General features: G+C 40.5%; 1 protein-coding gene and 1 long non-coding RNA gene across 3 annotated transcripts; one reads left to right on the plus strand and one right to left on the minus strand.

Annotated features, from left to right (window-relative positions):
* Window positions 1–16900: 16900 nt before the first annotated feature.
* LOC308318314 lies at window positions 16901–18542 on the plus strand. The gene is made up of 3 exons (XR_013964345.1): window positions 16901–17375; window positions 17464–17486; window positions 17538–18542. It is a non-coding gene; the product is annotated as an uncharacterized lncRNA (long non-coding RNA).
* A 1910-nt stretch (window positions 18543–20452) lies between these two features.
* On the minus strand, window positions 20453–121452 carry kmt2bb (lysine (K)-specific methyltransferase 2Bb). 2 transcript variants are annotated; one of them, XM_080767192.1, is made up of 48 exons: window positions 120917–121452; window positions 115873–115921; window positions 111366–114708; window positions 110161–110341; window positions 106920–107198; window positions 105751–105837; window positions 103232–103447; window positions 101348–101628; window positions 97658–97953; window positions 95738–96445; window positions 95252–95397; window positions 94120–94251; window positions 72241–72427; window positions 70026–70257; window positions 66547–66614; window positions 65328–65573; window positions 64584–64690; window positions 64145–64258; window positions 63696–63815; window positions 62628–62774; window positions 60480–60572; window positions 59948–60065; window positions 59027–59140; window positions 57864–58048; window positions 57078–57179; window positions 56382–56492; window positions 54569–54645; window positions 54049–54320; window positions 53504–53607; window positions 52623–52760; window positions 52200–52358; window positions 51914–52031; window positions 51336–51414; window positions 48498–48655; window positions 47444–47608; window positions 45810–46138; window positions 44896–45001; window positions 43707–44653; window positions 42721–43661; window positions 41404–41803; window positions 38720–39522; window positions 38025–38119; window positions 35332–35469; window positions 34917–35172; window positions 33209–33316; window positions 31619–31702; window positions 23436–23565; window positions 20453–20881 (listed from the first exon to the last, which is right to left on the minus strand). In XM_080767192.1, exons 1-48 carry the CDS (start codon window positions 121376–121378, stop codon window positions 20606–20608), a joined length of 14007 nt encoding a protein of 4668 aa, XP_080623318.1. In that variant the 5' UTR covers window positions 121379–121452; the 3' UTR covers window positions 20453–20605. The 2 variants fall into 2 exon arrangements, with proteins under 2 accessions (XP_080623318.1, XP_080623317.1); XM_080767191.1 differs by having other exon boundaries at window positions 42721–44653.
* Between the last annotated feature and the right edge of the window lie 869 nt (window positions 121453–122321).

Here is a 122321-nt window from a genome sequence, read left to right on the forward strand (position 1 = left end):
TAGCGCGCAGTTTTTCATCATTTTTGAGGATTTGAAAAAAATGACGAAATGACAAAAACGATGGGTTATAGCCCATGTTTTTTGAAATTTTGAAAAAAGAAGTTAGCCTCGTTTCTCATCATTTTGGACCGTGGGCTATAGCCCATATCGTACGGCATACTATAGCGCGCAGTTTTTCATCATTTTTGAGGATTTGAAAAAAATGACGAAATGACAAAAACGATGGGTTATAGCCCATGTTTTTTGAAATTTTGAAAAAAAAAGTTAGCCTCGTTTCTCATCATTTTGGACCGTGGGCTATAGCCCATATCGTACGGCATACTATAGCGCGCAGTTTTTCATCATTTTTGAGGATTTGAAAAAAATGACGAAATGACAAAAACGATGGGTTATAGCCCATGTTTTTTGAAATTTTGAAAAAAAAAGTTAGCCTCGTTTCTCATCATTTTGGACCGTGGGCTATAGCCCATATCGTACGGCATACTATAGCGCGCAGTTTTTCATCATTTTTGAGGATTTGAAAAAAATGACGAAATGACAAAAACGATGGGTTATAGCCCATGTTTTTTGAAATTTTGAAAAAAAAAGTTAGCCTCGTTTTTCATCATTTTGGACCGTGGGCTATAGCCCATATCGTACGGCATACTATAGCGCGCAGTTTTTCATCATTTTTGAGGATTTGAAAAAAATGACGAAATGACAAAAACGATGGGTTATAGCCCATGTTTTTTTAAATTTTGAAAAAAAAAGTTAGCCTCGTTTCTCATCATTTTGGACCCTGGGCTATAGCCCATATCGTACGGCATACTATAGCGCGCAGTTTTTCATCATTTTTGAAGATTTGAAAAAAATGACGAAATGACAAAAACGATGGGTTATAGCCCATGTTTTTTTAAATTTTGAAAAAAAAAGTTAGCCTCGTTTCTCATCATTTTGGACCGTGGGCTATAGCCCATATCGTACGGCATACTATAGCGCGCAGTTTTTCATCATTTTTGAGGATTTGAAAAAAATGACGAAATGACAAAAACGATGGGTTATAGCCCATGTTTTTTGAAATTTTGAAAAAAAAAGTTAGCCTCGTTTCTTATCATTTTGGACCGTGGGCTTTAGCCCATATCGTACGGCATACTATAGCGCGCAGTTTTTCATCATTTTTGAGGATTTGAAAAAAATGACGAAATGACAAAAACGATGGGTTATAGCCCATGTTTTTTGAAATTTTGGAAAAAAAAGTTAGCCTCGTTTCTCATCATTTTGGACCGTGGGCTATAGCCCATATCGTACGGCATACTATAGCGCGCAGTTTTTCATCATTTTTGAGGATTTGAAAAAAATGACGAAATGACAAAAACGATGGGTTATAGCCCATGTTTTTTGAAATTTTGGAAAAAAAAGTTAGCCTCGTTTCTCATCATTTTGGACCGTGGGCTATAGCCCATATCGTACGGCATACTATAGCGCGCAGTTTTTCATCATTTTTGAGGATTTGAAAAAAATGACGAAATGACAAAAACGATGGGTTATAGCCCATGTTTTTTGAAATTAAAAAAAAAAAAGTTAGCCTCGTTTCTTATCATTTTGGACCGTGGGCTTTAGCCCATATCGTACGGCATACTATAGCGCGCAGTTTTTCATCATTTTTGAGGATTTGAAAAAAATGACGAAATGACAAAAACGATGGGTTATAGCCCATGTTTTTTGAAATTTTGGAAAAAAAAGTTAGCCTCGTTTCTCATCATTTTGGACCGTGGGCTATAGCCCATATCGTACGGCATACTATAGCGCGCAGTTTTTCATCATTTTTGAGGATTTGAAAAAAATGACGAAATGACAAAAACGATGGGTTATAGCCCATGTTTTTTGAAATTTTGAAAAAAAAAGTTAGCCTCGTTTCTCATCATTTTGGACCGTGGGCTATAGCCCATATCGTACGGCATACTATAGCGCGCAGTTTTTCATCATTTTTGAGGATTTGAAAAAAATGACGAAATGACAAAAACGATGGGTTATAGCCCATGTTTTTTGAAATTTTGAAAAAAAAAGTTAGCCTCGTTTCTCATCATTTTGGACCGTGGGCTATAGCCCATATCGTACGGCATACTATAGCGCGCAGTTTTTCATCATTTTTGAGGATTTGAAAAAAATGACGAAATGACAAAAACGATGGGTTATAGCCCATGTTTTTTGAAATTTTGAAAAAAAAAGTTAGCCTCGTTTTTCATCATTTTGGACCGTGGGCTATAGCCCATATCGTACGGCATACTATAGCGCGCAGTTTTTCATCATTTTTGAGGATTTGAAAAAAATGACGAAATGACAAAAACGATGGGTTATAGCCCATGTTTTTTTAAATTTTGAAAAAAAAAGTTAGCCTCGTTTCTCATCATTTTGGACCCTGGGCTATAGCCCATATCGTACGGCATACTATAGCGCGCAGTTTTTCATCATTTTTGAAGATTTGAAAAAAATGACGAAATGACAAAAACGATGGGTTATAGCCCATGTTTTTTTAAATTTTGAAAAAAAAAGTTAGCCTCGTTTCTCATCATTTTGGACCGTGGGCTATAGCCCATATCGTACGGCATACTATAGCGCGCAGTTTTTCATCATTTTTGAGGATTTGAAAAAAATGACGAAATGACAAAAACGATGGGTTATAGCCCATGTTTTTTGAAATTTTGAAAAAAAAAGTTAGCCTCGTTTCTTATCATTTTGGACCGTGGGCTTTAGCCCATATCGTACGGCATACTATAGCGCGCAGTTTTTCATCATTTTTGAGGATTTGAAAAAAATGACGAAATGACAAAAACGATGGGTTATAGCCCATGTTTTTTGAAATTTTGGAAAAAAAAGTTAGCCTCGTTTCTCATCATTTTGGACCGTGGGCTATAGCCCATATCGTACGGCATACTATAGCGCGCAGTTTTTCATCATTTTTGAGGATTTGAAAAAAATGACGAAATGACAAAAACGATGGGTTATAGCCCATGTTTTTTGAAATTTTGAAAAAAAAAGTTAGCCTCGTTTCTCATCATTTTGGACCGTGGGCTATAGCCCATATCGTACGGCATACTATAGCGCGCAGTTTTTCATCATTTTTGAGGATTTGAAAAAAATGACGAAATTACAAAAACGATGGGTTATAGCCCATGTTTTTTGAAATTTTGAAAAAAAAAGTTAGCCTCGTTTCTCATCATTTTGGACCGTGGGCTATGGCCCATATCGTACGGCATACTATAGCGCGCAGTTTTTCATCATTTTTGAGGATTTGAAAAAAATGACGAAATGACAAAAACGATGGGTTATAGCCCATGTTTTTTGAAATTTTGAAAAAAAAAGTTAGCCTCGTTTCTCATCATTTTGGACCGTGGGCTATAGCCCATATCGTACGGCATACTATAGCGCGCAGTTTTTCATCATTTTTGAGGATTTGAAAAAAATGACGAAATGACAAAAACGATGGGTTATAGCCCATGTTTTTTGAAATTTTGAAAAAAAAAGTTAGCCTCGTTTCTCATCATTTTGGACCGTGGGCTATAGCCCATATCGTACGGCATACTATAGCGCGCAGTTTTTCATCATTTTTTAGGATTTGAAAAAAATGACGAAATGACAAAAACGATGGGTTATAGCCCATGTTTTTTGAAATTTTGGAAAAAAAAGTTAGCCTCTTTTCTCATCATTTTGGACCGTGGGCTATAGCCCATATCGTACGGCATACTATAGCGCGCAGTTTTTCATCATTTTTGAGGATTTGAAAAAAATGACGAAATGACAAAAACGATGGGTTATAGCCCATGTTTTTTGAAATTTTGAAAAAAAAAGTTATCCTCGTTTCTCATCATTTTGGACCGTGGGCTATAGCCCATATCGTACGGCATACTATAGCGCGCAGTTTTTCATCATTTTTTAGGATTTAAAAAAAATGACGAAATGACAAAAACGATGGGTTATAGCCCATGTTTTTTGAAATTTTGAAAAAAAAAGTTAGCCTCGTTTCTCATCATTTTGGACCGTGGGCTATAGCCCATATCGTACGGCATACTATAGCGCGCAGTTTTTCATCATTTTTGAGGATTTGAAAAAAATGACGAAATGCCAAAAACGATGGGTTATAGCCCATGTTTTTTGAAATTTTGAAAAAAAAAGTTAGCCTCGTTTCTCATCATTTTGGACCGTGGGCTATAGCCCATATCGTACGGCATACTATAGCGCGCAGTTTTTCATCATTTTTGAGGATTTGAAAAAAATGACGAAATGACAAAAACGATGGGTTATAGCCCATGTTTTTTGAAAATTTGGAAAAAAAAGTTAGCCTCTTTTCTCATCATTTTGGACCGTGGGCTATAGCCCATATCGTACGGCATACTATAGCGCGCAGTTTTTCATCATTTTTGAGGATTTGAAAAAAATGACGAAATGACAAAAACGATGGGTTATAGCCCATGTTTTTTTAAATTTTGAAAAAAAAAGTTAGCCTCGTTTCTCATCATTTTGGACCGTGGGCTATAGCCCATATCGTACGGCATACTATAGCGCGCAGTTTTTCATCATTTTTGAGGATTTGAAAAAAATGACGAAATGACAAAAACGATGGGTTATAGCCCATGTTTTTTTAAATTTTGAAAAAAAAAGTTAGCCTCGTTTCTCATCATTTTGGACCGTGGGCTATAGCCCATATCGTACGGCATACTATAGCGCGCAGTTTTTCATCATTTTTTAGGATTTGAAAAAAATGACGAAATGACAAAAACGATGGGTTATAGCCCATGTTTTTTGAAATTTTGAAAAAAAAAGTTAGCCTCGTTTCTCATCATTGTGGACCGTGGGCTATAGCCCATATCGTACGGCATACTATAGCGCGCAGTTTTTCATCATTTTTGAGGATTTGAAAAAAATGACGAAATGACAAAAACGATGGGTTATAGCCCATGTTTTTTTAAATTTTGAAAAAAAAAGTTAGCCTCGTTTCTCTTCATTTTGGACCGTGGGCTATAGCCCATATCGTACGGCATACTATAGCGCGCCGTTTTTCATAATTTTTGAGGATTTGAAAAAAATGATGAAATGACAAAAACGATGGGTTATAGCCCATGTTTTTTGAAATTTTGAAAAAAAAAGTTAGCCTTGTTTCTCATCATTTTGGACCGTGGGCTATAGCCCATATCGTACGGCATACTATAGCGCGCAGTTTTTATTCATTTTTGAGGATTTGAAAAAAATGACGAAATGACAAAAACGATGGGTTATAGCCCATGTTTTTTGAAATTTTGAAAAAAAAAGTTAGCCTCGTTTCTCATCATTTTGGTCCGTGGGCTATAGCCCATATCGTACGGCATACTATAGCGCGCAGTTTTTCATCATTTTTTAGGATTTGAAAAAAATGACGAAATGACAAAAACGATGGGTTATAGCCCATGTTTTTTGAAATTTTGAAAAAAAAAGTTAGCCTCGTTTCTCATCATTTTGGACCGTGGGCTATAGCCCATATCGTACGGCATACTATAGCGTGCAGTTTTTCATCATTTTTGAGGATTTGAAAAAAATGACGAAATGACAAAAACGATGGGTTATAGCCCATGTTTTTTGAAATTTTGAAAAAAAAAGTTATCCTCGTTTCTCATCATTTTGGACCGTGGGTTATAGCCCATATCGTACGGCATACTATAGCGCGCAGTTTTTCATCATTTTTGAGGATTTGAAAAAAATGACGAAATGACAAAAACGATGGGTTATAGCCCATGTTTTTTGAAATTTTGAAAAAAAAAGTTATCCTCGTTTCTCATCATTTTGGACCGTGGGCTATAGCCCATATCGTACGGCATACTATAGCGCGCAGTTTTTCATCATTTTTTAGGATTTAAAAAAAATGACGAAATGACAAAAACGATGGGTTATAGCCCATGTTTTTTGAAATTTTGAAAAAAAAAGTTAGCCTCGTTTCTCATCATTTTGGACCGTGGGCTATAGCCCATATCGTACGGCATACTATAGTGCGCAGTTTTTCATCATTTTTGAGGATTTGAAAAAAATGACGAAATGCCAAAAACGATGGGTTATAGCCCATGTTTTTTGAAATTTTGAAAAAAAAAGTTAGCCTCGTTTCTCATCATTTTGGACCGTGGGCTATAGCCCATATCGTACGGCATACTATAGCGCGCAGTTTTTCATCATTTTTGAGGATTTGAAAAAAATGACGAAATGACAAAAACGATGGGTTATAGCCCATGTTTTTTGAAAATTTGGAAAAAAAAGTTAGCCTCTTTTCTCATCATTTTGGACCGTGGGCTATAGCCCATATCGTACGGCATACTATAGCGCGCAGTTTTTCATCATTTTTGAGGATTTGAAAAAAATGACGAAATGACAAAAACGATGGGTTACAGCCCATGTTTTTTTAAATTTTGAAAAAAAAAGTTAGCCTCGTTTCTCATCATTTTGGACCGTGGGCTATAGCCCATATCGTACGGCATACTATAGCGCGCAGTTTTTCATCATTTTTGAGGATTTGAAAAAAATGACGAAATGACAAAAACGATGGGTTATAGCCCATGTTTTTTTAAATTTTGAAAAAAAAAGTTAGCCTCGTTTCTCATCATTTTGGACCGTGGGCTATAGCCCATATCGTACGGCATACTATAGCGCGCAGTTTTTCATCATTTTTTAGGATTTGAAAAAAATGACGAAATGACAAAAACGATGGGTTATAGCCCATGTTTTTTGAAATTTTGAAAAAAAAAGTTAGCCTCGTTTCTCATCATTGTGGACCGTGGGCTATAGCCCATATCGTACGGCATACTATAGCGCGCAGTTTTTCATCATTTTTGAGGATTTGAAAAAAATGACGAAATGACAAAAACGATGGGTTATAGCCCATGTTTTTTGAAATTTTGAAAAAAAAAGTTATCCTCGTTTCTCATCATTTTGGACCGTGGGCTATAGCCCATATCGTACGGCATACTATAGCGCGCAGTTTTTCATCATTTTTGAGGATTTGAAAAAAATGATGAAATGACAAAAACGATGGGTTATAGCCCATGTTTTTTGAAATTTTGAAAAAAAAAGTTAGCCTCGTTTCTCATCATTTTGGACCGTGGGCTATAGCCCATATCGTACGGCATACTATAGCGCGCCGTTTTTCATCATTTTTGAGGATTTGAAAAAAATGATGAAATGACAAAAACGATGGGTTATAGCCCATGTTTTTTGAAATTTTGAAAAAAAAAGTTAGCCTTGTTTCTCATCATTTTGGACCGTGGGCTATAGCCCATATCGTACGGCATACTATAGCGCGCAGTTTTTATTCATTTTTGAGGATTTGAAAAAAATGACGAAATGACAAAAACGATGGGTTATAGCCCATGTTTTTTGAAATTTTGAAAAAAAAAGTTAGCCTCGTTTCTCATCATTTTGGTCCGTGGGCTATAGCCCATATCGTACGGCATACTATAGCGCGCAGTTTTTCATCATTTTTTAGGATTTGAAAAAAATGACGAAATGACAAAAACGATGGGTTATAGCCCATGTTTTTTGAAATTTTGAAAAAAAAAGTTAGCCTCGTTTCTCATCATTTTGGACCGTGGGCTATAGCCCATATCGTACGGCATACTATAGCGTGCAGTTTTTCATCATTTTTGAGGATTTGAAAAAAATGACGAAATGACAAAAACGATGGGTTATAGCCCATGTTTTTTGAAATTTTGAAAAAAAAAGTTAGCCTCGTTTCTCATCATTTTGGACCGTGGGCTATAGCCCATATCGTACGGCATACTATAGCGCGCAGTTTTTCATCATTTTTGAGGATTTGAAAAAAATGACGAAATGACAAAAACGATGGGTTATAGCCCATGTTTTTTGAAATTTTGAAAATAAAAGTTAGCCTCGTTTCTCATCATTTTGGACCGTGGGCTATAGCCCATATCGTACGGCATACTATAGCGCGCAGTTTTTCATCATTTTTTAGGATTTGAAAAAAATGACGAAATGACAAAAACGATGGGTTATAGCCCATGTTTTTTGAAATTTTGAAAAAAAAAGTTAGCCTCGTTTCTCATCATTTTGGACCGTGGGCTATAGCCCATATCGTACGGCATACTATAGCGCGCAGTTTTTCATCATTTTTTAGGATTTGAAAAAAATGACGAAATGACAAAAACGATGGGTTATAGCCCATGTTTTTTGAAATTTTGAAAAAAAAAGTTAGCCTCGTTTCTCATCATTTTGGACCGTGGGCTATAGCCCATATCGTACGGCATACTATAGCGCGCAGTTTTTCATCATTTTTGAGGATTTGAAAAAAATGACGAAATGACAAAAACGATGGGTTATAGCCCATGTTTTTTGAAATTTTGAAAAAAAAGAGTTAGCCTCGTTTCTCATCATTTTGGACCGTGGGCTATAGCCCATATCGTACGGCATACTATAGCGCGCAGTTTTTCATCATTTTTGAGGATTTGAAAAAAATGACGAAATGACAAAAACGATGGGTTATAGCCCATGTTTTTTGAAATTTTGGAAAAAAAAGTTAGCCTCGTTTCTCATCATTTTGGACCGTGGGCTATAGCCCATATCGTACGGCATACTATAGCGCGCAGTTTTTCATCATTTTTGAGGATTTGAAAAAAATGACGAAATGACAAAAACGATGGGTTATAGCCCATGTTTTTTGAAATTTTGGAAAAAAAAGTTAGCCTCGTTTCTCATCATTTTGGACTGTGGGCTATAGCCCATATCGTACGGCATACTATAGCGCGCAGTTTTTCATCATTTTTGAGGATTTGAAAAAAATGACGAAATGACAAAAACGATGGGTTATAGCCCATGTTTTTTGAAATTTTGAAAAAAAAAGTTAGCCTCGTTTCTCATCATTTTGGACCGTGGGCTATAGCCCATATCGTACGGCATACTATAGCGCGCAGTTTTTCATCATTTTTGAGGATTTGAAAAAAATGACGAAATTACAAAATCGATGGGTTATAGCCCATGTTTTTTGAAATTTTGAAAAAAAAAGTTAGCCTCGTTTCTCATCATTTTGGACCGTGGGCTATAGCCCATATCGTACGGCATACTATAGCGCGCAGTTTTTCATCATTTTTGAGGATTTGAAAAAAATGACGAAATGACAAAAACGATGGGTTATAGCCCATGTTTTTTGAAATTTTGAAAAAAAAAGTTAGCCTCGTTTCTCATCATTTTGGACCGTGGGCTATAGCCCATATCGTACGGCATACTATAGCGCGCAGTTTTTCATCATTTTTGAGGATTTGAAAAAAATGACGAAATGACAAAAACGATGGGTTATAGCCCATGTTTTTTGAAATTTTGAAAAAAAAAGTTAGCCTCGTTTCTCATCATTTTGGACCGTGGGCTATAGCCCATATTGTACGGCATACTATAGCGCGCAGTTTTTCATCATTTTTGAGGATTTGAAAAAAATGACGAAATGACAAAAACGATGGGTTATAGCCCATGTTTTTTGAAATTTTGAAAAAAAAAGTTAGCCTCGTTTCTCATCATTTTGGACCGTGGGCTATAGCCCATATCGTACGGCATACTATAGCGCGCAGTTTTTCATCATTTTTTAGGATTTGAAAAAAATTACGAAATGACAAAAACGATGGGTTATAGCCCATGTTTTTTTAAATTTTGGAAAAAAAAGTTAGCCTCGTTTCTCATCATTTTGGACCGTGGGCTATAGCCCATATCGTACGGCATACTATAGCGCGCAGTTTTTCATCATTTTTGAGGATTTGAAAAAAATGACGAAATGACAAAAACGATGGGTTATAGCCCATGTTTTTTGAAATTTTGAAAAAAAAAGTTAGCCTCGTTTCTCATCATTTTGGACCGTGGGCTATAGCCCATATCGTACGGCATACTATAGCGCGCAGTTTTTCATCATTTTTTAGGATTTGAAAAAAATGACGAAATGACAAAAACGATGGGTTATAGCCCATGTTTTTTGAAATTTTGAAAAAAAAAGTTAGCCTCGTTTCTCATCATTTTGGACCGTGGGCTATAGCCCATATCGTACGGCATACTATAGCGCGCAGTTTTTCATCATTTTTGAGGATTTGAAAAAAATGACGAAATGACAAAAACGATGGGTTATAGCCCATGTTTTTTGAAATTTTGAAAAAAAAAGTTAGCCTCGTTTCTCATCATTTTGGACCGTGGGCTATAGCCCATATCGTACGGCATAATCATTTTTGAGGATTTGAAAAAAATGACGAAATGACAAAAACGATGGGTTATAGCCCATGTTTTTTGAAATTTTGAAAAAAAAAGTTAGCCTCGTTTCTCATCATTTTGGACCGTGGGCTATAGCCCATATCGTACGGCATACTATAGCGCGCAGTTTTTCATAATTTTTTAGGATTTGAAAAAAATGACGAAATGACAAAAACGATGGGTTATAGCCCATGTTTTTTGAAATTTTGAAAAAAAAAGTTAGCCTCGTTTCTCATCATTTTGGACCGTGGGCTATAGCCCATATCGTACGGCATACTATAGCGCGCAGTTTTTCATCATTTTTGAGGATTTGAAAAAAATGACGAAATGACAAAAACGATGGGTTATAGCCCATGTTTTTTGAAATTTTGAAAAAAAAAGTTAGCCTCGTTTCTCATCATTTTGGACCGTGGGCTATAGCCCATATCGTACGGCATACTATAGCGCGCAGTTTTTCATCATTTTTTAGGATTTGAAAAAAATGACGAAATGACAAAAACGATGGGTTATAGCTCATGTTTTTTGAAATTTTGAAAAAAAAAGTTAGCCTCGTTTCTCATCATTTTGGACCGTGGGCTATAGCCCATATCGTACGGCATACTATAGCGCGCAGTTTTTCATCATTTTTGAGGATTTGAAAAAAATGACGAAATGACAAAAACGATGGGTTATAGCCCATGTTTTTTGAAATTTTGAAAAAAAAAGTTAGCCTCGTTTCTCATCATTTTGGACCGTGGGCTATAGCCCATATCGTACGGCATACTATAGCGCGCAGTTTTTCATCATTTTTTAGGATTTGAAAAAAATGACGAAATGACAAAAACGATGGGTTATAGCCCATGTTTTTTGAAATTTTGGAAAAAAAAGTTAGCCTCGTTTCTCATCATTTTGGACCGTGGGCTATAGCCCATATCGTACGGCATACTATAGCGCGCAGTTTTTCATCATTTTTGAGGATTTGAAAAAAATGACGAAATGACAAAAACGATGGGTTATAGCCCATGTTTTTTGAAATTTTGAAAAAAAAAGTTAGCCTCGTTTCTCATCATTTTGGACCGTGGGCTATAGCCCATATCGTACGGCATACTATAGCGCGCAGTTTTTCATCATTTTTGAGGATTTGAAAAAAATGACGAAATGACAAAAACGATGGGTTATAGCCCATGTTTTTTGAAATTTTGAAAAAAAAAGTTAGCCTCGTTTCTCATCATTTTGGACCATGGGCTATAGCCCATATCGTACGGCATACTATAGCGCGCAGTTTTTCATCATTTTTTAGGATTTGAAAAAAATGACGAAATGACAAAAACGATGGGTTATAGCCCATGTTTTTTGAAATTTTGAAAAAAAAAGTTAGCCTCGTTTCTCATCATTTTGGACCGTGGGCTATAGCCCATATCGTACGGCATACTATAGCGCGCAGTTTTTCATCATTTTTGAGGATTTGAAAAAAATGACGAAATGACAAAAACGATGGGTTATAGCCCATGTTTTTTGAAATTTTGAAAAAAAAAGTTAGCCTCGTTTCTCATCATTTTGGACCGTGGGCTATAGCCCATATCGTACGGCATACTATAGCGCGCAGTTTTTCATCATTTTTGAGGATTTGAAAAAAATGATGAAATGACAAAAACGATGGGTTATAGCCCATGTTTTTTGAAAATTTGGAAAAAAAAGTTAGCCTCTTTTCTCATCATTTTGGACCGTGGGCTATAGCCCATATCGTACGGCATACTATAGCGCGCAGTTTTTCATCATTTTTGAGGATTTGAAAAAAATGACGAAATGACAAAAACGATGGGTTATAGCCCATGTTTTTTTAAATTTTGAAAAAAAAAGTTAGCCTCGTTTCTCATCATTTTGGACCGTGGGCTATAGCCCATATCGTACGGCATACTATAGCGCGCAGTTTTTCATCATTTTTGAGGATTTGAAAAAAATGACGAAATGACAAAAACGATGGGTTATAGCCCATGTTTTTTGAAATTTTGAAAAAAAAAGTTAGCCTCGTTTCTCATCATTTTGGACCGTGGGCTATAGCCCATATCGTACGGCATACTATAGCGCGCAGTTTTTCATCATTTTTTAGGATTTGAAAAAAATGACGAAATGACAAAAACGATGGGTTATAGCCCATGTTTTTTGAAATTTTGAAAAAAAAAGTTAGCCTCGTTTCTCATCATTTTGGACCGTGGGCTATAGCCCATATCGTACGGCATACTATAGCGCGCAGTTTTTCATCATTTTTGAGGATTTGAAAAAAATGACGAAATGACAAAAACGATGGGTTATAGCCCATGTTTTTTGAAATTTTGAAAAAAAAAGTTATCCTCGTTTCTCATCATTTTGGACCGTGGGCTATAGCCCATATCGTACGGCATACTATAGCGCGCAGTTTTTCATCATTTTTGAGGATTTGAAAAAAATGATGAAATGACAAAAACGATGGGTTATAGCCCATGTTTTTTGAAATTTTGAAAAAAAAAGTTAGCCTCGTTTCTCATCATTTTGGACCGTGGGCTATAGCCCATATCGTACGGCATACTATAGCGCGCCGTTTTTCATCATTTTTGAGGATTTGAAAAAAAATGACGAAATGACAAAAACGATGGGTTATAGCCCATGTTTTTTTAAATTTTGAAAAAAAAAAGTTAGCCTTGTTTCTCATCATTTTGGACCGTGGGCTATAGCCCATATCGTACGGCATACTATAGCGCGCAGTTTTTCATCATTTTTGAGGATTTGAAAAAAATGACGAAATGACAAAAACGATGGGTTATAGCCCATGTTTTTTGAAATTTTGAAAAAAAAAGTTAGCCTCGTTTCTCATCATTTTGGTCCGTGGGCTATAGCCCATATCGTACGGCATACTATAGCGCGCAGTTTTTCATCATTTTTTAGGATTTGAAAAAAATGACGAAATGACAAAAACGATGGGTTATAGCCCATGTTTTTTGAAATTTTGAAAAAAAAAGTTAGCCTCGTTTCTCATCATTTTGGACCGTGGGCTATAGCCCATATCGTACGGCATACTATAGCGTGCAGTTTTTCATCATTTTTGAGGATTTGAAAAAAATGACGAAATGACAAAAACGATGGGTTATAGCCCATGTTTTTTGAAATTTTGAAAAAAAAAGTTAGCCTCGTTTCTCATCATTTTGGACCGTGGGCTATAGCCCATATCGTACGGCATACTATAGCGCGCAGTTTTTCATCAATTTTTAGGATTTGAAAAAAATGACGAAATGACAAAAACGATGGGTTATAGCCCATGTTTTTTGAAATTTTGAAAAAAAAAGTTAGCCTCGTTTCTCATCATTTTGGACCGTGGGCTATAGCCCATATCGTACGGCATACTATAGCGCGCAGTTTTTCATCATTTTTTAGGATTTGAAAAAATGACGAAATGACAAAAACGATGGGTTATAGCCCATGTTTTTTGAAATTTTGAAAAAAAAAGTTAGCCTCGTTTCTCATCATTTTGGACCGTGGGCTATAGCCCATATCGTACGGCATACTATAGCGCGCAGTTTTTCATCATTTTTGAGGATTTGAAAAAAATGACGAAATGACAAAAACGATGGGTTATAGCCCATGTTTTTTGAAATTTTGAAAAAAAAAGTTAGCCTCGTTTCTCATCATTTTGGACCGTGGGCTATAGCCCATATCGTACGGCATACTATAGCGCGCAGTTTTTCATCATTTTTGAGGATTTGAAAAAAATGACGAAATGACAAAAACGATGGGTTATAGCCCATGTTTTTTGAAATTTTGGAAAAAAAAGTTAGCCTCGTTTCTCATCATTTTGGACCGTGGGCTATAGCCCATATCGTACGGCATACTATAGCGCGCAGTTTTTCATCATTTTTGAGGATTTGAAAAAAATGACGAAATGACAAAAACGATGGGTTATAGCCCATGTTTTTTTAAATTTTGAAAAAAAAAGTTAGCCTCGTTTCTCATCATTTTGGACCGTGGGCTATAGCCCATATCGTACGGCATACTATAGCGCGCAGTTTTTCATCATTTTTGAGGATTTGAAAAAAATGACGAAATGACAAAAACGATGGGTTATAGCCCATGTTTTTCGAAATTTTGAAAAAAAAAGTTAGCCTCGTTTCTCATCATTTTGGACCGTGGGCTATAGCCCATATCGTACGGCATACTATAGCGCGCAGTTTTTCATCATTTTTTAGGATTGAAAAAAATGACGAAATGACAAAAACGATGGGTTATAGCCCATGTTTTTTGAAATTTTGAAAAAAAAAGTTAGCCTCGTTTCTCATCATTTTGGACCGTGGGCTATAGCCCATATCGTACGGCATACTATAGCGCGCAGTTTTTCATCATTTTTGAGGATTTGAAAAAAATGACGAAATGACAAAAACGATGGGTTATAGCCCATGTTTTTTGAAATTTTGAAAAAAAAAGTTAGCCTCGTTTCTCATCATTTTGGACCGTGGGCTATAGCCCATATCGTACGGCATACTATAGCGCGCAGTTTTTCATCAATTTTTAGGATTTGAAAAAAATGACGAAATGACAAAAACGATGGGTTATAGCCCATGTTTTTTGAAATTTTGAAAAAAAAAGTTAGCCTCGTTTCTCATCATTTTGGACCGTGGGCTATAGCCCATATCGTACGGCATACTATAGCGCGCAGTTTTTCATCATTTTTTAGGATTTGAAAAAATGACGAAATGACAAAAACGATGGGTTATAGCCCATGTTTTTTGAAATTTTGAAAAAAAAAGTTAGCCTCGTTTCTCATCATTTTGGACCGTGGGCTATAGCCCATATCGTACGGCATACTATAGCGCGCAGTTTTTCATCATTTTTGAGGATTTGAAAAAAATGACGAAATGACAAAAACGATGGGTTATAGCCCATGTTTTTTGAAATTTTGAAAAAAAAAGTTAGCCTCGTTTCTCATCATTTTGGACCGTGGGCTATAGCCCATATCGTACGGCATACTATAGCGCGCAGTTTTTCATCATTTTTGAGGATTTGAAAAAAATGACGAAATGACAAAAACGATGGGTTATAGCCCATGTTTTTTGAAATTTTGGAAAAAAAAGTTAGCCTCGTTTCTCATCATTTTGGACCGTGGGCTATAGCCCATATCGTACGGCATACTATAGCGCGCAGTTTTTCATCATTTTTGAGGATTTGAAAAAAATGACGAAATGACAAAAACGATGGGTTATAGCCCATGTTTTTTTAAATTTTGAAAAAAAAAGTTAGCCTCGTTTCTCATCATTTTGGACCGTGGGCTATAGCCCATATCGTACGGCATACTATAGCGCGCAGTTTTTCATCATTTTTGAGGATTTGAAAAAAATGACGAAATGACAAAAACGATGGGTTATAGCCCATGTTTTTCGAAATTTTGAAAAAAAAAGTTAGCCTCGTTTCTCATCATTTTGGACCGTGGGCTATAGCCCATATCGTACGGCATACTATAGCGCGCAGTTTTTCATCATTTTTTAGGATTGAAAAAAATGACGAAATGACAAAAACGATGGGTTATAGCCCATGTTTTTTGAAATTTTGAAAAAAAAAGTTAGCCTCGTTTCTCATCATTTTGGACCGTGGGCTATAGCCCATATCGTACGGCATACTATAGCGTGCAGTTTTTCATCATTTTTGAGGATTTGAAAAAAATGACGAAATGACAAAAACGATGGGTTATAGCCCATGTTTTTTGAAATTTTGAAAAAAAAAGTTAGCCTCGTTTCTCATCATTTTGGACCGTGGGCTATAGCCCATATCGTACGGCATACTATAGCGCGCAGTTTTTCATCATTTTTGAGGATTTGAAAAAAAATGACGAAATGACAAAAACGATGGGTTATAGCCCATGTTTTTTGAAATTTTGAAAAAAAAAAGTTAGCCTCGTTTCTCATCATTTTGGACCGTGGGCTATAGCCCATATCGTACGGCATACTATAGCGCGCAGTTTTTCATCATTTTTGAGGATTTGAAAAAAATGACGAAATGACAAAAACGATGGGTTATAGCCCATGTTTTTTTAAATTTTGAAAAAAAAAGTTATCCTCGTTTCTCATCATTTTGGACCGTGGGCTATAGCCCATATCGTACGGCATACTATAGCGCGCCGTTTTTCATAATTTTTGAGGATTTGAAAAAAATGACGAAATGACAAAAACGATGGGTTATAGCCCATGTTTTTTGAAATTTTGAAAAAAAAAGTTATCCTCGTTTCTCATCATTTTGGACCGTGGGCTATAGCCCATATCGTACGGCATACTATAGCGCGCCGTTTTTTAAGCTTTTAAAGGATTTGAAAAAAAAAAAAAAATGAAAGAAAATTCCAAAGCACTATATTAGAAGGTCCTGGGTTCGATTCCCGCTCGGGACGCTGTGGGTGCTGGCGGCGTGTTTCCTCCTCCGCGTCATCAGTGCCCATACCCGAAGGCGGGGTTGGCGAAAGGGCCTTTCTGTGTGGAGTTTGCATGTTCTCCCCGTGTAGCCTAGGGTAGGTACAAAAAACATGCAGTAAGTATGGTTACTAAACTAAAATCGTGAAAATGCGGCATATATATATATTGTTTCAGGTCTAAATGGGTTAAGTTGCTCGACATAAGACCGGCTGCTAAAATGGAAAATTGTTGTTCAAATGTGATTCCAAGAGACCGTTGTGATTTGTTCAAACATCTTAACATTTTTATTAAGCAAATAACATTATAAATAAAAAAGTGCATAGAAAAATTAAACAGGTTTAGAAATATGTATACAATTATTTACAAACTCAGGCCTTTTATTTGTACAAGGTAACAAAGACACATATTTAAAGTTCACACGTATTTTCTCATTTTTATGCCTTTTACAACTTTTTTATACTTTAAAATAACCCCACTATATATATAATATAATATATATATATTTAACATACAGCTTTCTGAACAGGATTCTGGGAGAGAAGATGGTCACATGGTGTAGGCTAACACTAGTGTTTTACATCCTTCATTACATACACACGCACGCACGCGCTAACACACACATACACACGGACAGGCTAACACACGCACACAGGACAGTACAGCCTGCAACATACTTAGTTGTATAACAGAGCTGAAACCAGGTGAGTGAAACCAGGTATAACGCAGAGCTGAAACCAGGTGAGTGAAACCAGGTATAACGCAGAGCTGAAACCAGGTGAGTGAAACCAGGTGTAACGCGGAGCTGAAACCAGGTGAGTGAAACCAGGTGTAACGCAGAGCTGAAACCAGGTGAGTGAAACCAGGTGTAACGCAGAGCTGAAACCAGGTGAGTGAAACCAGGTGTAACGCAGAGCTGAAACCAGGTGAGTGAAACCAGGTATAACGCAGAGCTGAAACCAGGTGAGTGAAACCAGGTAAAACGCAGAGCTGAAACCAGGTGAGTGAAAGGGTTCTTTCTTAACTATTCTCTCTGTTTTTGCATTTATAGGATTATTTATTTATTCCCCGAACATTCTGAGGTAGACTCATTGACCAGGAAGTGGGAACTCATTGACCAGGAAGTGGGAGTGACTCTGTTCTCTCTCTCTCTCGTTTTAATTGGATAAGCATGACGATGATGATTGATTGATTGATTGATTGACACGTGTCAATAATACCGGGGCTTACGTCCACTCCATTGGACGAGAAGGGAGGAGGGTGGGCGGGAGTACTAAGCTCTGTGATCACGTTGATTGGACGAGAAGGGAGGAGGGTGGGCGGGAGTACTAAGCTCTGCGTTGATTGGCCAACGACTAGATTTCTTTAGGGAGGAGAGACCATGGCGTGTTGGAGCTCCTCCAGCAGGGGGAGCTGTGGATAATAACGACAAAGATGAAAGAGGAACAAAAAGAAAAATGATAAAATAAAATAAAACTATATATAAAAAAAGACCTGCTTTAGAGTAACGTCTCAAATAAAGGCTTACATTTACAAACAAACGACTCAAAAAATAGGATTCAAGTAAAAAGAGTGAAAATAAGGAAATCGAGTGTAAACAAAAAAAATTACATAAAAATAACAGGTGTGTGTGTGTGGGGGGGGCGTCTCCCAAATATATTAAACCGTCACCATTTTGTACAAAATAATAATAATACTACTAATATTATTATTATAACAAGAACTTCCAAACAACGTTTTGCAGAAACATGAATAAATACAAACTACGCCTGGATCTGGTGTGATTAGAACTACTATGTGTTTCACATGAACGATCAGCGTTCCTTTATATGAACGATCAGCGTTCCTTCATCCTTTTAGTTTAAAATCAACGCTAATCAACGACTCCCACAGTGTGAGCGACGACCTCGTTCGCTAAATGAGAACCCCCCCCCCCGCCCCGCTAGACTCCCAGCGCAGAGGGACCCCCGAGGAATCTAGCCGTTTGGGAGAAGTTTCGGTTTATTCTGTTAGCACGTTAGCAGTGCCATTAGCAGTGCGGTTAGCATGTTAGCACTGCGATCTCCCCCCCCCCCCCCCCCCCCGACGTGAGTCGAGTTTCAGGGAACGATTCGGGAGAAATGTCAAGACGAACTATTTGGACTTGGGTTTTTGTTTTTGTAAATGGTGGAACCCTCCTACAGCAAACAGGAGGAGAACCGGCATTTTTCTTGTGTTTTCGTGTTGCTAGGACAGTAAAAAATAAAACACAAAGTTGAACTAAACTCTTCTTGGATAGTGTTCGCTACATAAAACTGTACAACCACAAAAACTTAAAAACTTAAGTCGGTTCAAAACCTCCTTCACTGGGTTAGTGTTAGGGTTAACCCTAAACCTGGTGGGTTAGGGTTAACCCTAAACCTTGTGGGTTAGGGTTAACCCTAAACCTTGTGGGTTAGGGTTAACCCTGACCCTAACCTCCTTCACTGGGTTAGTGTTAGGGTTAACCCTAAACCTCGTGGGTTAGGGTTAACCCTAAACCTCGTGGGTTAGGGTTAACCCTAAACCTCGTGGGTTAGGGTTAACCCTAAACCTCGTGGGTTAGGGTTAACCCTAAACCTTGTGGGTTAGGGTTAACCCTAACCTTTAACCCTAACCTGACTGCCAACATTTAGGATTCAGAAACAGTTTAACTTAAATACAAAAATCTCCCTTTCCAGTGTGTCACGCCCCCGAGCTACATCCCATTACCAACTCACCGTGTGAGCTTTAGATCGGATATTCTCAGACGGACGCTTGAGAAGGAAGGAGACCAAAAAGGAAAACAAAAGGACAGATGTATTATATATATATATATATATATATATATATATGTATATAATGACGTCACTTATTGTAATTAAATAACTTATATTGTAATGCACGTCACTTAAGACACCTGATTCAAGTGTCTCTTTAAAAGTACAGTGTGTTTTAATGAGCATACATTAATTTACATACACGCTTATTATTATAATGAATTACCGGATTTGCATGTTGAACCTCAACGAAACAAGACAAAAAAAAAAAACCTTAAAATGAAGAGCTTCTAAAAGAGCCGTCCTCATGTTAGCACCATGTTGATAAAATAACTACAGTTTTTCTACAAAGAAATGTCGAAGGTGAACAAACGTAAAAAAATAATAAAAATAAACACACATTAAGGTTGAAACAGGTCCTGGCGATCTTATTGGCTCCAGAGTTTAAACAAGCTCCTCCTCCTCCTCCTCCCTGGAAACGACATGATTATTTAGACGTGTCCAAAAAAAAAAAGAAAATCATTAATCAGAAAAATAAAATAAATCTCTTAAATAATAAGAAAACAAATCAACAGGAACTGAAGCCTAGCGTTGATTGGTTGGTGATAAAACGGATAAGGCTGTGACACGTTAAGGTGTCATAAATACCAACAGGAGAACGTTAGCTATGCTAACGCTGCACCGCTAGCGCTAGGCTAACGCTGCTCTGCTAACGCTAGGCTAACGCTGCTCCACTAGCGCTACGCTGTGCACACACGCACTTCTCTATTGGTTATAGGCTGTCGCGCGAAAAGTAAAGCAGGAAAGACATGTATTGATAGTTAGTCTGTTAGCCCGTATAGGCCAGGGCCCTTCCCCCAACCGGCCAGGGCCCTTCCCCCTCACCCCAACCCCGTACAGGCCAGGGCCCTTCCCCCCAACGGGGCAGGGCCCTTCCCCCTCACCCCAACGGGGCAGGGCCCTTCCCCCCAACAGGGCAGGGCAGTTCCCCTTCCCCCCAACGGGGCAGGGCAGTTCCCCTTCCCCCCCAACAGGGCAGGGCAGTTCCCCTTCCCCCCCAACGGGGCAGGGCAGTTCCCAGCTCCTCTCCCGTCTCCTAGTGGCTTAAATCCCGCGGGCCGGCGAGCGGTCCAGTGGAACACCTTAATGTAAGGCTTAATAATAACCAGACCCTCCTGGTTCAGTTTAACGTTCTCAGTTGAGGAAGCGGCGGCAGCGTCGCGCTCCACAGTTGCAGTTGAGCTTGTTGCTGGCGTCCTCGATGGGGAACTTGTAGTCGTAGGTGAGCTCCTCTCCGCGGTAGATCTTCCTCAGGGCGAAGATGACGATGTGTTTCTGCCCCTCCACGTTGATGACGCGCGAGTAGCAGTTGGGCTCGCACGAGTGGTTGATGAAGCGCGCCGCGTTGCCGTGCATGGTGGCGTCCACCACGTCGAAGTCGTCGATGCGGAACATGTAGCAGCCGATGCCCTGGGGACACATTAATACATGTTTATAACATGTTAATAACACATTAAACATGTTTATAACACATTATAACATGTTTCTAACAACCACAGGTCTGCTCTGTTCTGAGCGGTGAGCGCTCTTCTCTTCTCGTGAAGAAAGCAGGACAGAGTTGTCAAATAAATCGCGCCGTCATTCATACTGTATTTATTCCCCGACCCGACATTAAAATACGGAACAACGTGCGTCCCGTATCAGTTCATTACGGGACTCGTGACAGGCTGCAGACACTTGAGAGTTGGGACTAGCGGCTAGCCGATAGCGCCGCTGCTCCTTCAGTTTTGTTGTTTACAAAATAAAGTTTATTTTTTATTAATGGGATTTGATCAGATGCAAATTCTAAACATATGGATGCAGCTGCAGAAGTTGTGTTGCTTAAAGGAATGCATAGTTGCGTTCTCCTCAACTGCTGCGCAGCAACAACAAAAATATAAAAAATAGGGAAAAAAATCTATCGACACGTCGATTGGCCAAATAGGAGTCGTTTGGCATCCCTAATTAAAACATGTTTCTAAAACGGGTAGTCCCAATACTTCATTCTGATTGGCTGGTTACCGTCACGTGACTAGGGTTGGGATTCGTTAGGATTTTAACGGTTCCGGATCCTTCCCGGATCCCTCTTAACGGTTCCGGTTCCGGTTCCCTTAATGGATCCTAATATTATTTATTTCCCCTTTTTTCTGACATAGATTATGCTTATATTATAACTAACCTAACCAAGTACATAATAAACACAAATTCATTCATTCAAATTATTGAAAATGCACTTTACGATTATGAGGTGGCACTATTATTTAAACTTCACCACCAGCAGCAGCTAGCCACCACAACAATATCATTGTTGCAATTTGTACTGTATATTGCAATTTGTACTGTATATTAAATATACAGTACACATTAATGATATTGTTGTAGTGAAAAATGTTGTCTTTAATGTTCAAATTAATTTAATAATATATAATAATAATAATATAATAATAATATAAGGACCCCTTACCTTACCTTAATGGAAACAAGCCATAGTGCTTTATTGGATTATAAAATCCTCAAGCAGACCTTGTATTGAACTGTATGCTACGTTCCTGTGCTTTTTTCTGCAATTGTTTATAAAGTAATCAATCTATGGAGGTATATGCACCTCCTAAACGCTGGGCTCTCAACAGCCACGCGATTAATTTAGAGCCAAATCAAAAGCAATTGATCGAGTCGCATATAAGTTGTAAAAGTAAGTGCAGACAGATTGATTTGGCTCTATAGTTAACGTGATTCATAAAATACAGTTGTACAATACGCCTAATGAAAAGCTCTGTAGACGTTAGTAGTTTTTATTTTCCATTACGTTACTAGCATGGGGAAAGTAAACCAGCCTTGCATCAGATCGTCCCCCGCCGGCTGTGGTGGAGCTGCGGGGAGAGAGGGCACGGCTTTCCGCATGGCTCACAAACGCGATGTGTAGGCATATTGATTTTGAGATGTTTCCTCAATGTGGTACAAGTTGCAACAACCTTTGCTGGCAACTATCACATTTATTGCACTTTGCGTGCTCAGCCTCAGTCGTTTCCCTCTCTGTTAACCACACTTTGGAGATCTCTTCGACATACTGTCCCACTCGCTCCGCGGCGGTCGCTGAATGCACAGAACAGTGGGCGTATCCTCCCCCCCGACCCCACTCTCTCATGTAGGTGGGGTGACGTCAACACAGGCTCTGCTTGCATGCATGCACAGACACAGCGGAGCTAAATGACAACTGATGAGATCCGTTTGGGGAACCGTTAATAAAAAAACGATGGAACCGGCTCCGGATCCGCAATGTCGGAACCGGGTCTGAAATGGACCCGGTTCCGAATCCCAACCCTACACGTGACCGGTGTAAATTTCACCGATAACCCACTCCTTCAATCACTTTGTATCATCTTGCAGCCTTGTAGCTGAACTGGGGAAGGAGAGCCTTGTAGCTGAACTGGGGAAGGAGAGCCTTGTAGCTGAACTGGGGAAGGAGAGCCTTGTAGTTGAACTGGGGAAGGAGAGCCTTGTAGCTGAACTGGGGAAGGAGAGCCTTGTAGCTGAACTGGGGAAGGAGAGCCTTGTAGCTGAACTGGGGAAGGAGAGCCTTGTAGCTGAACTGGGGAAGGAGAGCCTTGTAGCTGAACTGGGGAAGGAGAGCGCTTGATTGATTTACAAACACATGCCGTGCGGGTAGAAGCCCCTCGGCTGCGCCTCGGGTCTGCCTACGCCCCCAGCCAGTGTAAAATACCCGGTAACCTGAGACCTCTCGTGGCTTATTGCTTAATTATAACACATTAAAACATGTTTATAAGACATTAAAACATGTTAATAACACATAACATGTTTATAACACCATGTCAAAGTCATCGATATGGAACATGTAGCAGCCAGTGTCCTGGGGACACATTATTAACCGTTATAACATGTTTATAAGACCATGTCAAGGACATAGAACACGGTGTTATAACATGTTTTGTTACATGTTTAGAACATGTAGATAACGGTCTCTCACCTTCCCGTCGTAGTACTTCTCTCTCTTGTCGGTGAGGACAGAACGGATGACGTTTCCTGCGTATTCGATCACCATCTCCCCCGCCTCGATGTTCCGCTTACAGAACAGACCTCTACCGTGGATGGCAGACCTGAAACAATACAATACAGTATAATACAGAACAGACCTCTACCGTGGATGGCAGACCTGAAACAATACAATACAGTATATTACACACCTATACACAGTATAATACAGAACAGACCTCTACCGTGGATGGCAGACCTGAAACAATACAATACAGTATGAATATTACACAGTATAACACACCTATACACAGTATAATACAGAACAGACCTCTACCGTGGATGGCAGACCTGAAACAATACAATACAGTATGAATATTACACAGTATAACACACCTATACACAGTATAATACACCTATACACAGTATATTACACCTATATACAGTATAATACACCTATACACAGTATAATACACCTATACACAGTATAATACACCTATATACAGTATAATACAGAACAGACCTCTACCGTGGATGGCAGACCTGAAACAATACAATACAGTATATTACACCTATACACAGTATATTACAGAACAGACCTCTACCGTGGATGGCAGACCTGAAACAATACAATACAGTATGAATATTACACAGTATAATACACCTATACACAGTATAATACACCTATACACAGTATATTACAGAACAGACCTCGGCTGTGGATGGCAGACCTGAAAAACAATAAATATTAACAAACTATCCTTACACCTGGGAAAAACTGAATCCATTCTCTTCGGATCAATTAGTAATCTCAGCAAGGCAGATGACTTCTTGGTTAGAGTGGGTGACAATATTATCACACGTAAAGATGAAATTACCTACCTAGGATACATCCTGGAGGCTAATCTATCCGGTTATAAAATGGCCACCAACGTAATCAAAAAGGTCAATCAAAGAACAAGATTCCTTTACAGGATCTCCTCACTGGTCACCAAAAACACCTTGAAGACCTTAACAGGAGCCCTCGTACAAGGTTTCTTTGACTAGGAATGGTACCACAGCACCTCAAAGGCCCTTAAAACAAGGCTCCAGACCTCCCAAAACAAACTGCTCAAGCTCCTACTTGGCCTCACACCCCGAACCCACCTCACCCCTGCCCACTTTGACAGGCTGGGATGGCTTAGGGTCGACGACAGAGTACAGCATCTTGCAATGGGTCTGGTCCACAAGATTCGATACACCACCATGATACCCATGTACCTGTCTAAATACTTCCTTAATGTAAACGAAGTCCACACCCACAACACCAGAGGGAGTGCAACGAACCATGTACAACCCAGATTCGGCACAAACAAGGGACTAAATTATTTTCGCTCCTATGCCACCAAAAATGTGGAACGCCCTATCAACAGTCATTAAGACATGTGAATCCCTTGACTCCTTCAAAACCGCTCTCAAAGGCCACCTACGGACGGCTGCAATTCGAAACTGGCCTCTGTAAAATCTGAATCCCCCCCACCGCCTTCCCCCCCTTTCCCCTCACTGTATGTTTATTTTCCCTTTTTGCTTCCTTTATGACGAATTCCTGTTCTGTTCTTTAAAGGAGAATTCCATGCTAGAAGGCTTTCTTACCTTTCTTTGTAGTCGTTACGTCCCCATCAAAGAGGTCAAGGTGTTTTTTTGTGCAAAAACTCCTTATTGGCTATTTCCCCTACCATGAGCCCTCAATTAATTGCATTGAATTGAATTGGGGCTATGGGGTGTTGTGCTAAATCTCTTATTTCCATCGAAATAAGTAGTAAAGTGTGCCTCTTGGGATATTATTTACATTATGAAGAGAGGATATATACAAAAAAATACTAATGTTGAGCGATGGAAATAAGTGAATTAGCACAACACCCCATAGCCCCATTCAATTCAATGCAATTCATTTAGGGCTTATGTTAGGGGAAATAGCCAATAAGGAGCTTTTGCACAAAATAACACCTGGACATCTTTGGTGGGGACGTAACAACTACAAAGAAAGGTAAGAAAGCCTTTTAGTATGGAATTCTCCTTTAACACTAGCACGTCGGAGCAGTCTTTCTGACCGATTTTGAGAAGTTGATTTTCTTTGCCCATGAAGTCCTGAGAAAGTTCCCCTTGCATGACTTTGTCTAAATATTCGATTGAAATCATCTCTGTTTTTTTCCCCATCTGAAACGTTTTGTAAATATGATTTTAGGCATAGTTAAACCCTACTAGGTCAAGTCTTTTTTGGCCAAACTGACCGCTGTCACTCTTTCTCCCCCGCAAGCAGTGAAGTTCACACCTCCCTCCCGGCTGCAGACAGGCATTGTTGTTCAAGCTAATGGACCATTTGCATTCCAAGTACTTCCACATGTAGGCAAACTTACATTACGAATGTACTCACAGCATCAACATGTAGACTAAATGTTGTTTTTAGAAGTTATATTTGTTGTATGCGATTTGCAGAAATAACAATGTCTGGTGGTGATGATGAAATACGAATAAAATTATCCTGATGGTTCGGAACTAAAACCGGCATTATAGCCTGCATGCTGCTGTGGATTAATTTGTTCCACAGCCTATTCCAGCTCTTTGTCAGTCAAAAGAGTTCTGTCCGTCCTTCGTTGTCTGTAAACCTTTCTGCAAGCGACCAGACCCGTGGAACGCACGCACGGCTTTCCTTCTTCTCTCTCCCTCTCAGGGAGGCACGTAAATGTTCATGAATTCAAGTAACTGACGGTGAGGTAGGCGGAAGTGCATTTTAGATAACGCTGTAGCACTATTTGTGGCGGTGATGCGTCACATGACTTGATCTATCCTATGGTCAGGGCTCGAAATTAACTTTTTTACTTGGTAGCACTGGTGCTCCCAAATTCAGAATGAAGGAGCACCAGAAAAAAATTAGGAGCACCCACCAAAATTTTACGAGCACCAATATGTAATCGATTTTTTACATTCATTATTATTACACTTGTAGCCTACAGCAGTGGTTCCCAACATTTTTCATGTCAAGCACCCTCAAATTGACACTCATTAGCCCACGGACCCCCATTTGAAAATATATGCCAGGGACCCCCATATGAGAAGATTTTTACGGCTCTGATTTTCCATAAGGGTCCATTTGGTTCCTAACTATCATTTAACCGAGGACCCCTAGGGATCCCCGGACCCCACTTTGGGAACCACTGGCCTACAAGCCAGTTGGTATGAGATGCTATTTTTGTGGCAATAAACCAGTTGAAAATATAATTAAATTCTAAATACTGTCTCTGCTATAATTTCTGAATTTGTAAATGGCTACAAAACCCTTTGTTTTATGTAGGCCTGCTTTTTGATTGAAGTAAAAAAATATATATATATATATATATATATATATAGGCCTACTGTATATATTTATGAGAAGTTATTTTCACAACGTCATCATAAATGTGTGTGTGTGACTCCACACATTCCATTCAATTGAGCCCTTTTGCTGTCTCTCACAGCTGAGGACCTCAGGTCCAGCTGATGTTGATCACCCAATCAGTCCACGGACTGACGGGAGGTTAGAGGAAGTAGAAGAAGCCAAGGAGATATTTCTTTAAACAATCATAACTCTGGACAGGAATGGACTAGGAACTTACTTTTTTTTGACATGCTCAGATCTTTATGCTCTACAAGTTTAAATCATCTCGCGGGAGGGAACCGGCCCGCGACACTTTCGGTCGCGATCGTTTTGGTCGCACTACAGTAATTATATGCAGTAGCACTGGTGCGCCCAGTTATATTTTGAGATCGCACAGATTAAAATTCAGGCGCATTTGCGACCAAAATGGTCGCTATTTCGAGCCCTGCCTATGGTGTATATATATAAACCGTGCTGCGCTTTATAATACCCTTCTGAAATCATTACAACGCGATAAGACCTCCCGAACGTCTAAATGTTTTGGGCCTGGCTCTGGGTTAGGGTTAGTTAGTAGGGTTAATATGTGCCTGGCTCTGGGTTAGGGTTAATATGTGCCTGGCTCTGGGTTAGGGTTAATATGTGCCTGGCTCTGGGTTAGGGTTAATATGTGCCTGACTCTGGGTTAGGGTTAATATGTGCCTGGCTCTGGCTGTTATACAATAACGTGTGGTAGCCTATTTTATTGGCTCAATACGGACAGTGTTTGCTGCGCAAGGGTATTCAATATAGCGCTCAAACTGAAATGAAAAAAACACTTGAGTCGTCCTGTAGACATAGGCGGCGGGTGTGTAAGGCTAGGGAAGGCTTAGCCTTCACAAAACATATGCTGGGTATTTCTTTAAATATATATAATATATGTGTGCAGCATTATATAGAAGGCTATTGTGTGTGTGTGTGTGTGTGTGTGTGTGTGTGTTGTCGCTGCCCCCTGGTGGTCGCTGATCGGGTAGGCTATACACTATACAGCAACTGGCCTAATCAGCATATGATTGGCTACTACATATGCTTTTATATCTTCCAGGTTAGACTACTGCAATTCACTTTTCACCTGCCTCAACAAAACATCCATTGACAAACTGCAACTGGTTTACAACGCAGCCGCCAGATTACTCACCAGGTCAAAAAAGTCATGTCACATTACACCCATTCTAGCCTCACTGCATTGGCTCCCGGTACAATACAGAATACATTTCAAAATCCTCACTTTCACCCACAAAGCACTCCACGGCCAAGCCCCTGCCTACATCACTGAACTGATTCAACCTTACACAACCACACGCTCACTCCGTTCAGCCGATCAGCACCTCCTCGTGGTCCCCAGGACCAGATTAAAAACAAAGGGTGACCGAGCTTTTGAAGTGACAGCCCCTAGGCTGTGGAACGCCCTCCCCCTGGACCTAAGAACTGTCCTTTCTGAGGCCTCTTTTAAAAAACAATTAAAAACACTCATGTTTAGACAGGCATTTGGTCACATATAATCACTGTTTTTCTACTGTTTGTGTTTTTATTTTTGTTGCTATGTTGTTTTTCACTGTTGACCCTGTGAAAATGGCTGCTGCTGTTTTTATAGTTTTAATTTTGTACTATTGTAAAGCACCCTGTGCACTCGTGCTGAGAAGGGTGCTATATAAATAAAGGTCATTCATTCATTCATTCTATTGGTATGTCTGTAAACCTCTTGCTTTGTAGCAAACAGTAGCGCGCTGGTTTATTTTGGAAAACAGCAAAAACGCAAAATGGATATTATAGCCTACTACGTCCTACGGTCTTTTTCAAGGCAAAGATAAAGTAATTCAGAACTAAAGGCTCATACATAGTCTGCATGGGTTTTCGGTGGTGAGGTGACCACCGAACTACAACATGACGTCACTGAGGTGACCACCGAACTACAACATGACGTCACTGAGGTGACCACCGAACTACAACATGACGTCACTGAGGTGACCACCGAACTACAACATGACGTCACTGAGGTGACCACCGAACTACAACATGACGTCACGAGCCGCGGTGAAGAGCAAACCACCGCCACCGCTCCAGCCCTTCTCTCTGTTTTAACTCACCACCGCTCAACGTTATTTCAGCTCCGGTGGTCAGCTCACCACCGGAGCGGTGGTGAGCTGACCACCGAAAAACCAGACTATGAATAGGCCTTAAGAAGAAGCTGTGAGTCGGCTCGGCTGTCAGAACTCAGCACCACCAGTGACCGTCCACACGGTTCACAGTCCACACGGTTCACAGTCCACACCACTGCAGCAACACTGACACGTTCAGCGGAGAGGCTGCTGTCTCTGTGCCGTCTGTGAAGAGCCATGAGCCGGGAGGGGCAGCAACACCGCCGGGTAATCTCCACACTGACTGACTCGAGAAAAATACCCATATCGGCCCAAAACAATGCTCTGGGAACTTTAACCCATTCTGACCTCAGATCAGATTCATACGAGGTTTCCACTGGACACACACTAGTCTGATTAACCCATTCTGACCTGAGATCAGATTCTAAAAATGTCAGTCGTTCTTCGATTTTTCTAAAATAGCAGACCTACCAGATTGTAGCGCGCCACTACGAGCTTGTAGATCTGCTATTTTTCAATAGCTAAAGCATAACATGATGCTAACACCAACATGGGTTCCCGTTCAGAATGGGTTAATTAAAAGCTATAATATGCAGTGGCTATAATTGGGTCAAGGGTGTTGCTTTCGTGAGAAGATTTTGGTCAAAGTAACTCATTTTTAGACCATCTGGGGGAAATGAATACATAAATAAATTTGCACGCAATTCTATCCTACCCAAAGGTGAAACCCCCCCCCCCCAGCCCCCCCGCCGCGGGGGGAGAGGTGTGAAGAGATGCAGGGAGAGAGTAGCCAATGGAATTGCACGAAAAACACGGTCATCTTGACCCTTAGCAGTCTTATTATTAGTAGTGATTTTATTTCAGACATGCTAGTGTTAACTATATTAGAAGTGTCTATTTGTACGTCCCTAAATGTTCTGATGAATTGAACAAAGTGGACCCTGTTGTAAACAAGTGTAACGCTTAATTGGGTCGTCCACTCACAGTTAACAGTCTTTGTATTGAGTTTGTGCTTGAAATGTACTGTAATTCTGCAAACTGTTAATACATATTTCAATCAATCAATCAAAAACTAGACTTAGAAGACATGTGTCCAGTGCATAGCCTACTGCAGGCCTGGTAGACTAGATTTAGAAGACATGTGTCCAGTGCATGGCCTACTGCAGGCCTGGTTGACTAGCTTTAGAAGACATGTGTCCAGTGCATAGCCTACTGCAGGCCTGGTAGACTAGCTTTAGAAGACATGTGTCCAGTGCATGGCCTACTGCAGGCCTGGTTGACTAGCTTTAGAAGACATGTGTCCAGTGCATGGCCTACTGCAGGCCTGGTTGACTAGCTTTAGAAGACATGTGTCCAGTGCATGGCCTACTGCAGGCCTGGTTGACTAGCTTTAGAAGACATGTGTCCAGTGCATAGCCTACTGCAGGCCTGGTAGACTAGATTTAGAAGACATGTGTCCAGTGCATAGCCTACTGCAGGCCTGGTTGACTAGATTTAGAAGACATGTGTCCAGTGCATAGCCTACTGCAGGCCTGGTAGACTAGATTTAGAAGACATGTGTCCAGTGCATAGCCTACTGCAGGCCTGGTTGAATAGATTTAGAAGACATGTGTCCAGCGCATAGCCTACTGCAGGCCTGGTTGACTAGATTTAGAAGACATGTGTCCAGTGCATAGCCTACTGCAGACCTGGTTGACTAGCTTTAGAAGACATGTGTCCAGTGCATGGCCTACTGCAGACCTGGTTGACTAGCTTTAGAAGACATGTGTCCAGTGCATAGCCTACTGCAGACCTGGTTGACTAGCTTTAGAAGACATGTGTCCAGTGCATAGCCTACTGCAGGCCTGGTAGACTAGATTTAGAAGACATGTGTCCAGTGCATAGCCTACTGCAGGCCTGGTTGACTAGATTTAGAAGACATGTGTCCAGTGCATGGCCTACTGCAGGCCTGGTTGACTAGCTTTAGAAGACATGTGTCCAGTGCATAGCCTACTGCAGGCCTGGTTGACTAGATTTAGAAGACATGTGTCCAGTGCATGGCCTACTGCAGGCCTGGTTGACTAGCTTTAGAAGACATGTGTCCAGTGCATAGCCTACTGCAGGCCTGGTTGACTAGATTTAGAAGACATGTGTCCAGTGCATGGCCTACTGCAGGCCTGGTTGACTAGCTTTAGAAGACATGTGTCCAGTGCATAGCCTACTGCAGGCCTGGTTGACTAGATCTAGAAGACATGTGTCCAGTGCATAGCCTACTGCAGGCCTGGTTGACTAGCTTTAGAAGACATGTGTCCAGTGCATGGCCTACTGCAGGCCTGGTTGACTAGCTTTAGAAGACATGTGTCCAGTGCATGGCCTACTGCAGGCCTGGTAGACTAGATTTAGAAGACATGTGTCCAGTGCATAGCCAGGCCTGTGTGAGGAAGGCCTGAGTCCACTCCAGCCATGCTGTACTAGTTGTTTTGCTACAGCTGTAGCGTTTCTAATCTTCGCCTAGCCATGCTGAAATAAAGGCCTTTCTTTCTTTCTTTCTTGAACAAAGTATCCTATATTCATGTAAAAAGAAAAACAACCTTGTGAGTTCTGGAGTATTGGACAGACGTCCATCATAAGATGTTGGTTGACCTTTGACCTGTTGACCTTTCCACTGACCTGTAAACCCCCACAGCCTCCTTGGACGTCCTCTCCAGATGTCTGAACCTCATGGCCATGGGCAGCTCCAAGGATGTGGCCCGCCTGTTAACATACAACATATAACACGTTAACAACATGGGCAGCTCCAAGCTAGTGGCCCGCCTGTTAACATACAACATATAACACGTTAACAATAACATGTTAACAACATCTCATGGCCATGGGCAGTGTTCGCCCTAACGTGCAACCGTGGAACGTCCCGCGCAGAACAGAACGGTGTAGCGCACAGAGCGCACAGTCATTATTTTATTGCCATCTACGCTTATGAATGTAGCTAGGCTATCGGGAGCCATCTATGCCAGCTACGCGTACGAGAATTGATTTTAAAGTCCTTTTATTTACTTTTAAATGTTTAAATGGGCTGGCCCCCGAATACCTCTCCGGGCTCGTAAAACCCTACACCCCGGCTAGAGCTCTGCGCTCTGCGGATCAGGTACTGCTAGAGGGCCGAACAACTAGAAAAAGCACCAGGGGGCGCACGCTCTTTCGCGGCTGCAGCTCCCAGACTCTGGAAGAGCTTGCCCCTTCATATTCGCTCTGCCCCCTCCATTGGTGTTTTTAAGACTCACCTTAAGACTCATCTTTTCTCCCTGGCTTTTAATCCCTCCTGAGTCAAATTTTTGCTTTCATGCCTACATTTGTGTCATTTTTATTATTGTGTTTTCTCGTTTATATTCTGTGTTTCCTCCTGCCTGTTCTCTGTTCTGCCACTGATGTGCAGCACTTTGGTCAACCTTGGTTGTTTTAAAATGTGCTCTATAAATAAAGTTTGATTTGATTTGATTTGATTTGAAATCTGGCAGAACGTATCTGGAACTGTCATCGGCAAGGATTAATCAGGCCCAAGAGGGCACAATTTCAATGTGGACTGACCTAATATTAGACCTGAAAGACTTACTGACCCGGTGATATTGTAATTGAGGTGTTGTGGGTTGATTGTTCTGTGAATAGGATGGGGAGGGGGAGGGAGGGGTTTCTGTGTGTGTGTGTGTGTGTGTGTGTACGTGCGCGCGCGCGTGGGTGCACACGAGTATGCATGTGAGAGTGAATGTTTTGAGTTCAATTTTATACACTGTATAATGACTATGCTATGTTTTTTGTTTAAAAACTAATAAAAATTGAATGAGAAAAAAAGAAATCTGGCAGAACGTGCAACACATCAATGCCTGCCAGGCTGCCAAGTCTCAACAATATAATCACTGGTTGGCTTGTTATTGTGTTTTCAGAACGTCGTTGTTTAATGGTTGTGAGTGACTCAACAGTGCTCATCTCACGCTGATAGTAAGCAGTGCGCCATGTGGGTTGTGAAAGTGGCACCATCAGTATCCCTATAGTCATGTGTTCAAGACGGATCTGTCCCATATTTCATCCCGATTGGCTAACATTGGCTTTCAAAATTTGAGGGATTCACCTGTTTTTAACAAATAGACTCGAATCATGAACCCCCTTTCATCATTGCATCGCGCACACACACTCACACACACACACACACACACACACACACACACACACACACACACACACACACACACACACACACGGCCCCACCTGGTGGACTTGAGGAGAACTTCGTCCTCCTCATCGTCATAAGGCATGATGTCAGGAAGTTGTCTGTGTTGAGACGCCAGGAAGTTGAACATGTCAAAGGTCGACTTCCTGTGAAGACAGACAGGAAGGGGAACATTGATTAATTAAGAAGTTTGAAAATACGACCCTCACAAAAATAATAATCCCACACCTGGTAGTGGGCACACAGAGTGGGCACTGCCCACACAGAGTGGGCACACAGAGTGGGCACTGCCCACACAGAGTGGGCAGTGCTTAGGGCCGATTCATACTCCAATCTTACCGCTGTTTCGGCGCTGTAGTGCCGAAATGATTTCGGCTCGTCAGAAATTTTCATTAGCACCAAAGAGCCGACTTTAGGACGGTACCCGCCCCCCCCCCGAACCTCAAATGACGTCACATTGTAGGCTCTACAGCGCCGAACAGACTTTTATTCGGCTCTAAAATAGGAGTATGAATCGGCCCTTACACAGAGTGCTCACACAGACAGTACCTCTGAGCACACAGACAGTACCTCTGAGCACACAGACAGTACCTCTGAGCACACAGACAGTACCTCTGAGCACACAGACAGTACCTCTGAGCACACAGACAGTACCTCTGAGCGGACACACAGACAGTACCTCTGAGCACACAGACATTACCTCTGAGCACACAGACAGTATCTCTGAGCACACAGACAGTACCTCTGAGCACACAGACAGTACCTCTGAGCGGACACACAGACAGTACCTCTGAGCACACAGACAGTACCTCTGAGCGGGCACACAGACAGTACCTCTGAGCGGACACACAGACAGTACCTCTGAGCACACAGACAGTACCTCTGAGCACACAGACAGTACCTCTGAGCACACAGACAGTACCTCTGAGCGGACACACAGACATTACCTCTGAGCACACAGACAGTACCTCTGAGCACACAGACAGTACCTCTGAGCACACAGACAGTACCTCTGAGCGGACACACAGACAGTACCTCTGAGCACACAGACAGTACCTCTGAGCACACAGACAGTACCTCTGAGCACACAGACAGTACCTCTGAGCGGGCACACAGACAGTACCTCTGAGCGGGCACACAGACAGTACCTCTGAGCGGACACACAGACAGTACCTCTGAGCACACAGACAGTACCTCTGAGCACACAGACAGTACCTCTGAGCACACAGACATTACCTCTGAGCACACAGACAGTACCTCTGGGCACACAGACATTACCTCTGAGCGGACACACAGACAGTACCTCTGAGCGGACACACAGACAGTACCTCTGAGCGGACACACAGACAGTACCTCTGAGCGGACACACAGACAGTACCTCTGAGCGGACACACAGACAGTACCTCTGAGCGGACACACAGACAGTACCTCTGAGCGGACACACAGACAGTACCTCTGAGCGGACACACAGACAGTACCTCTGAGCACACAGACAGTACCTCTGAGCACACAGACAGTACCTCTGAGCACACAGACAGTACCTCTGAGCACACAGACAGTACCTCTGAGCGGACACACAGACAGTACCTCTGAGCACACAGACAGTACCTCTGAGCGGACACACAGACAGTACCTCTGAGCACACAGACAGTACCTCTGAGCACACAGACAGTACCTCTGAGCGGACACACAGACAGTACCTCTGAGCACACAGACAGTACCTCTGAGCGGACACACAGACAGTACCTGAGGTAGAGCTCGGAGCGGGCAGCCCCGCTGGCGTTGACGGGCAGGTCCTCCTCGGTGCTGAGCTGCTTGAAGAAGCGGAAGGCGTAGGGCTGGCATCGCTGCGCCCCCGCCAGCTGCTCCAACAGGAAGGTGACGGCGTCGTGGAGCAGACCCAGCATCCTGCTGCCCGTCATGATGCCCACCAGAGACAGCTGTCTGAGGCGGGCGAGGGCCCGCGCCTCCTGCACGGCGTCCAGGACGGTACGCCAGGCCACTGGGGGAGACACACACACACACACACACACACACACACACACACACACATTACTACAACTATCTAGGGCCGTACGCCACGCCACTGGGGGAGAGACACACTTACACACACACCATGCCACAGACAGACAGACAGACAGGCAGACAGACAGACAGGTACCTTCTATGCTGTCTGCCTCTACACTGAAGCCGTCGTCGCTGCTGATGTGGAAGCGAAGGTGAGGATGTTCTTTATTAGGACACTCCTCCTCCTCCTCTGATTGGTCAGGATCAGGATCCTCCTCTGAGGAGGCAGCACCTGGAACACATTATTATTATTATTATTAATATTATGGTAGAGTCTACTCGGCAGAGGAAGCAGCACCTAAAAAAAACATATTAATCATTTAAATATGACATATTGCATATTATATTTACACACAATGGCCCTCATTTATCAATCGAGTGTAAAATCTGCCACAGATTGGAGTGTAGGTTTCGTAGTCCACCCACGTCGCCACGGCATTTATAAAGTGATCGCAAACAGCTGATCCTTCCTTAATTTCGTTCTGACGTTAATAAATGTGACGGCTGAAATCTATCGGGCACGCGCTCGTTTTTGAGACATGAACGTCCTGGAATGCGTCCTGAAACCATGGTTACATGGACTTGCTGCCCCAGCTCTCTCATACACACACAGACGCACGCACGCACACGCAATTAACTTGCAACTTGTTGTATCTTAAATAAATAAACCTGCATGAATTAAATAAAGCTGTAGGTCTGTTTCTCCTCTCGCTTCGCTTCCCCCTTGCTGCCCGCCTCACCCCCCCCGCACGCACACACGCACATATCGCAATTTGCAAGCAACTGTCACTGTGTGTTGTTAGTTGTACAGTTATATTAAATTATTAAAGTATTTTTAATTTAATATACAACAAGATATATTAGTGAACGAAAACCTGAACCTGTGAACCATGAATTAAATAATAAATAGGTGCACGCGCACACACACACACACACACACACACACACACACACACACACACACACACACACACACACACACACACACACACACACACACACACACACACACACACACACACACACACACACACTCGGTCATTTTGGCGTGCACCCATATTTTGGCGTACGCACGGTTGATAAATGAGGGCCAATGATTGATGGCAGAGCTGGAAGCAGCACCTTTTATAGTGTGATAAAACAATAGTATTATATGAAAGCTACTCAACACCATGTATGTCATACTTATCTTTTATATATATATATTTATTTTTTAATTTGTAAACCAGTTTTTCTTTTCACCCAGTGCCAATTATCTAATGTAATCCTGGGCGCTACACTTCCTCTGCCAACCTGGGGGGGGCAGTGGACTGACCTCATGCCTCCTTCTATGCATGAGGAGTCCAAGCTGCTTCTTTTCACCTGACAGAGGGGAATTTCCCCGGCCGGACGTAGTTCCTTTCCCCTCCATCAGGCGCCCCGGCTGGCCAGGGGGAGGTAGTTTTAGAGACCAGGATTACGGCATGTTTTTGTGAGGGTACCTACCCTAGGGGACACGGGGAGAACATGCAAACTCCACACAGAAAGGCCCTTTCGCCAACCCCCGCCTCGGGTATGGGCACTGATGACGCGGAGGAGGAAACACGCCGCCAGTGCCCACAGCGTCCCCAGCGGGAATCGAACCCAGGACCTTCTAGCTGTGAGGCGACAGCACTACCAACTGTGCCACCGTGCCCCATACTAGAAGTTCTCATAATCGGTTCTAGTGAGCAGAAAGAATCAATAATAAGCAGACTTGGTAACCTGACTGTAGAAAGTAACAGTAAAGTAAAGAACCTGGGGGTTATTATTGATTCTGAATTGAATTTTAATTCACACATTAATCATGTTACCAAGATTGCCTTTTTTCACCTTAGAAATATTGCACGAATTTGTCCTTGGACGATGCAAAAACGCTAATCCACGCCTTTGTTTTTTCTCGGCTTGATTTATACTGCAATGCACTTTTTTCAGGACTGCCTAAGAAAACAACTGACAGATTACAACTTGTCCAAAATGCAGCAGCCAGAGTTTTAACTAGAACTAAGATGAGAGAACATATTACTCCAGTTTTGGCATCACTGCACTGGCTTCCGGTTGTTTTTAGGATTTATTTTAAAATTATTTTACTTGTCTATAAAGCTCTCAATGGTCTCGCACCTTCCTACCTACATGACTGCCTGCCTAAATATGTCCCAAACCCCCCCCTAAGGTCTTCCACTGCTGGCCTGCTCGCTTTGCCAAAAAAAAAGGCAACTAAAAAATACGGGGAAGCAGCTTTTTGCTTCTACGGGCCGTCGGCATGGAACAAGCTCCCACTGTACCTTCGTCAGGCAGCCTCTGTAGACATTTTTAAAGCTCAGCTCAAGACCCACTTCTACAACATTGCTTTTAATTGATCTTTTATTTTTTGTCCTCACTGTATTGCATTACTGCTTGTTTTTAATGTTGTTGCCTTGCTTTTCTTTTATTCTCCATTTTTCTGTAAAGCACTTTGAGCTGCATTTCATGTCATGAAAGGTGCTATACAAATAAAGTTTTATTATTATTATTATACTTATCTTTTATAGTGTGATAAAACAATAGTATTATATGAAAGCTACTCAACACCATGTATGTCATACTTATCTTTTATAGTGTGATAAAACAGTAAACATTGTACCTACTCATTACTCATCAAGTAATGAGTACAAAGTACAAACAAACTAACAGTACAGTTGACAGTACACTGTCAACTGTTACTGTCAACTGTACTCGAGTACATGAGTACTCACTGTCAACTGTACTTGAGTACATGAGTATTATTACCTGAGTACTTGTTCCAGTCTGTCAGAGTTCCAGGCTGTCCCACGGTGTCCCAGCCTGATGACATCACTGGGTCTGCTCTGTCCCACGATGATGACCTGTTTGATGACATCACAGTGTTACAACCAAATATTGTGTATACTGTATATGAAGATGGACTACACCCCCCCCCCCTCTCTCTATCTCCCAGGCTGACAGAGTCATGAGCATTGTTAGGATGCTGTGTTTTAGTATTCATAGAGGTACATTAGTTTTAGGGTGAGGTGTGTTTATTTGTTTATTTGTATCCCCATTAGCTACTATCTTAGTAGCAGCTACTCTTCCTGGGGTCCACACATAAAATACATTACATCATATGAAATACATTTTACAAGACGGTTAGTTTCAGGGTGTTTTTTAGGGTGAGGTGTGTTAGTTTTAGGGTGAGGTGTGGTAGTTTCAGGGTGAGGTGTGGTAGTTTCAGGGTGAGGTGTGTTAGTTTCAGGGTGTTTTTTGGGGTGTTTTGGTAGAATTCACCCAGAGCTGTGTGTTAGGGTGAGGTGTGGTAGTTTTAGGGTGAGGTGTGGTAGTTTCAGGGTGAGGTGTGGTAGTTTCAGGGTGAGGTGTGGTAGTTTCAGGGTGTTTTTTAGGGTGAGGTGTGGTAGTTTCAGGGTGTTTTTTAGGGTGAGGTGTGTTAGGGGTGTTTTGGTAGGACTCACCCAGAGCTGTCGGAGTCGCTGTGAGGCTCCTCCTTCAGCGCGAGGCCACAGGGCTCCTGCTTCAGGTCCAGGTCCAGAACTCCTTTGACGGTGGGGGTCTTGATGCGGACCCCCGAGGCCCGCGACGACACCGCCATGCTGGCGAACACGCCCCCCCCGGGGGGCCCCGGGGGGGCGGCGGGGGGGCCGCGGGGGAGGGGCTCCGGCTCCAGGAAGTCCACCTTGGCCTTCTTGGAGACGTAGCGGTCGGACAGCGAGGACACCCGCTTCATGCGGACATGCGTTCGGGGGGCGCGGTGAGGAGGGGGAGGGGCCGGGTGGTGGTGGTGGTGGTGGTGGGGGGGGGCCGTGGGGGGGAGCGGGGCGGGCGGCGGGGGGAGGGGGAGGGGCCGGGGCGGGAGGACCGGCGCGTCGGGGTCGATCAGCAGGTCGGGGGGCAGGACGAGGGAGGAGGGGCTGAGGGTCCGCAGCGAGGGACCGCCGCTCCACTTGGGGGTGTAGTGGCTGGCCATGGCCTCGTTGATGATGGCCTGGGCGCTCTCCGCCGGGGTGGCGAGGGGGAGGGGCTTGGGGAGCTCCGAGGCCTTCCTATTGGTCGACTTGTTGGACTTCCTGGCGGAGGCGGAGCCGGGCTCCTTCTTCTTCCTGGGTTTCTTGGGCTCGGGAGCGTGGAGGCCGTCGGCTAGCGGAACGGACCGCGCCGACTTCTTGCTCTTCTTGTTGTTGTTGTGTGTGAGCAGCTGGGTGATGGAGGGGGAGGGGCCATGGGGGGAGGGGGAGGGGCCATGGACGATGGGCGTCACCTGGAGAGAGAGAGAGAGAGAGATACAGAGAGAGAGAGAGAGAGAGAGATAAAGAGAGACACAGAGAGAGAGACACGTTTTTTAAGCATATATATTTTTCAGACAAATGTGTTTAGTCAGACACACCATGAGTCGGATATAAACACAGACACACCATGAAAGATATAAACAGACAACAGACTAAAGGTCGTTACACACTGGCGAATTAGCGACGCGATGCGAATAAGCGATCTGAAAATGCGAAATATTTGCCCGGCGAATTTATTCGCGTTTGCCTATACACTGTACACATCTATGCGACGCGTATTGTGGGATTATAGCTCCTCTCCTCTCCCTCCTCCTCTCCTCTCCTCTCCTCTCCTCTCCTCCCCCTCCCGCTTTGCTTTGGTATCCTTTCTTTAATAACCCCGTATCCAGTACTTCACAGATGGAGGGGTCCAATTCGTACCGGCCCACATATGGTACAATTGGTACCGGCCGCGCCCATGCATGTGGGCATATATTCCGGTTATAAAGTCTTTATTTTCAGGTCTGCACAGCAGAAATAGCCTAGTGCAAATCTTACCTTTTTGATGAGCCTGTTCACTGGTCATTTTAACTTTTTTCAATATTGGCATATTGCCTATGGTAAATACCATAATAACATCAACACGTCAATTTAACTTGAACAACCAATGTAAATTTGAAGCTATGATTCCCTGCTGAGAGAGAGAGAGAGAGAGAGGGGGGCGCGTTTGCATCAAGCTAAGCGTACGTTCGTTCAATATAAATTACTAGCCCTGGACGGGCTTACAGCGAGAGACACATTAGCCAGGTCAGATTGGTCAGAGGTGTTGCAGTTCGCCTGCGAATATCTGCAAAATTCGACACCAGAGCGAACAAATAAAGAGCGAAAACTGTCGCATTTGCGCACATTCGCCACTGATGTGGAAGCTTTCATTGACTTCAACTGGTTTAAAAAAAATGCAAATTATTCGCACGAATAAATTGCGTCGCTAATTCGCCAGTGTGTAATGACCTTAAGGCTGTACCCTAGACCTTTTTTTAGGACTCGAACTTCGGCAGGAATTTTCGAGCGAACATCCAGACCATTTGTTTCTAATTAATAAAAACAATAACCATTGAGATATCCGTCTCGATCAGAGCGCAGCGAGTCTCCCCCGCTCTTTATCAATCTCTCTCGTCTCTCCCAACACACACACACACACACACCACGAAAACAGCTGATCTGCGCGCTGACAGCTGACATTAATGTGCACAGCAGAACAAGGAGATTTCTTTAAAAAATCATAACTTCTGACAGGAATGCACTAGAAACTTTTTTTTACATGCCCATATCACATTCTCGCCGTGATATATTTTCAAGTTAATAAAAAAGGAAAAAAAATATATTTTTTAAAATAAAAATAATATTAAAAAAACCAATGGTTCTAGCCCATTAATTAAGATTCGAGTGCCAACCCTAACGAGCGAACATTCGAACCTTGAATGTTTAAAATATAAACACAGACACACCATGAGTCAGATATAAACACAGACACACCAACAGACCGATATAAACACAGACACACCAACAGACAGATATAAACACAGACACACCAACAGACCGATATAAACACAGACACACTAACAGACAGATATAAACACAGACACACCAACAGACAGATATAAACACAGACACACCAACAGACAGATATAAACACAGACACACCAACAGACCGATATAAACACAGACACACCAACAGACAGATATAAACACAGACACACCAACAGACCGATATAAACACAGACACACCAACAGAGGAAGAAGGTGACTTCTTGCCATGTTTAGCAAACGGTTGATAAAAGTATTTATCTATTAGCGTTAGTCCTCCTCCTGACCTGTAGGGGCAGCGCGTGCGTCACAGGGTTGCCACAGGGTGGCATGAGGAGCGCGGGGGGGGCGGGGGAGCCCGCGGCGGCCGCCTGCAGCGTGGCGCTCAGCGCGTTGCTCTGCAGCAGGCTGGCGATCTGCGCCACGCAGCCGTAGGACGCCGAGGCCGGGGAGGGCAGCTGGAAGGTGTTGCTGTCGGGGTTCTTCACGAAGATCTGGCCCAGCCGGTTGACCAATAGCACGTGGGGGGTGGGGTCCACGTTGGGACCGCCCACTTCCTTCACCGTCAGGATGGCGTGGCCGGGAAGCCCCGCCGCCGCCGCCTGGTTGGAGGAGAACAGCGACGACGACGGCTGCTGATTGGAGGAGACCAACGACGAGGGCTGCTGCTGCTGCTCCAGGGCCGGCCTGGGCGTGGGATGTTAACCGCTCGTTAATGTCAGAATAACGATAGTGTTCATTTCAGCTTCAATTACTTCATTACTAGAATTACAATGTAATTGTCTTATCCGATGTAGTTCATTAGGTTAACATAACTATAACTAAATGCATTTGAAATTCAATAAAAAGGATACTTTTCAGGATTCCAATTCAAAAATAGCAAAAGATTATTCAGGTTTTCAATTCAAATATAGCAGAAATAGCCGATCTACAAGCTCAAAGCGCGTCGCATTGCGACGTGTTTTGAGCTTATAGATCGGCTATTTTTGCTACGACAGTAATATGTAGCCCTCTGGAGTGAGTGTGGAACTATAGTATTCCTCTGGAGTGAGTGTGGAACTATAGTGGCCCTCTGGAGTGAGTCAGTGTGGAACTATAGCGGCCCTCTGGAGTGAGTGTGGAACTATAGTGGCCCTCTGGAGTGAGTGTGGAACTATAGTGGCCCTCTAGAGTGAGTGTGGAACTATAGTGGTCCTCTGGAGTGAGTGTGGAACTATAGTGGACCTCTGGAGTGAGTGTGGAACTATAGTGGCCCTCTGGAGTGAGTGAGGAACTATAGTGTCCCTCTGGAGTGAGTGTGGAACTATAGTGGACCTCTGGAGTGAGTGTGGAACTATAGCGGCCCTCTGGAGTGAGTGAGGAACTATAGTGTCCCTCTGGAGTGAGTGTGGAACTATAGTGGACCTCTGGAGTGAGTGTGGAACTATAGCGGCCCTCTGGAGTGAGTGAGGAACTATAGTGTCCCTCTGGAGTGAGTGTGGAACTATAGTGGTCCTCTGGAGTGAGTGTGGAACTATAGTGGCCCTCTGGAGTGAGTGTGGAACCATAGTGACCCTCGCCATCATAAAAGTTGCACACCACTGCTCCAGGGTGTACTTTACTACCTGGGCGTAGAGAAGTTGATGGAGATGGTGTGACCCGAGGGCATGGCTTCCTTCTGCAGCGAGGACGACAAAGAGGTGTAGCCGTTGATGGTCAGGGGGGCGGAGCCGGGCAGGACAGACGGACAGTGGCCGGACAGCGAGACAGACGGACAGTGGCCGGAGAGCGAGACAGGCACAGAGGAAGACAGGATGGTTATTGCTGCGGAACCCAGCGGCTGCGGGGTCAAAGGAGGCACCGCGGTTCCGTACGGCGCCACCGGGAGGCCGCTGGACGTAGCGGACAGCAGCGGGTCGCTCTGAGGGAGCCGAGGAGGAACGAAGGGTTCGGAGGTCAGTTTGGTGCACAGACAGTCCAACGAGTCCTGGGGGGACTGGAGGGTGATGCTGGTCAGAGCGGTTCGGTGGTCCTTCGAGCCGGATAGGGAGGTGTGCATGTGTAAAGAGGGGTCAGGCTGCAGCGTGATGCCGGTCAGAGCGGTCAGGGAGGAAGAGGGCTGCTCAGGGTCGGGCATCATGAGGGACGAGGGCTGCAGCAGGTCCAACAGGGACCCCTCCAACGAGGAGGGGTCCCCGGGGCCGTCTGGGTGGTGGTCCTCCTCCAGCAGGGGCCCCACCATCAGCTCGGTGAGGTGGGCGCTGGGGGAGGGGGGGTCGCACCTCTCCAGCACCAGAGGGGCTTCCGTCGTTCCGAACTCCAGCCCGGGGCCGTGGAACAGGTCCTCCGCTCCTGCGGGGTACGACGACGACAAGGGTTCGCTTTCAGGAACGTTCGTACCGTTGTTCAGGGAGGCTTCCCGAGGGGGCGGGGAGAGGCGAGCGCTAGGGAGAGGAGGGGGAGGAGGGGAGGAGAGGGGAGCAGCGGGGAGAGTCTGTGGAGGAACCAAGGCTCCGTCGGTCTGGTCTAAATGATTAGGGTCAGTTTGGTCTAACTGACGACCAACCTTAGCCTGGTCTAACCGTCCAGGGTCAAGAGCTAAGGGACCAACCTTAGCCTGGTCTAACCGTCCAGGGTCAAGAGCTAAGGGACTAGGGTTAAGGTCAGGGTGAGGAGCTAAGGGACTAGTGTTAAGGTCAGGGTGAGGAGGGTCATGAGCTGTGGGACCGTTAGCCAGGCTGTCACCGGCAGAACCAGCGGTCAGCTGGTCAGCGGAGGAGGACGACGGTGTTCTCGGACCGTTGCTGGAAGCCTCCGGTTCGGACGGAGCGACGTGAGCATTCTGAGACGCTCTCTGAGCCGTCGGACCTCCCCTGGAGCCCTTGGCCTTCTGGGCGGCGGCGGCGTTGTTGACCTTTGCCTTCTGGGCGGAGTTGACCTTGACCTTCTGCTGCGTGGCGGCCACGCCGCTGGCGTCGCTCTCCGTGCCGTCGTCGACTCCGTCCAGCTGAGGGATGGTCGCCCGCGCCGCCGCGCTCGGGTTGGGGGAGGGCGGGTCGGAGAGGGGCGTGGCCTCCCTGGCGCCGCCGCCCACGACGGGACGGCTCACGATGGTGCGCGAGAAGTCGAAGTAGTGCTCCATGTCCTCGTCCGAGGAGCTGTCGGCGGCGGCCATCTTGTCCCTGGCGGCGGCCATCTTGTCCCGGGCGGCGGCCATCTTGTCCCGGGCGGCGGCCATCTTGTCCCGGGCGGCGGCGGCGGGTGCCGCGCGCGGCAGAGACTTCCTCTTCCTCTTGACGTGAGCGTCGCGGGCGGACCGGCCCCAGAACTCCTCGTCCTCCTCCTGCGTCGTCCCGTCTCCCTCCACCACGATCTGGGCCTCGCAGTTCATGGCCACGCCCACCATGGCCCCGCCCCCCTCCTCCTCGTCCTCGATCTCCAGCTCCGTCTTCACCAGGTCCGAGTCCGCCGTCATCTCGTCGCGGTCGTCATCGTCGTCGTACGGGTCCAGGGAGTCCCGCAGCGGCGAGGTTCCGCCGTTGGGAGCGCCACCTAGGGCTGCACGACGACACGGACAACAACCACGTCATTTTCAAATGATGGGAATCGGAATCGAATGTTCATGAACCTCGATAACGATATACAGTAGCGTGTCAGTCTAACAGAACAGTAACGATATGCTAACAATGTAGCGTGTCAGTCTAACAGAACAGTAACGATATGCTAACAAAGTAGCGTGTCAGTCTAACAGAACAGTAACGGTATGCTAACGATGCAGCGTACTAGCGTGTCAGTCTTACCACAGACGTCGTCGGGTTCGGGCGACGCCAGGAAGTTGTGCGGCACTTCCACCGAGTCCGACTGGACGCTCAGGTCGAACGACAGCCGGGTCGGACGGGGAGAATGCTGGAAAAAACATTTTCGTTAAACTGAAACTAGACAAAGAAAAAGGATAACTAACTGAAACTGTAGTGTGTGTTTACAACACTAACAGAAACATATATACACATTATAGGAGACAAAATGCCTTCAGTTTTAGTCCATTCATTTATAAGATTAATTTGTAATCTGGCTCTTTTCAATCCTTCACCTTGACTTATCCGCCCGGTGTAGGATAGAAACTAAACTGAAACTAAGTGTATATTATATGAAATAAAAACTAGCAAACCTGCTCTAAAAACTAAAACTAAAGGCTCATACATAGTCTGGATTTTCAGTGGTGAGGTGACCACGGAACTACAACATGACGTCACTGAGGTGACCACGGAACTACAACATGACGTCACTGAGGTGACCACCGAACTACAACATGACGTCACTGAGCCGCGGTGAAGAGCAAACCACCGCCACCGCTCCAGCCCTTCTCTCTGTTTTTACTCACCACCACTCAACGTTATTTCAGCTCCGGTGGTCACCTCACCACCGGAGCGGTGGTCACCTCACCACCGGAGCGGTGGTCACCTCACCACCGGAGTGGTGGTCACCTCACCACCGGAGCGGTGGTCAGCTCACCACCAGAGCGGTGGTCACCTCACCACCTGAGCGGTGGTCAGCTCACCACCAGAGCGGTGGTCAGCTCACCACCGGAGGTGGTCAGCTCACCACCGGAGCGGTGGTCACCTCACCACCGAAAATCCAGACTATGAATAGGCCTTAAGTGAATTAGAATAAAAAAAGTCTAAAACTATAATGAAGAATCAAACTATATTCTAACCTTGGGCGAGAAGGCTCCGGCTCCGTCCTGCCAGGGCGGGTAGGGAAACATGGGACCGGATCCGGGGCCACGGCCGGAGGAGGAAGCCATTCGTCCTCCCGGTCCGACGGGCCGCGGCGAGGGGCCGTCGCCCGCTGCAGGGCCCCCCAGGGGGAAGAGAGGGGAGGTGGGCAGGGACGACTTGTTGGCACGGAGCGTGATGGGCCCCTGGGGGCCGGCGTGGGGGCCCCCGGGGGGAGGGGGCCCGTGGGGGCTGTGGCGGCGTGGGCGGCGTGTCTCCTCCAGGTCACTGATGGTCAGGATGTGGTGAGGCTTGGACTGGCTGGCCACTGGAACACAACCACCCAAACAACACACTATGACTGGCTGGCCACTGGAACACAACCACCCATACAACACATTAAGACTGGAATACAACCACCCAAACAACACACTATGACTGGCTGGCCACTGGAACACAACCACCCAAACAACACACTATGACTGGCTGGCCACTAGAACACAACCACCCAAACAACACACTATGACTGGCTGGCCACTGGAACACAACCACCCATACAACACATTAAGACTGGAGTACAACCACCCAAACAACACACTATGACTGGCTGGCCACTGGAACACAACCACCCAAACAACACATTAAGACTGGAACACAACCACCCAAACAACACACTATGACTGGCTGGCCACTGGAACACAACCACCCAAACAACACATTAAGACTGGAACACAACCACCCAAACAACACACTATGACTGGCTGGCCACTGGAACATCCCCCCAGCTGGTCTGTATCCTTATAATAATTCAGCGAATCTCTGAATGTCTGAATGAATGTGTGTCACTGACAGCGAATTATCTCATCATTACTGCACGAATCACTCCCACTTTTCACACAGGCATGGACCATAATCATATGGAGGTCTTAACGGAGCCCTTTTTCCCATTTGACACATTAATGATTAATAATGAATTTATTAGTGAATTAACCTCGCACCTACGTCCCTTAGCGACACCTGCATCACAGGCCACCGTTATCACCGTTACCCCACTGGCATGCTTCCTCTAGCTACCGCTGCAACACAACAAAATGTGCCCTATACAATTTGGCGCCGCGTGTGTGTGTGTCTCCTAATACATAACACAGCACAGCCGTTCTCCGAACGAGCCACACTATTGGCGCACATTTCTCCATGCAAAACTAAATCTGCACGCTCCCAGAATGAACCTAGCCTACTTTTTACCGATTTTACCGATGTATTTCACTGCAAGCAACCAGGTCTATGAAAATGTTAACAGGCCAGATTAAGTCAGAAAATCCCAAAATAAATCTACAATAAGCAACAATATAGCTGACTGTCAAACATCATTGTCCAATGTTCTTTCAGAGCAGTGGTTCTCAAACATTTTCATGTCATGGACCACTAATATTCTATATATATATATATATATAGATTTACTATATATATATTTGCTGTTCATATATTCAGAACGGGTAAGGACTAGTTATAATAATTCACCTGGTTTGGGCAGACGGCAAACATCCCCCCAGCTGGTCTGTATTATAATAATTCACCTGGTTTGGGCAGAGGGTGAACATCCCCCCAGCTGGTCTGTATTATAATAATTCACCTGGTTTGGGCAGAGGGCGGAACATCCCCCCAGCTGGTCTGCGGGGCAGCTTGGGTTTGGCTCCTGGTTCAGCTCTGGAGGAGGAGGAGGAGGCTGGGAGGGTGGAGGAGGAGTCACATGATGGAGGCTGATGGGACTCAGGCAGGACTACCTCTGGTTCACACTCTGGGGGAGGAAAACAAGGCTGTAGTCAATGTTCCCCCTAACGTGCGCCCGTGCGCGCGCACACACACACACACGGCCAAATGCTCTCGCGCACAACTGAAATCTGTCGCGCACAGACACCGACGCTGGTGTAAAAATAAAGAAAAAGTTTTCTTTAAAAGAAAAAGGTGTTATATAACTGAATATTCCTAGCCTTGATATAAAATAACAATGTTGTAACTTGCGTTTAAACCTTATGTAACTATTCATTGATTCACTCATAGGCCTATACCAAAATCCATTTGTAAAAAAGATGTCTGCTCAGGAGGTTTGAGTGTTTGCTCAGAGCATAGACTGTAAAAAATATGGACAAAGCGTTCCCCGGGTCTAACATGAACGTAAAATGAAGCCTGTCAGTCCTTGCAATGGAAGTCGCCATCTTTCTAGATCCGTTTTGGTCCAGCTGGCCATTGGCTGGCCCAGACAACGAGGCGGGACTTCCCCCCTTCTTCTCCGTTGGTTTTTATTTTGACTCGAGTGGGAGGGGAATCCCTATCATAGACTGTAACGGTAGCCACGCCCCTCAGAACATACGCGACTTTATGGTCATTTTTTAAATTAATGGGACCATAATTTTCCAAAAAGAATATTATGACATTAGAAATGAGACTTTAAACTAGTGACTGGAAGCAGAAAGTATTCATGACCATGTTTATTAAGGTAATACAGTCTAGGTGAAGTTGGGCCCAAATACATGGACTTCTATGGGGCTATGGGTTTTTCTGGGTCCAGTGACAGCGCCTCAACAGGCCATTATATGAACTTTCATTTCCTTAGTGGCTTCACAAAATATCTGTCTGACTGCCCCCCTGGCTCAGAGGGAACATTGGTTGTAGTATCATAGTCTCACCAGAGGGGGCAGCACTGTGCACCGTGGTGTGGTTGTCCCCCTGGTCAGGCAGATCCTCCAGGGTGTTTTCGGGGAGTGGCGGTCGGACCTCGCGGACCGTACAGGTGTATTTACAGCGGCGGGTCGGGTTCACTGTGCTCCAGTACCACCGAGAGCACCTGGAATATAGAAACATACACAAACACAAGTTAATAGTGTTGGGTTCATATCGCTAAGGAGTCCTTCTAACCAAATGGACCAGAGCTATAGTAACATAGTGTTAACACTATGGACCAGAGCTATAGAGCGTCGCAGTCCCTCCCCCTTTCAGAGCGGCGAGTGGCCCAGGAAATTAAAAGCAATGCATTTTTCCCCATAGCCGTTTCTGAAAGTATTTATTTAAAGACGGTTACGCCGCGGACAAAGCCAACTCGGATCGTGACAAATCATGACAATGAACACAATATTTTGGGCCGATCAAATCACTAGAAAGAAGAAAATAAAGGCAGGAGACAACACTATTTGTTTTGTTTTTCTTCTTATAAATTATTTGATCGGCCCAAAACATTGTGTTCAAAATTGCCGATCAAAATGCCCGATCAAAACAGACAGTGGGACAGTGCCAAGTCTCCTTTAAGGTGAGAACTAGCCTAGGCCTCGTGTGTGTGTGTGTGTGTGTGTGTGTGTGTGTGTGTGTGTGTGTGTGTGTGTGTGTGTGTGTGAGTATATTTTTATTAGTTTGATATATGGGGCTATGCTTAATTAAAGATAACTGTTAACATTACAATAGTGTTGTGGCTATACTGTAGTGTAGGATGGTTTGCATCTCCCTCATTTTCGATTTGAAAATGTACAGTTAATAATAGAAACTAGAATAAAAAGTAAAAATACATTTGGAATTTTGGATTATGCTAGTATGAGGCCAGGCAAGCCCATGACTAATCAAAACCTATGAAATGAATCCATCATGAATGAATTAATGTTTATTTATTTCTATTGTTCTCTTCTAATATAAAGGTATGAAGACAGACTTTTCAACGCCGCACTCAAGCTACAGATACGTGGGCTGTTCTCTGACATCCTGGGCCCCACATGACACCGGGGCCGGGCCCCTGCAGCGCTGCAACAGGTTGGTGAGGACAGTTCTGCAGCAAGCAGCTCTGAGCCCCCACAGAAGGTACCATGGACTGGCTTGCATGCTATGTATGATGAACTGTTGGCTGAGGGTGGGCAAAATGAAGCTGACGGCAACGACGCAATATCATCACAGATTGGTCTTTACCTATCAGAGGCAGTTGTAAAAATAGATAAAACAACCAAACAACCCACAATCAAGCCACTTGATTATTGGAAGGCCAATGAAGGTCGCTTTCCTGCTCTCGCACAAGCAGCACGAGCCTATCTCAGTGCACCTTGCACAAGCGTAGATAGCGAGCGCCTTTTCAGTACAGCAGGGCTTATTATTGATGAGAAGAGGAACAGGTTAACTGCAAAAAATGCTGAGATGCTTATATTTTGCAAGGCAAACCTGCCATTCATGCTGCTTAATCAGAAGCAAGCTGACCCCCCCGCCCGCCCCATCTTCCTAAAAGTCTACAGTAATGCCTCAGCTGAAATGATGACAGGAGATATAGCCAGGCCTACAGATTGAGCTGCAATGTTGTTGTTTTTTTTTACTTTTGTATTTAATGTGCACTTTACTTTATTGCTCACGGCTCTCTCCCTACTCCTCTAAAGGCCACAGACACCTCAGCTGAAATAGATAGGCCTACTTAAGATTGTTGCATTCATGTTTTTTTATTTTCCATTTTATTTTGGCTGCCTGTAATCTGTTGCAATTTTTGACAGGAAAGCTGCCTACAGTATAATTAAATATAAGCTCAAAGCTGTACTGTCTCCAAGACAGTGTCTCTAGAGAGCACTAGTAGAGACTACTAGAGAGAATGTTGTACTGTAATGTTGTACATGTGACAGCTAGTGTACAGTTATTTTTGTTATTCTGTGTACTTATTCTCATTGGGTTTTGATTTTGTTTATTGCTAATGCTGTGAACTTTGCATACTTATCCTGTCTGATCCTACATGCAGATAAATAACCTTGAAACTATTTTATTGTGCCTGTAACCTGTTGCAGTAATGCAGTTTGAGACTGAGTTTATTTTTCACAGGAAAGCTACAGTATAATTAAATATAAGCTCCAAGTTGTCTCTAGTGTCGCTAGAGAGAATGTTGCACTAGTAGAGACAACTAGTTGCACATGTGACAGTCACAGTATACACAGTTCTTATTCTAGTTGTTGTTTATTGCTAATGCTGTGAACTTTGCATACTTAGATTGTCTCTAGAGAAAATGTTGCACTAGTAGAGAGAATGTTGCAGTTGCACATGTGACAGTGTACAGTTCTTATTCTCATTGTTGTTCTGAGTATGACTTTATTTTTTCCATACAAAAGCTTGTAGCTAAACTACAAATTGTCTCTAGAGAGTCTAGAGTGAAATATTGCATGTTGCCCCAGCCTGCAATAAACGGTTGTCAATTCATGATACTTTCTCATCTCCTAATTTTTATACTTAACAGTGTCAATGATGTGTAAGAAGAGTCATTCATTAAATACAGTAAGTATATATGCTACACAATGGAAACATTTATGGATTTCACGACGCTGTGATCGGCATCGGCAATATCGGTATCGGCCTGCCCTATACTGTTTCCGGTGATCGGCCCCAAAAAACCTGATGGGAGCATCTCTAATAGTAACATAGTGTTAACCAAATGGACCAGGGCTATAGTAACAGCGTTAGGAACACTATGGACCAGACTAGGCTTCATGTGGTTTTAAACATAATAAAGATGGACTTACTGAAAGCCCACAGGAAACAGCTTCCTCTTGCTGGCTGAGAGCTCCGTGAGAACTCCTAGCTGGTCAATCTGCAACGAACCTGACCGACAAGAGACACGTTGATGTTTTAACTCTAATATCATTACATGCTTTTAAGGAACTTTACAAATATCATTTTATGTTCAACTATAAACAGTCTGTAAGAAACCTTACAAATATCATTTTATGTTAAACTATAAACAGTCTGTAAGAAACCTTACAAATATCATTTTATGTTCAACTATAAACAGTCTGTAAGAAACCTTACAAATATCATTTTATGTTCAACTATAAACAGTCTGTAAGAAACCTTACAAATATCATTTTATGTTCAACTATAAACAGTCTGTAAGAAACCTTACAAATATAATTTTACGTTCAAACAGTCCAACACCCACAGTCTCAGCCACTCACTCACTTACGGTGAAATTGGTGACCTGATGAAATATGTGACAATCGTGTAGACATCACATAATGTGATAATGTGATCATGTGATGTGTAATGTGATAACCATCATAGTCACATAATGACTTGATGGTTTCTGTTAGGTTAAACTTACCGATCATCAACTTGATGGTTTCTGGTTCCAGCTCCGTCAGGAACTTCCTGCGGAGGCTGATGGCCTCGAAGTCCACGTAGACCCTGCGATTCACCTCGAACCCGTGGCCGCTGACCACCTGGAATACAGATAAACACATGGAATACAGATAAACAACACCCTGTGATTCACCTGGGACCCTAACCTGCTGACCACCTGTACAGAAACACATGGAATAGAGATAAAGAACACCTGGAACCCTAACCTGCTGACCACCTGTTAATGTAGTTTTACAGTAGTTACATACCTTTCCACTCAGCAGGTGTCTGTGCTTGTAGCAGTACACCTTCTTGTCGTCTTGGAACACACAGTGTCGCGAGCGAGCACACATGAAGTGGTAGTTACTCTGACAGGACGTCAGACAGCATCCCACGGTGGCGCCACTCTGGTTACAGCGCTCACACCTCTGTAGAAACACCACAATGCTAGGTTAACATCACACCTCTGTAGAAACACCACAATGCTAGGTTAACATCACACCTCTGTATAGAAACACCACAATGCTAGGTTAACATCACACCTCTGTAGAAACATCACAATGCTAGGTTAACATCACACCTCTGTAGAGACACCTCAATGCTAGGTTAACATCACACCTCTGTAGAAACACCACAATGCTAGGTTAACATCACACCTCTAGAACATGTATTAATTAGAGTGACAAACTGACCATCAGGCGCCCCCTGGTGACAGCACTGTGGACGTGCAGCAGGGATCCGTTGTCCTCTTCAAAGACCTCCGCCGACCACAGGCAGCAGTTCACATGAGCCCACTCGTTCTGCCCCAGATACAGCAGCCTGCCGGCCTCCTGGAACACACCCACACCCACCACACCCCACACACACCACACCCCACACACCACACACCCACCACACCCCACACACACACACCACACCACACCACACCCCACACACACACACACCCACACCCACCACACCCCGCACACACCACACCACAACCCACACACACACACACACACACACACACACACACACACACACACCACACCACCCCCCACACACACACACACACACCTTGTAATAATAATAATATTAACCCTTACGTTGGGTTTGGCGTCTCCATATTGTAATAATAATATACATAGTATAGCATAGTATAGTATATATGTATAGTTTATGTATGTATAGTTTCATTATATAGATATTCCACTGTTACTTTCTTAGCTTATGCATGTTTCATGATAACTGCTTTTTATGTGATGTATTCCCATGCTTTTTTGTTCTTGCTTAATGTAAATCGCTCTGGATTAAGAGCGTCTGATAAATGCCTAAATTGTAGAATTGTAAATTGTAATAATAATATTAACCCTTACGTTGGGCTTGGCGTCTCCATATTGTAATAATAATATTAACCCTTACGTTGGGTTTGACGTCTCCATATTGTAATATAATAATAATAATAATAATAATAATATTAACCCTTACGTTGGGCTTGGCGTCTCCATATTGTAATAATAATAATAACAATAACCCTTACGTTGGGTTTGGCATCTCCATATTGTAATATAATTATAATAATAATAACCCTTACGTTGGGTTTGGCGTCTCCATACTTCTGACACAGAGAACACTGTCTCTCGTCATCTTTGGTCCATCCAGTGTCCAGATCTGCTTTGGACAGCTTGCCCCGTTTACCTAAAAACACACGGTCAACGATGAGTTAATAATGTTTACCTACAACCACACAGTCAACGATGAGTTAATAAGGGTTAAAACACAGAATGACGTCACTCATTCAAACACAGAATGACGTCACTCATTCAAACACAGAATGACGTCACTCATTCAAACACAGAATGACGTCACTCATTCAAACACAGAATGACGTCACTCATTCAAACACAGAATGACGTCACTCATTCAAACACAGAATGACGTCACTCATTCAAACACAGAATGACGTCACTCATTCCGTTTGAAGGAATGAGTGAAGGAGGCTGTACTGTTGAGTAACTTGAAAAAGAACCATAAAGAAATATCTAATATATGAAATATGGTAATAATATCGTGTGCCGAACGCTAACCTCGTTACTTAGTCACTAGTTGTTAAATGAGTTTTCACTTTATTTTGTTGACCTTTGAACTTAAGCCTGAGAGCTCTGCTGCTGTTCTTCAAGGGGTTCCTATTGGCCGGTTGGCTGGACAGTGGAGACGACACCTCTTCCTGTTTGATCTCTATCAGCGGCACTTTGTTCCCCCCCAGAGGGACCCCTAGTGGGACCCCCAGGGGGGCCCCCAGACCCAGGGGGCCCGGCGGGACCCTCTGGGCTCTCTGCTCCTCGCGCTCACGCCACTGGGCGTACACGTGCTCCGTGGTCGGGGGCTGAACGGCCTGGGACAGTGCCCCCCTGTGGAGAGGAGGAGGAAAGGTTATTTAAGGTTATGCAAGGGAAGTCAAGGGTAGTGTTTTCTCCTGTGTATGTGTGGTCTGCGTTTGTGTGCGCGCACACGCCTGTGTGTGTGCGCACACGCCTGTGTGTGTGCGCACACGCCTGTGTGCTATGCGCACACGCCTGTGTGCTATGCTTGACGTGCGACCCCGTCGTATGACGCAAGTCCCTGAAATAAAAACATCTGGGTTTCCGAGGCTACTTACGTGGTGATATCTTTGGTGCGAGGATCCCAGACCTTTGGATCTTGACTGTTGAACCAGTTGAAGACTTCTTCTAGAAGCTGAACAAACATTTAATTAATGTCTTCTAGAAGCTGAACACACATTTAATTAATGTCTTCTAGAAGCTGAACACACATTTAATTAATGTCTTCTAGAAGCTGAACAAACATTTAATTAATGTCTTCTAGAAGCTGAACAAACATTTAATTAATGTCTTCTAGAAGCTGAACAAACATTTAATTAATGTCTTCTAGAAGCTGAAAAAACACATTTAATTAATGTCTTCTAGAAGCTGAAGCACTGAGAAAACTGTTGCGCCTTTCTTCGTCCTGTTTTTCTTCAAACTTGACTACGGCAGCGGTGGTCTCAAAAACATAAGGGAAACTTTGACAGGAAAAGACTCGCTCACCGTATAGAAAAATAAGTAAAACTTCTAGACTGAGACTTAGAAAAATATATTTTCTTTTATTTTACGATGCTGTGCTCATGGTGCTCTGTGCTCTGGTGCAATTAAAAAGCAAACGTTTCGGTCCTCAGACCTTCGTCGGTGCTATGCTTCTAGAAGACATTAATTAAGAAGCTGAACAAACATTTAATTAATGTCTTCTAGAAGCTGAACAAACACATTTAATTAATGTCTTCTAGAAGCTGAACAAATATTGAATTAATGTCTTCTAGAAGCTGAACAAACATTTAATTAATGTCTTCTAGAAGCTGAACACACATTTAATTAATGTCTTCTAGAAGCTGAATAAACATTTAATTAATGTCTTCTAGAAGCTGAAAAAACACATTTAATTAATGTCTTCTAGAAGCTGAACACACATTTAATTAATGTCTTCTAGAAGCTGAACAAACATTTAATTAATGTCTTCTAGAAGCTGAACACACATTTAATTAATGTCTTCTAGAAGCTGAACAAACATTTAATTAATGTCTTCTAGAAGCTGAACAAACATTTAATTAATGTCTTCTAGAAGCTGAACAAACATTTAATTAATGTATTCTAGAAGCTGAACAAACACATTTAATTAATGTCTTCTAGAAGCTGAACAAACATTTAATTAATGTATTCTAGAAGCTGAACAAACATTTAATTAATGTCTTCTAGAAGCTGAACAAACATTTAATTAATGTCTTCTAGAAGCTGAACAAACATTTAATTAATGTCTTCTAGAAGCTGAACAAACACATTTAATTAATGTCTTCTAGAAGCTGAACAAACACATTTAATTAATGTATTCTAGAAGCTGAAAAAACACATTTAATTAATGTCTTCTAGAAGCTGAAAAAACACATTTAATTAATGTCTTCTAGAAGCTGAACAAACACATTTAATTAATGTCTTCTAGAAGCTGAACAAACATTTAATTAATGTCTTCTAGAAGCTGAAAAAAAACATTTAATTAATGTCTTCTAGAAGCTGAAAAAAAAACACATTCAGCTGATTAACTAACACTCATTTGTAGAACGTGTTTAAACACCTTCCAGACTTGCTAAACTGAACTGGAGTTGATGTGGACTTGGTACAACAACACCAAACCTCTCACCAAAAATAGCCAACCTACAAGCTCAGAGCGCGGTGTGTTGCAACGCGTTGCGAGCTTGTAGAGCGGCTATTTTTGGCTAACGTAGTACCTTCAGATAGTAGAGCTGTAGGTATATATTTATATATATATTTAAGGTAGTACCTTCAGATAGTAGGACCGGGCCAGGGCTGTATGTATATATTTAAGGTAGTACCTTCAGATAGTAGGACCGGGCCAGGGCTGTAGGTATATATTTAAGGTAGTACCTTCAGATAGTAGGACCGGGCCAGGGCTGTAGGTCTCTCCTCTTCGGGTAAATGCTCTTCCTGTTCCAGCCTCCTCCTCACAACCTGGACCACGTCCTCATGGAAGGTTTTCTGTTAAATACAATAAATAAATATATGTAATATAATATATATATAATATATGTAATAAATGCTTCCGTCGTACAGTCTGGAGCAACGGAAGCTCTGATCACGAGTAAAATATAAATGCTTCTGTCGTACAGTCTGGAGCAACGGAAGCTCTGATCACGAGTAAAATATAAATGCTTCCGTCGTACAGTCTGGAGCAACGGAAGCTCTGATCATGAGTCAAATATAAATGCTTCCGTCATACAGTCTGGAGCAACGGAAGCTCTGATCATGAGTAAAATATAAATGCTTCCGTCGTACAGTCTGGAGCAACGGAAGCTCTGATCATGAGTAAAATATAAATGCTTCCGTCGTACAGTCTGGAGCAACGGAAGTTCTGATCACGAGTAAAATATAAATGCAATATAAATGCTTCCGTCATACAGTCTGGAGCAACGGAAGCTCTGATCACGAGTAAAATATAAATGCAATATAAATGCTTCCGTCATACAGTCTGGAGCAACGGAAGCTCTGATCATGAGTAAAATATAAATGCTTCTGTTAACCCCATAGACTCACCAGGGTGGTGTTTTAACCCTATAGACTCACCAGGGTGGTGTAAACTCCCTTGTCAAACTTCTTCCCCACCGCTCTGAGGTCACAGGCCGGGTGACCTTCCAGTCCGCTGTCAGGATCCACCTGTCCTTCACACTGAGAGAATACAGAGTACACATTAACATTAGGAAAGGTTTTCACACTGAGAGAATACAGAGTACACTTTAACATTAGGAAAGGTTTTTACACTATATAATACAGAGTACACTTTAACATTAGGAAAGGTTTTCACACTATAGAATACAGAGTACACTTTAACATTAGGAAAGGTTTTCACACTATAGAATACAGAGTACACTTTAACATTAGGAAAGGTTTTCACACTATAGAATACAGAGTACACTTTAACATTAGGAAAGGTTTTCACACTAGAGAATACAACTCTGTATATCACACTGAGAGAATAGATTTCAGATTGTATTGTGAACAGGTGACCAGGTGTTGGGTCATATGTACCTGTGAACAGGTGACCAGGTGTTGAGTCATATTTAACTGTGAACAGGTGACCAGGTGTAGGGTCATATGTACCTGTGAACAGGTGACCAGGTGTTGGGTCATATGTACCTGTGAACAGGTGACCAGGTGTAGGGTCATATGTACCTGTGAACAGGTGACCAGGTGTTGGGTCATATGTACCTGTGAACAGGTGACCAGGTGTTGGGTCATATGTACCTGTGAACAGGTGACCAGGTGTTGGGTCATATGTACCTGTGAACAGGTGACCAGGTGTTGGGTCATATGTACCTGTGAACAGGTGACCAGGTGTTGGGTCATATGTACCTGTGAACAGGTGACCAGGTGTTGGGTCAGTGTGGAGGACAGCAGGCAGGCCAGAACCTTCTCCACTCCGGCTCTCAGCTCGATGTAGAGCAGCTCTCTCCAGGCGCTGGGCGTTGTCAAACTGCAGGGTCTACAGGAGTACACCACGCTCTCTGGGAGACTGGACAGGATCTCATAGAGGTCATCTGGAATGAGAGAGAGAGAGAGAGAGAGAGAGAGAGAGAGAGAGGTTTAGTTAGAGTAGAGAGAGAGAGAGAGAGACCTGGGGGTGGTCAGACTCTGGGAGACTGGACAGGATCTCATAGAGGTCATCTGGAATGAGAGAGAGAGAGAGAGAGAGAGAGAGAGAGAGAGAGGTTTAGTTAGAGTAGAGAGAGAGAGACCTGGGGGTGGTCAGACTGCAGGAGACTGGACAGGATCTCATTGGGTTCCAACTTCCTACACATTTGGAATTTCCATACTTTTTCCCAGACTCTAATTTGGGGCCTGTGGGTTGCTCTCTGGGCACTGTAGCCGATGGAGCATGGATATCCCCCGGGCCCGGGCGGTTGCTCTAGCTTGTGCTATCGTCTTAGGTGCCTGGGCTGTCTGTAATGCGGTGCGAGCGAGTGGGAGGAGTGAGCGAGTGGGAGGAGTGAGCGAGTGGGAGGAGTGAGCGAGTGGGAGGAGTGAGCGAGTGGGAGGAGTGAGCGAGTGGGAGGAGTGAGCGAGTGGCCGAAATTTGGGGTGTTGTAATTTGGCATTAGGTTTAGCTGTCAGGTCCTCGCACCGTGCGTGCACCCAGTGGTTACAGGTCCCACACTGCATCATCTGACCATCAGGGTGGGTAGGGGTTAGGGTAGGGGTTTAGGGTAGGGGTTAGGGTAGGGGTTTAGGGGCGGCGGTGGCTCAGGGGTAGAGTGCCTGGATGGGAACCGCAAGGTTGCCAGTTCGAACCCGGGCTCCCCCAGAGTTACTGTCGAAGTGTCCTTGAGCAAGACACTGAACCCCTAATTGCTCCCGATGTGCTAGTTGGTGCCTTGCATGGTTTCCGCTGCCATCGGTGTATGAATGGGTGAATGTAATGCACAATCTATGTAAAGCGCCTTGGATAAAGGCGCTATATAAATGCACCATTTACCATTTACCATTTAGGGTAGGGGTTAGGGTAGGTTGTTGTGTACCTGTCAGGTCCTCGCACCGTGCGTGCACCCAGTGGTTACAGGTCCCACACTGCATCATCTGACTGTCATAGTCGTTGTCTTCGTAGCACTTGAAGCAGATCGGACAGTAGTTACCTGGAGAGGAGAAGAGAAGGACAATTAGTACACTATAAATACAGTATAATAGTACAGTCTGGAGCAACGGAAGCTCTGATCACGAGTACAATATAAATGCTTCCGTCATACAGTCTGGAGCAACGGAAGCTCTGATCACGAGTACAATATAAATGCTTCCGTCATACAGTCTGGAGCAACGGAAGCTCTGATCACGAGTACAATATAAATGCTTCCGTCGTACAGTCTGGAGCAACGGAAGCTCTGATCACGAGTACAATATAAATGCTTCCGTCGTACAGTCTGGAGCAACGGAAGCTCTAATCACGAGTACAATATAAATGCTTCCGTCATACAGTCTGGAGCAACGGAAGCTCTGATCACGAGTAAAATATAAATGCTTCCGTCATACAGTCTGGAGCAACAGAAGCTCTGATCACGAGTAAAATATAAACGCTTCCGTCATACAGTCTGGAGCAACGGAAGCTCTGATCATGAGTAAAATATAAATGCTTCCGTCATACAGTCTGGAGCAACGGAAGCTCTGATCACGAGTACAATATAAATGCTTCCGTCATACAGTCTGGAGCAACAGAAGCTCTGATCACGAATAAAATATAAATGCTTCCGTCATACAGTCTGGAGCAACGGAAGCTCTGATCATGAGTACAATATAAATGCTTCCGTCGTACAGTCTGGAGCAACGGAAGCTGGTTAGGGTTAGGGTAGGGGGCTAGGTTTAGGGGTTAGGGTAGGGGGCTAGGTTTAGGGGTTAGGGTAGGGGGCTAGGTTTAGGGTTAGTGTTTAGTGTTTAGGGGCTACACATACCCTGGTCATACAGTTTGGTGCAGTCAGGACAGATTCCCTTCTCGTGGTTCCAGTCAGTGTCCCAACTCTTCCCTGGAGTCACCCCACAGCTCTTACACCTGACGCACGTCATGCACACCTACACACACACACACACACACACACACAGTCACACAGTCACACAGTCACACACACACACACACACACACACACACACACACACACACACACACACAGAGTGTTTGTTTAAAGACAAAGTTACTCTCACATATTCTCACTGTGGCAGGTATATATGGCATCAGGAATGGTTCTTAAAGCAGTATTCTCACACAGGCTTTCCTGACAGATGGAACTAGACACAGATAGCTCACACTGTAATAATAATAATGATAATATTAATAATGGACTACAGGATTAACAGTATTCTCACCCAGACTTTCCTGACAGATGGAACTAGACTACAGAGTGATAGAGCACACTGTAATAATGATAATATTAATAATGGACTACAGGTCACACTGTATTAATAATAATGGATTAACAGTATTCTCACCCAGGCTTTCCTCTTCTTGTTGTGTTTGGGGTAGTTTGGTCCAAGACAGGAAGTATGGTAGCAGTTCTGACAGCGCTCGCATTCCAACAGAGGCTGAGAAAGAAATAAAATAATGTTTTACTGAATGACTAAAATAAACAACACTGTTTTACTGAATGACTAAAATAAATAACACTGTTTTACTGAATGAGTATTTAACGACATCCTCATAGCTAATGATGCAGGCGACTATGTCATTCTGGTCCTGCTGGACCTGTCGGCTGCGTTCGACACAGTCGACCACAGCGTCCTGCTCTGGCGCTTGCAGCACCTAGTGGGTATCTGTGGAACGGCGCTGGAGTGGTTCAGGTCCTACCTGACGGGCAGAACCATGTCTGTCAGCGCTGCTGGCTCTGAATCGTCCCCAGCGCCGTTGTCGTATGGTGTTCCACAGGGCTCTATTTTAGCCGCAGTGCTCTTCTCCCTATATCTCCTGCCGCTTGGGTCCATCCTCAGAAAACATGGCATTTCGTTCCATTTCTATGCTGATGACAGTCAGATCTATGTTCCCCTAAAGAAGAAAGACGCTGACCCTAAAGCTCTTCTCTCTTGCCTGGATGACATTAAAGCCTGGATGGCCCTAAGCTTTCTAAGCTTCAATGAGAAGAAAACTGAGGTGGTAGTGTTTGCCCCAAATGGTTCTGGTAACCCCCCTCCTCTTGATCTAGGCCCCCTGGCTCAGTTTGTGAAGCCAACAGTCTCCAACCTAGGCTTTAAAATGGACAACGATTTTAAGCTAGATCGCCAAATTAGCTCAGTGGTGAAGTCTAGCTTTTTTCATTTGCGACAACTGGCAAAAGTAAAACCCTTCTTAACCACTCAGCACCTTGAGACAGTAATCCATGCCTTTATTACATCTCGGCTGGATTACTGTAACGCCCTCTACCTTGGAGCCAGTCAGTCCTCCCTTGCTCGGCTCCAGCTAATTCAGAACGCGGCTGCCCGACTTCTTACTGGCACGCGTAAGAGAGAGCATATAACGCCCATCCTCGCCTCTCTCCACTGGCTGCCAGTGAATCTTAGAATTAAGTTCAAGGTTCTGCTTTTTACTTTTAAAGCTCTAAGTGGTCTCGCCCCTCCATACCTCTCCGAGCTCCTCCACCCCTACTCTCCTGCCCGCTCCCTCAGGTCAGCTGACCTGATGCTGCTAGAGGTCCCGAGGGCGAAGCGGAAGCTTAGAGGGGACAGAGCCTTTTCAGTCGCTGCCCCCAAGCTCTGGAACGACCTTCCCCTGCAAATTAGGCAGGCCCCCTCTCTGGCCATTTTTAAAACCTTGCTTAAAACGCACTTTTATTCTTTGGCTTTTAACACAGCATGAGACCTCTGTTTCCTGAACGAGGCTCCCCCACCCTCCTTCCCCTGTTTTGTGTTTTGTTATGTGGGTTGTCTTTGTTTTCTGTGTTTTTAGTCTATGCGTTTACTTACTGTTTTACCTTTGTACTGTACAGCACTTTGTGGCAGCTATGGTTGTTTTAAATGTGCTTTATAAATAAAGTTGAGTTGAGTTGAGTTGAGTTGAATGACTAAAATTAATAAAACTGTTTTACTGAATGACTAAAATAAACAACACTGTTTTACTGAATGACTAAAATAAATAAAACTGTTTTACTGAATGACTCAAATAAATAAAACTAAATAAATATATAAAACTGAGGGGGTAACCCTAACTCCTTCCTCCCCCCCTGAAGACAGCGCAACGCCAAACATGAACGACGGCAACGATTCCTGTGGAGGTTAGAACATTCCGACAAGAGGAGACTCTGACCTCTGACCCCGTCTATGACTGAGATACAGTGAAGGGTTTCCCAATGGATGAGGTTGAAAACAGGGTCGGGAAAAAACTAAAATGGCTGCGCTCTCAATGAACGACTCCTTGGCCGTCTTCCCAGGAGGGAAAGAAAGGTGTGAACTGTTAGAAACAGCCTCAAGAAGGACGTGAACAACATAAGAATATTCAACGTAGCCGAGGGCAGCGAGTCTGGAGACACGGTGAAATGGGGAGAAAAGTTTATCAAACGGCTTCTGCATTTACCCAGCGAGACTGAGGTACACCTGAACGCACTCTAATATAACTCACCCTGGAACTCTTGGTTCTCTAATATAACTCACCCTGGAACTCTTGGTTCTTCTGCCACACACGTGGCAGAACTTGCATCGACGGCAGCACCAGTTCTCCTTGTTCTCCTCCGAGGGGCGCTCTGAAGGCTCCAAGCAGAACCGGTGGAACGGTTCACAGCACACCTGGCAATACAGCATCTGGAAACACACAAAACACACCTGGTCACACCTGGCAATACAGCATCTGGAAACACACAAAACACACACCTGGTCACACCTGGCAATACAGCATCTGGAAACACACAAAACACACACCTGGTCACACCTGGCAATACAGCATCTGGAAACACACAACACACACCTGGTCACACATTAATCATACCTCCCGTTGTCGTCGATCGCCTCGGGAGTGTTTTGGCTACATTTAGCTACTTCAGCCACATCCGGGATAACATCCGGTCCGTCGCTAAATGTGCTCCGCTGCTATAAATCACTGGGCTCTGATTTAATGGATTAAATAACCTCTGATTTAATGGATTAAATAACCTCTGATTTAATGGATTAAATAACCTCTGATTTAATGGATTAAATAACCTCTGATTTAATGGATTAAATAACCTCTGATTTAATGGATTAAATAAAATCTGATTTAATGGATTAAATAACCTCTGATTTAATGGATTAAATAACCTCTGATTTAATGGATTAAATAACCTCTGATTTAATGGATTAAATAACCTCTGATTTAATGGGTTAAATAACCCTGGGCCCTCAAGGAGGTAATAAAGGTCTGCCCTTTTAGAAAAATCATGAAATGTGTGCAAATGTTTGAATATATACATAATCCTATATACATAAGTGTTTTTAACTCATGTCTTTGCTTCTGGGGTCCCTGGAACTAAACATGTTCAGATGGAGGTCCCTGGAACTAAACATGTTCAGATGGAGGTCCCTGGAACTAAACATGTTCAGATGGAGGGGTCCCTGGAACTTCAGATGGAGGTCGGCAGCCAAATGCATCATAATTCTGGGGGTTCTTCACATGGAATAGTTTGAGAACGACTGACATAAAAACAGACTTTAGAAGACATTTACGCAGGGGGGGGGGGGGGGCATTACCTCATGTTGACCTTTGCTGGCACACAGCAGACAGACGCAGGGGGGCATGGGGGGCAGGGACACCGACGTCAGGATGCTGAGACCACCCATCATCCACACGTTGTCCAGAGTACAGTCCTCCTGCAACACACACACACACACACACACACACACACACTTAATGAATTGCCCAGATACATACTGTAAACGTTTACAGTACATTAAAACTTTATCCAGGCTGAAACAGGGTGCAGTACTTAGTTTAGACAGTTTTTGGTTTAGACTAGTCATTGGTTAGACCGGTCATTAGTCCTACAACTACAACCTACCTCAAACCCTCACCCTAAACCTAACCTCCCACGGGGGCAGCACACCTACCTTAACCCATGTCTAACCAATGACTAGTCTAAACTAAGTATGCACCCCGCTGAAACAGGCCCGAGGTGAAAGAGGAGCCTGACTGAAGCTACCTTGAAGTCGACTCTGATCTTGTGCGTGGGTTCGTTGGACTGTTCTCTGTCCCTCTGTTCAAACCCATGAGCCAGAGCAGCCAGGACACTGGGTGGAGTCTCCTCCAGTGGACCCTGAGAGCGAAAGAGAGAGAGAGAGAGAGAGAGAGAGAGAGAGAGAGAGAGAGAGAGAGAGAGAGAGAGAGAGAGAGAGAGAGAGAGAGAGAGAGAGAGAGAGAGAGAGAGAGAGAGAGAGAGAGGGAGAGGGAGAGGGAGAGGGAGAGGGAGAGGGAGAGGGAGAGGGAGAGGGAGAGGGAGAGGGAGAGGGAGAGGGAGAGGGAGAGAGGGAGAGGGAGAGGGAGAGAGACAGGAATTAAAAAGTGGTCATCATATCAGACGATGTTGGTCAAAAAATGCAACATCATCTCCATTATTTTTTTGCCGATATTTTATTTCTCACCTTTTCTATTTTCCGTCTCCCGTGCGGCACACGGTGCGGCGTCGACCTGCGATGTCGGACCTCCTCGTCTGAAATGTCTCCTAAGAACCCATCCAACGAAACGAAGTCTGAGCAGAGAATCAGAGACACATTACATTATAGAACCCATCCAACGAAACGAAGTCTGAGTGGAGAATCAGAGACACATTACATTATAGAACCCATCCAACGAAACGAAGTCTGAGCAGAGAATCAGAGACACATTACATTATAGAATCCATCCAACGAAACACAGTCTGAGTGGAGAATCAGAGACACATTACATTATAGAACCCATCCAACGAAACACAGTCTGAGTGGGGAGTCTAGAGACTTTACATTAGTAGGAATAATTATAGAACCCATCCAAAGTCTGAGTGGGGAGTCTAGAGACTTTATATTAGATACATCTGATGAAACACAGTCTGAGTGGGGAGTCTAGCTATATGAGCACATTTAGCGCCGTGATAGAGTGATAGTTTTATATTTATAAATATTATAAATACCTTGTTTAAAGCGTGGTCCGGGCCCTCTATAGTTATAAATATGATAAACACCTTGGTTAAAGCGTGGTCCGGGGCCTCTATAGTTATAAATACCTTGGTTAAAGCGTGGTCCGGGCCCTCTATAGTCATAAATACCTTGGTTAAAGCGTGGCCCAGGGCCCTCTATAGTTATAAATACCTTGGTTAAAGCGTGGTCTGGGCCCTCTATAGTTATAAATACCTTGGTTAAAGCGTGGCCCGGGGCCTCTCCTCCGCCCGGGGGAGGTGTTGCTGGCCACAGTCTTGACGTCCAGGTCAGAGTCGTAGTCCAGCAGGTCAAAGTAGATGCGCGGCTTAACGATGCGTTTGGGCTGCTTCCTGACGGACGGACTCTGGGAGTCTCCGTCCGGCAGGGCGGAGGGGAACTCCTCCTCCTCGTTACTGGACACTCCCAGACCCATGGAGGAGCGCCGCCGCTTCCCGTGGCCTGAAGAGGAACGATACAAGTTAAATAATGACCCTGACGTTACCGTGGCCTAGGGAGGAACGATACAAGTTAAATAACGACCCTAAGGTTACCGTGGCCTGGGGAGGAATGATACAAGTTAAATAATGACCCTAACGTTACCGACGTGACTAGGCCTGGCCAAATGGAGACATGTTATTAACTCATTCATCGCTTTTAAGAAGTGCCAAAAAGTCCCTAAGCGCCAGTCTCTATACATTTTTTTATTTAATTTAAATTTTCATTTTTTCGTTTTTTTTGGTCCAATGTTATACCCGTCTGAAAAAGACGATAAAGACGTCGTTGGCGCTGTGGGAGTTGCTAAAAAAGAGGTCAATTAGGTCGTTGGCAGACATTGAGTTAAGCGGTTACCGTCAGGCCTTGCCAGCTGTTAAGGATAAAAATGTGCTATTTTTTTTATCCTTTTTCTAACATTGATTTGACTAAAATAAATGGAGGGTCCCACAGATAGAAATAGAATAGAATAGAGACTAATGCAGGTCAAACTGGGGGTCCTTGAATTTAAACGGGTTGAGAATCACTGCTAGAGCCGTAACAATCTTCTCTCATGGGGGTCCCTATGTCTTCAAACGGGGGTCCCTGGCGGTATGTCTTCAAACGGGGGTCCCTGGCGGTATGTCTTCAAATGGGGGTCCCTGGCATTATGTCTTCAAACGGGGGTCCGCGGGGCTGATTTGTGTCAGTTTGGTGGTCCTTGAGGTGAAACGGTTTGGGTCTAAAGGTGTTTCCAGACCACATGTGTCCCAGCATCAGTAACTATGATATAGCAAAAGTCAATGCACATTAACAGCCAGGAGAGGGCACTGTTACTCCACACATGAAGTAGGTTTCCAACACAGTGTGGTGCCTCAGTCTAACGTCTCCCTTTGGCTGAGTGGTTGAGATGTTGGAATCCCGGGTGTTACGCGAGCACAGATAAATGAAACGGACTCACCTTTAGGGACAATCCTTCCGCTGAGACGCCGTGCTTTCCTCTCCTCGATCTGATCACACCTCTTATACCTTAAATACAATATAGGATACATATACTGTAAATATAATATAGGATAATTATACCTTAAATAGAATATAGGATAAATATACCTTAAATAGAATAGAGGATATTTATACCTTAAATACAATATAGGATACATATACTGTAAATATAATATAGGATACATATACCTTAAATAGAATATAGGAGAAATTGTGCATCTGTTTGTTTAACTGTATGTAATGTGTTTTATTTTTTAGTTTTGTCGTTATTATTTATTTATTTTTGTTCTGTATTTATGGTTGTCAAAATAATTCGTGATAAGATTTTGTTTGTATTTGTGCTGCCATGGGGATGTGGCAAATATATGAAATGACTTCTTTGTACTGTAAAGAAAATCAATAAACATATGTTTAAAAAGAAATATATATATATAGGATAATTATACCTTAAATAGAATATAGGATAAATATACCTTAAATAGAATAGAGGATAATTATACCTTAAATATAATATAGGATAATATAGCAGCCTACCACCAAAGTTGTATAAGCTATTGTAATCACTATTCACCAAAATAACAAAATCCATTTGAAAATGAATATCACTGTTCTCAGGTCGAATATTGATATGCGGTTAAAATGTGATTAATTTAGATTAATTCATTGCAAAGCCTCAGATTCGATTAACATTTTTTAAACCAGCCCCTATTTTTTCATCTGGGAGCATTTTGACTAAATCAGTGTATTTTCTCTACAGAAGAAACATGAAGCCAAACAAATAATGTACTGCGTGTATCTAATTTAACATTTGTGGAGTTGGTCACCTGACCAAAAGCGGTTGACAGAAACTGGTCGACATGTTCTGTTGCCCCAACAGGGGCAGAAACAAGGCCACAACCACGCTATTTACACACACTACAACTCGCTTACAATTCGCAAACCTGGCAACACTGCCCTGTGTTCATGCTGTTGTCAGAGGCCCGCCCCCGGCTCACACGTCACTATTTTCTCCGTCTCTCAGCTCGGGAGAGAGAGAGAAAAGAGAGAGAGAGCGAGAAAGAGCACGCACGTCTTCACCCCAGCGAGGGAGGGACACGGAGAGAAAGGGAGAGAGCTCATAATCTCCAGTCCAGTAGTTAGCAAAGGGAGCTAAGTGCTAACTATAATCCAAATTGTTAGACAAGTAGTGTGCCCTGGCCTGACACAACTTTCTTAGAAATGTGCATGTTGCAGCCAGCCAGTAAGATCAGCCTATGCAATTCACGGTTTTCGGGAGGGCGGGGGGGCAGTCGGTTTGGGGGGGGTTCCCGACGGCTGCGCGTCGCTTCCTCCTCTGACAGAGGGGAGGCGAGTAAGCGACACAGTCAGAAGCCCCCTTTGTTCAATCGAAGGCCCCCTCACTCAGACACACAACGTGTGTTGTTACATGTGAATGCTACAGAATTCTATAAGTCACCACTTTTGGTGTGACACACAGTTTCTGTTTACAATGCGTTGTCAACACGTGTTGAGTTGACAAAGATTGACATATTTCGGAGAAGACTGATAGTTTCTCCGTTAGTAATTAGGCTGAGGCACACAGAATCACACTACTTTTGGATTTATTGGGATTGGCTTTTTGGGGAAAAGAGGGGGAGGAGGTGATCAAGCAGCTCCACAAGACCACAACATATTTGGTAGGCTCAAGGCTGCATTTATTTTCCTTTTTTTTTCTCTCGAGGGTGCATGGGATGATGGGAGCCCCTCCAGCAGGCTAGGGAGCTCCGCTCAGGCTAGCGGAAAATGACCGCGGGCGCGGGTTGCCAGGTTTTTTTATAAGTAAAATAAAAAATAAAAATAAATAAATACAATTAAATTAAAAAAAATATTAAAAAAAGATCGGGATCGGAATCGGCCGATCTTTTAAAAAAACCAGGGTTGCCACATACCGTGGATGTGAGAGTGAAACAAGCAACCAGGTCTATAAAAATGTTAAGAGGCCAGTTCAAAGTAGGTACATCAGAAATGGTCCGGAAATTAGTCTTAAAATAATCAATTATCGTGTTGACTGTCAAACTTTGTTGTCTAATGTTGTTTCAGAGCAGTGGAACTCAAACATTTCCATGTCAAGGACTACCAATAGATAAACAAGTCCAAAGTAGCTTATAATGATCAGACTTGGCAACACTGTCTCTAGGTTGAACGTTCTACTTTACAAGCTCACACATATGAAATATGTTTTTTTAAATCTTCAAACTGAGACATATTTTATGATAATACTGTTAGCACAGTCATCATACTCCAAGAGCATACAAATGGAACCAAATGGACCCTGATTTTCCCAGAGAGCAAATGGTATCAAATGGGGGTCTGTGGCCTAATGCATTTCAAACTGGGGGTTCTTGGTATTATATTCTCTGCATATCTTATCAACTTGGGGTGAATATTTCACCACAATACTTTACTGAATATTTCACACGAATATAACACAAGAGTCAAATGTACGGTCAAATGTAATCACAATATAGGCTACAGATGTAAATATTTATGACACCGTAAAATGTCGAAAATTAGTGCTATCCCCCCCCCCCACACACACACACACACACACACAGTCACACACACGACAGGCAAGGCTGTTGTTTGCATCGTTAGCAGGCAGCAGCTACCTTGGCACTGCTCTCTGTGACTGTAGTTGTTTCACCATGTTTGCGTATTTATGAGAAATAAAAAACACTTTCTGTTATTATAATAATTCTGTCAACTCCCGCTATTTCCTTCTTCCCATATTGCGCTGCAATGTAACTAGGATTCGCCGGCCGAAGGCCGGCGAAATTCTAGTTTCTATTACAATAGAGCGTCGCAGTCCCGCCCCCTCGAGAGACCCGGAAAATAAATCGCCAGTTCATTTTCCTCACAGACTTTTCAGAAAGTATTTATTTAAAGACATTTACGCCGCGGGCAAAGCGAACTCTTGTCGTGACAAATCATGACAATAAACACAATGTTTTGGGCCAAACAAATAATTCTTATAAATGATTTGATCGGCCCAAAAAACATTGTGTTCATTGTCATGATTTGTCACGATCCGAGTTGGCTTTGTCCACGGCGTAACCGTCTTTAAATAAATACTTTAGGAAAAGCCTATGGAGAAAATGAATGGATAATCATTTCCTGGGCCACTCGTTCTGAAAGGGGGAGGGACTGCGATGCTAGTCTATAGGAAATAGGAATACAGTTATTAATTTAGCAATTTGAGTGGTGCTTTTTTTTTCACTTTTTTTTTCCCGGGACTGTATAAATTTACTTCGGGGGACGGTTTTTGGGACGGTTCCGGGGCGTAGGTGAACAGACAGACAGACAGACAGACAGACAGGCAGACAGACAGACAGACAGACAGACAGACAGACAGACAGACAGAACAGACAGAACAGACAGAACAGACAGAGAGTAACTTACACGCAGCACTGTCTCTTGGTGTTGGGACCCCCGAACTTGGGCTTGTCCAGACAGTTCATGCACTCTCCACAGTCGTCCTCGTGGTTGCATCCTTTGCAGACGCCACAGCGCCGGGAGCGGTAACCAAATGGACCCAGACCCTTCTTCTTCACCATGCTGGACACCTTCTTGACCTTGGTGACCTTCTGGTCCGACAGCACGGGGCTGTCCGACTCGTCTGGGGAGCCGGCGTCTGCAAGGAGAACACAGACAGGTCAGTGACCGGTCTGACTGACCACACCACTGACCACAACACACTGTTCACTGACCGGTCTGACTGACCAACACCACTGACCACAACACACTGTTCACTGACCGGTCTGACTGACCACACCACTGACCACAACACACTGTTCACTGACCGGTCTGACTGACCACACCACTGACCACAACACACTGTTCACTGACCGGTCTGACTGACCACACCACTGACCAGGAGAACTCCACAACACACTGATCATAGGATCACCTTGATCCAGATTAGATTTTTTCCAGATTGCCAAATCCTGAATATATCACTGTTCGAATACTGCTTCATGATTCCAACCGACGCGTTCAAAGGATGTGGAGCTGCTCACCACAACTGGAAATGGAATCCATTAGAATGATATGGAAATGGTACATCAACAGTCTAACGTGAGCTACATAAATCCTTTATTTCGGCGATAAGTCCATTGAACTCCGTTCTCACTTTCACACAGACACACACTGAAAGAAAAAAAAAGACTGACGGCGCGTGCTGCTGCGCTGGCCATGCATTAAAGTGGCGTTCTTTTTTTTTCTTTATATGGCTTTATCGGGCTTCGGTCCTAACATTATGGTAATTTTTAGGGTCGGGCCGAGCTTCGGGCTGACCCAGTTAGGGGCCGGGCTGGGCCGGGCTTCAGATTTCCGGCCCGATGAGAACTCTAGTGTACACATCCTAGCGCTCCTCAATGATACCGGGCCTAGAGAAGAATATTCTGAATTCTTCCCTTTTTTAAAATTTTCAGTCCGACTCTCGGCCACCGCCATTCGCGCTCTGCACTCATATTAGGTTACCGTTGACTTAGCTGTTAGCGTGTCAGAAAGAATGCCTGGTCTCTCCTAATCCAGGGCGCTCTCCGTGGTTTTGATCTGATGGATATACTACCGCTTCATTTCTGCTCCTCATCTGCCTCTCCCTGAAAATATGAACGCTTTTTGGAGCTTCTCGCGATATAATAAAATCGAGACCAAGGTAAGCTAGCAGCTAGCAAGGGGCGGGCTTCAGAATAAAAGATGAGTTTGTAAGTCTGCTATTTTTGAAAAATCGAAGAACGACTGACATAGAAACATAGCTTTTTCAGAAAACCGTCAGGATGTAGAAGAACATTTTTAGAATCTGATCTCAGGTCAGAATGAAAACTCTGAGGATGTAGAAGACATTTTTTTAATCTGATCTCAGGTCAGAATGAAAACTGAGGATATAGAACACATTTTTAGAATCTGATCTCAGGTCAGATTGTGTTAAGGGACAGGTCAACAGTACCTTTGGGGACAGACTGTGTTAAGGGACAGGTGAACGGTACCTTTGGGGATAGATTGTGTTAAGGGACAGGTGAACGGTACCTTTGGGGACGGACTGTGTTAAGGGACAGGTGAACGGTACCTTTGGGGTCAGACTGTGTTAAGGGACAGGTGAACGGTAACTTTGGGGACGGACAGGTGAGCGGTACCTTTGGGGACGGAGGAGGGGGAGATGCCGGTCCTCTTAGGGGACAGGTGAACGGTACCTTTGGGGACAGACTGTGTTAAGGGACAGGTGAACGGTACCTTTGGGGACGGACAGGTGAACGGTACCTTTGGGGTCAGAATGTGTTAAGGGACAGGTGAACAGTACCTTTAGGGACAGATTGTGTTAAGGGACAGGTGAACGGTACCTTTGGGGACGGAGGAGGGGGAGATGCCGGTCCTCTTAAGGGACAGGTGAACAGTACCTTTAGGGTCAGATTGTGTTAAGGGACAGGTGAACGGTACCATTGGGGACGGACAGGTGAACGGTACCTTTGGGGACTGAGGAGGGGGAGATGCCGGTCCTCTTAGGGGACAGGTGAACAGTACCTTTAGGGACAGATTGTGTTAAGGGACAGGTGAGCGGTACCTTTGGGGACGGACAGGTGAACGGTACCCTTGGGGACGGACAGGTGAACGGTACCTTTGGGGACGGAGGAGGGGGAGATGCCGGTCCTCTCGTGCAGCGGCAGAGCGCTCAGTCGGGGGATGTCGTCGGGGACCAGCGCCCGCGGCTGGCCCAGAACCACCGCCGCCGCGCGGCACACGTGCTTTATCCGCGGCCCGCCCGCCCGCCGGAACTCCTGACACACCGGAGAGAGGTGTTGGACCTGGAGGACAACAGAAACATTGACTACTGACGCTACTGGAGAGAGGTGTTGGACCTGGAGGACAACAGACACATGAACTCCTGACACATGGACTGACATATGAACTACTGACATGGTCTGGTCAGTTTCTGGCAGAGTTTAAGAACTCTACATGAGACTACCGCAGCCCGTTCGGTGAAAAACGACGTATGCTATTTGACAATAAATAAAGATGATTCTGTTATTTGACAGTAAATTAGAATAAAGATGATTCTGTTATTTGACAATAAATTAGAATAAATATGTTTGTTATTTCACAATAATTTAGAATAAAGATGATTCTGTTATTTGACAATTAGAATAAAGATGATTCTGTTATTTGACAGTAAAGTAGAATAAAGATGTTTCTGTTATTTGACAGTAAATTAGAATAAAGATGATTCTGTTATTTGACAGTAAATTAGAATAAAGATGATTCTGTTATTTGACAATAAATTTGAATAAAGATGATTCTGTTATTTGACAATTAGAATAAAGATGATTCTGTTATTTGACAATAAATTAGAATAAATATGATTATGTTATTTGACAGTAAATTAGAATAAAGATGATTCTGTTATTTGACAATTAGAATAAAGATGATTCTGTTATTTGACAGAAAATTAGAATAAAGATGTTTCTGTAATTTGACAATAAATTAGAATAAGGATGATTCTGTTATTTGACAATAAATTAGAATAAGGATGATTCTGTTATTTGACAATAAATTAGAATAAAGATTCTGTTATTTGACAGTAAATTAGAATAAAGATGTTTCTGTTATTTGACAATAAATTAGAATAAAGATGTTTCTGTTATTTGACAGTAAATTAGAATAAAGTTGATTCTGTTATTTGACAATAAATTAGAATAAAGATGATTCTGTTATTTGACAATAAATTAGAATAAAGATTCTGTTATTTGACAATAAATTAGAATAAATATGTTTCTGTTATTTGACAATAAATTAGAATAAAGATGATTATGTTATTTGACAATAAATTAGAATAAATATGTTTCTGTTATTTGACAATAAATTATTCTAATTTATTGTCAAATAACAGAAACATCTTTATTCTAAAGATGATTCTGTTATTTGACAGTAAATTAGAATAAAGATGATTCTGTTATTTGACAATAAATTAGAATAAAGATGATTCTGTTATTTGACAATAAATTAGAATAAAGATGATTCTGTTATTTGACAATTAGAATAAAGATGATTCTGTTATTTGACAGTAAATTAGAATAAAGATGATTCTGTTATTTGACAATAAATTAGAATAAAGATGATTCTGTTATTTGACAATAAATTAGAATAAAGATGATTCTGTTATTTGACAATAAATTAGAATAAAGATGATTCTGTTATTTGACAATTAGAATAAAGATGATTCTGTTATTTGACAATAAATTAGAATAAAGATGATTCTGTTATTTGACAATAAATTAGAATAAAGATGATTCTGTTATTTGACAATTAGATTAAGATTATTCTGTTATTTGACAATAAATTAGAATAAATATGATTATGTTATTTGACAGTAAATTAGAATAAAGATGATTCCGTTATTTGACAATTAGAATAAAGATGATTATGTTATTTGACAATAAATTAGAATAAATATGATTCTGTTATTTAACAATAAATTAGAATAAAGATGATTCTGTTATTTGACAATAAATTAGAATAAAGATGATTCTGTTATTTGACAGAAAATTAGAATAAAGATGTTTCTGTAATTTGACAATAAATTAAAATAAAGATGATTCTGTTATTTGACAATAAATTAGAATAAAGATGATTCTGTTATTTGACAATAAATTAGAATAAAGATGATTCTGTTATTTGACAGAAAATTAGAATAAAGATGTTTCTGTAATTTGACAATAAATTAGAATCAAGATGTTTCTGTAATTTGACAATAAATTAGAATAAAGATTCTGTTATTTGACAATAAATTAGAATAAAGATGATTCTGTTATTTGACAGTAAATTAGAATAAAGATGATTCTGTTATTTGACAATAAATTAGAATAAAGATGATTCTGTTATTTGACAATTAGAATAAAGATGATTCTGTTATTTGACAGTAAATTAGAATAAAGATGATTATGTTATTTGACAATAAATTACAATAAAGATGATTCTGTTATTTGACAATAAATTAGAATAAAGATGATTCTGTTATTTGACAGAAAATTAGAATAAAGATGTTTCTGTTATTTGACAATAAATTAGAATAAAGATGATTCTGTTATTTGACAATAAATTAGAATAAAGATGATTCTGTTATTTGACAGTATATTAGAATAAAGATGTTTCTGTTATTTGACAATAAATTAGAATAAAGATGTTTCTGTTATTTGACAATAAATTAGAATAAAGATTCTGTTATTTGACAGTAAATTAGAATAAAGATGTTTCTGTTATTTGACAATAAATTAGAATAAAGATGATTCTGTTATTTGACAGAAAATTAGAATAAAGATGTTTCTGATTTTTGATAATAAATTAGAATAAAGATGATTCTGTTATTTGACAATTAGAATAAAGATGATTCTGTTATTTGACAATAAATTAGAATAAAGATTCTGTTATTTGACAATAAATTAGAATAAAGATGATTCTGCTATTTGACAATAAATTAGAATAAAGATGATTCTGTTATTTGACAATAATTTAGAATAAAGATTCTGTTATTTGACAATAAATTAGAATAAAGATTCTGTTATTTGACAATAAATTAGAATAAAGATGATTCTGTTATTTGACAGTAAATTAGAATAAAGATGATTCTGTTATTTGACAATAAATTAGAATAAAGATGATTCTGTTATTTGACAGTAAATTAGAATAAAGATGATTCTGTTATTTGACAATTAGAATAAAGATGATTCTGTTATTTGACAATAAATTAGAATAAAGATGATTCTGTTATTTAACAATAAATTAGAAAAAAGATGATTCTGTTATTTGACAATAAATTAGAATAAAGATGATTCTGTTATTTGACAGAAAATTAGAATAAAGATGTTTCTGTAATTTGACAATAAATTAGAATAAAGATGATTCTGTTATTTGACAATAAATTAGAATAAAGATGTTTCTGTTATTTGACAATAAACTAGAATAAAGATGTTTCTGTAATTTGACAATAAATTAGAATAAATATGTTTCTGTTATTTGACAATAAATTAGAATAAAGATGATTATGTTATTTGACAATAAATTAGAATAAAGATGTTTCTGTAATTTGACAATAAATTAAAATAAAGATGATTCTGTTATTTGACAATAAATTAGAATAAAGATGTTTCTGTTATTTGACAATAAATTAGAATAAAGATGTTTCTGTTATTTGACAATAAATTAGAATAAAGATGATTCTGTAATTTGACAATAAATTAGAATAAAGATTCTGTTATTTGACAATAAATTAGAATAAAGATGATTCTGTTATTTGACAGTAAATTAGAATAAAGATGATTCTGTTATTTGACAATAAATTAGAATAAAGATGATTCTGTTATTTGACAATAAATTAGAATAAAGATGATTATGTTATTTGACAATAAATTAGAATAAAGATGTTTCTGTTATTTGACAATAAATTAGAATAAAGATGATTATGTTATTTGACAATAAATTAGAATAAAGATGTTTCTGTTATTTGACAATAAATTAGAATAAAGATTCTGTTATTTGACAATAAATTAGAATAAATATGTTTCTGTTATTTGACAATAAATTAGAATAAAGATGATTCTGTTATTTGACAGTAAATTAGAATAAAGATGTTTCTGTTATTTGACAATAAATTACAATAAAGATGATTCTGTTATTTGACAATAAATTAGAATAAAGATGTTTCTGTTATTTGACAATAAATTAGAATAAAGATTCTGTTATTTGACAGTAAATTAGAATAAAGATGATTCTGTTATTTGACAGTAAATTAGAATAAAGATGATTCTGTTATTTGACAGTAAATTAGAATAAAAATGATTCTGTTATTTGACAGTAAATTAGAATAAAGATGTTTCTGTTATTTGACAATAAATTAGAATAAAGATGTTTCTGTTATTTGACAATAAATTAGAATAAAGATTCTGTTATTTGACAGTAAATTAGAATAAAGATGTTTCTGTTATTTGACAATAAATTAGAATAAAGATGATTCTGTTATTTGACAATAAATTAGAATAAAGATGATTCTGTTATTTGACAGAAAATTAGAATAAAGATGTTTCTGTTATTTGACAGAAAATTAGAATAAAGATGTTTCTGTTATTTGACAATAAATTACAATAAAGATGATTATGTTATTTGACAATAAATTACAATAAAGATGATTCTGTTATTTGACAGTAAATTACAATAAAGATGTTTCTGTTATTTGACAATAAATTAGAATAAAGATTCTGTTATTTGACAGTAAATTAGAATAAAGATGTTTCTGTTATTTGACAATAAATTTGAATAAAGATGATTCTGTTATTTGACAATACATTAGAATAAAGATGATTCTGTTATTTGACAGAAAATTAGAATAAAGATGTTTCTGTTATTTGATAATAAATTAGAATAAAGATGATTCTGTTATTTGACAATTAGAATAAAGATGATTCTGTTATTTGACAATAAATTAGAATAAAGATTCTGTTATTTGACAATAAATTAGAATAAAGATGATTCTACTATTTGACAGTAAATTAGAATAAAGATGATTCTGTTATTTGACAATAAATTAGAATAAAGATGATTCTGTTATTTGACAATAAATTAGAATAAAGATTCTGTTATTTGACAATAAATTAGAATAAAGATTCTGTTATTTGACAATAAATTAGAATAAAGATGATTCTGTTATTTGACAGTAAATTAGAATAAAGATGATTCTGTTATTTGACAATAAATTAGAATAAAGATGATTCTGTTATTTGACAATAAATTAGAATAAAGATGATTCTGTTATTTGACAATAAATTAGAATAAAGATGATTCTGTTATTCGACAATAAATTAGAATAAAGATGTTTCTGTTATTTGATAGTAAATTAGAATAAAGAGGATTCTGTTATTTGACAGTAAATTAGAATAAAGATGATTCTGTTATTTGACAATTAGAATAAAGATGATTCTGTTATTTGACAATTAGAATAAAGATGAATCTGTTATTTGACAATTAGAATAAAGATGATTCTGTTATTTGACAGTAAATTATAATGAAGATGTTTCTGTTATTTAACAATAAATTAGAATAAAGATGATTCTGTTATTTGACAATAAATTAGAATAAAGATGATTCTGTTATTTGACAATAAATTAGAATAAAGATGATTCTGTTATTCGACAATAAATTTGAATAAAGATGTTTCTGTTATTGGATAGTAAATTAGAATAAAGATGATTATGTTATTTGACAATAAATTAGAATAAAGATGATTCTGTTATTTGACAATAAATTAGAATGAAGATGATTCTGTTATTTGACAATAAATTAGAATAAAGATGATTCTGTTATTTGACAATAAATTAGAATAAAGATGATTCTGTTATTTGACAATTAGAATAAAGATGATTCTGTTATTTGACAGTAAATTATAATGAAGATGTTTCTGTTATTTAACAATAAATTAGAATAAAGATGATTCTGTTATTTGACAATAAATTAGAATAAAGATGATTCTGTTATTTGACAATAAATTAGAATAAAGATGATTCTGTTATTTGACAATAAATTAGAATAAAGATGATTCTGTTATTCGACAATAAATTTGAATAAAGATGTTTCTGTTATTGGATAGTAAATTAGAATAAAGATGATTATGTTATTTGACAATAAATTAGAATAAAGATGATTCTGTTATTTGACAATAAATTAGAATGAAGATGATTCTGTTATTTGACAATAAATTAGAATAAAGATGATTCTGTTATTTGACAATAAATTAGAATAAAGATGATTCTGTTATTTGACAATTAGAATAAAGATGATTCTGTTATTTGACAATAAATCAGAATAAAGATGATTCTGTTATTTGACAATTAGAATAAAGATGATTCTGTTATTTGACAATAAATTAGAATAAATATGATTATGTTATTTGACAGTAAATTAGAATAAAGATGATTCCGTTATTTGACAATTAGAATAAAGATGATTATGTTATTTGACAATAAATTAGAATAAATATGATTCTGTTATTTAACAATAAATTAGAATAAAGATGATTCTGTTATTTGACAATAAATTAGAATAAAGATGATTCTGTTATTTGACAGAAAATTAGAATAAAGATGTTTCTGTAATTTGACAATAAATTAAAATAAAGATGATTCTGTTATTTGACAATAAATTAGAATAAAGATGATTCTGTTATTTGACAATAAATTAGAATAAAGATGTTTCTGTTATTTGACAATAAATTAGAATAAAGATGTTTCTGTAATTTGACAATAAATAAGAATAAAGATTCTGTTATTTGACAATAAATTAGAATAAAGATGATTCTGTTATTTGACAGTAAATTAGAATAAAGATGATTCTGTTATTTGACAATAAATTAGAATAAAGATGATTCTGTTATTTGACAATTAGAATAAAGATGATTCTGTTATTTGACAGTAAATTAGAATAAAGATGATTCTGTTATTTGACAATAAATTACAATAAAGATGATTCTGTTATTTGACAATAAATTAGAATAAAGATGTTTCTGTTATTTGACAATAAATTAGAATAAAGATTCTGTTATTTGACAGTAAATTAGAATAAAGATGTTTCTGTTATTTGACAATAAATTAGAATAAAGATGATTCTGTTATTTGACAATAAATTAGAATAAAGATGATTCTGTTATTTGACAGAAAATTAGAATAAAGATGTTTCTGATTTTTGATAATAAATTAGAATAAAGATGATTCTGTTATTTGACAATTAGAATAAAGATGATTCTGTTATTTGACAATAAATTAGAATAAAGATTCTGTTATTTGACAATAAATTAGAATAAAGATGATTCTGCTATTTGACAATAAATTAGAATAAAGATGATTCTGTTATTTGACAATAATTTAGAATAAAGATTCTGTTATTGGACAATAAATTAGAATAAAGATTCTGTTATTTGACAATAAATTAGAATAAAGATGATTCTGTTATTTGACAGTAAATTAGAATAAAGATGATTCTGTTATTTGACAATAAATTAGAATAAAGATGATTCTGTTATTTAACAATAAATTAGAAAAAAGATGATTCTGTTATTTGACAATAAATTAGAATAAAGATGATTCTGTTATTTGACAGAAAATTAGAATAAAGATGTTTCTGTAATTTGACCATAAATTAGAATAAATATGATTCTGTTATTTAACAATAAATTAGAATAAAGATGATTCTGTTATTTGACAATAAATTAGAATAAAGATGATTCTGTTATTTGACAGAAAATTAGAATAAAGATGTTTCTGTAATTTGACAATAAATTAAAATAAAGATGATTCTGTTATTTGACAATAAATTAGAATAAAGATGATTCTGTTATTTGACAATAAATTAGAATAAAGATGATTCTGTTATTTGACAGAAAATTAGAATAAAGATGTTTCTGTAATTTGACAATAAATTAGAATAAAGATGTTTCTGTAATTTGACAATAAATTAGAATAAAGATTCTGTTATTTGACAATAAATTAGAATAAAGATGATTCTGTTATTTGACAGTAAATTAGAATAAAGATGATTCTGTTATTTGACAATAAATTAGAATAAAGATGATTCTGTTATTTGACAATTAGAATAAAGATGATTCTGTTATTTGACAGTAAATTAGAATAAAGATGATTATGTTATTTGACAATAAATTACAATAAAGATGATTCTGTTATTTGACAATAAATTAGAATAAAGATGATTCTGTTATTTGACAGAAAATTAGAATAAAGATGTTTCTGTTATTTGACAATAAATTAGAATAAAGATGATTCTGTTATTTGACAATAAATTAGAATAAAGATGATTCTGTTATTTGACAGTATATTAGAATAAAGATGTTTCTGTTATTTGACAATAAATTAGAATAAAGATGTTTCTGTTATTTGACAATAAATTAGAATAAAGATTCTGTTATTTGACAGTAAATTAGAATAAAGATGTTTCTGTTATTTGACAATAAATTAGAATAAAGATGATTCTGTTATTTGACAGAAAATTAGAATAAAGATGTTTCTGATTTTTGATAATAAATTAGAATAAAGATGATTCTGTTATTTGACAATTAGAATAAAGATGATTCTGTTATTTGACAATAAATTAGAATAAAGATTCTGTTATTTGACAATAAATTAGAATAAAGATGATTCTGCTATTTGACAATAAATTAGAATAAAGATGATTCTGTTATTTGACAATCATTTAGAATAAAGATTCTGTTATTTGACAATAAATTAGAATAAAGATTCTGTTATTTGACAATAAATTAGAATAAAGATGATTCTGTTATTTGACAGTAAATTAGAATAAAGATGATTCTGTTATTTGACAATAAATTAGAATAAAGATGATTCTGTTATTTGACAGTAAATTAGAATAAAGATGATTCTGTTATTTGACAATTAGAATAAAGATGATTCTGTTATTTGACAATAAATTAGAATAAAGATGATTCTGTTATTTAACAATAAATTAGAAAAAAGATGATTCTGTTATTTGACAATAAATTAGAATAAAGATGATTCTGTTATTTGACAGAAAATTAGAATAAAGATGTTTCTGTAATTTGACAATAAATTAGAATAAAGATGATTCTGTTATTTGACAATAAATTAGAATAAAGATGTTTCTGTTATTTGACAATAAACTAGAATAAAGATGTTTCTGTAATTTGACAATAAATTAGAATAAATATGTTTCTGTTATTTGACAATAAATTAGAATAAAGATGATTCTGTTATTTGACAATAAATTAGAATAAAGATGTTTCTGTAATTTGACAATAAATTAAAATAAAGATGATTCTGTTATTTGACAATAAATTAGAATAAAGATGTTTCTGTTATTTGACAATAAATTAGAATAAAGATGTTTCTGTTATTTGACAATAAATTAGAATAAAGATGATTCTGTAATTTGACAATAAATTAGAATAAAGATTCTGTTATTTGACAATAAATTAGAATAAAGATGATTCTGTTATTTGACAGTAAATTAGAATAAAGATGATTCTGTTATTTGACAATAAATTAGAATAAAGATGATTCTGTTATTTGACAATAAATTAGAATAAAGATGATTATGTTATTTGACAATAAATTAGAATAAAGATGTTTCTGTTATTTGACAATAAATTAGAATAAAGATGATTATGTTATTTGACAATAAATTAGAATAAAGATGTTTCTGTTATTTGACAATAAATTAGAATAAAGATTCTGTTATTTGACAATAAATTAGAATAAATATGTTTCTGTTATTTGACAATAAATTAGAATAAAGATGATTCTGTTATTTGACAGTAAATTAGAATAAAGATGTTTCTGTTATTTGACAATAAATTACAATAAAGATGATTCTGTTATTTGACAATAAATTAGAATAAAGATGTTTCTGTTATTTGACAATAAATTAGAATAAAGATTCTGTTATTTGACAGTAAATTAGAATAAAGATGATTCTGTTATTTGACAATAAATTAGAATAAAGATGTTTCTGTTATTTGACAATAAACTAGAATAAAGATGTTTCTGTAATTTGACAATAAATTAGAATAAATATGTTTCTGTTATTTGACAATAAATTAGAATAAAGATGATTATGTTATTTGACAATAAATTAGAATAAAGATGTTTCTGTAATTTGACAATAAATTAAAATAAAGATGATTCTGTTATTTGACAATAAATTAGAATAAAGATGTTTCTGTTATTTGACAATAAATTAGAATAAAGATGTTTCTGTTATTTGACAATAAATTAGAATAAAGATGATTCTGTAATTTGACAATAAATTAGAATAAAGATTCTGTTATTTGACAATAAATTAGAATAAAGATGATTCTGTTATTTGACAGTAAATTAGAATAAAGATGATTCTGTTATTTGACAATAAATTAGAATAAAGATGATTCTGTTATTTGACAATAAATTAGAATAAAGATGATTATGTTATTTGACAATAAATTAGAATAAAGATGTTTCTGTTATTTGACAATAAATTAGAATAAAGATGATTATGTTATTTGACAATAAATTAGAATAAAGATGTTTCTGTTATTTGACAATAAATTAGAATAAAGATTCTGTTATTTGACAATAAATTAGAATAAATATGTTTCTGTTATTTGACAATAAATTAGAATAAAGATGATTCTGTTATTTGACAGTAAATTAGAATAAAGATGTTTCTGTTATTTGACAATAAATTACAATAAAGATGATTCTGTTATTTGACAATAAATTAGAATAAAGATGTTTCTGTTATTTGACAATAAATTAGAATAAAGATTCTGTTATTTGACAGTAAATTAGAATAAAGATGATTCTGTTATTTGACAGTAAATTAGAATAAAGATGATTCTGTTATTTGACAGTAAATTAGAATAAAAATGATTCTGTTATTTGACAGTAAATTAGAATAAAGATGTTTCTGTTATTTGACAATAAATTAGAATAAAGATGTTTCTGTTATTTGACAATAAATTAGAATAAAGATTCTGTTATTTGACAGTAAATTAGAATAAAGATGTTTCTGTTATTTGACAATAAATTAGAATAAAGATGATTCTGTTATTTGACAATAAATTAGAATAAAGATGATTCTGTTATTTGACAGAAAATTAGAATAAAGATGTTTCTGTTATTTGACAGAAAATTAGAATAAAGATGTTTCTGTTATTTGACAATAAATTACAATAAAGATGATTATGTTATTTGACAATAAATTACAATAAAGATGATTCTGTTATTTGACAGTAAATTACAATAAAGATGTTTCTGTTATTTGACAATAAATTAGAATAAAGATTCTGTTATTTGACAGTAAATTAGAATAAAGATGTTTCTGTTATTTGACAATAAATTTGAATAAAGATGATTCTGTTATTTGACAATACATTAGAATAAAGATGATTCTGTTATTTGACAGAAAATTAGAATAAAGATGTTTCTGTTATTTGATAATAAATTAGAATAAAGATGATTCTGTTATTTGACAATTAGAATAAAGATGATTCTGTTATTTGACAATAAATTAGAATAAAGATTCTGTTATTTGACAATAAATTAGAATAAAGATGATTCTACTATTTGACAGTAAATTAGAATAAAGATGATTCTGTTATTTGACAATAAATTAGAATAAAGATGATTCTGTTATTTGACAATAAATTAGAATAAAGATTCTGTTATTTGACAATAAATTAGAATAAAGATTCTGTTATTTGACAATAAATTAGAATAAAGATGATTCTGTTATTTGACAGTAAATTAGAATAAAGATGATTCTGTTATTTGACAATAAATTAGAATAAAGATGATTCTGTTATTTGACAATAAATTAGAATAAAGATGATTCTGTTATTTGACAATAAATTAGAATAAAGATGATTCTGTTATTCGACAATAAATTAGAATAAAGATGTTTCTGTTATTTGATAGTAAATTAGAATAAAGAGGATTCTGTTATTTGACAGTAAATTAGAATAAAGATGATTCTGTTATTTGACAATTAGAATAAAGATGATTCTGTTATTTGACAATTAGAATAAAGATGAATCTGTTATTTGACAATTAGAATAAAGATGATTCTGTTATTTGACAGTAAATTATAATGAAGATGTTTCTGTTATTTAACAATAAATTAGAATAAAGATGATTCTGTTATTTGACAATAAATTAGAATAAAGATGATTCTGTTATTTGACAATAAATTAGAATAAAGATGATTCTGTTATTCGACAATAAATTTGAATAAAGATGTTTCTGTTATTGGATAGTAAATTAGAATAAAGATGATTATGTTATTTGACAATAAATTAGAATAAAGATGATTCTGTTATTTGACAATAAATTAGAATGAAGATGATTCTGTTATTTGACAATAAATTAGAATAAAGATGATTCTGTTATTTGACAATAAATTAGAATAAAGATGATTCTGTTATTTGACAATTAGAATAAAGATGATTCTGTTATTTGACAGTAAATTATAATGAAGATGTTTCTGTTATTTAACAATAAATTAGAATAAAGATGATTCTGTTATTTGACAATAAATTAGAATAAAGATGATTCTGTTATTTGACAATAAATTAGAATAAAGATGATTCTGTTATTTGACAATAAATTAGAATAAAGATGATTCTGTTATTCGACAATAAATTTGAATAAAGATGTTTCTGTTATTGGATAGTAAATTAGAATAAAGATGATTATGTTATTTGACAATAAATTAGAATAAAGATGATTCTGTTATTTGACAATAAATTAGAATGAAGATGATTCTGTTATTTGACAATAAATTAGAATAAAGATGATTCTGTTATTTGACAATAAATTAGAATAAAGATGATTCTGTTATTTGACAATTAGAATAAAGATGATTCTGTTATTTGACAATAAATCAGAATAAAGATGATTCTGTTATTTGACAATTAGAATAAAGATGATTCTGTTATTTGACAATAAATTAGAATAAATATGATTATGTTATTTGACAGTAAATTAGAATAAAGATGATTCCGTTATTTGACAATTAGAATAAAGATGATTATGTTATTTGACAATAAATTAGAATAAATATGATTCTGTTATTTAACAATAAATTAGAATAAAGATGATTCTGTTATTTGACAATAAATTAGAATAAAGATGATTCTGTTATTTGACAGAAAATTAGAATAAAGATGTTTCTGTAATTTGACAATAAATTAAAATAAAGATGATTCTGTTATTTGACAATAAATTAGAATAAAGATGATTCTGTTATTTGACAATAAATTAGAATAAAGATGTTTCTGTTATTTGACAATAAATTAGAATAAAGATGTTTCTGTAATTTGACAATAAATAAGAATAAAGATTCTGTTATTTGACAATAAATTAGAATAAAGATGATTCTGTTATTTGACAGTAAATTAGAATAAAGATGATTCTGTTATTTGACAATAAATTAGAATAAAGATGATTCTGTTATTTGACAATTAGAATAAAGATGATTCTGTTATTTGACAGTAAATTAGAATAAAGATGATTCTGTTATTTGACAATAAATTACAATAAAGATGATTCTGTTATTTGACAATAAATTAGAATAAAGATGTTTCTGTTATTTGACAATAAATTAGAATAAAGATTCTGTTATTTGACAGTAAATTAGAATAAAGATGTTTCTGTTATTTGACAATAAATTAGAATAAAGATGATTCTGTTATTTGACAATAAATTAGAATAAAGATGATTCTGTTATTTGACAGAAAATTAGAATAAAGATGTTTCTGATTTTTGATAATAAATTAGAATAAAGATGATTCTGTTATTTGACAATTAGAATAAAGATGATTCTGTTATTTGACAATAAATTAGAATAAAGATTCTGTTATTTGACAATAAATTAGAATAAAGATGATTCTGCTATTTGACAATAAATTAGAATAAAGATGATTCTGTTATTTGACAATAATTTAGAATAAAGATTCTGTTATTGGACAATAAATTAGAATAAAGATTCTGTTATTTGACAATAAATTAGAATAAAGATGATTCTGTTATTTGACAGTAAATTAGAATAAAGATGATTCTGTTATTTGACAATAAATTAGAATAAAGATGATTCTGTTATTTAACAATAAATTAGAAAAAAGATGATTCTGTTATTTGACAATAAATTAGAATAAAGATGATTCTGTTATTTGACAGAAAATTAGAATAAAGATGTTTCTGTAATTTGACCATAAATTAGAATAAATATGATTCTGTTATTTAACAATAAATTAGAATAAAGATGATTCTGTTATTTGACAATAAATTAGAATAAAGATGATTCTGTTATTTGACAGAAAATTAGAATAAAGATGTTTCTGTAATTTGACAATAAATTAAAATAAAGATGATTCTGTTATTTGACAATAAATTAGAATAAAGATGATTCTGTTATTTGACAATAAATTAGAATAAAGATGATTCTGTTATTTGACAGAAAATTAGAATAAAGATGTTTCTGTAATTTGACAATAAATTAGAATAAAGATGTTTCTGTAATTTGACAATAAATTAGAATAAAGATTCTGTTATTTGACAATAAATTAGAATAAAGATGATTCTGTTATTTGACAGTAAATTAGAATAAAGATGATTCTGTTATTTGACAATAAATTAGAATAAAGATGATTCTGTTATTTGACAATTAGAATAAAGATGATTCTGTTATTTGACAGTAAATTAGAATAAAGATGATTATGTTATTTGACAATAAATTACAATAAAGATGATTCTGTTATTTGACAATAAATTAGAATAAAGATGATTCTGTTATTTGACAGAAAATTAGAATAAAGATGTTTCTGTTATTTGACAATAAATTAGAATAAAGATGATTCTGTTATTTGACAATAAATTAGAATAAAGATGATTCTGTTATTTGACAGTATATTAGAATAAAGATGTTTCTGTTATTTGACAATAAATTAGAATAAAGATGTTTCTGTTATTTGACAATAAATTAGAATAAAGATTCTGTTATTTGACAGTAAATTAGAATAAAGATGTTTCTGTTATTTGACAATAAATTAGAATAAAGATGATTCTGTTATTTGACAGAAAATTAGAATAAAGATGTTTCTGATTTTTGATAATAAATTAGAATAAAGATGATTCTGTTATTTGACAATTAGAATAAAGATGATTCTGTTATTTGACAATAAATTAGAATAAAGATTCTGTTATTTGACAATAAATTAGAATAAAGATGATTCTGCTATTTGACAATAAATTAGAATAAAGATGATTCTGTTATTTGACAATCATTTAGAATAAAGATTCTGTTATTTGACAATAAATTAGAATAAAGATTCTGTTATTTGACAATAAATTAGAATAAAGATGATTCTGTTATTTGACAGTAAATTAGAATAAAGATGATTCTGTTATTTGACAATAAATTAGAATAAAGATGATTCTGTTATTTGACAGTAAATTAGAATAAAGATGATTCTGTTATTTGACAATTAGAATAAAGATGATTCTGTTATTTGACAATAAATTAGAATAAAGATGATTCTGTTATTTAACAATAAATTAGAAAAAAGATGATTCTGTTATTTGACAATAAATTAGAATAAAGATGATTCTGTTATTTGACAGAAAATTAGAATAAAGATGTTTCTGTAATTTGACAATAAATTAGAATAAAGATGATTCTGTTATTTGACAATAAATTAGAATAAAGATGTTTCTGTTATTTGACAATAAACTAGAATAAAGATGTTTCTGTAATTTGACAATAAATTAGAATAAATATGTTTCTGTTATTTGACAATAAATTAGAATAAAGATGATTCTGTTATTTGACAATAAATTAGAATAAAGATGTTTCTGTAATTTGACAATAAATTAAAATAAAGATGATTCTGTTATTTGACAATAAATTAGAATAAAGATGTTTCTGTTATTTGACAATAAATTAGAATAAAGATGTTTCTGTTATTTGACAATAAATTAGAATAAAGATGATTCTGTAATTTGACAATAAATTAGAATAAAGATTCTGTTATTTGACAATAAATTAGAATAAAGATGATTCTGTTATTTGACAGTAAATTAGAATAAAGATGATTCTGTTATTTGACAATAAATTAGAATAAAGATGATTCTGTTATTTGACAATAAATTAGAATAAAGATGATTATGTTATTTGACAATAAATTAGAATAAAGATGTTTCTGTTATTTGACAATAAATTAGAATAAAGATGATTATGTTATTTGACAATAAATTAGAATAAAGATGTTTCTGTTATTTGACAATAAATTAGAATAAAGATTCTGTTATTTGACAATAAATTAGAATAAATATGTTTCTGTTATTTGACAATAAATTAGAATAAAGATGATTCTGTTATTTGACAGTAAATTAGAATAAAGATGTTTCTGTTATTTGACAATAAATTACAATAAAGATGATTCTGTTATTTGACAATAAATTAGAATAAAGATGTTTCTGTTATTTGACAATAAATTAGAATAAAGATTCTGTTATTTGACAGTAAATTAGAATAAAGATGATTCTGTTATTTGACAGTAAATTAGAATAAAGATGATTCTGTTATTTGACAGTAAATTAGAATAAAAATGATTCTGTTATTTGACAGTAAATTAGAATAAAGATGTTTCTGTTATTTGACAATAAATTAGAATAAAGATGTTTCTGTTATTTGACAATAAATTAGAATAAAGATTCTGTTATTTGACAGTAAATTAGAATAAAGATGTTTCTGTTATTTGACAATAAATTAGAATAAAGATGATTCTGTTATTTGACAATAAATTAGAATAAAGATGATTCTGTTATTTGACAGAAAATTAGAATAAAGATGTTTCTGTTATTTGACAGAAAATTAGAATAAAGATGTTTCTGTTATTTGACAATAAATTACAATAAAGATGATTATGTTATTTGACAATAAATTACAATAAAGATGATTCTGTTATTTGACAGTAAATTACAATAAAGATGTTTCTGTTATTTGACAATAAATTAGAATAAAGATTCTGTTATTTGACAGTAAATTAGAATAAAGATGTTTCTGTTATTTGACAATAAATTTGAATAAAGATGATTCTGTTATTTGACAATACATTAGAATAAAGATGATTCTGTTATTTGACAGAAAATTAGAATAAAGATGTTTCTGTTATTTGATAATAAATTAGAATAAAGATGATTCTGTTATTTGACAATTAGAATAAAGATGATTCTGTTATTTGACAATAAATTAGAATAAAGATTCTGTTATTTGACAATAAATTAGAATAAAGATGATTCTACTATTTGACAGTAAATTAGAATAAAGATGATTCTGTTATTTGACAATAAATTAGAATAAAGATGATTCTGTTATTTGACAATAAATTAGAATAAAGATTCTGTTATTTGACAATAAATTAGAATAAAGATTCTGTTATTTGACAATAAATTAGAATAAAGATGATTCTGTTATTTGACAGTAAATTAGAATAAAGATGATTCTGTTATTTGACAATAAATTAGAATAAAGATGATTCTGTTATTTGACAATAAATTAGAATAAAGATGATTCTGTTATTTGACAATAAATTAGAATAAAGATGATTCTGTTATTCGACAATAAATTAGAATAAAGATGTTTCTGTTATTTGATAGTAAATTAGAATAAAGAGGATTCTGTTATTTGACAGTAAATTAGAATAAAGATGATTCTGTTATTTGACAATTAGAATAAAGATGATTCTGTTATTTGACAATTAGAATAAAGATGAATCTGTTATTTGACAATTAGAATAAAGATGATTCTGTTATTTGACAGTAAATTATAATGAAGATGTTTCTGTTATTTAACAATAAATTAGAATAAAGATGATTCTGTTATTTGACAATAAATTAGAATAAAGATGATTCTGTTATTTGACAATAAATTAGAATAAAGATGATTCTGTTATTCGACAATAAATTTGAATAAAGATGTTTCTGTTATTGGATAGTAAATTAGAATAAAGATGATTATGTTATTTGACAATAAATTAGAATAAAGATGATTCTGTTATTTGACAATAAATTAGAATGAAGATGATTCTGTTATTTGACAATAAATTAGAATAAAGATGATTCTGTTATTTGACAATAAATTAGAATAAAGATGATTCTGTTATTTGACAATTAGAATAAAGATGATTCTGTTATTTGACAGTAAATTATAATGAAGATGTTTCTGTTATTTAACAATAAATTAGAATAAAGATGATTCTGTTATTTGACAATAAATTAGAATAAAGATGATTCTGTTATTTGACAATAAATTAGAATAAAGATGATTCTGTTATTTGACAATAAATTAGAATAAAGATGATTCTGTTATTCGACAATAAATTTGAATAAAGATGTTTCTGTTATTGGATAGTAAATTAGAATAAAGATGATTATGTTATTTGACAATAAATTAGAATAAAGATGATTCTGTTATTTGACAATAAATTAGAATGAAGATGATTCTGTTATTTGACAATAAATTAGAATAAAGATGATTCTGTTATTTGACAATAAATTAGAATAAAGATGATTCTGTTATTTGACAATTAGAATAAAGATGATTCTGTTATTTGACAATAAATTAGAATAAAGATGATTCTGTTATTTGACAATTAGAATAAAGATGATTCTGTTATTTGACAATAAATTAGAATAAATATGATTATGTTATTTGACAGTAAATTAGAATAAAGATGATTCCGTTATTTGACAATTAGAATAAAGATGATTATGTTATTTGACAATAAATTAGAATAAATATGATTCTGTTATTTAACAATAAATTAGAATAAAGATGATTCTGTTATTTGACAATAAATTAGAATAAAGATGATTCTGTTATTTGACAGAAAATTAGAATAAAGATGTTTCTGTAATTTGACAATAAATTAAAATAAAGATGATTCTGTTATTTGACAATAAATTAGAATAAAGATGATTCTGTTATTTGACAATAAATTAGAATAAAGATGTTTCTGTTATTTGACAATAAATTAGAATAAAGATGTTTCTGTAATTTGACAATAAATAAGAATAAAGATTCTGTTATTTGACAATAAATTAGAATAAAGATGATTCTGTTATTTGACAGTAAATTAGAATAAAGATGATTCTGTTATTTGACAATAAATTAGAATAAAGATGATTCTTTTATTTGACAATTAGAATAAAGATGATTCTGTTATTTGACAGTAAATTAGAATAAAGATGATTCTGTTATTTGACAATAAATTACAATAAAGATGATTCTGTTATTTGACAATAAATTAGAATAAAGATGTTTCTGTTATTTGACAATAAATTAGAATAAAGATTCTGTTATTTGACAGTAAATTAGAATAAAGATGTTTCTGTTATTTGACAATAAATTAGAATAAAGATGATTCTGTTATTTGACAATAAATTAGAATAAAGATGATTCTGTTATTTGACAGAAAATTAGAATAAAGATGTTTCTGATTTTTGATAATAAATTAGAATAAAGATGATTCTGTTATTTGACAATTAGAATAAAGATGATTCTGTTATTTGACAATAAATTAGAATAAAGATTCTGTTATTTGACAATAAATTAGAATAAAGATGAGTCTGCTATTTGACAATAAATTAGAATAAAGATGATTCTGTTATTTGACAATAATTTAGAATAAAGATTCTGTTATTTGACAATAAATTAGAATAAAGATTCTGTTATTTGACAATAAATTAGAATAAAGATGATTCTGTTATTTGACAGTAAATTAGAATAAAGATGATTCTGTTATTTGACAATAAATTAGAATAAATATGATTATGTTATTTGACAGTAAATTAGAATAAAGATGATTCTGTTATTTGACAATTAGAATAAAGATGATTCTGTTATTTGACAATAAATTAGAATAAAGATGATTCTGTTATTTAACAATAAATTAGAAAAAAGATGATTCTGTTATTTGACAATAAATTAGAATAAAGATGATTCTGTTATTTGACAGAAAATTAGAATAAAGATGTTTCTGTAATTTGACCATAAATTAGAATAAAGATGATTCTGTTATTTGACAATAAATTAGAATAAAGATGTTTCTGTTATTTGACAATAAATTAGAATAAAGATGTTTCTGTAATTTGACAATAAATTAGAATAAATATGTTTCTGTTATTTGACAATAAATTAGAATAAAGATGATTCTGTTATTTGACAATAAATTAGAATAAAGATGTTTCTGTAATTTGACAATAAATTAAAATAAAGATGATTCTGTTATTTGACAATAAATTAGAATAAAGATGATTCTGTTATTTGACAATAAATTAGAATAAAGATGTTTCTGTTATTTGACAATAAATTAGAATAAAGATGTTTCTGTAATTTGACAATAAATTAGAATAAAGATTCTGTTATTTGACAATAAATTAGAATAAAGATGATTCTGTTATTTGACAGTAAATTAGAATAAAGATGATTCTGTTATTTGACAATAAATTAGAATAAAGATGATTCTGTTATTTGACAATAAATTAGAATAAAGATTCTGTTATTTGACAATAAATTAGAATAAATATGTTTCTGTTATTTGACAATAAATTAGAATAAAGATGATTATGTTATTTGACAATAAATTAGAATAAAGATGTTTCTGTTATTTGACAATAAATTAGAATAAAGATTCTGTTATGTCAAATAAATTAGAATAAATATGTTTCTGTTATTTGACAATAAATTAGAATAAAGATGATTCTGTTATTTGACAGTAAATTAGAATAAAGATGTTTCTGTTATTTGACAATAAATTACAATAAAGATGATTCTGTTATTTGACAATAAATTAGAATAAAGATGTTTCTGTTATTTGACAATAAATTAGAATAAAGATTCTGTTATTTGACAGTAAATTAGAATAAAGATGTTTCTGTTATTTGACAATAAATTAGAATAAAGATGTTTCTGTAATTTGACAATAAATTAGAATAAAGATTCTGTTATTTGACAATAAATTAGAATAAAGATGATTCTGTTATTTGACAGTAAATTAGAATAAAGTTGATTCTGTTATTTGACAGTAAATTAGAATAAAAATGATTCTGTTATTTGACAGTAAATTAGAATAAAGATGTTTCTGTTATTTGACAATAAATTAGAATAAATATGATTCTGTTATTTGACAATAAATTAGAATAAAGATGATTCTGTTATTTGACAATAAATTAGAATAGAGATGATTCTGTTATTTGACAATAAATTAGAATAAAGATGATTCTGTTATTTGACAATAAATTAGAATAAAGATGATTCTGTTATTTGACAATAAATTAGAATAAATATGGGGACGCATAGATATTAAAGCTGCGATAAGCAATAAAATGTCAACATTTTAATACCTTATTTTCTTGTTGGTATTCATACTCTGTGACACATCTAGGGGGCGCAATCTGCATTCAAAGATGTTCCTAGAAGCTTTGTCATTGGTCGAAAAAAAACCTGGTCGCAATGACTAACCAATCAGGAAGTAGACAGGCCAATCGACCAATGACAAATAACCCCTACCTGTCCTGAGGGTTATATATTAACCCCTACCTGTCCTGAGGGTTATATATTAACCCCTACCTGTCCTGAGGGTTAAATATGAACCCCTACCTGTCCTATGGGTTATATATTAACCCCTACATGTCCTGAGGGTTAGATATTAACCCCTACCTGTCCTGAGGTTTAGATATTAACCCCTACCTGTCCTATGGGTTATTATATTAACCCCTACCTGTCCTGAGGGTTATATATTAACCCCTACCTGTCCTGAGGGTTAGATATTAACCCCTACCTGTCCTGAGGGTTATATATTAACCCCTACCTGTCCTGAGGGTTATATATTAACCCCTACCTGTCCTGAGGGTTGGATATTAACCCCTACCTGTCCCGTGGGCGGTTCGGTCTTGACCAGGACGTTGTCGGGGGGGTCCAGGGGGTCGTTGCGTTTCCTGCGTCGCCTCTTGGAGGTCACATGGTCTCTGGTGGCCATGGTGGGCGGAGCTCCGGGTAGGAGCTGGTCAGGAGGAAGAAGAAAAGCTTGTTAAGTAACGCTCTTATTGGTGGAGACATTTTAACATCGGTGTCACCCTATAGCTTGTAGCACTTAGTAGTAGTGTGCCCTGATACAACTTTCTTGGAAATGTGTGTGTTGCCTGCAGTGGCAGCCAGCCAGTAAGATGAGCCTGTGCATTTCACGGTTTTTCACCCTGTATAACTTGAACGCATAGGCAAGGCAATCAAGACCATTCATTAATGACAGCTGTGTGAGGATCGCGTGATGATTCTAATGTACAGCACAGGATTCTATAGGTCACCACTTTTGGTGTGACACACACACGGCTTCCGTTGTTTAGTTGACAAAGATTGACAGATTTCGGAGAAGACTGATAGTTTATCCTTTAGTAATTAGGCTGTGGAAGTATTCACACTACTTTTGGATTTATTGGGATTGGCAATTTGGGGAAAGGAGGAGGAGGAGGTGATCAAGCAGCTCCACAAGACCACAAGGTAGGCTAAAGGCTGCATTTATTTTCCTTTTTTTCTCAGGGTGCACGGGATGATGGGAGCCCCTCCAGCAGGCTAGGGAGCCCCGCTCAGGTTAGCGGAAAATGACCGGAGTGCGGGTTGCCAGGTTTTTTTTTGGAGAAAAAAATATATATAAAAGAAATATTAAAAAAGATCGGCCGATCTTTAAAAAAAAGATGGGTGATCGGCCCCCAAAAACGTGATCGGAGCATCCCTACTGTAAACCCATCAAAAGAGCTCAACTTTAAAAAATGCTGGCGTGAATTAGATCCTAATTTTTCAATAAATGCTAGCGCTAAATGGGTTAACAGTAATAAACAACATGGCCGCCGGTCCAACATGGCCGCCGGTCCTCAGTGGTTAACAGTAATAAACAACATGGCCGCCGGTCCAACATGGCCGCCGGTCCAACATGGCCGCCGGTCCTCAGTGGTTAACAGTAATAAACAACATGGCCGCCGGTCCAACATGGCCGCCCGTCCACTCACCCCAGAGGACTTGAGCTGTTTCTGCTGGTCGATCTTGATGAGCTGAACCTTGGCCTTCTTCAGGAGGTTGAACATCCTCCTGTTGGCTCCGCTGAGACCAACCCTCTGGGACGACTTCTCCTCAACCTCCTCCTCTATGGGTGGACCTAAACCACACACACACACACATATTAGACCCTATGGGTGGACCTAAACAACAACACACGCATATTAGACCCTCTGGGACGACTTCTCCTCAACCTCCTCCTCCTCTATGGGTGGACCTAAACCACACACACACATGTTAGACCCTCTGGGTGGACCTAAACAACAACACACACACATTCGACTGTCTGGGTGGATCTAAACCACACACACACACACACACACATATTAGACCCTCTGGGTGGACCTAAACCACACACACACACATATTAGACCCTCTGGGTGGACCTAAACCAGGTGTAAACTACCTGGTTGGATGTCTGGGGTGTAAGCAGAACCCACCTGGTTGGATGTCCTCAGGCTCCTCCTCCTCCTCCTCCACGGTGCTCCTGGGTTGGGGGTCTCTGGCGGTCAGCGAGAGCAGCTTGGAGTTCCTGACGCAGACGGAGACCTTCCGGACCACGCCGGGGGCGTTCAGGTCCTCGATCTTCAGCTTGGACTTGAGCGTGGCGCCGGCTGTCGAGTCCACTTCCTTCTTCAGCTTGGCCTTGAGCACGGCGGGGGCCTTCGGGTCCTGTTTCTTCAGCTTGGCCTTCACCACGCCGGGGGCCTTCAGGTCCAACATGTTCAGCTTGGCCTTCACCACGCCGGGGGCCTTCAGGTCCAACATGTTCAGCTTGGACTTGCCCACGCCCGAGGCGTCAAGGTCTTTCTTCCCTTTGGCCTTGAGCGCACCGGGGGCCTTCAGGTCCAGTTTCTTCAGCTTGGACTTGACCGAACGGGGAGCTTTCAGGTCGAGTTTCTTCAGCTTGGACTTGACCGAACGGGGAGCCTTCAGGTCCAGTTTCTTCCTGGACTTGACCGCCGCCTTCTCGGCGTTGCTGCCGCGCTGCCTCAGGCTGATGCTCTTGACCTCGTCGTCCAGACCCTCGGCCAGGTCGATGGGAGGCGGGGGCAGCTTGGACGCACTGCTGCAGATACTGATGGTGCTGGAGCTGGAGCTGGTGCTGCCCCCGCTGGCCTCTGGACTCTTCTTACTGCGAGGAAGTCCTGGAGGGATGGGTCGAGAAATGGTGCATTTATATAGCGCCTTTATCCAAGGCGCTTTACATAGATTGTGCATCAATTCACCCGTTCACACACACATTCATACACCGATGGTGGCGGAAACCATGCAAGGCACCAACCTGCACATCAGGAGCAATCAGGGGTTCAGAGTCTTGCTCAAGGACACTTCGACACTAACTCTGGGGGAGCCCACAGGGTTCGAACTGGCAACCTTGCGGTTACCATCCGGCCACTCTACCCCTGGGGCACCACCGCCCCCTAGTGGCCACTCTACCCCTGAGGCACCGCCAGACTAACAGAGTGATAGATGTAATAGAGTCATGGCTACCTGTATACAGGCTCTTCAGACTAACAGTAATAGATGTAATGGAGTCATGGCTACCTGTATACAGGCTCTTCAGACTAACAGTAATAGATGTAATGGAGTCATGGCTACCTGTATACAGGCTCTTCAGACTAACAGTAATAGATGTAATAGAGTCATGGCTACCTGTATGCAGGCTCTTCAGACTAACAGTAATAGATGTAATAGAGTCATGGCTACCTGTATACAGGCTCTTCAGACTAACAGTAATAGATGTAATAGAGTCATGGCTACCTGTGTGCAGACTCTTCAGACTAACAGTAATAGATGTAATAGAGTCATGGCTACCTGTATGCAGGCTCTTCAGACTAACAGTAATAGATGTAATAGAGTCATGGCTACCTGTATACAGGCTCTTCAGACTAACAGTAATAGATGTAATAGAGTCATGGCTACCTGTATACAGGCTCTTCAGACTAACAGTAATAGATGTAATAGAGTCATGGCTACCTGTGTGCAGACTCTTCAGACTAACAGTAATAGATGTAATAGAGTCATGGCTACCTGTATACAGGCTCTTCAGACTAACAGTAATAGATGTAATAGAGTCATGGCTACCTGTATACAGGCTCTTCAGACTAACAGAGTGATAGATGTAATAGAGTCATGGCTACCTGTATACAGGCTCTTCAGACTAACAGTAATAGATGTAATAGAGTCATGGCTACCTGTGTGCAGGCTCTTCAGACTAACAGTAATAGATGTAATAGAGTCATGGCTACCTGTATACAGACTCTTCAGACTAACAGTAATAGATGTAATAGAGTCATGGCTACCTGTGTGCAGGCTCTTCAGACTAACAGTAATAGATGTAATAGAGTCATGGCTACCTGTGTGCAGACTCTTCAGGCTCTTGTAGATCTTCAGGTGAGGGGTGGTCTGTTGTCGGTTCAACTTGGACATGCTCCTCTTCCTGCCTCCCCCGGCCTGGAGGTGGCTGGGCGAGCGGGGCGAGCGGGGGGAGCGGGGCGAGGGCAGGTCGTAGCAGGGCTTGGACAGGAACATGTTTTCGTACTGGCTCTCCAGGGTCTTGGGGTCCAGGCCGTACGTCTCCTCGCCTGGAGACTCCCCCGGCAGGCTCCACTTGAAGCTGGGGTTCCTCAGGAGAGACCTCCTTTTGGAAGGGCTGTCAGGGTGCATATGTTGGTTACATTATGAAGGGCTGTCAGGGTGCATATGTTGGTTACATTATGAAGGGCTGTCAGGGTGCATATGTTGGTTACATTATGAAGGGCTGTCAGGGTGCATATGTTGGTTACACATTATGAAGGGCTGTCAGGGTGCATATGTTGGTTACATTATGAAGGGCTGTCAGGGTGTATATGTTGGTTACACATTATGAAGGGCTGTCAGGGTGTATATGTTGGTTACATTATGAAGGGCTGTCAGGGTGCATATGTTGGTTACACATTATGAAGGGCTGTCAGGGTGCATATGTTGGTTACACATTATGAAGGGCTGTCAGGGTGCATATGTTGGTTACACATTATGAAGGGCTGTCAGGGTGCATATGTTGGTTACATTATGAAGGGCTGTCAGGGTGCATATGTTGGTTACATTATGAAGGGCTGTCAGGGTGTATATGTTGGTTACACATTATGAAGGGCTGTCAGGGTGTATATGTTGGTTACACATTATGAAGGGCTGTCAGGGTGCATATGTTGGTTACATTATGAAGGGCTGTCAGGGTGCATATGTTGGTTACATTATGAAGGGCTGTCAGGGTGCATATGTTGGTTACATTATGAAGGGCTGTCAGGGTGCATATGTTGGTTACATTATGAAGGGCTGTCAGGGTGCATATGTTGGTTACATTATGAAGGGCTGTCAGGGTGCATATGTTGGTTACACATTATGAAGGGCTGTCAGGGTGCATATGTTGGTTACATTATGAAGGGCTGTCAGGGTGCATATGTTGGTTACATTATGAAGGGCTGTCAGGGTGCATATGTTGGTTACACATTATGAAGGGCTGTCAGGGTGCATATGTTGGTTACACATTATGAAGGGCTGTCAGGGTGCATATGTTGGTTACACATTATGAAGGGCTGTCAGGGTGCATATGTTGGTTACATTATGAAGGGCTGCCAGGGTGCATATGTTGGTTACATTATGAAGGGCTGTCAGGGTGCATATGTTGGTTACACATTATGAAGGGCTGTCAGGGTGCATATGTTGGTTACATTATGAAGGGCTGTCAGGGTGCATATGTTGGTTACATTATGAAGGGCTGTCAGGGTGCATATGTTGGTTACATTATGAAGGGCTGTCAGGGTGCATATGTTGGTTACATTATGAAGGGCTGTCAGGGTGCATATGTTGGTTACACATTATGAAGGGCTGTCAGGGTGCATATGTTGGTTACATTATGAAGGGCTGTCAGGGTGCACATGTTGGTTACATTATGAAGGGCTGTCAGGGTGCATATGTTGGTTACACATTATGAAGGGCTGTCAGGGTGCATATGTTGGTTACACATTATGAAGGGCTGTCAGGGTGCATATGTTGGTTACACATTATGAAGGGCTGTCAGGGTGTATATGTTGGTTACACATTATGAAGGGCTGTCAGGGTGCATATGTTGGTTACATTATGAAGGGCTGTCAGGGTGCATATGTTGGTTACATTATGAAGGGCTGTCAGGGTGCATATGTTGGTTACATTATGAAGGGCTGTCAGGGTGCATATGTTGGTTACATTATGAAGGGCTGTCAGGGTGCATATGTTGGTTACATTATGAAGGGCTGTCAGGGTGCATATGTTGGTTACATTATGAAGGGCTGTCAGGGTGCATATGTTGGTTACACATTATGAAGGGCTGTCAGGGTGCATATGTTGGTTACATTATGAAGGGCTGTCAGGGTGCATATGTTGGTTACATTATGAAGGGCTGTCAGGGTGCATATGTTGGTTACACATTATGAAGGGCTGTCAGGGTGTATATGTTGGTTACATTATGAAGGGCTGTCAGGGTGCATATGTTGGTTACATTATGAAGGGCTGTCAGGGTGCATATGTTGGTTACATTATGAAGGGCTGTCAGGGTGCATATGTTGGTTACATTATGAAGGGCTGTCAGGGTGCATATGTTGGTTACATTATGAAGGGCTGTCAGGGTGCATATGTTGGTTACATTATGAAGGGCTGTCAGGGTGCATATGTTGGTTACATTATGAAGGGCTGTCAGGGTGCATATGTTGGTTACATTATGAAGGGCTGTCAGGGTGCATATGTTGGTTACACATTATGAAGGGCTGTCAGGGTGCATATGTTGGTTACACATTATGAAGGGCTGTCAGGGTGTATATGTTGGTTACATTATGAAGGGCTGTCAGGGTGCATATGTTGGTTACATTATGAAGGGCTGTCAGGGTGCATATGTTGGTTACATTATGAAGGGCTGTCAGGGTGCATATGTTGGTTACATTATGAAGGGCTGTCAGGGTGCATATGTTGGTTACATTATGAAGGGCTGTCAGGGTGCATATGTTGGTTACACATTATGAAGGGCTGTCAGGGTGCATATGTTGGTTACACATTATGAAGGGCTGTCAGGGTGCATATGTTGGTTACACATTATGAAGGGCTGTCAGGGTGCATATGTTGGTTACATTATGAAGGGCTGTCAGGGTGCATATGTTGGTTAGACAAACCATGGTAACCGTACTATACTAAACATACTAACAGTCCTACAGTCATTAGTCCATATGTTGGTTAGACTATACTATTGTCAACCCACAATTGAGGGGCCAGACTTAATCTGCCGAGGCAAGGCTACACTACGCGAGACTAGGCTACGCAAGGCGCAGCTATACGAGGCTAGGCTACGCAAGGCTACACTACGCGAGGCTAGGCTACGCGAGGCGCAGCTATACGAGGCTAGGCTACGCGAGGCGCGTCGCGGCTATACGAGGCTACGAACCACCTAAGCTCCTTTCCAAGCAAAGACGCGACTTCTCTTCCAGCTCTTCCAGCCTGTTAAAGCGCCACCATGAGGCAGATTTTTACCTATATCTGCACCAATCTGCGTGAAATATTGCATGCACACACCCTAGAGGCCGAGGTCAAACCTTTGACCAGCATTTTTCACATCTGGCTTTTATAGCGCCACCAGGAGGCCAACTTTTGTAAAACACATTGTTTTATATTACTCCTCCAGATTTTGTCCACAAATCCCGGAAATCGTTACACAGTATCTCTATAGTCATGTGCTCGAGACGGATCTGACCCATATTTTATATTCCATCCTAATTGGATTTTAAAATTTGCAGGATTGGAATACATCCCACCCTTTTCACATTGGCCTGTTATAGCGCCACCAACAGGTGTTCTTTTTTGCAAAACACATGTTTGTAACAAAATGCCTCAAATCACCCAATTGCCATCAAAGGTGTAAGAAGAAATGTCACCCTTTTCACATTGTAGCCTATTATAGCGCCACCAAGAGGCCACAATAACCTCCCCTGCCCTGGTGGAGACCTTTATCTAGTTATTATTATTATTATTAGTATTATTATTACCTCTTGTTGGAGGACTTGGCTGCTCTCTTGGGGGATGGGAACAGGCTGTGGTCTGCTCTCTTGGGCGATGGGAACAGGCTGTGGTCTGCTCTCTTGGGCGATGGGAACAGGCTGTGGTCGGGCGAGGAGGAGAACAGGCTGCGCGTCACAGCGCTGGCGTCGTCCAGCTCCTGACTGGAGAACAGGTTCACGTCCAGCTGGGCTTCGCTCAGCAGGTCCTCCTCGTCCTCTGCTGGAAGGATGGGGGACAGCTCCCCCTCGTCCCCCGTCTCCTCGTAGGGCTGTGGGGTGAGAACCATGTTTAACACAATCTTTACATAAAACGCCCCTAAACGTTTTAAAGGAGAATTCCATACTAAAAGACTTTCTTACCTTTCTTTGTAGTTGTTACGTCCCCATCAAAGAGGTCCAGGTGTTATTTTGTGCAAAAGCTCCTTATTGGCTGTTTCCCCTACCATAAGCCCTAAATGAATTGCATTGAATTGAATGGGGGCTATGGGGTGTTGTGCTAATTTGCTTATTTCCATCGAAATAAGTAGTTAAGTGTGCCGATTGGGTTATTATTTACATTATGAAGAGAGGATATATACAAAAAATATATAATTTTGAGCGATGGAAATAACCATACTGTGAGCTTTTGCACAAAATAACACCTGGACCTCTTTGATGGCGACGTAACAACTACAAAGAAAGGTAAGAAAGCCTTTTAGTATGGAATTCTCCTTTAAGGATTCGAACCGAGCTGTACAAAGAACGTCTGAGCACGTCCTAGCGCATCCTCAATGATACGGGGCGAGATAAGAATATTCAGAACTTTTCCTTTATTTTTTGTTGTCCCGTTCGCCTTTCGGCTGCCGTATGCTAACGCTCTGGGCAATTATTAGCTTGCCGTTGACTTACATGTTAGCGCGGCGGAAAGAATGACTCGTATCTCCTAATCCAGGGCGCTCTCCGTGGTGATGAATGGATCGATTTATGCTGGCGCTTCATTTCTGCTCCTAATCCGTCTCTCTCCCGGCAAAATATGAACGCTTTTTGGATCATATATCGTATGAATTAAAATGATCGCAATGAAAGCTTGCAATGTAAAGTCAACTTTTTCTTTAGTGATTGTTTCCGGGTCATGGCTTTCAGAGTAAAAGCGCTCAGACAACTCCGGCACCACCAGAGCTCCTATTTTGAAGCACTTCCGGCACTGATTGTGATGAATCCCTGGATGCCGAGGACGTCCAGGGACGTGTTTTATATCCATATAAAAGTCTACGTTTAGCCCTTGGTCTGGTTGGCGTTGGTAGGGAACATGTTGCTACGCCCAGCTGAGCTGAGCAACATGTTAACCCTCTAAGACCCGCATTCATTTATACTTGCAAAAAATAGATTTCAACCTTACTACTACTTTGTACTACTAGGACTAAGACTAAAAAATATGTTAAAAAAAATAAAGTTTGATGAAAACTTTATAATAATTATAAAATTATTATATAATAAGATAATAAATTAATAATTTACATTTGGGGGATATCTTTCACAATAATGAATAAAACATGTTCTAGACATTCTAATGATCACAAAAAACATATATTACAATAATTTTACTTACTTTTATTAGGGTTAAAGGACAAAAGTCATAGGTTAAAAACAATTCAAAATTGCAGAGTCCAGAAACTTTTAATTTGAGCCTCTGTGGGGGGTATTTATATGCAAATATCATGACCAATGGCATTGAAATGGCATTGCAATGAACATCACTGATGACGTTTAGGTGAAAAAAGAACAGAAATAAATTATAATAATTAAGTAATTAATTAAAATATAACTTGTTGCTATAAAGCAACGCTGGGTCTTAGAGGGTTAAAGCATTATTATTATTATTATAATAATTACCATCAATAGGGTGTGGTCTCTCCTCCTCCCGCTCGGCCGCGGGGTGACGGGCGTCTTGGGGGAGGAGCCTCTCCCCATCGGCATGACGAGGGGGGTGGGGCTACAGAGCAGCAGAGCCTTCTTATTGGGCGAGCCTCGGCGCGGCAGGACGGACATGCCGGCGTCGTCCATGAAGCGCTGCGGCGTCTTGATGACGCGCGAGGAGCGAGCGCTCACCTGGAATACATTACATTATTATCATATTATATATATATATATATATACACATTTATAATGTAACGAGGAGCGAGCGCTCACCTGGAATACATTACATTATTAATAATAATAATAATAACAATAAAACTTTATTTGTATAGCACCTTTCATGACATGAAATGCAGCTCAAAGTGCTTTACAGAGCAATGGAGAATAAAAGAAAAGCAAGATCAATTAAAAGCAATGTTGTAGAAGTGGGTCTTGAGCTGAGCTTTAAAAATGTCTACAGAGGCTGCCTGACGAAGGTACAGTGGGAGCTTGTTCCATGCCGACGGCCCGTAGAAGCAAAAAGCTGCTTCCCCGTATTTTTTAGTTGCCATTTTTTTAGGCAAAGCGAGCAGGCCAGCAGTGGAAGACCTTAGGGGGGCGGTTTGGGACATATTTAGGCAGGCAGTCATGTAGGTAGGAAGGTGCGAGACCATTGAGAGCTTTATAGATCCTAAAAACAACCGGAAGCCAGTGCAGTGCAGCCAAAACTGGAGTAATATGTTCTCTCATCTTAGTTCTAGTTAAAACTCTGGCTGCTATTTCTTGGACAAGTTGTAATCTGTCAGTTGTTTTCTTAGGCAGTCCTGAAAAAAGTGCATTGCAGTTAAATCAAGCCGAGAAAAAACAAAGGCGTGGATTAGCGTTTTTGCATCGTCCAAAGACAAATCGGCATCCATCGGCATCTATGACTGTATAGGCTACAGACAGGGGAATCTTCTTGTAGTTATAATAAAGTAATCCATGACTGTATACAGATAGGGGAATCTTCTTGTAGTTATAATAAGCACAACGTCCTAAAAGTCCATATAAAAGATATAAAAAAGCTGCAGCAAGTTTTGCCGTAAAGACAACTTGGCATGTGTTGTTTTTCTTTGCGACAGCACCCCCACCCTAACCTGACGCTGCCAGATCCAAAAAGCTTGCTACACAAATTTGTTTCACAGCTTATTTGGATCTGGGATCGCGGTAGCAAATTCGATGACGGGGCTGTTCCTTTTTTTCAAGATACATGGTAGATGATTGGATGGGAGCGTCTGTCTATCACCGTGTGGGCGTGCAAACACAACCAATCATATCGACGTGTCTATATACCGTCACATCCGCTTTTGCACATATCCCGCCTTTAGCTCACGCTGATTGGTTCGGTACGAAGCAGATCTGACTCAGCTCTCAACTCCGTCAGAGATCCCAGATGAGTGTTGTGTTGGGGAATATGTTTCCCCAATACCGCCCTCATCTGGCAGCGTCAGGTTACCCCCACCCCTCCCCCGCTAGAGTTCTCAAACTCTGCCCGAACCCGACCAGGCCCTAAAATGTATGCTAATCAGCCGGGCCGGGCTCCATGTTTAGAATAATAAAAATAATAGTTCTGTTCTGTCTGTTTGTGTATTTATCTATTATGAAGATGGTGCTGACTGGCGTTTCACTTTTTCGCTGTGTAGAGTTCTCAAATTCTGCACAAATTCGGCCTTAATTTTCAAGCCTAATGAGAACTCTATCCCCCGCACATGTGCAGGGAGTCAGGGAACATAGGTGATTTATTTTTGCCTCGAGCATAATGAAAGAAAGGCACCTATTATACAAGATCAACATTTTTCTTTCAAAACGATGATAATAATAGTGTGTTTGAATAGAACAAAATGTTTCATTGCTAAATAACATTTGGGATATTTTTCTAAAGAATTTCAGGCTATTATTATTGTGGTAATTTAACATTACAGTATCATTAGAAGTACAAATACAGTGGTTACTCAACAAAAATGAGAAATACTCGTATCGTACTCGTACTTGGTCTGAAAAGAATGGTACCGGGACATCTCTGTATATTATATATACATACACATTTATAATGTAACGAGGAGCGAGCGCTCACCTGGAACAATATTTATATATTATATTACATACACATTATAATGTAATGTAGGCCTTTAGCAGAGGATCTGAACGTAGAGGAAATGTAATATAATGTAATGAGGAGTCTAGATGATTAGGTTAATATCAGTAGTAATGTCATTAATAAACAGTAGTAGTGTAATAACTCACCACAGGCATGATGAAGTGTTAGGGTTAGTATTAGTTAGTATTGGTTAGTATTAGTTAGTTAGTACTAGTGTAATAACTCACCACAGGCATGATGAAGTGTTAGGGTTAGTATTAGTTAGTATTGGTTAGTATTAGTTAGTAGTGTAATAACTCACCACAGGCATGATGAAGTGTTAGGGTTAGTATTAGTTAGTATTGGTTAGTATTAGTTAGTTAGTGGTGAAATAACTCACCACAGGCATGATGAAGTGCTTGATGTTCTTCAGGAATCTGGACGTCTTGGACGACTGGTGAGCTTCTAGAAGCATGTCTGAACCAACCTGGAATTACAGAACAATAATATAATATCTGTACAGCATGTCTGAACCAACATGGAATTACAGAACAATAATATAATATCTGTACATAATTACAGAACAATAATATAATATAATATCTGTACAGCATGTCTGAACCATGGACCTGGAATCACATTTACAATTCATAATGTAAAGTTATTGTAATTGCGCCTCCAAGGATACGTCCGCTGATAGCTTCTCTGTCTTACGTTGTGACCAGGCTTTACTTTATGCTTCTCTGCCTTACGTTGTGACCAGGCTTTACTTTATGCTTCTCTGCCTTACGTTGTGACCAGGCTTTTCTTTATGCTTCTCTGCCTTACGTTGTGACCAGGCTTTACTTTATGCTTCTCTGCCTTACGTTGTGACCAGGCTTTACTTTATGCTTCTCTGTCTTACGTTGTGACCAGGCTATACTTTATGCTTCTCTGTCTTACGTTGTGACCAGGCTTTACTTTATGCTTCTCTGTCTTACGTTATGACCAGGCTTTACTTTATGCTTCTCTGTCTTACGTTGTGACCAGGCTTTACTTTATGCTTCTCTGTCTTACGTTGTGACCAGGCTTTACTTTATGCTTCACTGTCTTATACGTTGTGACCAGGCTTTACTTTATGCTTCTCTGTCTTACGTTGTGACCAGGCTTTACTTTATGCTTCTCTGTCTTACGTTGTGACCAGGCTTTACTTTATGCTTCTCTGCCTTACGTTGTGACCAGGCTTTACTTTATGCTTCTCTGTCTTACGTTGTGACCAGGCTTTACTTTATGCTTCTCTGCCTTACGTTGTGACCAGGCTTTTCTTTTCGCAGATAAGTAAGCCTGGGACCGAGGCTAGATTGGACCTGGATTGACCTGAGCTCTGGGATAGAGGTAGAGGACCACAAGTATCCAACGAAAACCGACCATATTTTAGTTTTGGGTCTGAGAGGCTGAATCTCATCAAACGGTGGTTCCGTGGCTCAGATGGGTCTGAGAGGCTGAATCTCATCACATGGTGGTTCCGTGGCTCAAACGCAGACAGAATAATATAAGTAATAAAATAAAATAAAATCAATCCAAACCAACCTGGTCCACCAACACGTCCGTCTCCTCCTGCTTTACCACCATCTCCAGCCTCTTCCTCTTGGTCACCAGGGGGGTTCTGGGAGTCGTAGTCTTCTGGTTCTTCTTGCGGTGCTTCTTAGAGCCCAGGAAGTGAAGGCCCGACTGACGCTTCCTGCGTCTCTTACGCACGCCGACCAGCTTGGAGGAGCCAGGGGGAGGGGGGCCCTCGGGGGGGCCCTCGGGGGCCTCCGGTTGCTCCTCCTCCTCCTCCTCCTCTGGATGACTGGAGATGTCTTTGATCTAAAGGGGGGTGGAAACATATAACATAATCACAATATGTTTTATTTGATCTAAATATGGAAACATATCACAATATGTTTTATTTGATCTAAATATGGAAACATATCACAATATGTTTTATTTGATCTAAATATGGAAACATATCACAATATGTTTTATTTGATCTAAATATGGAAACATATCACAATATGTTTTATTTGATCTAAATATGGAAACATATCACAATATGTTTTATTTGATCTAAATATGGAAACATATCACAATATGTTTTATTTGATCTAAATATGGAAACATATCACAAATATGTTTTATTTGATCTAAATATGGAAACATATCACAATATGTTTGATTTGATCTAAAGGGGGGGGCGATATGGAAACATAACATATATCAGAATGTTTTATTTGATCTAATATGGAAACATATCACAATATGTTTGATTTGATCTAGATATGGAAACATATCACAATAAGTTTTGAAGCAGCATCATAAAAAATGCTTCGGTTTTATGGTGTTATTTAGTCCGGTGGAACACCGTGTATGGAGATGTATAGAGCAGCTGTGTGTCTCTAGTGCAGTTCCAACACAGTGTCATTCCTCCTCCACTCCACTCCACACACACACACACACACACACACACACACACACACACACAGACACAGAGTGGCACCGTTACAGAGACAAGACTCATAGCTTTTCCACGTTTTTCTGTTGTTATCCAGTTTTACCAAAATTAAATCCACAACAGCGCTATTGTGAAGACCCTTGCGCAGCGCGAGGTATAAACCCAGCTGCAGGTCTTTGATTGTGTGATTATAATATATATAAATCATTTTGGGACAAATAACTATTCTGGGTGTTTGTGGGGGGGGGGGGGGGGCGTCAGCTATCAGGAGCAGGAGGTGGCAATTTACAATTTAGGCATTTAGCAGACGCTCTTAATCCAGAGCGACTTACATTAAGCAAGAACAAAAGCATGGGAATACATCACATAAAAGCATTTAGCATGAAACATGCGTAAGCAACAGGGGGTGCAGTAGGCTTGGGCAATATATCGATATTACCGTTTACCGCAATATATATAAGTATATAAATAATACCGAATACCGAATTTTACCGTCATGTAAATATATTTTTATTTAATATTATATATCTTTTTAATAAACGTCTAAATTACTGTATGTGTGTGTCTGTGTGATGAATTTACGAGTATTTAATTTTAAACAACTATAATTTGCCTAATAACTTAGTGTCACTGTCTATGCATTGACTGGCACTGACGCTGAATTACAGCGATGAGGCGACAGCAGCGTTGTCGGACCGCCTCCGCCCAGGAAGGCAAACAGAACATGGCGCCGGTGAGAGTAACAAGTCCTAGCAAGTTAGTTCGTAAAAAAACATCTGGAAATACTGCTGTTTGGCAGCATTTCGGGTTCAGCCAAATGAAAAAGGCCGATAATCGATAATACCGATAATCGCGATATTATTCACGGTATCAATATCGATATCAAAAAATCAATATCGCCCAAGCCTAGGGTGCAGGCCAACAGAGTTTTGGAACGGATATTATGGACTACAGTTTTATTAAGGAAAGATCGGCATGTCAACGCCGCAACACGTGTTCAGTTTTATTAAGGAAAGATCGGCATGTCAACGCCGCAACACGTGTTCAGTTTTATTAAGGAAAGATCGGCATGTCAACGCCGCAACACGTGTTCAGTTTTATTAAGGAAAGATCGGCATGTCAACGCCGCAACACGTGTTCAGTTTTATTAAGGAAAGATTGGCATGTCAACGCCGCAACACGTGTTCGGGGTGTCAATCAAATCAACTGCGTCAGACATCTCCCGCAAGCCCGCCGTTAAAAAAAAGAAATAAAAAAGCGAACGGATTTCACATCATTTCAGACCAAGACAAGTTGTGTTGAGCGTCTTTTTCCTGCGATCCCATTGATGTCACAACAACAGACAACATGTATGGGTGGGTCTGGTTTGGAGTAGCCTCATTTAAAACGCTGTCCGACGCTTTGTTCTGAGCGAAAATTAAAGGAGAATTCCATACTAAAAGGCTTTCTTACCTTTCTTTGTAGTTGTTATGTTGCCATCAAAGAGGTCCAGGTGTTATTTCGTGCAAAAGCTCCTTATTGGCTATTTCCCCTACCATAAGCCCTAAATTAATTAATGGGATGTATGGGGTGTTATGCTAATTTGCTTATTTCCACCGAAATAAGTAGTAAAGTGTGCCGCTTGGGTTATTATTTACATTATGAAGAGAGGATATATACAAAACAATTATAATTTTGAGCGATGGAAATAAGCGAATTAGCACAACACCCCATAGCCCCATTCAATTCAATGCAATTCATTTAGGGCTTTGTCCGCGGCGTAACCGTCTTTAAATAAATTATATTAGAAGTGCCGATGGGAGAATGCATTGGGGTTTCATTTCCTGGGCCACTCGTTTTTCTGAAAGGGGGAGGGACTGCGGCGCTCTATAGAGCGTCGCAGTCCCTCCCCCTCGAGAGACCCGGAAAAGAAATCGCCGTTCATTTTCCTCATAGGCATTTCCTAAAGTATTTATTTAAAGACGGTTATGCCGCGGACAAAGCCAACTCGGATCGTGACAAATCATGACAATGAACACAATATTTTGGGCCGATCAAATCACTAGAAAGAAGAAAATAAAGGCAGGAGACAACACTATTTGTTTTGTTTTTCTTCTTATAAATTATTTGATCGGCCCAAAACATTGTGTTCATTGTCATGATTTGTCACGATCCGAGTTGGCTTTGTCCGCGGCGTAACCGTCTTTAAATAAATACTTTAAGAAAAGCCTATGGGAGAAAAATGGATTGGGATTTATTTCCTGGGCCACTCGTCGTTCTGAAAGGGGGAGGGACTGCGGCGCTCTAAAACCTTAATAATAGAGAAAATACATCATAAATAAAAACTGAAACCAGTACTTTGATCTCCTGGTCCTCGACGACGGAGCGTTGCGTCTGGCGTTCTCCTTCTGGGGGCGAGTCGGACTGAAGAGGAAGAGGAAGAGGCCTCTCCTTCCTCTCCATGGGGGGGCGGGGCTTCTGCTTCTGTCTCTGTCCAATCAGACTCTTCCGTCGCTTCTTGCCTGGTTTGGACGATCTCCTGGGGAGTAGAGGGAGGGGGAGGGATGCATAAAATGAGTTTAACGTTGTTTAAAGGCATTTAATGCAATCAGATAGGACTCCTCTGATTGGATGTATGGGCTGTCAATCAACATGTGTAGGCTTTACATCTGCTATCTCTGCTATGTGTTTTATTTTAATTATAAATGATAATGACGATAATGATAACTAGAAAGGTCGCAATTTTTTTTTAATTGCAAAGTGTGGTTGCCGCAGTCGCTTACATAGGCCCCGGCCCCCTAATATTGCCAGCCAATCACAATGTTGCGTCACGCCTGTGATCATTCGTAATTAATTCCCCATTATAAGTCTATGGAGAACTAATTAATATCAATTAAACTATACAACAGATCTCTTAGCAAAATACAAGCACACGATTCCCGATGAAGCCGGTCGGTTTGACATAATGGCTCGAGTGTGTGCGGTAAAAACTGTGGGAGGAGTAGTGCGTCAAAGTATCCAAATGTACAATAACAATAGTCTGGTTGAACCACACTAATAATAGTATATTGATGACATCATCATCATCATCATACTATAATTCAGCGAATGTCTGAATGTCTGTCTGAATGTCTGAATGTCACTGACAGCGCGTTATCTCATCATTGACTGCACGAATCACTCCCACTTTTCACACAGGCATGGACCATAATTATATGGAGGGCGTAACGGAGCCCTTTTTTCAATTTGACACATTAATGATTAATAATGAATTTATTAGTGAATAAAAACAGCCGTTTACAGCCGTGGTCTCCGTCTGTGGTCTATCTCCGACCGAGCCACACTATTAGCACACATCTCTCCATGCCAAAAAAATTCTGCACGCTCCCAGAATTCAGCTAGGCTACTTTTTACAGACGCAACTGTCATATTTACTGTACAAATAATGTTTTTACATCACCACACGATGGGCAATGCGCCCGGGCGCAGTACCCCCCACGGCCACAAGATGGGGGCAAATGTCTCACAACGGGTAAGGGCTAGTCATTAATAATCAGACGTACCTGGGAAGGCTCGGCTGCTTCTGCTCCTCCCCTGGCACCCCCTCCTCCTCCTGCTGCTCCTCCTGCTCTCTCTGCTCCTCCCCTGGCCCCTCCTCCTCCTGCTGCTCTCTCTGCTCCTGGTGGCGGTCGATGAGCTCAGTGTGTGGCTCCTCCTTCACCAGCGGAGGCTCTCCTTCGCCCGGTGCCACGCTGAGAGCGCCGGGCTCCGGCCGCACGTCTCCGCGCGTCAGCGGGAGGTTGAACTGGTCGCGTAGCGACGGCCCGACGTCCTCCTCCGTGGCCGCGGGGGGGCCACGTGTCGCCGCCAGGCCGTCAGGCCGCCGGAGGAGGAGCAGCTCGCTCAGAGTGTCCGCGGGCGCCGCCGCCGCGGGACAGAAGGCCCCGCCCCCGGCCGGCTTCCTCTTCTGAGCGGCGGACTTCTTCCTGGACGAGAAGCTGCTGCTTCTCCGCTTGCGATGCTTCACCTCTTTGACGACCCGCGGCGGCTCCTCCTCCTCCTCCTCCGTCTGCGGCGGCAGAGCGCCGTCGCCGGGAACCGCCGGCCCGGATGCTCGTTGTGGAGCCGCTTCACAGGACGGGGGAACCAGGTCCCGGGGCGCCCGCTCTGAGGACTCTTTAGTGTTAGTTTGACAGGACGGGGGGGGAACCTGGGCCACGTGCTTCGAGGACCGTTTGGTTTTACTTTGAGAGGAGGGGGGCGTCTGGGACACGTCCCGCGAGGACTCCTTAGTTTTACTGTGAGAGGAGGGGGGCGTCTGGGACACGTCCCGCGAGGACTCCTTAGTTTTACTTTGAGAGGAGGGGGGCGTCTGGGACACGTCCCGCGAGGACTCCTCAGTTTTACTTTGAGAGGAGGGGGGCGTCTGGGACACGTCCCGCGAGGACTCCTTAGTTTTACTTTGAGAGGAGGGGGGCGTCTGGGACTCTTCTTTAGACTGAAGCCGAGCATCGGGAGGACGTTGGAGCGCCGAGGTGGAATCCTCCTCTACGGAGACGTTCACCTTTGACTCTTCGCTGGCGACCCGCGGAGAAGAGCCACCCTCGACGTCCGTGCCGGTTCGGAGCTTCCGCTTGGGCGTGGAGGTGGACGACGCCTTGGGACCGCCGCCACGCTTCCTGGGGGGCGTGGGGACGCTCGGCGGGTGGCGCCTCCTCAGCCGGGGGATCTCTGGACTCGGGACGTCCTCCGCTTGAATCTCTGGACTCGGTAGATCCGGGGCTGACATCTGCTGTTCCTCCCAGACCGCGCCCCAATCTTTACCGACGGCCTCTTTCTCCGCCTCCCTCTCTTCCGACGCAGCGGGGCTAACGTGCTGGATTAAAAACGACGGTTTGGAGCTTTTGCGTTTCCCCGGCGAAGAGACCTTTTTGATCTGAAGCGGGGGAACAACCTTCACGGCGTCCGTTGTCTTGGCGGGGTCGTGTGGGAGAGGCTGAGCAGCAGTCGTCTTCTCCGCGGTCTTTGTGGCACCGTGTGGCGTAGTTTCTTGTTCCTCTGTCTTTGGGACGTCCCGTGCGAGGAGGGGCTTGGTATTCACCTGCTTCACCTCAACATCCAGCTGCAGCGCTCCGGCCTTCTCCTCTCCAGACTCGTCGGAGTAGATCATGGGACTCTTTTCAGCGCCGCCCGCCGCGCCGACACTACTTTCCCGCGGAGTGGAGTCGTTGTTATCGGTCCTGGACGGCTTTTCTCCAGCTCCCTCCGAACCCTCGGTGACGCTCGTGTCCGGACGGGAGGATTGGTCCACTTGCCGTCCAGACGTGCGCTCCTGGGTCTTGGCGGACTTGGGCGCGTTTTTGTCACCCTTGGCTTTGCACGGTCCCTTCACCAGCGTGAGCGTCCACACAAACTTGTGTCGCTTTTTCCTCTTCTTGCGAGAGGACTTTTTGACCTTGTCCAGCTTGGGGTTGGGGATTTTGTACAAGCGTAAGCCCGGTACCTTCATGTCGCCTTCAGCCTTCGGAAGCAGGGCTTTTTGGGGCTCCGGGGTCTCCGTCACGGTCACATGACCCTTATTCAACCTCTTGCTCTGCCTCAGCCTGTCCCGTCGAGTCACCGGCCGGGTCTTCTCCGGCACGGGAATCTCCATCGTCAACTCGGCGTCTTTACTCGCTGAACTGGGACTCTCTGGTTGGGCCGAGCTCTGGTCTCTGAAGACCGGCGTTTTGGAGAAGGCGTTAGCGTTAGTGGCAGCTCGGCTGCTTCTCCTCCTCCGCTGGGTCCCCGGGGGCTCGTGGGACGTGTTCGGCGAGGCTTCAGCGTCCTCCTCCTCCTCCTCCTCCTCCTCCTTCTTCGGGACAGGAAGGACACCGCTTTCGCTTTCCTTCTGCTTTGATTTCTTGACGTTTGAGACTTTTGGCTTCTTGTTGAGAGCTTGTTTTGGCGCGCCGCTCTTCAGTGCATCGACAACGTCGGCTTGGCCCGCTGACGTCGTTCTCTCCTCTGGGTTCTGGTCGTCCACCTCTACTTTGGCGCTGGACTCGACCACAGGAAGAGGAAGAAGAGGAGGAGGAGGCTCCGTGGCCTTGGCAGCGGACCTGCCGCGCCGCCGCGTAACGGGCGTGGCTGCTGCACCCTGCGGTGTTCCCCCGCCAAGGGGTGGTTCTCCGCTGGGCAACCCCCCGCCCTGCAGCGCTGCTCCACCAGGTGGCGCCGTTCCTCCGCCCTCGTCCTCGTCGGGCGGCTCCGTCTTTAGCCTGACGTGAGCGCTGGAGATCTGTTCTTCTGTGGATCTGCAGATCTGTTGTCCTGTGGATCCGGAGATCTGTTCTTCTGTGGATCTGCCGATCTGTTGTCCTGTGGATCCGGAGATCTGTTCTTCTGTGGATCTGCAGATCTGTTGTCCTGTGGATCCGGAGATCTGTTCTTCTGTGGATCTGCAGATCTGTTGTCCTGTGGATCCGGAGATCTGTCCTTCTCCCGCTTCAGCCTCCTGGATCTCTTTGATCTTCAGCTTCTTCAGGACGGTGGAGGCTTGTTTCTGACCACTTCCGCCTTTCTTCTCCTTCTTCACTTTCTTCTTGGCCACCAGCTTGATGGTGATCCTGGGCGCTGGGTGGGCCGCGGGCGCTGGGTGGGCCACGGGCGCTGCTGCAGCGGGTCGCTGCTTGGCGCTCTTGCCTTTGGCGCTCTTCGGACCTTTCCTGCCGTCCGTGGCGGGCTGAGGGGCGTCGGCCTCCCGCGGCGCTGTGGATCCGACGTCTTTTTCTGGCGCGACGGACGTCATTCCTTCCTCCTCTTCCTCCTCCTCCTCCTCCTCCTCGTCATCCTCGTCGTCTGCTGGCCGGTCCAACACACGCCGCTTCGCTCTCTGCCTTTTGGATTTGGTGTTGACGGAGTCACCTAAAGCGCACACACACACACACACGTATTAAAGATTGGCACAATGCATGCATGCATGCACGCACACACACATTAAAGATTGGCACAATGCATGCATATTGCACGCACACACACCTCATCCATAACTTACCGTTTTTACACACATTCACATTTAATTAAAGCTCAGTGATGTAAATAGGTTTTCAATGTAATGGTCCCGGGATGCACAGGTGGTCATTCAAATGCTTCCCAAAATAAAATTAAAATGTATATATTATTTTTTTTTAATATATATATATACATTTAACGCGTTAATTGAGATTAATTAACTACAGAAACATTAACGCGTTAAAACAATTAACGCATTTAATCGCACCTTTTTTTCCACCGCGGAACGCTTTTTGCTCCACGGACGGGACATTTAGATGTAAAAGCTATCGGACGGACGCGTGGATAGCGGCATGGCTGTGTGCAATGAGAGGGAAAGGATCCATACTGTATATGACCAACGTTAGCTTCCATGCTAGCTGCTTCAGTTTAACATGTCTCACAGGACACCGGAGACGCGCGGTGATTTCACCGCAGCACGAAGCTGTCAAGGTGTCCTCGATGCGAAACATACTGAAGCAGCAAGCGTGGGGATTCCGTGGTCAGACAGTGGTCTGCCCCAACCTCAATACCTCATGTCATGTGAGATGTTTCCACCCTAATAAAGTTGTTTTTATTTGTTTTCTCATGCCCCGCCATGTAAAGCACATTTGAGTATTCATATACACACTGAAGTGAAGACACTTTAGTTTATATAGGCACTTGTTTATCACTTAAAAGTTGTTTATCACTTAAAAGTTGTGATGCTTGCGGAACTCGACTTCCGTCTCATTCCTGACCGCATCACTGTCGTGGCAATAAGCACGTTAAACAATACCCTCTCGTGTAATATTGCTTAATTAAACTATACAAAAATATCTCTTAGCAATGAGCAAGCACATGATTTTCAAGTGCATACAGTTAAAACTGTGGGAGGAGTAGTGCAGGAAAAAAAGGTTACTCTAGTGGAATAATAAATAAAGTGTTACAATTACAACAGTCTGGTTGCCCTTTAACCACACTAATAATGGTGGTGTTTGTACCTTTGGGAGGGTTCTGTATAGACTGTTATAGTTTAAATAAGGGTAGCATTTGTACCTTTGGGAGGTTCTTTTCTTTCCGTTTCAAATCCTCTGAAGTCGTCACCCTAAAGAAAAAGACACAAGACAATGAATGTAGAGGTTAGGTAACCTTGACCTTCCATGACCTTCCATGACCTTCCATGACCTCTCCTCTCATGGATGTCAAATTAAATCAACACCACTGAAAATGTTTGTGCAACCAAATGCTACACACGCGCACACACACACACACACACACACACACACACTATGAAAATTGATGTTACATAAATGGCTAGTAGTTTGAAAAATGCTCTAATCTTAAAGCCATAACCAAAAAATAGCTGATATATATACAAGCGCATTGAGAGCTTGTAGATCGCTGGCTGCACTGGCTGAACTTTAACCCATTGTGGGCTGCGACGTGTTCACAGAAGACACTGGTTTCTATGATGCTTTCACAGAAGACACTGAGGTTTCTATGATGCTTTCACAGAAGACACTGGTTTCTATGATGCTTTCACAGAAGACACTGGTTTCTATGATGCTTTCACAGAAGACACTGGTTTCTATGATGCTTTCACAGAAGACACTGAGGTTTCTATGATGCTTTCACAGAAGACACTGGTTTCTATGATGCTTTCACAGAAGACACTGGTTTCTATGATGCTTTCACAGAAGACACTGGTTTCTATGATGCTTTCACAGAAGACACTGGTTTCTATGATGCTTTCACAGAAGACACTGGTTTCTATGATGCTTTCACAGAAGACACTGGTTTCTATGATGCTTTCACAGAAGACACTGGTTTCTATGATGCTTTCACAGAAGACACTGGTTTCTATGATGCTTTCACAGAAGACACTGGTTTCTATGATGCTTTCACAGAAGACACTGGTTTCTATGATGCTTTCACAGAAGACACTGGTTTCTATGATGCTTTCACAGAAGACACTGGTTTCTATGATGCTTTCACAGAAGACACTGGTTTCTATGATGCTTTCACAGAAGACACTGGTTTCTATGATGCTCACAGAAGACACTGAGGTTTCTATGATGCTTTCACAGAAGATTAACCTCAGTTTACTGTCCAGATTAAACCTCACATCTAAAGGCTCATTCATAGTCTGGATTTCCGGTGGTGAGCTGACCACCGCGGCTCAGTGATGTCATGTTGTAGTTCGGTGGTCACCTCACCACCGGAGCGGTGGTCACCTCACCACCGGAGCGGTGGTCACTTCACCAGTCACCACCGGAGCGGTGGTCACCTCACCACCGGAGCGGTGGTCACTTCACCAGTCACCACCGGAGCGGTGGTCACCTCACCACCGGAGCGGTGGTCACTTCACCACCGGAGCGGTGGTCACCTCACCACCGGAGCGGTGGTCACCTCACCACCGGAGCGGTGGTCACCTCACCACCGGAGCGGTGGTCACCTCACCAACGGAGCGGTGGTCACCTCACCACCGGAGCGGTGGTCACCTCACCACCGGAGCGGTGGTCACCTCCCCACCGGAGCGGTGGTCACCTCACCACCGGAGCGGTGGTCAGCTCACCACCGGAGCGGTGGTCAGCTCACCACCGGAGCGGTGGTCAGCTCACCACCGGAGCGGTGGTCAGCTCACCACCGGAGCGGTGGTCAGCTCACCACCGGAGCGGTGGTCAGCTCACCACCGGAGCGGTGGTCACCTCACCACCGGAGCGGTGGTCACCTCACCACCGGAGCGGTGGTCAGCTCACCACCGGAGCTTCAATGCTTTCATTAAAAGGTTGAATGAAACGTTATATGACGTGTGACATGATCACGTGAACTAGATCCAATAGACCAAACAGACCTGGTAAAAAACACTTGATAACTGTGGAATTAATAAATAACTATGATTGCAGTCAAAGTGTGCTAAAACAACCAAGTCCACTTGACGGAAATAGGCTTTAAACCATTTTCACCTGAGGCCGATTTAAAAAAAGGCTTCTAAATCCTAACAGTTTTCCTAAAAACCTCAGTTTCTATGAATCAGTGGTTCTCAACCTTCTGAAACCATCTTCTGAAACCATCTTCTGAAACCATCTGAAAATACGTTGTTTCAGGGACCCCCCCCCCCCCCCAGAAGCAAAGATTTGAGTTAAAAACGTTCACCGTGAAAGAATATATATTCAAAGATTTGAGTTAAAAACGTTCACCGTGAAAGAATATATATTCAAAGATTTGCGCCACATTTGAGATTTTTCAAAAATATCAGTCCTACAAGCTCGTATGAAAAACAACAACCTACAAGCTCGCTATGAACTTGTAGATCTGCTATTTTTCTATAGCTAAAGTATAACATAATGCTTGAAACACCAACAGGGGTTCCCGCCCAAAATGGGTTAAGATAAACAAACATGAGAGCGATCATAGAGCGATCATCCACAGGTCTTCATATTCAATTCAATTCTAGTCTGTAAAATAAGCTTCTCTTTGGGTTTTCTTTACGCCACCGAACAGAACAATTATATGTTTAAAATGTAAACACGTAGTTGTTGGTGTAAAACAGCATTTGTGCACATTAAAACACAATGCATCAATTTACAATTTAACAATGTATTCATTTATCAGACGCTCTTGATTCAGAGTGATTTACAGTAAGCAACAACAACAACACATGGTGATACATCACATACTGTACATAGAAATAGTCATCTAGGATCATGAGCAAGCTAAGTACAATGAATGTGACTGTACAGTCTACGAGGGACCCCTGAGTGACTGTACAGTCTACGAGGGACCCCTTCTGGTATAAAATGCCTTCTAAATCTAATGAAAAACGTTTCCATATCAGTCATTCTGAAACATTTTCATGTCAAGGAAGGACCCTTAAACATATATGTAATTGGCTACCGACCCCCATCTGAAAATATGTTGTTCCAGATTACAGCATAGCAGATCATAGAAAATAGCAGATCTAAAAGCTCATAGCGCGGCACCGAGTGCCACGCTATGAGCTTGTAGATATGCTATTTACACCAGGGGGCTCCCGCCCAAAATGGGTTAAATGTGTATTGGTGACAGACAGCCCTAGTGAATGCACGCGTTAACTTCACTACCACACAAACATGTACAACCATGTCAAACAAACTACCACACGTGTACAACCATGTCAAACTACCACACATGTACAACCATGTCAAACAAACTATCACATGTACAACCATGTCAAACTACCACACATGTACAACCATGTCAAACTACCACACATTTTTTCCATGGAAATATTGACCGTCTTTAGTCTGTCACCTGGAGCCATAACTACTGAACATCAACTACGTTCACAATGTGTCACCTGGAGCCATAACTACTGAACATCAACTACGTTCACAATGTGTCCCCTGGAGCCATAACTACTGAACATCAACTACGTTCACAATGTGTCCCCTGGAGCCATAACTACTGAACATAAACTACGTTCACAATGTGTCCCCTGGAGCCATAACTACTGAACAATCAGGGGTTCAGAGTCTTGCTCAAGGACACTTAGACACTGACTCTGGGGGAGCCCACAGGGATCGAACCGGGAACCTTGAGGTTCCCGTCCGGCCACTCTACCACTGACCCACCGCCGCCCCCCAACACAATGTGAAATAGTTCTGTTTACACAATGCTGTACCTCCAACTGTATATACTTTATGTTTACACAATGCTGTACCTCCAACTGTATATACTTTATGTTTACACAATACTGTACCTCCAACTGTATATACTTTATGTTTACACAATGCTGTACCTCCAACTGTATATACTTTATGTTTACACAATGCTGTACCTCCTCCAACTGTATATACTTTATGATTACACAATGCTGTACCTCCTCCAACTGTATATACTTTATGTTTACACAATGCTGTACCTCCAACTGTATATACTTTATGTTTACACAATACTGTACCTCCAACTATACATACTTTCCCCATTTGTACCTGTTTTTATCACGGTATATTTTGACACTTGCTTTGGCAATGTGAACATATGTTTTCTCATGCCAATAAAGCTCATTTGAATATAATGTTATTGAATGGTTATAATAACCTCCATGTTTATAGCATGAAGCACACACACACACACACACACACACACACACACACACACACAGAGAGAGAGAGACAGAGAGTATGGCTGTAGTTAGCAGCAGTGTGTGTAAGCAGAGCCCAGCAGCTAGCTAGCATTAGCCACTGCATTAGCCGTCCCCTTCTTTGTGTTAGCATGGAGGTTAGCATAGAGGCTAGCCCGGTGTTAGCACAGAGGTTAGCTCGTCTCGTAATTAACAGAAATAAACAGAATGAGAGCTACAGTTGGCCTCAGAACGTTATCTCTGTTTCTATTCTGCATCTATATTTTATCTGTTAGTGTCTCAGTCTGCCTAAAGTTAGTCTTGGGGATGTGTGTGTGCTCTGTTTTCCTAAATGACACACAGTGTGTGTGTGTGTGTGTGTGTGTGTGTGTGTGTGTGTGAGTGTGTGTGCGTGCGAGCGAGCGTGTGCGTGTGTGTGTCAGTCAGGATGAGATGAAGTGAAATCAACATCCATGTTTACAACCAAACTGACGTCCTTTCTTCATCTGACATTTAATCTGTCACTACATTTAATGTCGGATATTAAATGTCCATTATTTAATTACTGCGTCATTAAAGATCCATATGTTTTTAGAGGTAATACACAGTGTGTAGTAACGCAGATATTACAGACACTAAACGGGTTTAAATGCATGCGTTCTGTGGCTTTGGCCCCCAAAAAAGAACAGATCTACAAGCATGCATTATAACAATGTGCTCATTTTATATCATAGTGTACATCTATGGATCTGTGCATGGTGTGTGTGTGTGTGTGTGTGTGTGTGTGTCTCGGTGGGGGTGTGTGGGGGGGGCATGCTAACTCCCGTTAGCATGAAGCTAACGGGCTTCATGTTGACATTTTCTCTCCTGTTGTCACTAAAACAAAACAAACCCAAATAAATAACAGTGATTATAATAAACGTCAGCCTCTCTGGGACTTTAATAATCGCAACATGACGTAAACAACACAACAAAAAGGTGTATTATTAAACTAACCTCTTCGCTCCCGCTCCTGGAGCCGGAGAGGGGGGTCCCCAGCACGGCCTCCAGGCCCAGCAGAGGCACCGGGGAGCCCCGCTCGGAGCCCGACGCGAGGCCGAGGCTCGGGTTGGGAGGAGGAGGCCCGCCGAGGCCTCCCAGCGCCGCCGCCGTCTCCTCCAGGAGCAGCGCGGCGGCCGAGAAGGAGGCCTGGTGGTCGGACGAGGAGGTCCCGGTGGTCCCGGAGCCCCCTCCCCCGGAGCCCGAGGAGGAGAAGCGGCCGAGCTGCCAGCGCTTCTCGGAGCGCAGGCGGCTGCGAGAGGACCAGGGCCGGCCGGGGAAGCGGCCCCGCGCCGCCGTGCCTGCTCCTCCGCCGCCGCCGCCTCCGGACCCTGCTCCTCCGCCCCCGGCTCCTCCGGCTCCTCCGCCCGCCATGGCGCTGCAGGGTCCCTGGGCTGAGGCTCCAGAGGCTGCCGCCATGATGTCTCTGTGTAACAACAACAGTATACAGTAGATCCAGATAGCTTGTCTTGTAGCAACAGCAGCAGCTCTCCTAGTCCTGGCTGTGTGTGTAGCCTCTGTCTGTATGGATGGATGGTGGACACACACACACACACACACAGTCACACACACACTCCGTGTACACACACCATACACACACACGCACTAGAGAGGGAAGGAAGCGTAGCTGCGCGGGATGGTGGGAGGGGGACCGGGACGGCCGCAATGCCGCACGGGAAATGTAGTTTGTCTTTCCCCTCGTCATCACCTGAACCTGACCTGGCCAGTGGCCTCATCAGGACAGATCTAACAGCCCTCATCAGAACAGATCTAACAGCCCTCATCAGGACAGATCTAACAGCCCTCATCAGGACAGATCTAACAGCCCTCATCAGGACAGATCTAACAGCCCTCATCAGGACAGATCTAACAGCCCTCATCACTCAGGACAGATCTAACAGCCCTCATCAGGACAGATCTAACAGCCCTCATCAGGACAGATCTAACAGCCCTCATCACTCAGGACAGATCTAACAGCCCTCATCAGGACAGATCTAACAGCCCTCATCAGAACAGATCTAACAGCCCTCATCAGGACAGATCTAACAGCCCTCATCAGGACAGATCTAACAGCCCTCATCACTCAGGACAGATCTAACAGCCCTCATCAGGACAGATCTAACAGCCCTCATCAGGACAGATCTAACAGCCCTCATCACTCAGGACAGATCTAACAGCCCTCATCAGGACAGATCTAACAGCCCTCATCAGGACAGATCTAACAGCCCTCATCACTCAGGACAGATCTAACAGCCCTCATCAGGACAGATCTAACAGCCCTCATCAGAACAGATCTAACAGCCCTCATCAGGACAGATCTAACAGCCCTCATCAGGACAGATCTAACAGCCCTCATCAGGAC

Source organism: Protomyctophum bolini (assembly GCF_963924005.1).
Source record: "Protomyctophum bolini genome assembly, chromosome: 7".
Classification (NCBI taxonomy): Eukaryota; Metazoa; Chordata; class Actinopteri; order Myctophiformes; family Myctophidae; genus Protomyctophum; species Protomyctophum bolini.

Bases quoted from the DNA above. Each gene is read 5' to 3' on its own strand.
- kmt2bb (XM_080767191.1), bottom strand. From the start codon at position 121,378: ATGGCGGCAGCCTCTGGAGCCTCAGCCCAGGGACCCTGCAGCGCCATG. The intron at 72,428-94,119 runs GTAGGGGTTAAT...GTTGTCCTCCAG, and splicing joins CCGAACCGCCCACGGGACAG to GTCCAACACCTCTCTCCGGT. The intron at 57,180-57,863 runs GTACATATGACC...GTATTCTCTCAG, and splicing joins ACCTGGTCACCTGTTCACAG to TGTGAAGGACAGGTGGATCC.